The sequence below is a fragment of the Suncus etruscus genome, chromosome 1, assembly GCF_024139225.1.
Source record: "Suncus etruscus isolate mSunEtr1 chromosome 1, mSunEtr1.pri.cur, whole genome shotgun sequence".
NCBI lineage: Eukaryota > Metazoa > Chordata > Mammalia > Eulipotyphla > Soricidae > Suncus > Suncus etruscus.
In genome coordinates, this window is record NC_064848.1 from 12,728,306 (window position 1) to 12,849,513 (window position 121,208).

At 47.2% G+C, this 121,208-nt stretch overlaps 3 protein-coding genes across 3 annotated transcripts; 2 read left to right on the forward strand and 1 right to left on the reverse strand.

Annotated features, from left to right (window-relative positions):
* Positions 1 to 9,768: 9,768 nt before the first annotated feature.
* STOML1 (stomatin like 1) lies at positions 9,769 to 16,987 on the reverse strand. The gene is made up of 7 exons (XM_049778144.1): positions 16,761 to 16,987; positions 15,271 to 15,377; positions 13,323 to 13,472; positions 12,840 to 13,043; positions 11,077 to 11,272; positions 10,413 to 10,622; positions 9,769 to 10,008 (listed from the first exon to the last, which is right to left on the reverse strand). The coding sequence occupies exons 1-7, from the start codon at positions 16,891 to 16,893 to the stop codon at positions 9,815 to 9,817; spliced, it is 1,194 nt and encodes a 397-aa protein (XP_049634101.1). The 5' UTR covers positions 16,894 to 16,987; the 3' UTR covers positions 9,769 to 9,814.
* Positions 16,988 to 20,136: 3,149 nt separating this feature from the next.
* Positions 20,137 to 52,777, forward strand: PML (PML nuclear body scaffold). Its single transcript, XM_049777880.1, has 9 exons — positions 20,137 to 20,208; positions 22,006 to 22,544; positions 29,440 to 30,020; positions 31,387 to 31,457; positions 41,926 to 42,048; positions 42,279 to 42,537; positions 43,348 to 43,403; positions 49,669 to 49,819; positions 51,819 to 52,777. Exons 1-9 carry the CDS (start codon positions 20,137 to 20,139, stop codon positions 52,607 to 52,609), a joined length of 2,643 nt encoding a protein of 880 aa, XP_049633837.1. The 3' UTR covers positions 52,610 to 52,777.
* Positions 52,778 to 60,072: 7,295 nt separating this feature from the next.
* On the forward strand, positions 60,073 to 103,590 carry LOC126022405 (protein PML-like). Its single transcript, XM_049785872.1, has 10 exons — positions 60,073 to 60,172; positions 62,016 to 62,482; positions 78,101 to 78,674; positions 79,640 to 79,675; positions 84,092 to 84,116; positions 92,151 to 92,302; positions 92,569 to 92,827; positions 95,938 to 95,990; positions 100,163 to 100,313; positions 102,809 to 103,590. Exons 1-10 carry the CDS (start codon positions 60,101 to 60,103, stop codon positions 103,588 to 103,590), a joined length of 2,571 nt encoding a protein of 856 aa, XP_049641829.1. The 5' UTR covers positions 60,073 to 60,100.
* The last annotated feature ends 17,618 nt before the right edge of the window (positions 103,591 to 121,208 follow it).

Here is a 121,208-nt window from a genome sequence, read left to right on the forward strand (position 1 = left end):
TGCCTTGCAAGCAGCCAATCCAGGACCAAAGGTGGTTAGTTCGAATCCCGGTGTCCCATATGGTCCCCCGTGCCTGCCAGGAGCTATTTCTGAGCAGACAGCCAGGAGTAACCCCTGAGCACCGCCGGGTGTGGCCCAAAAACCAAGAAAAAAAAAAGAAAGGAAATATGAGGGGGCCGGAGAGATAGCATGGAGAAAAGGTGTTTGCCTTTCATGCAGAAGGACAGTGGTTCGAATCCGAGCATCCCATGTGGCCCCCTGTGCCTTCCAGGGACGATTTCTGAACATAGAGCCAGAAGTAATCCCTGAGTGCTGCCAGGGGTGACTCAAAAAGCAAAAAAATAAAATAAAAAAATAAGAAAGGGAATATGAGAGTCAGAGAGATAGTACTGAATGTTAAAGCACTTGCCTTGCAAGCTGCTGACCCAGATTTGATCCCCAGGACCCTATATTCCCCCAAGCCTTTCCAGGAGTGATCCTCGAATGCAGAGCCAAGAGTAAATCCTGAGCACAATTGAGTATGACCAAAAAAAAAAAAAAAAAAAAAGAAAGAAAGAAAGAAAGAAAGAAAGAAAATAAAGAAGGGAAAAAAGAAGAAACGTGAAAACAACAATGGAAGTGACTTTTTTAAGTTTAATAGAATAGAAGCCAGAGTGATAGTACAACAGGTAAGGCATTTGCCTTGCACATAACCAATCCCTGGCATGATATATTGTCCCCCCAGTTCTGCCAGGAATGACCTCTTGCAAAAGCAAGAATAATCACTGAGCACCACCAGAAGTGACAAAAAAAAAGAAAAAAAATGCATAGAAACATTTAATAGTATAGTGTCAACAACTTACTACTTACTTATTTACTACTACTGAAGTTTTTCAACATTAAATAATAATTCTCTTGGAAGAGTTTTATAATTGCCACATGTGTCTTAATAGGTAAAGAAATCCAATAACCACAGAAGAAAAATTTTAAATTGACATCCTAACCTGGGGCCAGAGAGTATACAGAAATTAAAGCACTTACCTTGCAGGAGGCCACAGTTTGATCCCTGCACTGCAAATCATCTCCTGAGCAGCGCTGAGTAAACCCTGAGCCCTGAGCCAACAGGATGTGTTGGGCATTTTATAGAGTGGAAGAGTTTAAATAATACATTAATTATATTGCCCCCAAATAAACAAAGACAATAACTAGGAATAAACCAGAGTAATTAGGTACTTTAAGTAAATATAACTAAAAAGAATATACATCAAAATTTAGGGGATACAGTTTAAAAGCATTGGTCAGTGAAAAATTATAGCATTTTAGAAATAAAGGGAAAAGGCTCTGATCTTGATCAGGGGAGATTTCTTAGATAAGCAAGTCATACAATCAAATAAATAAACATTATATTGCATTTCACTAAAATTAAAAACACTTGCTCCTCTAAAGGTACAAGTGAAAAAAATTAAAATACAAACCACAAATTAAGAGAAAATATTTGCAAAACACATAAACGGTGAGGGATTTGTATCCTAAATGAATAAAGAACTTATCCAACACAATAACAGACAGATCAATTACAAATGGGCAGAATTTTGACAGAAACTTTATCAAAGATGAGATATAACGGGAAGTGTATTATGAACAGATGCTTAATATTATTAGTCATTAGGGCGATGAAAACAAAAACTATCTTTCAACATTCCTTTATTTTTTATTTTTTGGTTTTTGGGCCACACCCGGCATTGCTCAGGGGTTACTCCTGGCTGTCTGCTCAGAAATAGCTCCTGGCAGGCACGGGGGACCATATGGGACACGGGGATTCGAACCAACCACCTTTGGTCCTAGAAGTAATTCTTGAACACAGATTCAGGAGTAAGATCTGAGCACTGGGGGCCAGAGAGATAGCATGGAGGTAAGACATTTTCCTTGTATGCAGAAGGTCAGTGGTTCTAATCCCGGCATCCCAGATGGTCCCCTGAGCCTGCCAGGAGCAATTTCTGAGCGTAGAGCCAGGAGTAACCCCTGAGCACTGCCAGGTGTGACCCAAAAACCAAAACCAAAACAAACAAACAGAAAGATCTGAGCACTGTTGAATGTGATCCAAAAGAAGAAAAATAAAAATAAAGGAATGTTGAAAGATAGAAGGGATTAAATCACCTACCTACTGGTTTATTCGTGCTGACCACAAGTTTCTAGCTGTTGCCTTTGAGTTATCTCAATCTTGCACTACTTTTCTGTCTTACTATCTCTGGTTCTGAGAGGAGCAGTGAGGATCTTTCCAATTGGTTGTATATAAATTGATGGCACCCAGGTATGAGTTCCAGTTTTGCTCCAGAACTAATCTGCAGTACAAAAAAACATTCTAGACACTGGGTGTCTGACAGTTGTAGATACCACCAACTTCACTACCTAAAAGGATATAGGATTCTTTTATTATTATTATTATTATTATTATTATTATTATTATTATTATTATTATTAGGATCAGGGTGATGAACCACATTCAACAGTGTTTGGGGATTCAATGCTTTTAAACTGTATCCCCTAAATTTTGATGTGTATTCTTTTTAGTTATATTTACTTAAAGTACCTAATTACTCTGGTTTATTCCTAGTTATTGTCTTTGTTTATTTGGGAGCAATATCTGTCAGTGCTCAGAGCTTACTACAGGCTCTGCACCACTCAGGAATTACTTCTGGCAGGCTTGGAGCACCATATGGGATGCTGGGAATCAAACCCTTGTTGGCTGCATGAAAGGCAAGCACCCTATTCACTGAACTATTTCTCTGGCCCTATTCTTTTATTTGTTTGTTTGCTTGTTTGTTTTGGTTTTTGGGTCACACCCAGCAGTGCTCAGGGGTTCCTCCTGGCTCTACACTCAGAAATCGCTCCTGGCAGGCTCAGGGGACCATATGGGATGCCGGATTTGAACCGCCGACCTTCTACATGCAAGGCAAACACCTTACCTCATGCTATCTCTCCGGCCCCTAGAGTTCTATTCTTAATATGTGGTCTGACAATGGTGTATTTCCAACTTACTCTTGCCACCTTAAGGGTTCCCTGATATACTGGGAAGCTTTTAAACAGCTTTCAAGTTCTTCCAGAAACTGGCCCCTTCTTCCTTCCAGCTCCTCTCACTCTTTCTAGCTTTCCACTTCAGCCAGGTGGGTCTCTTTGTTGTTCTGGAACCAATAGAAGCATGTGGAACCTGCCTCTCTCTCCTGTCCAAAGCATGTCAGGACTTTATGTCTCATATTCATTGTTTTTTCTATTTTGTTTTGGGGCTATACTTGGTGATGCTCAGGGTTTACTCTTGGTTCTGTGCTTAGAGATCATTCCTGGTGGGTTCAGGGAACCATATAGAGTGTGGTAGATTGAACCTAGGTCAGCTGCATGCAAAGCAAGTGTCCTACTCTCTGTATTATGGCTCCAGTCACACATGTTAATGTTACATCTACTCCATAAACCCAGAATGTAGTAGTCCCAGGGTAAGGACCTCATGGAGAAACTCTACATCCTTGGCTCCTAGAACATTATCTGATGAATGAGAGCTTGGCATTCTCAGGACTGTGAGACTGTGTACACAGATCTTTTTCATTATTTATATTACTTTAGGGATAAACTTGGAGTTCCTGAGCACTGTACTAAATGAGTCTGCACATTCCTCCACATTGCTTTTCTTTTTTGTTGTTGTTTTTTTTGGGGGGGGGGCACACCCAGTGATGCTCAGGGGTTACTCCTAGCTATGCGCTCAGAAATCGCTCCTGGCTTGGGGATCCACATTTGTTTTTTCTTTTGTTTTGGGGGCACACCTGGTCTTGCTCAGGGATCACTCCTGGCAGTCTTAGGACCATATGAGATACCATATGGGTCAGCCACATGCAAGACAATAAATGTGGCTCCATCCACATTTATTCTTTAAAGCTCTGCTCTGGAAGGGCTATTTCTAGGACAACTTGTTTTTATAGGTGAGAATGACCCAAGGGCCACAGAAGCCAGAATCTTTGTGCTTCTCTGAAGCTGCACAAACATGAACTAGGAAAAGCTCTTCTTCTAAATGGTACAACTGTGAAATAAGCCAAACTAATAAATGTTTAATCAAATGTCTATAAGATGCCATTAATTGTTAATTAATGTGGTTCATTCTGTGTCAACTTCTTTTATTATTAAATGGGCTGAGCATGAGAATTTCATTATGTTTGAAAATAATTTATAGATACTTTTTCAACTCTGGATGTACTTCAAGAATGTAAATGAAGCTCCAGGAGGATGGATAACTGTACTGTGAGTAAATTACTCTCAAATAATCTCCATGGCAAACTTACGAGATCACTTCACACTATTGTACAGTAATATATGGTACTTTATGTAGCAATGCTGTGCATGTGCATAATTGCTTGCCATGTGACCAGAGAGATGGTATATCTGAAGGATCAATCTGGGTTAGATCTCTGGTATCCCATATGGTCCCCCAAGCCCAGCAGGGGTGATATCTAAGTCTACAGCCAGAGCATTACAGGATGTGGCCCAAAAACAAAAACAAGAAAAAAATTAATTGATTTGCTGAGGGAGCATGAAAGTTACCGCCTCAGGGTCAGTGGCAGAGGAATTGCCTTGCATGTATGATGTCCCAGGTTCAGTTTCCAGAACCACAAAGGTTCTGGAGTCAGAAAACAAACAGTGAGGAGAGAAGCTTATGGGAAGCAGAGAAGTGGGCATCGTGGGGCAGCTGATGGACTAAGTGGGTCCACCACAAAAATGGACTTATTATTATTATTATTATTATTATAAAAATTATTATAAGAAAAATGGGCTTTGACATAAACCTCTCCATCCACAGATTTAATCCATGACCTGCATTTTTCTCGTTATATAAGTCAACTTCCTCCAACTTATCCTACCAAAGGTTCCCCCTTTCTTACTTCCTCCTCATACCATCATTGCCATGAACCTAGTAATACACAGCTGTGTGTGTGCGTGTGCGTGTGCGTGTACGTGTTACATGATTGGACAAGGTGAATGTCAAGAGAAAACTAGCGATTCTGCCTGTTACCACAAGATGGCACCACGAGCTCATGACCGACTTTCTGTAATTGCCCTTTTGGGTAATAGGAGAGATGCTGTGGCAAGGAATGAGAAAGCTCAGGAGGATCCTGGATACTTCCCATTGTCAGCGTTTGCTCCTTGGGGATTCCCTCAGGCCCCTCCCAGGCAACTGCCACATTTTGTTTTCTCCCCTGTGGCACAGTGGTTGGCTCCTGTCCTGGACTTCCTGTTGTTTGTCTCTGTCTCCTTTCTCTTTCTCCCCACATGCTCCTTTTCATCTCATCAGAACTTTCTTCTTGGGGGTGGGGTTTGGGCCACACTGGTCTTGTTCATGAGCCATATGTAATGCCCAAGATGGAACTCAAGACAGCCACATGGAAGACAAGGGATCTTAACATGCTGTACTATCTCTCCTGACCCCAAGTCCATCTTTAAAGTCCCGCCTATGCTCCCCAGCTCATCATGCCCCTTGTGACAGGGGCCAAGAGGAGGTGAAGAACCAAGAGGGCCAGGAGGCCAAGAGTACCGAGGCTGAGCTAGAGCCCCAAAATACAATGTAAAGTATGCAGGGAGGGCATTTCTGCTCTCTCATCTTCTGCCTCCTCTGCAGGCTGACTTCACATCAGACAGATTAGGAGAAAACCCCGCTCTGTCACTGATTGGAAAGCTTGGTCCTCTGAGACTGGTCTCTGAAGATTCCTGGGCTGGCCTCACTGAGCTGAGTCATTCTCAATAGCCTGGGGGCATTCCATCCCTCACTCAGCCATCTGAAAGGAGTGTTCTGCTTCTCCTACATATTTGTGTGCTTCATACCTATAATGGATGAGTTCCCATCTTCCCCCAGGGGTAATCTCCTGTGGCCAAGCTGAGCAGCCTAGAAGCACTTCCCAACACAAGTTCAGTGCTGCAAGTCAGCCCCTGAAGATGTTGACTGATGGAGGGATGGAGGATGAGGTCTTTCCCCTTCAGCTCGGAGCACGAGTCTGCCACCCTGTCCAGCCGACGGTTCTGAGGTGAAACGGCGGGTAAACAGCTCGAAGACAGTCAGGCTTGTGGAAATATTAGCTTTATTCGGAGGACAAGACTGAAGTCCAAAGACTCAGCATAAGTTCCAGCCAAAAGCCTCTTGCCTTCCACAGACCCTTGTTTTTATCCCCCAGAATCAGATACCACCCAATGGTGGAAGCAGAATCAGGTTCTACCCTAGGGTGGGGGCAGAATGCCAGGTCACACCCTAGGGTAGGGCACAATCACCGATCGGGGTAGGGTCAGTAACATAATAATTCCCTAAAATATTTACATATACAACAGTTCAGTACATGAATACATGGGTCCCGGGCATGTGGGAACCAGATGGGAGTGTATTTATCAGAGGAAGCAGCAAAGAGTTCCTCGGGCAGGAGAGAGGGCTCTAAAACTCAGATACAATGAGGAATGCAAGCCGAGACCAGCCTCAGGTAGAAGGGAGCCCAGAGGACATTACCCCATAGAAATAGGAGTTGCCAGCATCACTAGTGGTACTAGAAGACAGGCAGTAGGGAGAGAAGCTTGTGGGAGGCAGAGAAGTAGGCATCGTGGACCACTAACATGGTTTGTAGATCGTTAAGTGGTAAGATGGACTAAGTGGGCTGTGGTGTGGCCAGTAAAGGAAGGCCTACCGGAGAAGAGATAAGAGAAATGGCTGGCATTGGCACACCAGGGGACCTGGCTTCCAGCTGGATGAAGCTTAAGAATGGAGAGCGGGGGCCGGGTAGGTGGCGCTGGAGGTAAGGTGTCTGCCTTGCAAGCGCTAGCCAAGGAAGGACCGCGGTTCGATCCCCCGGCGTCCCATATGGTCCCCCCAAGCCAGGGGCGATTTCTGAGCACATAGCCAGGAGTAACCCCTGAGCGTCAAACGGGTGTGGCCCAAAAACCAAAAAAAAAAAAAAAAAAAAAAAGAATGGAGAGCGGGGGAGGAAAGCAAGGATCTCCCAAAAGAGAGGCTGGGGTGTCTGGGTTCTCACTTCTGAAAGTGAGTTTCATGTCCTATAGTAAAGTGAAAAGCCTTCTCTGTCCTACAGGTTAGGGCTAGAGAACTGGGGAAAAAAAGTGGGCAGGGAGGATGGGAGTCCAGGCCAAGCCTCCACATCCACTATCCCTCTTCCAGCAGGCAGTGTCCTGTAACAGAGGTGGGAGCCAAGCTGCTGTGAGCCCCCCACTGCCCCATACAGGCTCCAGGCCTCCCTTGAGAATCTCCCTTGAGTATGGGGACCTTTGCTCTAAGACCAGCTGCTCTGAGGCCAGCCCTGAAGAACAAAGATAGGACCCCAATGGTGATGCAGAAATGGTGGTGGGTTATGTTCTGAATATGTCAGAGCCAGTCCACAAAGAACTGGAGCCCTTCAAGAAAGGAGTTGCCTTGGCAGAAGGAAATGCCATGGGAAGATTATGAAAGAGGACATTGAAAGTTCTGAGTCTCTCCCAACATTACTCTAACACCTCTTTTTTGTTTTGTTTTTGGGTCACACCTGGCAGCACTCAGGGGTTACTCCTGGCTCTATGCTCAGAAATCACTCCTGGCAGGCTCGGGGGACCATATGGGATTTTGGGATTCGAACCACCATCCTTCTGCATGCAAGGCAAATGCACTACCTCCATAGTATCTCTCCGGCCCCACTCTAACACCTCTTATGTGCAAAAAAACATCTTTGGGAACCAGGAGAAAATCCACATGAACTGTCCTGCTGCCCAAGAAGCCCATGTTCTCCCCAGAATACGTATTCCTTCCCTCACCTTTCTGTAATTTTTTAAACTATTCATCCTCCACTTTTCTACGGAAGCAAAGAACCTGGGAAGTTTTCTTCCTACTGTGAAAACTTGGCCCAGAAAAATGAACATTATTGCTGACATGATGGTATAGTTTTTGGTTGACTTTCTTTTAGGGATCCTCTCCTCATTCAGCTAGTCTTAAGTAAACCTGCCTGCTAACTGTGAACATTGGCTTTTTTTTTTTTTTTTTTTATCAATTATTGCTTGCATTACTGCTGCAGGAATTAGGTCCTGTCAAGACTTGTTTCTTAACTATTTTGGTCCAGAGACAGAGGCCAACCATTTGAAATTAGAAGAATTTCCTTGATCAGTTTGAAAGCTGGGGCCCTCCTGAAAACAACTATTTGCTGAAGTTTTGCTAAAAAACCATTGTTTTGTTATTTCCTGTAACAAGTTCCATATATAACCTTTGTAAGTGCCCTGAGTTTATGATTGGTGAAAGGCAATTCCAAGGGAGGTAACTCGTGAAACTGTAACCTTTAAGGAAACAAATCAGTCAAGATCAATTCCTTAAACTGTAGAATAAAGATAATCCTTACTAAGACCAAAGATAGGGTTTTCTTTGATCATTAAAGCAAAAATAACTTTGCGATTGTAACTGTATTTCTTAGTGTTGTTGACAGTATATTTGGTTTATCTACTGAAGTATTATGTACTCCACACTTTAAAAGGAGGGGGAGAGAGCCCGGAGAGATAGCACAGCAGCGTTTGCCTTGCAAGCAGCCGATCCAGGACCAAAGGTGGTTGGTTCGAATTCCGGTGTCCCATAGGGTCCCCCCGTGCCTGCCAGGAGCTATTTCTGAGCAGACAGCCAGGAGTAACCCCTGAGCATCACTGGGTGTGGCCCAAAAACAAAACAAAACAAAAAAAAAAAGGAGGGGGAGAACTGAGTTTGGGGCTGCACCTGCACCCTTTATGTGAAGTGCAATGCTTCGAGGCTAATGAATTCTTGAGGTAAACTTTGCTGAGTACTTCTATCCTTGCCAACCTGGAATCAAACAGAGACCATGGCTCCTTCCAAACTGTTGGTGGGGAGGGATTAGTTCCCTCACTGCAGACTGAAGCAGTTCAAACAACTTCTGGAATATCTACACTATGCAGGGGCCCAGGACAACTCCCCAGCCCTCAACCCCAGAGAGGATGGATTGGGAGTGGGGTGGGAATCAAACAGGAAGGCAACAACTTGGTCTCTGTTGGGGGTCACCTCCCTGTCCCCCCAGATAACAAGTCTAGACCCCAACTATAAGAGGATGGCCCAGGCATGCCTGGGGCTCTAAGACCTCTAACAGGAAGGAGAATGAGGGCAATCTGAGTGAAAGATTGGGCCAGCCTCCTCTGCACCCCCAAACACCCATTTCTAAGACACTGTAAACATCACATTTATTTGAAGTCTTCAAGCCTCAAGTACAAAGTACAGGACAGCAGGGCTCTCCCTCATGCAGCCCTGAGTCTGGCCCTGTCGGGCATGCAAGACAGAGCCTGTATAGTCACAGCTGGATACGGGCAGGCCCTAATCTGCCCTCCCCACCCAGAAGGCAGCCCCAGTGATCCTCAATTCTCCTGCTGCAGTGACCTTTGCTTGGTCCTGGCCTTTCTGCTGTGCTCCTCTGCTGGGACAATCAGACCTGAGCCACATGCTTTGCTCCTCCACAAGCAGGCCCTACTGGGCTGCTTCCATGGGCGCCATCTTCCTTAGGTCTGGGGCCATACCAACGCAGGGTAGGCCTGGCTTTCCTTGAGCTGGGTCCACAGCTCAGGGCAGGGCCCTCTGCAAAGGCCTGGAATGGCAAAGTCTTGTCCAGAGAACCAAGGCCAGTGAGAAAGGCAGGACAGCCTGGCTCAGCATCTCCCAGACTCCTCCATGTTTCTTGGCCTCCTCCATTTACTGGCTCCTGCCTGGGCCGGAAACGGATACACAGTGCAGCAGCTGGGCCGCCTCTTCCAGGACCGTAGCCCCTCTGGCTTGATGCTTGGTGAGGGGCTACTTCAGAGCCCTGAGTACAGCCTCCAGCTTCATGGCCACAGCCAGGTCACCCTTCACCTTCAGCCGTCCACTCATGTAGGCACCCAAGGGCCGTAGCTCCTGGCACAGCAAGGCCTGCAGGTCTGCCTCGGTTATCTCCACCACCACATCGGGGACGCAGTCAGGTACTCCCAGCCCCACCCGCCCCTGCCCTGTGAGGGAAGAAAATATAATTAGTGGGGAGCTCGATTGGGAATGGAACTAGGAGGCAGGGGGAGAGTGGGATGGCAGCCAGGAGCTCAGTCTTGGATAGTCTGGATCTATTTCCATCCTGACATCCTGGTAACCCTCACTCACTCTTGGGCTCATGGGGAAAATGTGGGCCAAGACCTGGGGACCCAACACACTCACATGCAAGCACACACCTGCACGTATGCACACAATCAGCACACTGAGTTGTCCTGCTGACAGTAGAGATATGAGCTCAATGACCAGTTCTGCAAATGGTATCTGTCCCGGGCTGCTATGATCCCCCTATCACCCCCTCTATGACTATAGGAGTGAGGAGCCCAGGAGGATGGGACAGGGCAGTGGGTAGGAGGGCAGGGAGCATCACCTGTGGTGAGGTCCAGGAAATAGATGCTCTGGGAACCGCTGGGCAGGGTGACGTTGAACTGGTAGCAGGCGCCAACCTGGCTGACCAGTGCCTCCGACAGGAAGGGTCGCAGAGCAGACAGCAGCCCTTCAGCCACCGGCTGCTTGGGGCTGGGCCCAGCACCTGTGGGTTGGGCCGCTGGCTCGACTTCACTTACCAGCTCTAAGGTGTCTGCAAGGTGCGGGGTTGGGAGAGAGGTGGGAAGGAGGCCATGAGCTAAGGTTCCCTCCCATAAGCAGATGCCAGGCTCCTCTGCTGAGGGTTTGCCCTGGGGAATCCCCATAGCCCTTTGTGAAGTGACCCCAGCCAGCCTTAAGTAGAAAATGATTTTCTGGGGGCCAGCGAAGGTATCTCGATCATAAGGCATTTATTTGCCTTGCAGCAGTGAGGCCCGGGTCCAAGTCCTCACACCAACCTCCCAGCCAGAAAAATAAAAAAGGATGATTTTCTGGACACTGCTGCCTCTGGCCCTCAAGATACTCCTAGGGACCCCACATTCATAGATACTAGGGTTCTACTCAGCTCTGGACTCAGGGGCTCTGAACAGCTGGGCAAAGCGTGCATTGCATAACAAAGTCCGGCTATAGGGGGCAGGTAATTTCACCCATGTCCTCAGGTATCTCACCTGGCCCTGGAGGTGGGGTGCCTGCTCCCCCTGAGGACAGGCTTCCCCCAAGGAAGTGGAGGGCCAGTTGCTGGAGGGTGCTATCCAGGGTAGGCCCTGCTGGCCCATCTGGGGGCGGCTGTAGCACTGCCTCCACCGCCAGCTCTACACGGTCCACCTCCAGACCCCAGGTTCTGGTCACATCGTTGATCTCCAGCTGTAGGGCAGTGTGAAGAAGAAACGGAATCTTTTCAACCAACTTTTCCTGGAGCAGCCAGGCACTGGGGGAAGAACTATGGGAACTCTAGGATGGGTAGGTGGCCAGAGCACCTGAGGGGAAGGTGGGGGGGCTTCTTGACAACCCAAAACAAGGTGAGCCACAGGTGAGTCGATGGGAGAAGTAGGGCCAATTCTAGCTGCAGCCCACGGTGCCCACTGGATCACTCCAGTGCAATGGGACACAGAAGATGCTCTTTTTGCTGGGAACAAAGAGCCTTAGGGTGTGGGCCCAAAGAGTCTTGCCTCCTAAAAATACCCAGTGGACCCTGGGCTGGAGGCATAGAGGTCGGGAAAGATGCTTTCAAACTGCAGGCCCAGGGGTTGTGAGTTGAGAAACAGCTCTGCACACTATAGAGACACAGACATACAAAACCCCACAGAGCCTGTATGGCACTGGCTAGGGCTAGGGCTCTGGTGTGATGCCTGCATGGACTATGAGCCAGGTGTGAAGGATGCAGGAAACACAGATGTGGAGACAGGTCTGGAGGGATGCTAACTTTTCTTCCCCCGAATATATTTTTATGTTTGTTTTGGTGCCACAAAAGAGATACTCAGGGGTTACTCCTGGCTCTGCATTGAAGAATCACTCCTAGTAGTGTTTGGAGACCACATGGGATGTCAAGGATCTAACTTGGTTGATCACATGCAAGGCAAGCACACTACTGGTTATACTACAGTTCTAGTACCAGAGTCTAGAAAGGAAGGAAAGTGGTTCATACAGTGAGGAGCACTGGAGAAGTACAGTAGGGAACAGCAAGAGGAGGTGGGTTCCCAGAGCACCCCAAATAGGAGGACAAGCACCCCAAGAGGAGGATGTCTTGGTACCTGGCAGGGGGAAAAGTAGATGCAATGGGGGAAGCTGAGCCCTGAGTCTACCAGGCACAGAGAGGAGGGAGAGAGAGAATGGTAGGGGTTAGGGAGAGAGAGCAAGAGAGAGAGCAAGAGGAAGAGAGAGAGGGAGAGAAGGAGCAAGAGAGAGTGTGAGAGAGCAAGAGAAAAGGAGAGTGAGAGAGAGAGCAAGAGAGAGAAAGGAGGGCCCGGAGAGATAGCACAGCGGCGTTTGCCTTGCAAGCAGCCGATCCAGGACCAAAGGTGGTTGGTTCGAATCCCGGTGTCCTATATGGTCCCCCGAGCCTGCCAGGAGCTATTTCTGAGCAGACAGCCAGGAGTAACCCCTGAGCACCGCCAGGTGTGGCCCAAAGAGAACAAGAAAGGGAGACTGAGAGAGCAAGAGAGAAAGGGAGAGTGAGAGAATGTGAGAGTGAGGGTGAAAGCAAGAGGAACAGAGAGATAAGGAGAGAGATGGAGAAGAACGATTGAGTGGGAGGGAAAGAGTGGGAGGGAAAGAGAGAGAAACAGCAAAAGAGTAAGAAAGAGCAAGATCACAAGTACTCCAGCAGGCAGGAGAAGGTACATGAATGGAGAGGTAGCACAGGAGAAAGCTGGGGGCCCCTCTGCAAAGAGTAATGGGGTGGAGGGGGCACTCATGGCGAGGAGCTGCCTACCAGGAGCTGGTCGCTGATCTTGAGCTTCTCCATCTGGATTTCCCGCAAGGGCCGCTTCAACAGAGCCTTAGTCATGGCGTTCTGGGCTGTCATGCGTGTGGCTGTATTGAGGTCCTTGATGGTCATCACCGACAACACTGGGTCCCAGATGCGGAACTGGACATCAGCCCCCACAGAGAGCACAGCCCCATCCTTTGAGGTCAGCTGTATGTGTGTTTGGGGGTGGAATGTCAATGAGGAGGTGCCAGGAGTGGGGCTGTGGAGAGGTCAGGCCCACGAAGACTCCTCCACTTAGTCCAGCTCCACAAGGCAGAATAGGGTCCCCAAGAGAATGGGGTCAGCCACAATGTCCTCAAAGCCACGATGCCTTCCCCACCGCCAGCCTCAATTTCCTAATCTCCTCTCCAGTACTCCTCTACCCCCACCTCGGGGGTCTTGATACACACTACACACCTGCCCAAGCCTGCCTTCCCTCTGCCTTACCTTGCAGGGAGGAACATTGAAAGCTCGTGTCCTCAGATCCACTCTCTGGAAGGAGTCGATAAAGGGCAGAAGCAGCACCATGCCAGGACCCTGCGGGGTACGGATGTGGCCCAGCCGGAACACAATCATCCTTTCATAGGTGGGTACGATCTGAACACAGAAATAAGGGAAAGGACCAGGAATGGCAAGCTGAGGACAGTGGTGAGCTGGAGGACATCTGTTTAACTCGCTCCCACTTTTGCCTTTTGCCTGGCCAGGAGGGATCATACTAGGCGATGCTCAAGGGCTACTCCTGGCTCTACACTAAGGGATCATTCCTGGCAGAGCTCAGGGTAAATATGGGATGTCGGGGATCAGCATGTAAGGCAAATACCTTAATAGCTGTATTATCTTTTTGTTCTCCCCTCCTACCCCGTTTTTGGGTTTCTGAGCCACATCAGGTGGTGCTATAGGTTTCTTCCAGGCTTTGCACTCAGGGATCCCTCCTGGCAGTGCTCAGGAGAACAATACGGGGTGCTAATGATTAAACCTGGGTCAATCATATGCAAGGCAAGCATCCTACCTGCCTCTCTGACCTATCTCTCTGGTTCCTTCACTTCTGATTAAGATAGGGAAACCAAGGTTCACAGTGGCTAAGTGATCTGCTCAGAATCAAGATTGTACAACTATTCTGAAAGAGTTCATGCTCTCAGCCTCCACACAGTATTTACTTAATCCTCATAGAAATGTGGTTGAGAAGACACAACTTAAAGCAGAACATGTGGCCAGAATGTATTTAATAGCAATCCCAAGGAAAGGGCTTTACCAGCAAGAGATCCCTGAGTTCTCAAAGAAACAAAAACATCCTGAGAAATACATTGAGAAATGAAGACCCAGATAGGCAAAATGACTTGCTCAAGGTCACATGGTTTTATTTTGGTGAGAGGTCATTTTATGAGTAAGAAGCCAACCCTTCCTAGGACACCCTGCTTGACCATCCCAAGCCAAAAGGCTTTTGTTCAATACTGGCAGCTGCCCTGGTTGCCCTAGAGAAGCTGGTGTTCCTACCTGCATGTTTAGAAATTCTAGGCAAAAGGGCAAACGGAGAGCACTGAGGAGCAAGGAGCCACTGAAGGGGAAGGTGGGCAGAGTTCCCTCTATTTGCAGCTGCCTTGTTAGACCCAGGTGCATTCCTAACCTGTCTCTGTGCTCTTGTCTTCAGATGCACTTCACACACACAAACACACACACACACACACACACACACACACAGGAAATAAGGCCTGGACACACACAGCACACACACACAGACACACAGGAAATAAGGCCTGGACACACACACACACACACACACACACATACTCACACACCTTCCTCGTTCCTCTCCTCCCTCATTCCTCTCCTCCTGGACACACACACACACACACACACACACACACACACACACACCCCTTCCTCATTCCTCTCCTCCTGGATATACACAGCACATGCACACACACACACACCTTCCTTGTTCCTCTCCTCCCTCATTCCTCTCCTCCTGGACACACACACACACACACACACACACACACACACACACACACACACACACACCCTCCCCCCTCCCTCGTTCCTCTCCTCCTGGCACGAGCCCTGGAGGAAATAAAGCCTGGATTCCTATGATTCATTATTTGCTGGCCATTTCTAAGTTAGCCTCAGCCAAGGGAGGAAGACTTGGCAAAGACATGTGTCTACACCTTAAAGCCAGCGATCAGACCACAGTACGGGGGCTTCTGGGAAGGCTTGTTTCTCTCACCCAATGGCATCCTTTAAGACTCAGGGCAATTCACTTTCCTCACTGAAAGTTGGGAATAGCCCATCTCTGCCCAGCCATTTGGGACAAAGGTGTGGTAATACAATATTTAGGGGCACAGAACAGAGGAAAGAAAATGTGTTCCTCAATGTTAACACTGCCCCACCGACTCACCTTTAAGGCAAACCAGCCAGAAACGGGGAAGGTGACCAGCAGCAGCAAGAAGCCCAGGAAACTGATGATGCCATGGCAGAGGCAGGAGGGCCAGCTCTGAGGTACATCTGAGGACAAGCACAGAAACAAGTTAGGAATGCACCTGCATTGGACAAGACGCCTGCAGGCTGAGGGAACTCAGACCACCTTCCCCTTTAGTCTCCTTTCTCTTCAGTGCTCTCAGTTTGTCTTTTTGCCTAGGACTCCTGGTCCTGCAGGCAGGAGCTATGCAAAGATTATTCCCCCCTCCTCCACAATGAAGCCAAATAGACCCCAATTCTACCCTCACAAAGTCCCCATCTGCTAGGCTGGAGTCACAGAAGCTGAGCTTTCAGTCCATCAGATGTTCTCTCATCTGTGGGCTATGCGGAAATCTGATTTATCCTGCCGCCCTATGTAGGCACAAAGCCAGGAGCACCTGGACAAAACTGGAAACACCAATTGGTTTGAAATGGATGTTGTTGCTGGCCATGACACAGGCTGGACCAAAAGACAGTGAGCTCATGTCCGGTCATCAGAGCTACAGGTGATGCCTAAGATGCTCTCTCCAAGCTCACAGTGCTTCACTCCTCTTTGATGCCTTAAACAGGTTACACGTAGTTCCTCAAGACAACAGTCAAGGTACCAGAAGAAGGCCAAGATGGGAGTGGAGATCAGAGCTCCAGAAACTGAGTCTCTAGTTCCATTCTTTGCTCTCCAGTGACCTCTCAACCTTGGGCAGGCACCTCTGTTCCATCCTCCCAGGAACCCCAGACCTTCTGGCTCTCCAACCCACCCTTTACACATTGACAATAATAACAATAGAAAATACTAGACAATAAAAGATCCTACTGGGCCCCTTCAGGAAAGGAACCTCAGGCCAGAGACAACTTTCATTAGACAAGGGTCAAGGAGGGAGCAAATGACCCAGGATCCAGGGTCTGGGTGCCAGTCGGCAGAAAGAGGAAGAATGACAGTGAACTACCAGGTTACTGGGTTTTAAGAACAAATCAGACTGCAAAGAACAAAAAACGGGGAGATGTTTAGGCTCTGTCTGGGTTTCCAAGGCAGCAAGCAGTCTCCAGGAAGGCCATTCTGCCATTTCTTTGCAGCTGATCCCTGTCTGTGCCCAAACCATAACATCTTTCTAGGGAAAAGGACTTGAGAATTCTGAACACGCCTAACAGGCTGATTTTAAAAAAATCATAAAGAAATACAATGGAGAAAGGGGGGGGGGAGAGGTTTTTATTGCAAGCCCTAAAGCTCTAGCGTTCCCAAGCAGGGCGGGTCCTCTTTGGCACCCCATGGGCCAGGGATGCTCCAGGCCTGCTCCAGGCCCGACCTCACATCACAGCGCTTCCCTCTCGGTCCTTCTTGGGAATGCAAGAGCACCGGGTTCGGGTGTGCAGATGTCGAGGGGATGCTTCACCCCCCCAAACCCCAGTCCGCAGTGCTGGGAGGTGGCCACTCACCGGCCCCTGGCCCCACGGCGCCCCGCACCGGGGACACGCAGCCCTTCTGCGAGCCCAGAAAGCCGAAACTCGACTGCTGGAAGCGGTCAAAATCCCCCAAGGGCAACGCCCGGTACCCCGATCTGCCAAGCATCCTGCAGGACCAACCACGCCCGGCGCCCCGCGCCCAGCACAGCTGCAGCCCGGGTCGGCCCCGCCCCTGCCGGCAGACGTTTCCGCTTTCGCCCGCGGCGTGCAGAAGCGCGCGTGCGCGGGCAAGGGGGCGGAGGCACAACTGCTTCCGCTGATGTACAGCGCCTCCTGCCCCTGGAGGACCGAACTGCGGCTTTGCGGAGTGGAAACAGGGTGGTTTTTGGTTTTCGTTTTCGTTTCCACCCAAGTCTCTCTGAGTTTCTTTGGCCTTAAGAAACTAGAAAAGGGAAAGTTGACTTCGTAAAGTTGACTTGATTTCTTTCCCCAGTATTCCAGGCATTTCGGGAATGAAAGTTCCCAGTTTCCTCCAATTCTTATTCTGGGATGGAAATGGAGGTAGTGGTGGTGGTGATGGTGGTAGGGTCCAGTTTAGAGTTAGGAAATGATCAAGAAATAATCCTGCTTTGCATCCCCATGGTTTATCTATAAGTGTCTGGCATTGAATGGCTCTCGAACAATAGCAGGCTCCACAATATGTTTTATCCAGATAGGAGAGCTGCTAGGGATCAAAGAGATCACAGGTAGGGCTCTTTCTGACTGACCTGGATTTGATCTCTGGCAACATACGTAGTCCACTGAGCACAGTCAGGAGTGGGTCCTGAGCACAGCCAGGTAAGATCTCAAAGCAAAACAAACAAAACAGATACCAGAGATGACCTACTATTCCATGATAAGAAGAACCCCCCCCCCCCAATACAAGTTGTTGCAAATGACTTATGTGAAGTGGGGAGAGAAGAGACCAAAAAGAATTCCAGGAAGAAAATAAGATCAGTTTGTTTGGGAACTATGAAGAAAGAGAGTTTTTGCACTCAAGAAAGAACATGGACTTCGCTAGAATATGGAGAGTCATGTACACATTTCAAAATTTCTTCTTTTTTTTTTTTTTTTTTTGGTTTTTGGTTTTTGGGCCATACCCGGCGGTGCTCAGGAGTTACTCCTGGCTGTCTGCTCAGAAATAGCTCCTGGTAGGCACGGAGGACCATATGGGACACCGGGATTCGAACCAACCACCTTTGGTCCTGGATCGGCTGCTTGCAAGGCAAACGCCGCTATGCTATCTCTCCGGGGCCCACATTTCAAAATTTCTATGTGGGCCATAAAGCTAAAGAGAGTTCATATCTTATGCAGAGATATGGACGACCCAGGTTGGGGAAATTTGCATCTTTGTCAGGATAGTTTTTATACAGTATTCCCAAACTGCCCCCCAAGTCTGTTGTTAGAACTGTTTCTTGTAAATGGGGAGAGCTTGGATACTTTGCAGGTCTTCTTTGATCTTAGTGTGGTCTTACATTCAGTATTGGAGGCTCTGTTCCAATACTATGGGCCTACAACTCTACATCTTAAAGGATTTCCAAGCTCCTCAGATGGGTCTTGTGTTGTAAAAAACAAAAACAAAAACAACTTTGTGCCTTTGAGCTTTTTGTTTTTCTTTTTGTTTGTCTGTTCCAACTTACAGGGCCTCCTAGATCTCTATCCACAACAAAATGAATTTAAGGGGGCCAGAGATATAGCATGGAAGTAAGGCGTTTGCTTTTCATGCAGAAGGTTAGTGGTTCGAATCCCGGCATCCCATATGGTCCCCCGTGCCTACCAGGAGCGATTTCTGAGCACAGAGCCAGGAGGAACCCCTGAGCACTGCCAGGTGTGACCCCCCCCCCCCCAAATGAATTTAAGAAGCAAAAACTGGGGCCTGAAAGATAGCGCAGCGGTAGGGCATTTGCCCTACCCAGGAGGGACCAGGTTCGATTTCCGGCATCCCATATGGGCCCCCAGCCTGCCAGGGTCGATTTCTGAGCTCAGAGCCAGGAGTAACCCCTGAGCTATGCTGGATGTGGCCCAAAACCAAATAAATAAATAAATAAATAAAGTTTTAAAAAAAAGAAGCAAGAACTTCCATGTCTGAGTCAATAGTACAACCCATGGCTGATCTGGATTAGACCACAGCATTCTATAAGGTTCCCAGAACTGCCAGGAGTGATTCCTGAATGCAGAGTCATGAGTAAACCCTGAGCATTGCTGAGTGTGGCCCCCAAACAAAAAAATAAAAAGAAACAAGAAGCATCAATAACTCTCTACTTGGGGCTGATGCAGGCTCGCCTTCTAAAGAGAGCAAAGAAAAATTTTAATGAGCTCCGTGAAAGCCCTCATCACCATTGGCCCTCAGACACAGCCAATTAAAAGGATTTCTTCCAATACCCCGAGATCCGACAGGGCTGGAGGGCTGAGCAGCTTGCCCTGGTATTCACCAACCCGCGCCAAAGGCGACATTCTCTGCCCATCTGTGTTCACCAAGTATCTCTGATGAAGACCGCTTCTCTACATCTCACAGCCACTGGCCCTTTGGTGTCAGAGACCCAACAGATTGGACCAAGCTGCCAAGTGTCCACAGACTGGGCCCATCTGCTTTCTCCACAGCCCAATCCTGCAGCACAGCATGCATTTTCCTCTTAAATCCAATAAATACCTCTATCTAGTTCCTAAAACCGGCCTTACTATTTCCCACCTTTACACCTGCTGCTACCTTAAGGGTTCCCCCAATCCTTGAATCCCCAGAAACCCCCTTTACTCCTTCAGGTCTCAGAGAGACCCAGTAGCCCAACATCCCCAGCATGACTGGGTATGACCTCCAACCAAAAGCCAAAGCAAACAGTGGCTGTAAAGGTACAAACCAGATCCCGCTGGACCTCTAGCCATGGGACCTGGTGTCAGGTTACAGGGTGCTCCTAAAAGGCTCATCTTTCTAGAGGTTGCTCCTGCCTCTAGGTCTGAACAATTTTTTTTGTTCTCCAACCCCTTTTGCTTCCCCCCTTGCTGGGGTGAACGGTGGTGGGACTCAAAAACCCAGGGCAGGGAGGCCGAGGTGCCTAACATAGCCTGGGGGCCGGGCTATGCCTCCTACACCCACTTCCAGCTTCTCCACCCCACAAGGTTCCCCGCACCCAGAACCGCCCTCCGAGCCTGTCTCATTTCCTCCCCGGCCCGGTGCTGGGCAGGCTCCACCCCTCTGGGCTGGTACTTGAGTACTGGGGGGTCAATCGCCTCTCTCCCAATCCGGTTACGTGTTCCTGCCTTCCTACGTCTTAAGCGAGAATCGAAACCCCGCTGGTATTCTGCAGAAGGTGCCTGCCTGCACTCGCCCTGACTCGCAGATCCCCCAATTCTCCGCACCGTCCTTCACGCCACCATGCCTTTGCCCGGGTCCCTCTCCAAAGAACCCCAGCCCGAACCCCAGCCCACCAGCCCGAAGCCAGAACAGGTAGGTACTACTCCTGGATTTGGCTGGCGACCCGAGGTGGAGAGAGTGGGAAAGAGGTTAGGTGGTGTTGGTTCGATGTGGTTGGAGATCGGTGGGAAGATATAGGGGGATCTCGACCAAGAACCGAAAAGAGTGACCCCCAGTGCTAAAAGCTCTCGGTTAGGTCAGTAAGAAGGTACCAGGACTGGCTGGCCAGTTGCTCTGTGCAGACACTGGAGAATGGCACCTTGGACTGAGTGTTCCATCGCATCTTGTGACTTGTGCCCTGGACCCTGGCCTAGGGCCACAGATTCGGGGGAATATTGGCAGCAACCTATACCCTAACCCACCCTCCACCCCCGCTGTTGCAATGTACGGTATGTCACCCGGTAGAAAGTCAGGTTCTTTGCAAGTGAGAAACTGGCTTGCAAGTGAGGGTACCAGTGCTAGCCCCTCTACCCCTTCCACAGCTCCTGTGTTTCCTCCTGGCAGAGTTCATGAACCTTATTTTGCAAAACTCACTTCACCCACCCCATCCCGCCAGTTCATAGTCTCTTTTATTTATTTTATTTAGTTAGTTCCTGTATTAAGCTCCTCCTTCAAGAACTGCCTTTCTCTGGCAAGCTCCAGCACTTACCCCCAAAGGCAATATTTAGATCCCTGTTCTGTGCTCTTCCAGGTTTCTCTGCTCACCTTCATGAAAAAATTATCAGCACATTACAGTCAACCTTATTACCTGCATTAGGGCAAGTAGGAATTTCATGACTTTATAACGCTACGTTTATGAACTCCTCTCAGGGCTCACATGTTGTATGAAACACTTGAGTTTTCCATACAACATTCAACTTGCCATTCCCAAAGGGACCTTTTTTAGTAGTGGGATTCAGTTCTCAGTGTTGTGAACCACTACCAACCAATTTCAGAATTTCTCATCACCCCAAACAGATACTCTGCAATGACTCTTCTTCCTGTCTGCCCTCTCCCACCTCTGATAATGCCCTTGAGTTTGCCTAATCTGTATATTTTAGCTGACAATACTTGTCATTTTGTGTTTGACTTATTTTAAGTAATCTAATTTGTTCGAAGCTCATCTGTGTTGTAGCACGTGTCCTCCCCTTTTAAAGACTTCCCTTTGGTGTATCTGCCACATTTTATTTAGCCATTTATCTATTCATGGGCCTTAGGGCTGTTTCCACATGTTGGCTATGTGGCTGATGCTGCTATGAAGTATGATGTCATGTGGCCGATTGGATCTTTGTTTCTAGTGGGGAACGGTGCTATATATCTCGGGGTCAGAAGAAAGGTTCCTATGATAAGTCTATGTTTAACTTTAACCCAACTCTATCAAATGCTTTCTATGAAGTGATACTTATTATACATCCTTCCTAGTATTTGTGCTGCCGAAGCGAGCACTGTACATCCTTTCTGAATAAGAGCTCCTTGAAGACGAGGCTCTATCCTTTGCATCATTGTATGTCAGGGTTGAGACTGTCTCTGAATAAAAGTAGTTTTTAAGAGAATTGTGGGGTGAGACTGGAGAATGAGAATCAATAAGCAGTTGTGATTCTTATAGGTCTGGGGTTTGCATCAGTGCCAAGAGGGCTGGAGAGAGAGAGTAGAGCAGGTAACTTGCTTGCCTTGCTTGCAGTGAACCCAGGTTTAATCTCCTACTCTACATATGGTCCCCTGAACCCCGCTAGGATTTATCCCTGAGCAGAGTCAGGAGTAAGCCTTGAGCATGGCTGGGTATGACCTCAAACCCAAACCAAAACAACCAGTAGCTGTAATAGTACAAATCCAATCTCTTTGGACCTCTAGCCCTGGGACCTGGAATTAGGTTGTTGGGGATACCTGGAACTTTCTGCCTCATCTCCCTCTCTGATCCCCCAGCAACCCACTGAGAAGGAATTCCAGTTCCTTCAATGCCAGAGCTGCCAGGAAGAAGCCAAGTGTCCCAAACTGCTGCCTTGCCTGCACTCACTTTGTTCAGGATGTTTGAAGACGCCAGATTCACAGTGTCCCATCTGTAAGGTGCCGGGCCCTGCAGGTGGAGAGCTGTCAATCCAGGATAATGTCTTCTTTGAGAGCCTGCAGCGGCGCCTGTCCATGTACCGGAAGATCATGGATGAAATGGCGCTTTGTACCCGCTGCAAGGAGACCGCTGACTTCTGGTGTTCTGAGTGTGAGCAGCTCCTCTGTGCCCGGTGCTTTGAAGCGCACCAGTGGTTCCTTGTCAAGCATGAGCCTCGGCCCCTAGGGGAGCTCCGCAGACTGTCAGAGTTGGAGTTCCTGGACAGCCTTCGCAAGACCAACAATATCTTCTGCTCCCACCCCGATCACGGGAGCACAACGACCAAGTGAGCATGTGGCCCTGGGTGGGATGCTGGAATTGGGTGTAAGGGTAGAGAAAGCAGTGGTGAAGAGTGCCACAGCTGGGAATGAGAGAGGGATAAGGAGCTTTTAGGCTAGGGTGCATTTAGCAGATGGCCCCAAGTCAGGTTTTCCTAGGCGTGGCTGGGTATTATCCTATATGATTTATCTCTATGGTAAGTCTCAGGGCAGGAATCATCTTTGCACCCTTCCCCAGTGATTTCGTCAGGATCAATTTTTAGAAATGTTATGGCGGGGTAAATGAGTATGAGCTATTTTGCATTTTGCCTTTTAGAAAGTCTTAATAAAGAGCCAAAGCTTTGGTGTAGTGGTAGGGCATTTGCATTGCACATGGTTGACCCAGGACAAGCCGCTGTTCCATCCCCTCAGCTTTCCATATGGTCCCCCAAGCCAGGAGCAGTTTTTGAGTGCAGAGCCAGGAGTAACCCCTCAGCATCACCCAGTGTGGCCTAAAAACAAAACAAAACAAAACAAAACAAAAGTCTTAATAAGGCATTTCCCATAGGTAGTGCTTGGAACTCAATAAGGTGGGTTTAAGAGGGAGCTGAGGGTAGTGAATTTCTGTTTGAAGAGTCAAAATGAAACACTGTGCTGTCTAGAAGCATATAAAAAGATCAAATCTAGGCAACATTATTAAATGACATAAGACAGTGAGTTTGATACCTAATTACATATGTTTCAAAAAAAATATTTTCCTGGGGCTAGAGAGAGAGAGAATACAGAAGTTCAAGTCCTTGTCCTGTAGGAGAAAACAGTTCTATCATCTGCAAATGATATCTTTTCTTTCCTTTTTTTTTTTTTTTTTTTTTTTGGTTTTTCGGTCACACCTGGCAGCACTCAGGGGTTACTCCTGGCTCCATGCTCAGAAATCGCTCCTGGCAGGCTCAGGGGACCATATGGGATGCCAGGATTCGAAGCAATGACCTTTTGTATGCAAGGCAAACGTCTTACCTCCATGCTATCTTTCCGGCCCCTTTCTTTCCATTATTTAAATGTATTTTTTCTTTGCAGCTTTGTTTACTAACCAAACGTGCCAGAATAATATTTTAAAAATAGTATTGAGAAGTGGATAGATAGTCTTATCTTGCTCCTCTTTTGTGAGAAAGTTTATTTTATTTTCTTGTTTAGTATGATACTTATTCATTGCTTTCTTAGATAACTTTAAAGAAAGTTCCTTCTCTTGGCTTTGGGACATGCGTTGTAGTTTAACACTAGTTTAGCAGTGAGATCCTGGCTAGCAGTCCTGGCCACACACACACACACACAGAAACAAAGAAAACAGTGATGGGGAAATAGTTCAGAGGGCTGATGCATAGGAACTCTGAACTCTTTCACTATTGCATGGTCCTCTGAACACTTCCAGGAATAACTTTTGAGCAACATGCTAGAATGAGCACCCTCACCCCATCAAAAATTTACTTTCACTTCATGTTTAAGAGGCTTTGGGGGGTCAGTGAGATAGCATGAAGGTAAGGCACTTGCCCTGCATACTGAAGAAGGGCAGTGGTCGAATCCCGGCATCCCATATGGTCTCTCGAGCCTGCCAGGATCGATTTCTGAGTATACAGCCAAGAGTAACCCCTCAATGCTGCCAGTTGTGACCCAACAACCAAAAAAAAAAAAGCAAGAAAGAAAAAAATAAGAGGTTTTGGGAGATGGGACACATCTGCTATTCTTAGGGATTACTCCTGACTGTGCTCAGGGCTCACTCCTGGAAGTTCTCAGAGGACCATATATTTGCAATGCTAGAGTGATGCTGGCCTCAAGCAAGGAAACTTCTGCATTGTATATCTGATTCTGAATTATTTTTTATAACAAAAAACTTCTTTATATGTACTTATCTATTATCTTCCCTTTCTTATTTTGATGTATATATGTGGTTATTTGATTTTTTTCATAGTTTTTGGTGTATATTATTTAGTGATTGTTACTCATGTTTTGTTTTTCCTTTTTCTCATTAACTGTTTTAATTTTTTTCCTTTTTTCCGTTATTCACCTTTTTTCTTGTGTAAAATCCTGTGGTCATCATCACAGTTTTTTTCATCCTGGAATACATAAACATTGCTTTCTAACTTCCTAACTTCCTACCTTGAATGCTACAGGTAAAACACATTTGTCTTTTTTCTCTTTATGTATAATCTGTTGGTTTTTGGTTGGTCAGGAATATTTATCTTTATTCTTAGATGTTCTTGATCAAACTATCTAGGTAGAGGTCTTTCTCCCTTTGTAAATAGCCCTCTATCTGAAACCTTAAGTCTTCAGTTCAAAGAAATTATTTTCTACATTTTAAAGTATTGCTTAGTCTTCATTGACTTGTTTTTTCTTTTTACTACTTTGTTATATGGAGGTACAATCTTTACAACTTAAAAACTTTGGTCTTGGGCAGTGGTCAGTGGTACTTGTATCCCTGAGACCAGTTCCTGCCCAACGGTAAAGAAGTGTGGCCCAACAGAATGCCAGTCATCAAGGTCATAGTTACCTACCTATGCACATAAAAAAGAGAAGAAGGAAATAACAGACTTAATGTGTATTCTTTTTTAAAAAAATTTTTATTAGGGGCCGGAGCGGTGGCACAAGCCATATGGTGTCTGTCTGCCTTGCACGCATTAGCCTAGGACAGACCGTGGTTCAATCTCCCGGCATCCCATATGATCCCCCAAGCCAGGAATGATTTCTGAGTGCATAGCCAGGAGTAACCCCTGAGCGTCACTGGGTATGGCCCAAAAACCAAAAACAAATTTCTTTTAATATTTTTAAGGTGTATTCTGGAATATGACTACAGTGTTAAATAGACCAAGCTTTCTCCTCCCCTACTTCCTCCTCTCACCTATTTTGGGGAGGTGGGCATGAGTTTGGGCCGTATCTGGTTTATTCCTGGCTCTATGCTCAGAAGTGATTCCTGGTGGTACTTGCAGGACTTTACATGGTGCTGAGCATCAAAATCCCTTTCCTATCTCTCCAGCTCCTTTTACTCTCTTATTTCCTTAACGTTTTCCTTAAGTTTTTAGTATTTCTGAGATACTACAGGACAAACTTGGGGCTCCAGCATACAAATACAAAGCCTGTGCTCCAGCCCACTGAGCCATCTTCCCAGGCCTCACTTTGTTAAAGTACTCAAGGCTATGTAATGACACATGTCTCTTGGCTTCAAAGCTCTTATTTCTCTAGGATGTCCTTCAAGAACTAGGACTATAGATTAAATGCTTTACTGCTACCATAAAGGTGTGGCAGTACTTCCCTTTCTCTACCTTCCAGCTAATTCCCTGACATGTGTGTGTGTGTGTGTGTGTGTGTGTGTGTGTGCGCGTGCGCGCACGCGTGCTTTGAGCCCCACCTAGCAGTGCTCAGGAGTTTCTCCTGGCTCTGCACTCAGGAATCAGTCCTGGGAATGCTTGGGGGCCATATGTGATGCCAGAGATCAAACTTGGGTCTGTAGCATTTAAGGCAAACTGTCTTGATCACAGCTCTGGGATATTTAGTGCATACTTGGCACTGTCCTTTGTGTACACTGGCCCATCTTTGCAGGAGTCTGAGTGAGAGGCATTTCAGAGATGCTCATGTGAAATTCAGAAAGTCAAAGTCGTTCTCCCAAACCCTCCTAGTTGGGAGTTTGAAAAGGTCCAATTTTAATCTAAGTCCCTCTGGCTTGCACAATCCCATCTGTTTCCTTCTGCTAGCCAGTGTCTGTGGGACAGTCTAGACACCACTTTACACTAGGGAGATGGAGAACAGGGGCAGAGGCAGGACTTGATTGAAAATATCAACAACATGAGCTTGAATATCTCAATGAGCTTTGCATGCTAGAGGGTCCTAGTGGATTTCTGAGGGTCTGACCCCAAAATAAAATATTGACCAGGTTACAATTTACCATGGCTAGCTTTGATCCAGTTGAGTTATAGAACTTCTTTGAGTCCCCTCGAGAAGAGTGTATGCATGAATGGGGTATAGTGAAAGAAAAAAGGAGAGGACTACACAAAAAGTGTGAGATAACAGCATTCTAAATTTTTTTGGGGGGGCCACACCCGGCGTTTCTCAAGGGTTACTCCTGGCTGTCTGCTCAGAAATTGCTCCTGGCAGGCACGGGGGACCATATGGGACACCAGGTTTTGAACCAACCACCTTTGGTCCTGGATCGGCTGCTTGCAAGGCAAATGCTGCTGCATTCTAAATTTTAATGTGAAGGATCAGGGTTATAAATGGTGTATTTTGACAGTCAGTTTTCTCTACGGTATGAAAAGAAAGCTCACATTTGTAAAACACAAATATCTCTCTAGTTAACGGAAACATTAGCAGTATGCATTGTTTGATTTACAAAACAATTCACCTGGCTAGTGTTAGCCCATGGAGTCTGAGCAAGACAGCTTGGGTTATTACACTAGTCTCTTGCTGCTGCTGTCCAAATACCCATGCATTTAGGGTCTTTAAAGAACACAAAATTGATTCTTAGGTTGTTCTTGAGGTCAGATATCTAAAATGGTCTCATTGACAAAAATCTGGGTGGTGGTTAAAAGTGCTAAAAGTTCTAACTTATAAAAGTTCTTGTTGGGGGAAGATACATTTCTTGTCCTTAGTAGCTCCCTGGGGAACCTGCATGGATGTAGTCCTCTGCTTCCATCATTGCATCAGTCCTTTCATTCTCCTTACTAAGATTTTAATAGGACTAGGGACACAGCTCACTATACAGTACAAGCCTTGCATGTGTGAAGCCCTGGATTCAATCTCTGGCACCACATAATGATATAACCTTCTTGTGGAGAAATAGCACATAGAGGTATGCCTCTACATGGGTCACTGGTGTGACCAAAAACAAAACAAAGCAAAAACTTGTGATTGCATTCAATCCACTCATATGGTCCAGGATAATTTCCCTAACTCCAAATTTTTAATTTTGCCATGCCTAGGAATCCTTTTGGCAGAAACAGTCAAGTAAAATAACAAGTCACATTACTTCAGTCACAGATTTTAAGAATTGGAACAGGGACTGGGGTTATTAATCTGCTGTTTGATCCAAATTCTACATGAATAGTATAACATCGGACTGCTTATCTTACTGCGTGGGCAGTTTCCCATCTTTAAAGTGGGAATAGTAATAGCTTTGTTCCCATAGGATTGTTAGGAGAATTAAATAAATTGATATTTGTCAAATGCTTAGGATGCCTGATACCTAAAGAATGTTACAGGCATGGGGGCCAGGGCGATAGTACAACGGGTAAGGCTTTTGCTTTGCATGAAGCTAAACCAGGTTCAATCCAATCCCCGGCATTCCATATGGTCTCCCTGGGCCTGCCAGAGGTGATTCCCTAGTATAGAACCAAAACTATATTAGCTGTGACCCCAAGAAAAAAAAGAAGAAAGAAAAAGGAAAAGGAGAAGTTATAGAGATAACTGCTAGATAAAATATTTTAATTTATGTTACTCTTTGATTTAACAATCATGTAATGTGTGATCATTTCAGACACACAAAAATAAAAAAAATACTTAAGCATTAAGCTAGAATTGTTCATGCTGGGAAAATAAAGAGTAGGAGAGAGAGAGAGGAGAGACAGAGAGAGAGAAGTAAACCTAAAAATCTACACAAACAAGATCCTTGGAATGTTCATTATAAAGAGAGAAAGAAAGTAATTCATCAGTTGTAGTCCATCTGACTATAAATAAACTATGAAAGAGAATATATTAGATCTAATATAGGACTTTAGAGGAGGGGCCGGAGAGATAGCATGGAGGTAGGGCATTTGACTTGCATGCAGAACGTCTGTGGTTCGAATCCCGGCATCCCATATAGTCCCCTGAGCCTACTAGGAGCCATATCTGAGCATAGAACCAGGAGTAACCCTTGAAGAGCAGACCCAAAAAAACAAAAAAACAAAAACAAAAACAAAAGACCTTAGAAGAACGTGTGAAGATTTTTTTTTCCTTTTGGGGCACACCCGGTGACACTCAGGGTTCACTTCTGGCTATGCTTTCAGAAATCACTCCTGGCTTGGGGGAACATATGCCTTATCACTTGTGTCTCCACTCCGACCCCATCTGAAGGAAATTTAAAGTCAATTATAAAGCAACAATATAGCCTGACCTCCGTGGGTTTTTTTTATAGAATATCAATTCCATCTCCACAGATATTACTCCCCCTACATGTCCATTGTCGATATTCGAGCTAATTCACCTGTGAATGTCTGCTTCATTATCTGTGAAAGGGGTCTAACAAGAAAATCCCCCTAGGAGAGTCCCCTAGGAGCTACAAAGCTTGAGACCTCTCAGACCTTGGAATCCCAGAGCAGCCACTGGCAGCCTCCTTTACAAAAAAGAAGGCATTTTCCTGTCAGGGTGGAAGGGTGCCCCCATTAGGTGAGGAAAGGAAATTCGGAAGGTACACCCAGTAACGAACTTCCTTCTGTGCCTTTCTGCACTTATCCTGCAGCAGGTGGATACATAGACCAAGTAGGATTGTCAGCCACTCAGCCAGCAGCCAGGTCTAGTGACTGCTTCCTTTAGATCCTGTTCTCTGAAAAAAACTGAGCTGGCACCCTTGAATGAACAGGAGATCATAACTACAAAGATATTTTCCCCTGGCAATGAAATAATAAGAGTTAAAAATAGCATTAACTTGGGGCCGGAGGCAAGGTGTTTGCCTTTCATGCAGAAGGATGGTGGTTCGAATCCCGGCATCCCATGTGATCCCCTGAGCCTGCTAGGAGCGATTTTTGAGCACAGAGCCAGGAATAATCCCTGAGCGCTGCTGGTTGTGGCCCAAAAATCAAAATAAGAAAAAAATTAAATTAAAAAATAAAATAGTTTTGAGGGCCAGGAGCAGAGGGCAAGACACTGGAGAGTCCTAAACCAAGCTGTCCTTGTGTGCCATAGCATCTACTGCCGAGGCTGCTCCAAACCGATGTGCTGCTCATGTGCTGTCCTAGACCCCGGCCACAACAACCTCAGGTGTCACATCAGCGAGGAGATTAAGCAGCGGCAAGAGGAGCTAGACTCAATGACGCACAAGCTGAGGGAGAAGGAAGAAGCCTTTGGCACAGCTCTGGCACAGGTACACTCAAACTTCAGCCAGTTGGACCAACAGCACACAGACAACAAGAAGCTGATCAGCTCAATCTTCGGCCGAGTGATGGCACTTGTGCAGGCTCAGGAGTGTGAGTTGCTGGAGAAGACGAAACAACAATACCAGTGCAACTACCAGAAGTTGGCAGGCCAGCAGCAGCACCAGGACACTGTGCTGCAACGCATTCACGCGAGTAGCACACTGGTACAGAAGATGAAGTGTTACGCTTCAGACCAGGAGGTGCTGGACATGCACGACTTCCTTCGCCAGGCTCTCCACTGCCTGTACCAGGAGAAGCCCCGCGGCACAGAAGCCATTGTGTATATTAATGTCTTCAATGAGGTCAAGGCATGCCTGCAGCGCATAGTTTCAGACATCACCCAGGTGATAGGTAAGTACCCGCACAACCTGCCTGGCCAGCTGAATGTGTAACTAGCCACTGCTCCTTCCCTTCCCAAGGAGGCAAGAAAGAAATGTCATTGCCATGTGACAGGAAGTAAAAGTAGGATATGTTTTCAGCCTCCAGTTTGATCACATCCTGATTTAAGGGTACAGGACTTATCCCTTTTGGGAAAAAGACCCTGCTGGCATCCAAGTGGTCACTTTTTACCATCTTATTTGCAAATCTTGTGGATTAGCTTGATCGTGTGTGTCTTGGGATGGATAGGAAGCTAGAGACTGTGAAAATATAACTGTACCTCTGGTGGAACCAGGCATTGAGAAGATTCTCTTAGACTCTCTGTGTTCAATCTACAATATGAGGAACACCCAGAGTGCTAGGCACTTAGCCCAAATTGCAGCTCACAGGAGCCAGTCCTGTGACCCCAGGTTCACTTGCCACTTGGACCATAAATCTCGCCTGATGTTAGGTGCAAGAAAGCAAGAGCAGATCAGTGTCTTAGAGAATTGAGTCATTGTTTGCTTCAAGCTAATGCAGGCATGGAAGAAGGTGTATGTGAGAAGCCGGAGCGGTAGTGCAAGCAGTAAGGCATCTGCCTTGCTGGAGCTAGCCTAGTACAGACCACAGTTTGATCCCCCAGCATCCCATATGGTCCCTTAAGCCAGGAACGATTTCTGAGCTCATAGCCAGGAGTTACCCCGAGTGTCACTGGGTCTGACCCCAAAACCAAAAACTAAAAAAAAAATGTATATGTGAGCAGGGTAAAGACATCAGGGGTGTCTTTTTAGGAGAGATGGAGTTAGGAGGCAGGAAGGAAGACCATGCAAAAGAGGGATACCTGGCTGAGCAGGAGACTCTAATCATGGAAGGTGTCTGGAAGGTATCTATGGGGCACTGAGCCTGGGAGAGTGGATCTCTCCACCACAGCCTCATCCTCTATCTCTCTATCAGTCAACCCCATCAAGGGCAGTATTGAAACACCTACCAGTCACAGTTTGTGTTTATTAAATTATAGTCAAGTGTGGGGTACAGGTGGTACATGACAGAATCATATTCTTTGCTGCATGTGAAGCAGTGTTGACAAGTGACAACACTCAGGTCATCCATATTTCGCCTGGGAAGGCCCCAAAAAAGAATTGAGAGGTGTATATTGGCTTTGAAACAGCCAACTCCTTTGTGGCCGGTATCATGGCCACTACTCTTGACCGTTCCTAACAGCTGCCAGCCACTCTACAGACATGCTTCTGAGACTGGAGGGAAAACTGATGGGGAATGTTCCCTCTGTCAGTATCGCAGCCAGGATGCCTGTCACAAGGGATGTATCTGACCTGCCCGTGTCATTCTCTGTCCTCTCCAGATGCAGAGGTGTCCAGAAGAGAAAGCTCAGAGGCTAACAACTTACCCCAGAATTGTTTAGATGTTAACTCGGTAAGATGGGTTTGAGTTTGAGGGGAGTTGATGTGGCTCAGCTGGGGAAGGGGCTTTGTGGAGTTCTGGGATTGGCCACCTCTGCAGGGTGACTGCTCAGAAGGGCAGCATGTATCTGGATGGGATCTTTCAGTGGGAAAGACTCACTGGTTCTGGGCTTCCAAATAATGGGATTCCATAGGGGTGAGATCTGGGCTGTACAGGAGTAGAAGGGCTGCTCAAGGGAAAGCAGTGCTGATAGGGGTGGCAGGTCACTTCTTCCTTCCCTGCCTCACCTCAAATCTGGGGCCCTCCTCTTCTTCTGCCCACACATAGGATTCTTGGAGAGAATGGACAGTGGACCAGAGTCACCCTAAATCCTGGCTTAGGTTCTGCTGTTACTTTTGAACAAGCCTGTCTCAGAAGTGTGTATGGTGTATGGTACTCTCCCCAAACCTCTATAGTCTTTCTACAGCATCCTGACATGACTGTCAGCTTTCATGCACACCCCTCAGGAGCAGGAATGAGTTCATTCTTTTTTTTTGGGGGGGGGGGGGAGTCTTCCCTAGGTTCTCACGAGGTTCTAGGTCCCCAACAGTGATTCTGGACAACCAATGGTTCTGTCCATGCAGTGCCCAGGATACCCTGGATACCCCGGGATGCCTGATAGTCTCCTAATACCTTGCCAAGTTGGGGGGGGGCTACCATTTAGTGCCAGGATTAGAAGCTGGGTCATGTGCCATACCACAATCTCAGAAACCACATCGATTCTTCAGGCAGCCACTCTTTTCTCTGGATAGTTCTGACTTAGCATTTTTGGGGGGAGGATAGAAGGAGAATGAAGGGAAGTGGACAAAGGGAGGAATCCGATGACACAGTAACACCCCTTTGATTTGCTCTCTGTTGGGGACCAGCCTCAGGTGAATGTGTCTGAAGCAGGGGTGCCACAAAAATTAAGAAAACTATACAGATATAAGAGGAAAAAAGTAGAATCAGAGAAATACCAGCCTTTGGACTGAGCCCAGATTCTCCATCACATTATTGTCTCCAATCAACAGTCATAGAAAGAGCCAGGCTAATATTACACAAACATCTGCTTATCTATGCTCATCTCATCAGGCTACAAATGAACTGGAGCTACATGACTGAGGAGACAAAGGTGCTACAAGATTGAGTGTCTTTAAAGCAGATATCTCAGGGCCTGAGTGATAGGACAGCATTTAGGGCATTTTCCTTGAAGTCAACCTGGATTAAATCTCCAGCAGCCCATGTGGGTCCCTGAATACCACTGGGAGTAATTCATGTGTGCAGACCTATGAGTAACCCCCGAGCATCACCAGCTGTCGCCCAAAAACAAAAAAATTTAAAAATTAAAGTGGATTTATCTTGAAGGAATCTTCTCTGAGAGAAGGAGCAGAGGTAGTAGTGTTACAGGATTCCCCCCCCCCCCACCAAACACACACTTGAAGGAGCTTTCCCTGTAGACAACAGCTTTCCAGGAAGAAAAGGTCCCATAAAATATTTATTCACTCTCTTCAGTCTAACTTTTTTTTTGTTTGGTTGGTTTTTGGGCCATACCCGGCGTTGCTCAGTGATTACTGCTGGCTGTCTGCTCAGAAATAGCTCCTGGCAGGCACGGGGACCATATGGGACACCGGAATTCGAACCAACCACCTTTGGTCCTGGATCGGCTGCTTGCAAGGCAAACGCTTCTGTGCTATCTTTTTTGTTTGTTTGTTTTGGGGTCACACCCAGTGATGCTCAGAGATTGCTCCTATTTCTGCACTCAATATTTATTTTTGGAGGGTTTCTGGGAACCAATAGGGTGCTACGGATTGAGCCTGGGTCAGTCACATGTAAGGCAGACAACCTAACAATAGCCCCTAACATCTTTTTTTTTTCCCTAACATCTTTTTTAACTAAGTGTGGCATATCTGGTTTGTAAATGTATACATATCCGATAGGCCAAGTGTGCCAATGCAGACATGCCTGGCTCTTCTGTACCAGAATAAGCTTGCAGAGTTCCTTTTTAGTCTAGGCTATCTCATGTCCTTCATTCCCTGTCTCTCCAGTTCTGTTGATCAGATATCTCTTTTTATGCACTTCTGGTCTCAACATCCTGGTCATCAGATTTGTGTGTGCCTGCCTGTTAAGGATCAAGACTCAGGACCAATCTATTCTCCAAGGAGATTAAGTCTTCTAGTAAGGATGGTCAGGCAGGAAGCCATCTTAATTCTTCATGGCCTGTACCATCCAGTAATATGGTATACTTGCAAGCCAAAAAGAATGAAATGTAGAGAGACTGTTGACTGATGGTCAGTAGCCCAGGCTACTGATTGAGAGTCAGTAGCAAATTTACTAGGGAATTGGGCCTCTTTATATAGGCTGTGGATACAGACATCTGTGCCTTATCAGGAAATCTGAAAGGAGGAATAGGATTAAAAAATAATGGGAATAAAACCATAGATATTTGCCTACTGCAAGAAGAGGGAAGCCAAATATTAACATAAGAAAAACAAATGTTAAAAAGGCAAGGGCTAACTGCAGAGATTATCTTGGGAATGATAGAGTCTATGCTTGAATTCCAACTATGGCCCAGTCAATGAAGACAGATTGCTACAGATGAGGCAATTAGGCAAGGCTTCCTGGAGGAGGTAACAGAGACTCAAAGACTAGAAAAAAGCCTGGAGTTCAGTCTCTCTCCAGAGAGAGGATACAACTTTATCAGAGTTCTACAGTAAATTAGTGTGGCAGGACTTGGAAACCAAATCTTCACTCTTGGAGTCCCACTTCCTCCTAAACAGCTGAAAGTGAAAGTGAACTTCCCCTCCTCCATCACAGGCTCAGAAATCAAAACATAAACTGACACCATCTCATGTTCTTACTCACTATTTCTCCAGTTCTGTTGACCTGATATCTCTCCTTATTGATATCTTTTGTTTTTGTTTTTATAGGGAACACTCAGTGATGCTCAGGGGTTACTCCTGGTGCAGTTGTAGATTCATATGGGATATTAGGGATCGAATCTAGGTCAGCTGCAGGCATACAAGGCAAACACGCTACCTGCTGTAGTACCACTTTATTAATTTCTTATACAATCTTCCAGAAGTTCTTTATGTATATATGGTTCTAGATATTTGTTTTCTACTCTACTTTTTGGCACAGAGAAAATATACCTTTTTTTTTTTTTAATAATGTTAACTGCCTTCTTTCTTACCTTCCTTCCCCCACACCCCATCTTTCTATTATTATTTAATAATTTTTTTTGGGTTTTTTTTTTGGTTTGTTTGTTTGTTTTGGGTCACACCTGGCCATTGCTCAGGAGTTAATCCTGGCTGTCTGCTCAGAAATAGCTACTGGCAGGCACAGGGGACCATATGGGACACCGGGATTCGAATCAACCACCTTTGGTCCTGGATCGGCTGCTTGCAAGGCAAACGCCGCTGTGCTATCTCTCCAGGCCCTTTCATAATTTCTTTATTTAAACACCATATTTACAATCATACTTGTAATTGGGTTTCAGTCATACAAGAACATGCCCCCTTCACTGTGCAATCTTCCCATCACCAATGCCCCCATCTCTTCCCTCTCCCCCCCTCCAGCCTGTATTCAAGACAGGCTTTCTACATCCCTCACTCACTGATATTGTTATGATAGTTCTCAGCATAGTTATTTATCTAACTTAACTCACCAATCTTTGTGGTGAGCTTCATATCTTGAGCCAGTCTTTCTGGCCCTCATCTCTGGGAATTATTATAATGTCTTTAATTTTTCTTAAAACTCATAGATGAGTGAGACTAGTCTGTGTCTCTCACTCTCCCTCTGTCTAATTTCACTCAGCATAACATAATTCCTTTACGTATGGTATTGTGCCCAGAGTTTTCTGCCAGAGGAAGTATTCCAAGGCAAGCATCCTGATATCTCTTTGGCTCTGTAGAATCTTCTTGGAGGTGGATGTTGAGGTTTGTTTTGGTGGCTTTTTTGTTTTGTTTTTTGTTATGTTCTGATCCCTTAGTGCATATCCTTCAGGTGCCAAGGATCAAATTTGAGTCAACTATATGCAAGGCAAGTGCCCTACCCACTGTGGATCTGCCCTGGCAGAAATTTTAGGGCCATACCCAGCAGTATTCTAGAGCAAAGTGCCCTGGAGGCACTTAATCTAGCCTTTGTCTGAGTGTGATTCTGAATAATTTGGCCTTGAGTTTTTTTGCTCTTTCTTAATACCTAGTTATCCAAGTTTTTATCTTCACTCTGACTAGATTGGGGTTGGAAGGAGCTGAAGTGTACACAGGGGACATGTTCTGCCCTAGAAGATCAGCCCTTTGTCTATGCCAAGAAAAAGGCAGCTCTGCTATGTTCCAGAACCAGAGTTGGGTTTCCAACAGTGTTTCTCATCAGCCTTGACATGCTAGTTGATTCTTTGCACCCATGTGCCTGGGTGGGGCAGAGGAGAAAACCCACCTATAGGTCCAGGCAGGGGTGCTGAGGTAGGTGGAACTCCATCAGTTCTACTTTTCTTTCTACTGTTCTTTCTGGGCATTTTTGTGATGCCATGTGAAGCTCCAATGGGCTAGGTAAATGTTAAAGCACTACAACACGTAAAATTAGATAGCATGATTTGTTTTTCTCTACTAGCCCCTCATGCATGTCAACAGATATTAACACAATGCAAAGGAGAGTGACAGGAAGGATGTGACAGAGTGTGACAGAGGCAGAGAAAGTGAACTAGCCCTGTTTCTAGAAGTTGATGGCCTAGTGGAACAAGGCCCTTTCCTTTACGTGGACCAATTTGTAGAGCAAATGCAGAGACATTGAATGTGTTAGCTGCAAAATTAGAATCTGTCCCACAAAGACCACAGGAGACAAACTTCACTGCAAGTGCAAGGGAGTTTATTACCAGCATGCTGGGATCACCCCTTGTTAGGCAACAAACCCTTACTGAGTTCTCAGGCCACTTTCATTGAGGGCATTTCCACTGATGAGTAGTTAAGTTTTTTTTTTTTTTTTAGGAAAAAGGAGTAAGGGCAATAAGGGGTGAGGAAAAAGGAGTGAGGGCGATGAGAGGTGAGGAGAGGAGGGGTGAGGAGGGATGAGGAGAAAGTGAGGGTGATGAGGGGTGAGGAGAGGAGTGAGGGGTGATGATGGGTAAGGAGAGGAGTGAGGGACAATGAGGGCTGAGGAGAAAGATGTGGGGGTGAGGAGTGATGGGTGAGAAGTGAGAAAGGAGACTGCGGAGGGGTGAGGAAGGGTGAGTGAAAGTGAGGAGCCATATAGAGTGAGAAGTGAGGAACAGTGAGAAGAGGAGAAATGAGCAGTAAGAAGGGGTGAGAAGTGAGGAGGGGTGAAGAGAAATGAAGGGTGAGGGAGGTTGAAAACTGAGAAGGGGAAGTAGGAGGGAGTAGTTGACTTTTAAGTTGATTGGCTGTTGTCTAGGGTGGTTTTCTGGGTGTTTCATCATTTCCTTTGATGGCTAGATATCTATGGTATCTAATGATATGATGGTATATAATGCTATGATATCTAATGGTATATTGTGGTTCATAGGGCCTTGGGGGTCTGTGTCATTATTGTTGAGAGTGCTATATTGTGGTTTCACAATCACTTCTAGTTTCTAACAAGTAAGATCTTTCTACTTCAAATCCAAGCGTAGGACCAAAAAGATAATACAGTGTATGGGGAGCTTGCCTTACACATGGCTGATCTGGTTCCATTTGTAGTACCCCGTATAGTCCATCCCCCCACCAGGCAGGAACTGAGCGCAGAGTGTAGCACCGGGAATAAGAATTGAGCAATGTGGGGCCAGAGAGATAGCATGGAGGTAAGGCATTTGCCTTGCATTCAGATGGACAGTGTTTCGAATCCTGGCATCCCATATGATCCTCCGAGCCTGCCAGGAGAGATTTCTGGGTGTAGAGCCAGGAGTAACCCCTGAGCGCTGCCGGGTGTGATCCAAAAACAAAACAAAACAAAACAAAACAAAACAAAACAAAGAATTGATCGATGTGGGTGTAGCTCAAAAATCAGACAACAACTACTCAAGTAGAGCTGAGGATGTGGTTTATAGTGGAACACATGTCTCATGTGTGAGGGCCAAATACCAACACACACACTCATATACTTACCACATATAATTATTATTTCATGAACACTTATTATAACACATACACAAGCTTAAAGGTAATAAAATAGACACCATAAAACTTACCTCCATGTGGAATTATTGAACCCAAAAGTGATTTTATTTATGTTTTGCCCAGCAAAGATTTCTTTTTCACAGTTTGAGAGTGACAGTGCGTTTGACCCTCTGAGGCCTCTCCTACACCTTCCTACACCATGTCCTCACATGATAAGCTCTCTGTAGGTCTTGAAGTTGCCACTTGTAATTTTTTGCCATGGCTACCCTGCTCTATACCCCTATCCTTGCAGTGCCTGGTGTCTCCAGTTTCTTCCCAGTCTCACCCACCCTTCTCCATTTCGTAGTGGTGATCCTAATGGGAATAAGATGATTTAAATGCTCTTGCACCACCACTATAAAAGTGTCAGGCACATTTGTGCTACCTGGATACATGATACCTGAGTACATGTGGCCTATATTTCACCTCTTTGAATGTACTTTTCTACTTTCATGCTGGACTCTGTATCAGGGCTCTCTCTCTGCCTTGGAGAATCACATGCTCTCTTTTGAGAGTGTTACTCTCTCTCTTTCTTACCATCTCCCTCTCATTTCTCAAGACATCCAAATAAAATCTTTTAATACCACAAAAAATAAAAATAAAAAAATATATATTGGGGGCGTGGAGTGATAGTACAGCAGACAAGGTGTTTGCCTATCACACGGCCAACCCAAGGTCAATTCCCAGTGTGTCTGGATTCAATCCCTGACATCCATATGGTTCCCTGTGCATACCAGGAGTGATTTTTGAGCACAGAGCCAGGAGTAACACCTGAGCACCACTGGGTGTAGCCCCAAGTGTCCATCTTGAAAAAAAATATGTTGGAGAGAATGTTCAAGTGACAGAACACATATCTAGCATGGGTAAAATCCTATTTAATCCCTATTCAATCCCTGGTACTGCATACAATTTTCTGAGGGCAGAGCAACAGGTGACTCCTGAGTGCAGGGCCAGTAGTAAGGCCTGAGCATGGCCAAGTGTGGCCCCAAAATCAAAAAAAAAAAAAGAAAGAAAGAAAAATTTCCAACACATTCTTAACCCCCCAGCACTGCTAAGTGTGATTCCTATTTTAAAAAAATTATTTTTACTTCTAACCAACGGTATATATACATATACACCCATACTTACAGCGTCCTCAAGGTGTACAAAACAAATCACACATAGCACATAGGGTAGTAACTTATCTTTTCTATTCTCTATTTATGATTTGGCCACCTAAATAACATTTCTGATCTGTTAATGGGCTCACAGACTAACAGTGTGGACATTGGTGTGGAGCATGTACTTGACCACTGGACTGGGTCCTGTATTCCCTCCCTTACAGTCTGCCCAGCTCTGCTCAGACCCAGCATTTCCCTCTTTGTAAAGGGGTTGAGCAAGAAAACACGGGAGGGAAGTCAGTGCCTTGTCCCAAGTAGCAAAGGAGCTCGCATGCCACCTTCGTGGGCTCAGCAGCAAGCAGAGCTCAAAGTGAGTTTCTGGTGCCTCTGTGTTGTTTTGCCTGACTGCTCCAGGTCAGGCTGCTGTGTGATACTGGGGTGGAGGGATTCCCCACCATTCTAGCAGAACAGATGGGCCTACCCTTGTCCTATGCCACACAGGAAGGACTTACCTGGTTGTTTTATTGGCTGGGGAGAAATCCAGGGGGGACTGCAGAATCTTGATGGATGATCAGCCACTGGAGCTACATGGGTGCTGCAATGGAGGCAGCTCCAAATTCTTGGCTTATCCTTTCATCAGGACCCCTTCCAGGAGATTCCCTCCCTCTTCTCCATCCTGCACAGCTCTGGTTTCACACAAAAAAGAGAATGAGGAAGAATGGCCAAATGATGATCGTATGGATGCCCTGGAACAGGAAAGGGCCCCACTGTTTAGAAAACCCAAGATTGAAGTCAACACACTGGCGATGTAAATGTGGGGAGGATTGTGTTATACATGAAGCCCAAGCATAAACAGTATTATAAACCCACAGTACCTGAAATGCAATATTATAAAAACAAAGAAAGGGGGTTGGAGTGTAGTAAAGCAGATAGGGCCCTTGCCCATTACACAAATGACCCATGGTTAATCCCCAGTGTCTCATATCTGCTCCCCCTAGCCCACCAAGTGTAATCTCTGAGTTCATAGCTAGAAATGGCCCCTGAGCTCTGGAACACTGCTGGTTTGGAAAGAGAAAGGAAGAGAGATAAAAATAGAGTGGGTAGAGAAGGGAAGGAGAAAGAGGGAAGGAAAGGAAGGAGGGAGGGAAGGAAGGAAAGGAGAAGGAAGGAAGGAAGGAAGGAAGGAAGGAAGGAAGGAAGGAAGGAAGGAAGGAAGGAAGGAAGGAAGGGAGGGAGGGAGGGAGGGAGGGAGGGAGGGAGGGAGGGAGGGAGGGAAGGATAAAGGGAAGCAGGCAGGCCTAGATTAGGACTCTGGTTATTGTCCCTGGTCATTGCTGTAATGTTATGAAGTCCCTTTAACCTCAGTTTTCATGTCCTTAAATTGACATGGAATTGCACAAATTGCACAAAGCAGAAGCTTCACTTTGTTCAGGCCACCAACCTCCTCCCAAAGTCAAAACTCCATGTATAATTTGACTCCTACAAAATTTATTGTCATCCTTTGGGATTCAGGTGGAGTCAGGAGACCTGGGGGTATCAGAATCTGATGATGTTCAAATCCCTGAGTGGACCTGGAGGGTCTTCTCCTATTCAGCCAGCAGCTGAGGTTGGTTCCATGCGTGAGACCTCAGTTGAATTCTGAAAATTTTCTTCAAAATGTATCAGAAACTGCCCAAACAAAGGTGAACTGCATTAAGTCTTCTCATATGTAGACCTGTATAGGAAGAGGTTACTTGTGTTGCCTTTGGCTGGCCTGGGTTAAATTTGTGGCACTGTGTGTGTGTGTGTGTGTGTGTGTGTGTGTGTGTGTGTGTCTGTGTCTGTGTCTGTGTGTGTCTGTGTGTGTGTCTGAGAAAGAGAGAGATTGAGAGAGAACAAACCCTCTGAAAATGCATCATTTGCATCATTTTATTTTATTTATTTTTGGGGGGTCACACCCTATAATACTTAGAGGTTACTCCTGGCTCTGCACTCAGAAAAACACTCCTGGCAGGCATGGGGGACCATATGGGATGCCGGGAATCAAGCCACAGTCTGTGGTTTGCCATGTGCAAGGTAAATGCTATGCTATCACTCTGACCCCCCCAAATGAATCATTTTAACCATTTTATAGGGTAGGACTTAGTGAATCTTGTACACCCATCTCATCCTGTTCCTTCCTGTCCCATCCTACCCCATCATACTATTATTACCTGAGAAAAAAGCCTTATGCCCTGTCAATTTCCCTGTTCTCTCCCCCACACGACACACTCCAACCTGCTTTCTTAGCTATCCAAATCATTTCCTGCACCCCAAAATGAACCATTCATATGCTCTGTGCCCAGCTTTTTATTTCACATGCTTTGATCAATGGCATTGATTGAGCTATTATCAATACGTGTTTGGTATGAGCAATATGGGGGTTTTATCACCCTGGCTTGCCGGGACTCTAGGCCTAAGAATGCACTTGGGAGGGACCGGAGAGATAGCATGGAGGTAAGGCGTTTGCCTTGCATGCAGAAGGACCGTGGTTTGAATCCTGGCATCCTATATGGTCCCCCGTGTCTGCCAGAAGCGATTTCTGAGTGTAGAGCAAAGAGTAACCCCTCAGCACTGCCGGGTGTGACAGAAGAAGAAGAAGGAGGAGGAGGAGGAGGAGGAGGAGGAAGAAGAAGAAGAAGAAGAAGAAGAAGAAGAAGAAGAAGAAGAAGAAGAAGAAGAAGAAGAAGAAGAAGAAGAAGAAGAAAAAGAAAAAGAAGAAAGAAGAAGAAGAAGATAAAAAGAATGCACTTGGGGCTTATGGCAGTTGTGCTGCTACCTTATGGGGACAGGGACCTTTGGACTGAGGAGAGTGAAAGCTTTCCCCTCATGCATGTTGGGAGTAATGTGTGTGGTATGTCCTTACCCTGGCAGGGGATATCGTTCCCCTTCCCCAGAGAGACGAGGACCTGGCAGCTATGGGTGATATGATAGATCCAGGCTGCAGAGTCATTGGGGCGTTCCCCAGGGACTCTGTGGAGCAACCCCCTGTGTCCCAAGGTATGGGGTGGGACTGGTGGTCCAGCCTGTGGGGTATCATCCCCAAGCACCTTGACCAGGAACTAAGGTGGTTGGTCCCTTTGCCCCTGCCCCTGGGTCCTGGAGGAGGGTATGGAAAGAGCACCTTGACACAGTGGGCCCCAGACACTGGGCCTACTCTGCCACCCAGTCATCTCTGACTCTGTTTTCTTGGTGCAGGAAGTTCAGGTCCAGGCCTCAAGCCCTGCTCAGGCCCAGTCTGAGGCTGTGGTGCAGTCGGTGCCTGGCGCCCACCCTGTGCCTGTCTGTGCCTACTCCATCCGTGTCCCCTCATGTACAAAGGTGAGTTGGGGGGGGTGGTACAAGGGGTGTCCAGGCCTCCTCCAGCATCTCTTCTGCACACTCTCTTGTCCTTGGCTATCTCTTCCATGCAGCCATTTCCTGACCTTCTGGCAGGGGCTGGCCATGTGAGGCAAGCTCTGTGTGGCAGAAGACAGAGGAAAGCGGGCAGGACTGGGTCTCTGTTCTCCTTTCCTGGCTTCTGAGCCCACACTGTGCTCTTCGTTGTCCAGGAGGACTCGCCCTCAGTGACACCCCAGAAGAGAAAATCCTGCCAGAATGAGAGTCCCCGGAAGATGATGAAGATGGAGTCAAAGGAGGAGAGGGAGATGAGTTTGGCGCAGAGCATGCCCGAGCAGCCCAGGCCTAGCACCTCCAGAACCATCTCCTTGCCCCATCTGGTGGAAGCCCCCAGCCCCAAGGAGCCCCCTGTGGAAAATGAAGGCTCAGTCCCTGACAGGGATGTCCTGATCGACGACCCGAAGGAGGCAGGTAGGGAGGTGGGTGGGCAGCAGAGGCTGGGACCTGATTGCTGCCCACTGGGTCTGGGGTTCCCTTCTCCCTATCCTTGAGTTGTCCTGCTGTCAGTATGTCTCCCTGAGGAGCAAGGACATGCCTGGGTGACCCCAGAGGTGAGACCATCCAGGTTTCAGTGGGTTTGTCTGGATGTCAGTGTGGGGTACGAGGGTTGGGATGTGAACCCCTCTTGACCACCTAATGCCTCTGCGCACTCAGAGAATTTGGGTCAAGTCTGTACCGCCCTTGGGATCATCAGTCCTCAGCCTGCTGCACAGCCACCCCCTTCAGGGACATCATTGGTTTGAGATTTCTTTTTTTTTTTTTTGAGATTTCTTTTATAGACATAGCCAGAGAGGTCTTGCCCATCAGTGAGGCTCAATCTAAAGGATTCAGAAACATTCTAGATGGTTCTTCCTAAGTAGCATAACTCAGCCTTAGCTCCATCTTTCCTTCTGGGTAAAGAGTGAGGACTGGTACTGCTCCCACACTTCCCCAGGCTCCTTGGCTGACTTCGCAGCTCTCAGGACTAAGAACTAACGCAAACCCGCTGCACTCGTGCCTCCTGCACAGGGTGCAGGGCCGGCTGATGCAGCCAGGACTGGCAGAATGGACAGTGACAGAAAACCATTCACACAGCCAGACGTATCTCCCTATCCCCCTCACAGGGCCTGCTTCATGTGCTCTGTTCCTTGGCCTGCAGCTCCCACTGAGCACCCAATGTGCCAGCTAGCCAGAAATGCCCCACCCCAAGCCCAAGCCTGACTGTCCCTTTTCTCCCCACAGCAGAAGAGCGTGTTGTGGTGATCAGTAGCTCGGAGGACTCCGACACTGAAAACTTGGTGAGTGTCAAGCAGCTCATTTCTGTGCATCTCCTTCTTCCCAATGCCAAGATAGAGGCTGGGGTGAAGGGGATGCCACGATAGCAGACAGCTCTAACTCATATTGTTACTTGGGAAGTTTTCTGGAGAGAAGGGGTACTGGGATATCCCGCATGCCTCTCACCCAAGCTCCTTTCTAGGCAGGAGCCTTGATCTACCCACACATCAGTTTTTAAAATGGCCAGTGAGTGCCTCTCCCTGGGCCCTGATCATGCCTGGACTTAGCCAGGGCCTGCAGAGCTTTCTTAGGCTTTTTCTCTTCCCTGATCCTCAGCAAGGACAGAACCACGTTGATCCCCTCATTGCAACCAGAGGGCCCGTGGCTAGGCCATGAGGGGTCACGCCAGCACCTCCTCAGACTTTGTCGAAGTGGACGATGAGCAAGTGGTTGGGTGGTTCTGTCCCTGGAGGTTCATTCACCAAGGCTGGACATTCACCTATGCAGGAACAAAAGCTTCTGAATGGAGGCCCAGACGGTCCTGGGAAGCCCGCGAGTCCCCCACCAGCTCTCAGTCTGAAGTTCTGTGCTAGAAAGCACCCGGAGCCTGCAGAGATTGCTGGGCCACCCTCCTTACCAGACCAGCCCCTGCAGACCAGCCCTGGAGTATCTCACCCCATCCCAGACTCCCAACCAGTCTTTAACAGACACATCCCCAAGATTGCGATTCCTCTTCAACTCGCCAAGCAAGATGCAGCCCCCAGTGCAGAGAGTCACAGCCAGCCCATGAGCCACTTGCAGTTGGACTCTGTCCAGAGAGGGACAGCCCGCCCAGCACGCAGAATGCTCAGGATACCTCGCTTTCGCCTCTCCTGTGGCATCAGACTGCCCATGGCTTGTGCTCCTCCACGCTCCTGTCCTGCCACTGCTACTCAGCTGACCCCTAATGCCCCCTTTGAGCCGCCCAACTATCAGGCCAGCCCCAGGGAATGCGCCCCCTACTCCCAAACACTCCCCACCCAACCCTCCCAGATGCGAAGGGCGGCACCAGCCTGTGCCCGCCGATCCCGGGGAAAGTCCCATGTCAGGCGGTGGCTCAACAATTTCTTTGCCCTCCCTCTGTCCACAGTGGCTTCCCAACTGAAAGCCTCTGTTGGTAGGGGTCCGAGGGATCAGGGAGTCCCTGTTGGGACATCTATGTCCTCCAGGGATTCAGGTGGAGCCTCCATAGAGACCCCACAGGAGACCCCTTCACACACACTCCCACTGCCTAGGGTCATAAGTTCCCCCCCATTAAAGCAGTTCTCCTCCCCATAGACCTAGAACTTTCCTCCATAGCTACCAGCTGCTTTCCTCCTGTCACAACACATCCACTTGCCCACTCTCAGGGACCAGCCTATCCCTGCCTGGCACCATGAGCCAGGAGTATAGCCAAGCCTGGATGGATCTAGATATATCAGGTCAAGGAGACAAAAGAGTTGTTCACGGTTAACCAAGATGACTTGACAGCTGCCACCTTTGCACAAATCCTTTGGCTCCTTCTCTCTCTTTGCACCTCCTTCTGCTGTATCTAGAGCAGTGGTCTTCAAACTCTGGCCCACGGGCCACTTATTGTATTTGTATCTGTTTTGTTTCTTCATTGCAAAATAAGATATATGCAGTGTGCATAAGAATTCGTTCATAAGTTTTGTTTTTACTAGAGTCAGACCCTCCAATGGTCTGAGGGACAGTGAACTGGCCCCCTGTTTAAAAAGTTTGAGGACCCCTGATCTAGAGTATTGTTAAACTGATTGCTAAGGAAGTCCCTTTTTATTTTTTTGAAAAAGAAAATGGAAAAAGAAACCAGGTCCTTGTTATTTATGATACATCATCTGTATAGCATAGCAGTTTAGAGAAGGAAGCAGGCTGTGAAATCTAGCTGATCTAGATTTGGCTCTGATGCCAATTTGGCACTGTGCCTATGACTTAGCAAAATGTAAGGAACAAGTTGACTTGAGCAGGGGCCATGCTTGCCCCTACAAGTGGTAGTGTTATTGTGGGGTGAAGGTGCTGCTTAACAACAAGGGTAGGGATCTGAGAATGGCCTGATGGACTTGGGGTGCCTGCCTGCATGTCAGAGCCCTTTGTTTAGAGTCTGGCACCACATGACAGTCCCCCAATCACTAGTGGGCATAGCTTCCCCCAAACAACCATAACCATGAAAAGCTAGATTCTTTCTCCATGGCTCCACGTCTGGACCTAAAAGAGGAGAAAGGGTATTTTGGGTACAGTGCTCTGGCAGCAGGCTCAAGCAAGGCAGAAGCTACCATGGAAAGAAGGCGGTGTGGAGCTTTGGTCTGGGAAGAGCTATGAGGCTGGTGAGGAGTAAATTGGTCAGAGAAATAGGTGCAGGTTAAAATGATGGGAGCCATGTCATCCCTGATGTGTGCTGATGAGGGGCTAGAGCAGGTGTCTTCAAACTTTTTAAAGTGGGGGCCGGATTATGGTCCCTTAGAGAGCTGGAGGGCCGGATTATGGTCCCTTAGACAGCTGGAGGGCCAGACTATATGAGCTACTAATTCCTACTCACACTGCACATATCTTATATAAATAAAATGAAAACCATTTATAAATAAACAGATCACGCGCCAGTATTTCAATGGGAACTGTGGGCCTGCCTGTGGTCAATGTCCGGTTCCATATTTGTCACTGCCAGCCGTAACAAGTGATGCAAGTGGGCATCAGTTAATCTTGATCTGGTTGGAGATTTCAGACGTTTCATTCTTGAAAAAGTCTGTTCACAGGCATAAGTGCTACCAAAGTTGGTTACCATTTTGAGTGCATGGTTCCTGATATTTGGATATACACTGAGTGTATATGCTGGCAGGTATCTTGGCAACCAAACAGCGCTCACTGCTGGCAGGCCGGATCAGACTCCTCTGCTGGCCGCATGTGGCCCGAGGGCTGTAGTTTGAAGACCCCTGGGCTAGAGCAACAGATGGAGGCCCTGAAGGGCCACAGTTGTGCTAGCAAAGATGGTTCAGTTTGGATACATGTGTCTCTGGAACCTTTCAGACTTTGCTATCGTGGAGTTGACGTTTTGCTTTTTAAGTTTTGCTTTTCATTTTGGGGTCACACCACTCCTCTCCGGGCTCTGTGTTTAAGAATCATTCCTGAGCCAGAGAGATAGCATGGAGGTAAGGCATTTGCCTTGCATGCAGAAGGGTGGTGGCTCGAATCCCCGCATCCCATGTGGTCCCCCGAGCCTGCCAGGAGCGATTTCTGAGTGTAGAGCCAGGAGTAACCTCTGAGTGCTGCCGGCTGTGACCCAAAAACCAAAATAACAAATAAATAAATAAATAAAAATCATTCCTGATGGTTCTTGGGGGACAATATAAAGTACAGGGGAATTGAACCAGGTCCAGCACATGCAAAGTAAGCATCCTACGTGTTCTGACCCCAGGTTCCCAAGCTGTTTTTTGTTTTTGTTTTTAATTTGTTTTTGTTTATGGGTCATGCCCAGCAGCACTCAGGGGTTACTCCTGGCTCTGTGTTCAGAAATAACCCCTAGCAGGCTCAGGGGGACCATATGAGATGCCGGATTCGACCACCATTCACCCTGGATCGACTGCATGCAAGGCAAACGCCCTACCGCTATGCTATCTCTCCAGACCCTCTTTTAAAATTATTTTTGTTTTTGTTTTTGTTGCTACACAATCAAAATAGCCAGTGAGTGGGACTTTGGTGAACCTTAGTGTTGTAAACTTTTTGTGTTCAGTCCTGAACAGAGGAGACATGTATGCATTGGCTTGAACACTGCGGGAGTTGGAGCAGAGACTCTGAGTCTTCCTAGATAAACTTCCCTGACTTGGGGCCGCTTTATCTGAGCATCTTTCGAAGACAGCGAGGGTGCTGTCTGAAGTTGGGGAGCATTGACCACTCAGTTTATTTGTACTGAAGAACCATGATCTAGAGATGGCAAAACGTGTCCTGTGCTTCCTGAGTGTGTGTGTGTGTGTGTGTGTGTGTGTGTGTGTGTGTGTGTGTGTGTGTGTGTGTGTGTGTGAAAAACCTGCCTCCCTCACAGCTCAGGCTGAGGCATGCAAAAAGCTGTTGGCTCTCAGAGTTTTCCCCAGACTGTTAGAGGCGCTCCAACCCCTTCCTTAGAATAGCTGAACCTCCATTCCCCTCCTGTAGCTAAAGTTCCCTCAGCACCACCCTGCCCCTATCTCTGCCTTACCTCACCCATGACCTGTACCCCTTGCTTCACTTGCATGTATGCACCATTCTTCTCCTCCCTCCTAAGCACATCACCTTCCCCCCTTACCCTTCTCTGGCTTGTTTGTTTGTTTGTTTGTTTGTTTGATTGATTGATTGTTTTGGGGGTTACACCCAGTGATGCTCAGGGGTTACTCCTGGCTATGTGCTCATAAATCGCTCCTGGCTTGGAGGATCATATGAGACACCGGGGATAGAACCCAAGTCTGTCTTGTGTCAGCTGCATGCAAGGCAAATGCCCTACTGCTATGCTATCGCGCTGGCCCCCTCTCTGGCATTTTGGATGCCTTTTTCTGTGTTCCCCAACCATATATACACTCTCAGGCTGAGGGTTTGGATGCAGGCTTGGACCATGTGTGATTAAACTTGTGTTTGCAAAAAAAAAAAAGTGTTGTCTGTGTTTAATGTGTGGCCAAGACCAAAGACAGAAAGAAGGTCGAAATTCCAGTGGGAGCATAGGGGTGTCTGACCCCAGAGGTAATTGTTCTTTCTGAGATCCCTCTAGTCTACAGAGCTAGAAAGAGAGTGTTCTGGCCTGGTATCTTGAGCCTTCTCTCCACTGACCACTTGCTGGAAGAGGCTGTCCTTTCACTGGTCTATAAAGGACATTTCCAAGACAACCCTGAAAGACTCCAGGCACAAACAAAACTAGTGGCTGTGAAGGAGCCCAGTGAAAAGATGGGGAGCCAGCCCAAAGCTGCATCTGCTCTGCCCTGTGGAGAGCTCAGCTTCTGAGTGAACATTGTAGATGAGACTGGCTGTTAAGCTGCAGAGACATTGTGAGAACACAGGTCGAAGGACAGGACCCTGGACTGAGTTTTACAGTTTTACAGTTCTGTGTGGAGCAGAAGGAAGAAGAGAGGAATCCCAGCATGCCCTGCTCGCAGGCAACAGAGAGAACTAGTCTGAGAGAAGAAGAAGGAACTGACCTGGGAAGGCCGAAGCAAGAGGACCCAGCCCTTCCCACTGACCCCATAGTAAGGGCATTGCTGCCTTGGCAGCAAGCAGCACAGCAGCTGGAGAAGGGCCAGTGTCATCCTGGACAGAACCAGGGCCCTGTTCAGCTGTGGGGGGTTGAGGGGGAGATCCTCAAAAGAAGGAGCCTATTTGGAAGGGAAAGGCGGGGCATGTCAATGGTTCAGCCAGTGAGATGCATGAGAGGGCCTTGGATTTTGGAGAAAGCCCCAGGATTCAGCTTTCCCCCAGCCAACTGGCCCCACATGGATCCCTACTGAGGGAAAGCAGAGGCAGAGGAGCTGGGATGGGACGATGGATGCAGCTAGTGCAGAAGAATTCAGTGCATTCCGGTCATGAATTGTGATGACTTGGCTTTGGGGGCAAGTGTCCTTACAATAAATTGCAATGCTGTGTTTCATGTAAAGAATAAAAAGACCTAGGAGGTGACCTGGCACTATCCAGAACTGAGCTTCTGGAAGGCTTGAGTAACTCCAGTACAACTGTGCCATTGGCCTGTATAGGAAGTGCAGCCTAGGCCCCAGGTTCTTCCCCAACTGAAGTCTGCTGGATACATGATGAGCCATTTCCATCATAAGAAACGCCATACCCCAGCTCCTCTGGAGAGTCTTGGGCCACAATCCATCTACACCCATCCCTAGGCCTTTCTCAAAAGTGTTCTGACCTAGTTCTCCAAGAGAATAAAGCCTTAGACACCCAGCCCAGGGCTCTCCCATCCTGTGCTGCCCCTGCCAGGCTGAGTGACCACCTAGCTGTGTTCCTGCAACTCTGCATGGGAGCCAGGCCTTAGCTGGCTGTTGGCCCCATCCAGGAAAACAACTGGGCTCCAGAATGAGGGTCCTTCTTCCTTCCCAAGTTCACGACTCTGCTGAGTTTGCTCACACTGCTTAGCTCCTAGCAGAGGATCAAGGAGTGTGTGTGTGTGGGGGGGGATCTCTCCCACGAGGAACTTGCTCATTCCCATCAGGGGCCCACCTATATGTGCACAGCCACATGCTCCCATCATCTACCTGGTCCCCACCCCACCCTGAGCCCGGCCTGTGCTCTGTGTTACAGACCCTGCAGGACAATAATGGGAGCAACAATGAGTCAAGTGATGTGCAACTAGAAGGCCCCAGCTCCCTTCGGTCCGTGGACACGAGCCTTGCTGACCCTGGAACAGAGGACAGACCGCTGGTTTTCTTTGACCTCAAGATTGACAATGAAAGTGCGTTCTGCAGGGGCACCCTACACTTGTAGCTTAGTCTCTATGCACCATACACATGGCCTAGAGGCCCCATGTTTCCAGGCTGCTTCAACCTCTTGGTTGTGGGATTATAGCAGGTCCACCTGAATCAGCACCTAATAGTGGGGAAAGGTCTGCCTGGGCTCTCTCTGTCTTCCATGTTCCTTTGGGTCTCCGGAGCTCATTGGTAAACTGATGGGAATAGTGTTCTATTCTGAGCCGAGCTAGGCCTTACCACTCACCAAGTTCAGGCCCCAAGCACAGTGCATCTAGTTTACTTTCTTTCATTGGGGGGGGGGGGGCACAACTAGCAGTGCTCAGGCATTCAGGAATCACTCCTATCAGTGCTCAGGAAACCATTGGGGATTGAACTTGAGTCAAGCTGCATGAAACACAAGTGCCTTAACCTTTATACTCTCAGCCCTTTGTCGTTGTTGTTGTTTTGGGGGGCCACACCCAGCAGCGTTCAGGGGTTACTCCTGGTTCTGCACTCAAATAATTCCTGGTGGGCTCAGTGGAGCATATGTGATGGCTGGGATCAAATTTGGGTCCGTCCCTTGTTGGCCACGTATAAGACAAATGCCCTACCGATGTGCTATCACTCTGGCCCCAGCCCTTCTTTCTTTTCTTTATTTTTATTTTGTTTTGTTTTGTTTTTGGGTCACACCTGGCAGCGCTCAGAGGTTACTCCTGGCTCTTTGCTCAGAAATCGCTCCTGGCAGGCACAGGGGATCATATGGGTTGCCAGGACTTGAACCAACGTTGGTCCTAGGTCTGCTGCTTGCGTGGCAAACACCCTACAGCTGTGCTATCTCTCCAGTCCTAGCCCTTCTTTCTTAAGGGTGCTCAGGTACCTAGCCTTGGTTCAGGCTCAGATCAGATGGGTTTGGTGCTGGAGATACTGGAGCCACACCTAACCGTGCTTTGGGGCCACTTCATGCCAGGGTCTGACCATGGGGCCTTGCCTATGCAAGGCCTGTGTCCACCCCTCTGAACTGTGTTCTGGTCTGAACATTAAGACACTTTCTCTCGGGCTCTGGCTTTGATTTTTTTGTTTTGTTTTTGTTTGTTTGTTTGTATCTGGGGGGCCTTATACGGTGGTACTCTGTGGATACTCCTGGATCTGCACTCAGAAATTACTCCTTGCAGGTTCTAGAGATAGTATGGGATGCTGGGGATTGAACCTGGGTTGGCCATATGAAAGGCAAATAAATGCCCTCCCTGCTGTGCTATCACTCTGGCTCCTGGCTTTGGTTTTGTAGTGCCCTTGCCTAATCCCGGCAAGGTCCCTGGCAGCAACTTCCAGGGATTAGCCCTACTAGTGGAAGCAGTAGATGTCCGCTATGATAGATGGGACAGTCACTTACAGAGACCAGGGGAGGTTCTGGGTCTGGCTCTGAAGGGATGGGCCTAGGAGACCTACTTTGAGCAGATTCAGTGACAATAAACTGTCCACTGGGATTAGAGACTCGAGCTGGGGGGTGGGGGGGGCTTGTTATAAACCATGTAGAAACTAAAATGCTGATGGGGAGGGGCCGGAGAGATAGCACAGTGGTAACGTGTTTGCTTTGCATGCAGAAGGACAGTGGTTCGAATCCTGGCATCCCATATGGTCTCCCAAGCCTGCTGGGGGCAATTTCTGGACATAGAGCCAGGAGTAACCCCTGAGTGCTGCTGGGTGTGACCCAAAAACAAAACAAAACAAAAAAAAAATGCTGATGTGGAGGGAAGAGAATGACAGAGATAGAAGGAACTTGCCTATTTAGGGAAGTTCTGGAACAGGAGGGAGAAGAGGGGAAGGATCATGGCTAGTGAATAAAGGTTGACCCCTCCCCTCCCCCCCAAAAAACAGGCTGCTATTGGGTTCCTACCCACAGACTCCAAACAGGTTCTCTAGAGGGTGGACAGTCAACAGGCAGGGAGGTACTTTCCAGGCCCTGTCCCAGGCCTGACATTTGACCTGCTCCTCTTTCCTGCCCAGCCCAAAAGATTAGCCAGCTGGCGGCCCTGAATGGGGAGAACAAGTTCCGGGTGCTCATCACATCGAAGACCTGCTTCAGTGGCTGCTCAAAGAGAGTCTCTCTTGAGGAGGGCCTCAAGCACTTCCTCAACTTCCTACGCAGCATGCACCGCCCCGTCCTGGCCTGCTACAAGCTGTGGGGACTCAGCCTCCCCAACTTCTTCCGTGCCCTGGATGACATCAACCAGCTGTGGGAGCTCCAAAAGGTCACATCGGGCTTCCTGGCCATCCTGCCCCTCATTCGGAAGCGCGTTCCTGGAGCCAGTAGCTTCCAGCTCAGTGACCTGTCCAGCACTTACCTAGCCAGGAACCTGAATGAGAGCAGTGCCCTGGCCTCTGTGCTGGCCATGCGTGACCTGTGCCACCTCCTCGAAGTGTCCCAAGGGCCCTATCTGATCCCGTACATCTACTCCTTCAGCAACCTGCATTGCTTCGCCTCCCTACAGCCCCTGGTGCAGGCAGCTGTGCTGCCCCGGCCTGAGGCCCGCCTGCTGGCCCTGCGCAATGTGGGCTTCCTGGAGCTGCTGAGAGCATATCGCTGGGACCCACAGGGTGGCCTGAAGAAATACAATCACTACCTGAGCCTGCCGGATCCCCCCAGCCAGCATGCTGATAGACTGCAGGCTCTGAAGTGTTACTTTGAAAGCATCTTACAGAACTCAGCATCAACACAGCAGGAAGATCCAGCCATGCCAACGTCTAGCCATAGCCATGGCCATAACATGGTGAAAACGAACTTGCCACAGAGCTAAGTGGGTTGTTGACTTGGAAATCTCTGGGGCCAGTCCCTGAGCCAGTACCCTCTTAGCACAGTGATCCCAGGGCCCTGTCTCTCCGCTGGGTTCTGGGTTGGTATTTGATCCAGAATCAGTTCTTCCTTCTCTAGGACCAAATTGCCTTCTCTACCTATTCCACACTCACGCACCCAGTGACAATCCCCAGGCCCAGATTGAGTTGAGGAGACTCTGACTATGCCCCAGGAGGCAGAACCAGGGTGGTCCTGGGTGAGGAGATTCCTCCCACCTTTGCCTCCCTCTTGCCCACCCACTAACCAACCATGGCCTCCAGTGTCCTTGCAGCCCCCCTCACCCTAACCCTGCCCCTGGGGACTTTCCCCAGCTCACAAAAGGCCACACCACCAGTGACTGACATACCCCAAGTGCCTTTCGATTCATGTTGGCCGTCCTAAGTCTGGCTGCCCCAGCCTCCTGCCAAAGGCCTGTTCTCTCATCACATTTCTTTGGAGCCCATTGCCATTTCCTACCAGCATAACTGTTCCCTCTCACTTTACCAGGACCTCCAGCCACAGCATTGGTAGAGGAAACTTTTTAAAAATTACTCAAGGCCCTTATGAGTCATATGCAGAGTTTGTAGGTAAGATTAAAGATGCTCTGAAGTTACAAGTCGAAGATGAGATGAGAAACTTCCTAGTAAAATCTTTGGCTTATCATAATGCAAATTCAGCCTGTAGATTAGTATTGAATACATTAAATGAAAAGGCAGATGTGAATGATTTCCTTTATGCCTGTCGGAATGTCTATGGGGAACCCCAAACCCCACCCCACTTAGACTCAGTAAAACCTTCCCAGTTACCAAGGGAATGATGCCTTACTCCCCTCAGGGACAGGACACTTTCCATAAACCAGGTCTTTGCCCAAAATGCAAAAGTGGTCGCCACTGGGCTAAAGATTGCAGATCCAGAAACCTCATTGATAATAACCTAAGTAGAAGTTTCAACACAATCCCCATGAGGCAAATCGCCTGCTACCATTGTGGAAAACAGGGCCATATCAAAAGAAATTGCCATTTCCTTATAAATTCAGCTCCTCAAGGACACACATATAAGATGCAGGGAAATGCCCTCAGGGCCTCCACCCAGGCCCTTCCAAATCAGGGGCAAAGTTCACAGACAATAATCCTTCCAAGCCCAGCCCAAGAAAATTCATCACGATAAGGGAATTAATTCACTCCACATCAGGGAGTGCCAGAGTAGACATATGCCCAGAGGACATTACAATTTACCCAGGAGCATGCCCTTACATGTTAGAAACTGGCATTGTGGGCCCTCCACCCCCAGATACTATGGGTTTGATTCTTGGCAGAAGTTCCCTCAACATAAAGGGTATATCAATAACCACTGGTGTCATTGACTCAGATTCTATGGGAGAAATCATTGTATTTATTACTCTACCAGTCACATGGACCTTTAATAAAGGAGAAGCAATTGCCCAGATAGTAATAGTGCCTTATGTCAAATTTGGGATTTCAGATAAGACTAGAATTGTAGGTTTTGGAAGCACAGATCTGGTGCTGCTCAAAACCCAATCGTGGCTCTGGTTACTAAATTTAAAGATGAACACCCAATGATCAAACTTCACTTGGAAGGGCAACCCTTTGACGAAATGATAGATACGGGTGCTCAGGTTACTGGAATTTCTGATAAAGAATGGCCAGAAAATTGGCCTCTTTAGGAAATCCCATATTCGCTAGAAGGAGTAGGAGGACTGAGCTCCTATCTGTTGAGTAAGAGGACTATGATATTTTAAGGCCCAGAAAATCAAAAAGCAATAATCAGACCTCACATGGCCCATTTTCACCATCCCTGTGGGGCCGTGACCTACACAAACAGTGGAAAGCAGAATTCCACATCTCATTAGCTCCAGAAGAGCCCGAACCTTCTTTTGATTTAAAAACCCAAAATTTTTAGTAGGGGCCACTACCATAAAAACACCAGCACCATTAAAAATAAAATGAAAATTTGACGAACCAATTTGGACAGCTCAGTGGCCCCTTATCTAATAGAGATGGGAACACATAAATATTGTAGTGCAATGAGACCTTACACCCTGAACATTGACATAAAGACCAGGCACAGGCCTCAGAAGAATGGGCATTCTCCATTCACCCCTTGATCTACAGAAGACATTTTCAAAACATCCAAGGTTGTATATAACATCACCTGGTGGCATTCCTGTACCAGGGAAAACCCTACAGCTGCTCTGACATCTATCTACTCAAAAGAAACACCCCTTAACACTCAGAAGAGAACAAGAACAATGACCTGCTTACTGGACAGGGCTTGCTGTATTGCCCCTTAATTGTGAGGTTTGTCTATAACATCACCTGGAAGCAATCCTCTACCACGGAAGACCCTACCACTGCTCAGACATCGTCCTGCTCAAAAGAGACTTCCCTTAACACTGAGAAGACTTAACAACAACAACCTGCTTACAGGAAAGGGCTTCCTGCATTGCCCTTTCATGGTGAGGTGAAACGAGAAGACACTCCACATCATGACTTCAATGTAGGACATGCAGATTCCAGAATCTTTAATACAGAAACATGATACCAACAACAGAGACTGTGTGAAAAGTGTGTTGGCACTACGAACAATGTCTTGGATCGGACAATAACTTGTCTAAGGGCTAGAGCTGGTCTTATGTCAGGAAACTTCAGGGGTAGGATCTCTTTGTATTTAGGCCAAGGTTATTCCTTTCCATGCCTCTCATATTTTGGTGGGCCTATGCAAACAACAATTGCCACTCTAACAATGTTTTTACTGTGCTCCTTTGACTCTAATCCTTAAAACGCACCCACTTAAAATTTGAGGTTAACTTAAGCTAATATTCATGTACATGGAAATGTAAAAAATACTATGCCTCTAATGTTAAAGGAGTTACATAAGTTTGATGGCTTTAGATTGCCTTGTGTGCAGTTAAGAAATATTATAATGTGCTACAATCTGGGGACTCAAGGGACAAAATAATTGCACATGGATTCTGTTTTATTTTATTTTTTTGGCTGAAAGTTCAAAGTTAAGATATCAGCAAGGGGACTTCTTCTGAGAATTATGTTATAGGTGATTGTCCTTCCACTGTAACTTTACCTTGTCCTCTTTCTTTTCATATTTTGTTCTCATAATTCAAAATAAAAAAATAAAAAAACTGATAAATTAAAGGTGCTGACAGAATTAGTGGAGGAACAGCTAAGTTTAGGACATATTGAACCATCTTTTTCTCAATGGAATTCACCTATATTCACTATAAAAAAGACATCCGGTAAATGGAGACTTTTGATGGATCTTAGAGCTGTAAATTTATCCATGATACCTATGGGCAAATTGCAGACTGGTTTACCATCACCTGTAGTTATTCCAAAGGAATGGCCACTAATTATAATTGATCTGAAAGACTGCTTCTACCATATCCCTACCTTTCTCTGTACTGCCCACCCCAGACTCACCACCCATGCCCAGAAATGTCCTGTGCTATCCAATAAGTAACTCAGGGCTCATGGCATCTAAACCTCGAGAGCCTTGCCCTACCCTGTGGGACTCAGTTTTTAGATTTTCCTGATGATTCTGAGGCCCAGCCATGGGGGTGGGGGTCTCATCAGGACTCAGCAGGCAGCCCAAGGCTATTCTGTCAACCGTAACTCTGCTGTGCCCCTAAATCCCTTTTCCTCAGCAAGTCTGATGAGTAGGTGTGTCCCTGGCTTCAGCCCCTCCAGGGAAGCCCTACAGATCCTCTAGGGGGTCCCAAGGACATGTTCTGGCATCATGGAGCATCTGCTCCTGGGCTGAGCTTCAGTATATGTTCGGTTACAGTTTTACTTAGAGCAGGTGAGCCCTGAGTCCCTTTTGGACAGGCCAATCAACAGGGAAGGGTAGGCAGCAGCATGAGGACTTCCTCTATCTTTCCCAGATCTGAGCAGCATCCACAACTTTCCAGTAAACTCCCATACCCTGCTCCATGCCTTAGACTGTGAGAGGCTAAGGGTGTGTCCAGCCCTCAGCCTGCTTCAGTGTTCCCCTCTGCCCATATCTTCAATAAAACTCGGAATCTCACGAGCCTGCTGCTCCCCTGCCCAGTGCATAGTGCCCCTCAGAGCCACTGCACATTAGAAAGTTGGGTGTCCCCTAGTATGGGCGAGCAGGCACAGGCCAACAGCTGGCCTTTGTAGGGACCTTCTGTACTTAGCAAAGCTGAAGGCCCCACTTTGTCATTGCTTATGACTCAAGGATGTGGGAGAACCACCCCCGGGCAAGATAGAAGACCAGGGGGTCCTGGTTGAAGCTGTCTTCAAAGGTGGGGGCACCAGCTTCAAGAGTGGCCATGTAGGAGCCAGAAAGAGTGCAGGGGCTGGACGCTTGCCTTACCTGCAGCCCATCCAGGTGTGACTGCTGGCAACAGGATGATCTTCCACGTCCACCCAGGCCAGTGATTGCTGAGTGCTGCCAGGTGAGGTCCCAAAAGGAAAACACCAGAGTGGCCTCCTGGAGGGCTAAGCACAGAGGCCAGGGCCTAGGAACTTGATCTCTGGCCCTGCTTGGGGATCTTGCACTCTAGTCTTTGTACCCTGAGTAGCAGGAAGTAGGAGCCTTCACCGGCATTGAGGAAACCCAACAGGCCCATGTGAGTGGCATGTCTATGTTGCTGTCTTGACTGTCATCTGAAATCTGCATCTGTGCCTGTGGGATGCCCACACCATGCCACTGCTAAAGCCCAAGTACCATCCTCCCCTTGGCTGGCAGGCAGCCTGATCGACCCATGTCACCACCCTCTGTCCTACCCAACTGGTTGAGAGGCCCTGGTAGCCTGGACCCTATGAGCATGGATTAGTGTCCCTCTCCTACCCCTCTCCTGCCTCCTCCCCAGAGCCTTGCTGGACTGGAACCAGGGTGCCCACACCAGAGCCTGGGATGTTGTTCTGGAACCCCTGACTCCCTGAGTCTCAGGCTCTGTCCATTGGCGAGAAATGGTTGGATTTCAGGACCAGAATCATGAGGTGTGTGAAAACAGCTTTTGCTTATAGGCAGAATCACAACAGACAGACTTTCTTAGTACCCAGATGCAGGGGACAATGATGTTGATTTATAAAGCCATGTGCTGATGTTGTTAAGTCTTAGCCCTCAGACTGTACATGTGGATCTTCTCTAGAATGAAGGATTGGGATAGGGCAGAGGAGACACTGGGGGTGGCCTGGGGAACCAGGAAGAAGTGCACTGATGTCTTTTGGCATGACTGAGAGTCTGTCCCCACCAGCCTGCAGATCTCTCCACATAGCAGAGCCAAGCATCCTGTGCTGGGCTCACTCTGTACCAGGCCCTCTCTGGTACCCAAGACCTCACTGAAACATCTGCTCATCTGCTCTACCTTCTGCCCCACAACCTGTTCTGGCCCTAGCCTACCCCCTTCATCCCTATTCTCCCTCACCCCACCTAGATTTGATTTTCTCCTGTCTGTAGACCTGATCACTTTCCAAATCTCTCCTTTCATCCTGCCTCTCCTCAGACCCTGCTTTGTTCCTTCCTTCTCTCCCTCCCCAGTCTCAGACTTGCCTGCACCCCACATTCCACGTGTTCCCTAGCCTCTCTGCAGACAGGAAGTGGGGCTTCCATCACTCCTCACACACCAAGAACTGACTGGAGGCACCAAAGATGGTGCATCGCTAATTGTGGACAGGGGAGAAGGGAACTGAGCTGAGCTGGGGCAGATCCAATTCGCAGCCAGCAGAGGGCGCTGCAGCTCTGTGTGCTCTGGAGGGCTGGAGCTGGCTTACTAAGCAGCTGTGTGGAGGAGCATCTGATTCTCTGGCCTGGGGACATGTTCCAGGAGTTAAGTGTTGGTGCATACATGCCTTTGAAGACTATTAGAGAAAGGAGAGCTGGCATCTCAAAACCGTGATTTGGGAAACGCAATTCCGCCACCAGTTAGAACTAAGCTAAAGATAGGGATTCTTTCCAGGCAGAACTAATCAAAAGGTAGGTATAGTTTAAAAGGAGCTCAGGGCAGCAAAACTTTTGAGTACAAGTGATTTCATTCCAGGGACATATTGATTTCAGTGGTATAAGAGTAAGGAGTAAAATGAGGGTGAAAGCTAAGGTTGGGATCTGGTTTAAATTTGGAATAAACTGAGATGGGATTAGGAGCCCTGTTGAGGCAGAGCTCAGGTTAGAATTTGGTTCATCATTTTTGGCAATCAAGGTTAAGAGTGGAGTTCGGGGGCTGGAGAGAGAGCATGGAGGTCAGGCGTTTGCCTTTCATGCAGAAGGTCGGTGGTTCGAATTCTGGCATCCCATATGGTCCCCCGTGCCTGCAGGAGCGATTCTTGAGCATAAAGCCAGGAGTAACCCCTGAGCACTGCCGGGTGTGACCCAAAAACAAAACAAAACAAAAGAGTGGAGTTCGGAAGTTACTCTCGGATCCCAGGTATTTTCACTTTAAGTGGAGATGTCCAGAAGCTTTAAGATATGTAGTACAGCAGGGAGAGCATTTGCCTTGCACGAATCTGACCCAGGTTTGATTTCTCCACCCCAGTGGTCGGCATCCTTTATTTCAACTGAGCCAAATCTCGCCAAAACCACGATTGAAGTTTATTTGGAGAGCCACACAATGTGCGCACTGACAGAGGCTAGGAGCAGAGTCCTGACTCCTGGAGCGGCCGCCCCGACATACAGAAAAGCCAAATTAAAAGTGGAAAGAGCCACATGTGGCTCACGAGCCGCAGGTAGCCGACCACTGCTCCACCCATTTAGTCCTCTTGAGCCCTTACAGAAGTGATCCTTGAATACAGAGCCAGAAGTAAGCTCTGAACACCATTGGGTGTGACCGAACAATCTTCTTCCCCCTCTGGTGGACCTGCTGTCTACATGCTTATTCCTTTGGTAGCTAGGAGCAAGAACCAGAAAAAGGTATAGCACCTCCAGCCCAAAGCCAAAGCAAACAGTGGCTGCAAAGGTGCAAACCAGAGCCCTCTGGACCTCTAGCCATGGGACCTGGTGTCGGGTTACAGGGTGCTCCTAAAAAGTTCATCTTTGAGAGGTTGCTCCTGCCTCTAGATCTGAGCAATTATTTTTTCCTCCCTGTGCTCCAACCCCTTTTGCTTCTCCCCTCGCTGGGGTGAAAGGTGGTGGGATTCAGAAGGCCAGGGCAGGGAGGCCGCGGGGCCTAATTTAGCCTCCTGCACTCACTCCCGGCTTCCCCGCCCCGCACGGTTCCCCGCACCCAGAACCGCCCTTCTGGCCTTCTCGTTTCCTCCCGGGCCAGATGCTGGGCAGGCTCCACCCCTCTAGGTTGGTACTTGAGTACTGGGGGGTCAAACGCCCCTCTCCGAATCCGGTTTCCTGTTCCTGCCCTCCAACGTCTTAAGCAAGAATCGAAACCCCACTGGTATTCTGCAGAGGGTGCCTGCCTGCACTCGGCCTGACTCTCCCAGATCTCTGCACCGTCCTGCACGCCACCATGGCTTCGCCCGGGTCCCTCTACGAAGAACCCCAGCCCGAACCCCAGCCCACCAGCCCCAAGCCCGAACAGGTAGGAACTCCCGGATTTGGATAGCGAAAGAAGTTAGGTGTTGTTGGCTCTATGTGTTTGGGGATCGGTGGGAAGACATAGGGGGATCTCGACCAAGAACGGAAAAGAGGGAACCCCAGTGCTAGAAGCTCGCAGTGAGGTCAGTAAGAAGGTACCAGGACTGGCTGACTAGTTGCTCTGTGCAGACACACTGGAGAATGGCACCTTGGACTGAGTGTTCCATTGCATCTTGTAACTTGTGCCATGATCCCTGGCTCAACCCAAGGCCAGAGATTAGGGGGAATGTAGGCAGCAAACTACACCCTAACCCACCCTCCACCCCCGCTGTTGCAATGTACGGTATGTGACCCGGTAAAAAGTCAGGTTCTTTGCAAGTGAGGAACTGGCTTGCAAGTGAGGGTACCAGTGCTAGCCCCTCTACCCCTTCCGCAGCTCCTGTGTTTCCTCCTGGCAGAGTTCATGAACCTTCTTTTGCAAAACTCACTTCACCCACCCCACTCCCGCCAGTTCACAGTCTCTTTTATTTATTCCATTTAGTTAGTTCGTGTATTAAGCTCCTCCTTCAAGAACTGCCTTTCTCTGGCAAGCTCCAGCACTTACCCCCAAAGGCAATATTTAGATCCCTGTTCTGTGCTCTTCCAGGTTTCTCTGCTCACCTTCATGAAAAAATTATCAGCACATTACAGTCCACCTTATTACTTGCATTAGGGCAAGTAGGAATTTCATGACTTTATAACGCTACGTTTATGAACTCCTCTCAGGGCTCACATGTTGTATGAAACACTTGAGTTTTCCATACAACATTCAACTTGCCATTCCCAAAGGGACCTTCTTTTAGTAGTGGGATTCAGTTCTCAGTGTTGTGAACCACTACCAACCAACTTCAGAATTTCTCATCTCCCCAAACAAATACTCTGCAATGACTCTTCTTCCTGTCTGCCCTCTCCCACCTCTGATAATGCCCTTGAGTTTGCCTAATCTGTATATTTTAGCTGACAATACTTGTCATTTTGTGTTTGACTTATTTTAAGTAATCTAATTTGTTCGAAGCTCATCTGTGTTGTAGCATGTGTCCTCCCCTTTTAAAGACTTCCCTTTGGTGTATCTGCCACATTTTATTTAGCCATGTATCTATTCATAGGCCTTAGGGCTGTTTCCACATGTTGGCTATGTGGCTGATGCTGCTATGAACTATGATGTCATGTGGCCGATTGGATCTTTGTTTCTAGTGGGGAACGGTGCTATATATCTCGGGGTCAGAAGAAAGGTTTCTATGATAAGTCTATGTTTAACTTTAACCCAACTCTATCAAATGCTTTCTATGAAGTGATACTTATTGTACAACCTTTCTAGTATATGTGCTGCCGAAGCGAGCACTGTACATCCTTTCTGAATAAGAGCTCCTTGACGACGGGGCTCTATCCTTTGCATTATTGTATGTCAGGGTTGAGACTGTCTCTGAATAGAAGTAGTTTTTAAGAGAATTGTGGGGTGAGACTGGAGAATGAAAATCAATAAGCAGTTGTGATTCTTATAGGTCTGGGGTTTGCATCAGTGCCAGGAGGGCCGGAGTACAGCAGGTAACTTGCTTGTCTTGCTTGATGTGAACCCAGGTTTAATCTACTCTACATATGGTCCCCTGAACCCCGCTAGGATTTATCCCTGAGCAGAGTCAGGACTAAGCCTTGAACATGGCTGGGTATGACCTCAAACCCAAACCAAAACAACCAGTAGCTGTAATAGTACAAATCAAATCCCTTTGGACCTCTAGCCCTGGAACCTGGAATTAGGTTGTTGGGGATACCTGGAACTTTCTGCCTCATCTCCCTCTCTGATCCCCCAGCAACCCACTGAGAAGGAATTCCAGTTCCTTCAATGCCAGAGCTGCCAGGAAGAAGCCAAGTGTCCCAAACTGCTGCCTTGCCTGCACTCACTTTGCTCAGGATGTTTGAAGACGCCAGATTCACAGTGTCCCATCTGTAAGGTGCCGGGCCCTCCAGGTGGAGAGCTGTCAACCCAGGATAATGTCTTCTTTGAGAGCCTGCAGCGGCGCCTGTCCATATACTGGAAGATCATGGATGAAATGGCGCTTTGTACCCGCTGCAAGGAGACCGCTGACTTCTGGTGTTCTGAGTGTGAGCAGCTCCTCTGTGCCCAGTGCTTTGAAGCGCACCAGTGGTTCCTTGTCAAGCATGAGCCTCGGCCCCTAGGGGAGCTCCGCAGACTGTCAGAGTTGGAGTTCCTGGACAGCCTTCGCAAGACCAACAATATCTTCTGCTCCCACCCCAATCACGGGAGCACAACGACCAAGTGAGCATGTGGCCCTGGGTGGATGCTGGAATTGGGTGTAAGGGTACAGAAGGCAGTGGTGAAGAGTGCCACAGCTGGGAATGGGAGAGGGATAAGGAGCTTTTAGGCTAGGGTGCATTTAGCAGATAGCCCCAAGTCAGGTTTTCCTAGGCGTGACTGGGTATTATCCTATATGATTTATCTCTATGGTAAGTCTCAGGGCAGGAATCATCTTTGCACCCTTCCCCAGTGATTTCGTCAGGATAAATTTTTAGAAATATTATGGCGGGGTAAATGAGTATGAGCTATTTTGCATTTTGCCTTTTAGAAAGTCTTAATAAAGAGCCAAAGCTTTGGTGTAGTGGTAGGGCGTTTGCATTGCACATGGTTGACCCAGGACAGACGGCTGTTCCATCCCCTCAGCTTTCCATATGGTCCCCCAAGCCAGGAGCAGATTCTGAGTGCATCACTCAGTGTGGCCTAAAAACCAAACCAAACCAAAACAAAACAAAACAAACAAACAAAAAAAGTCTTAATAAGGCATTTCCTATAGGAACTCAATAAGGTGGGTTTAAGAGGGAGCTGAGGGTAGTGAATTTCTGTTTGAAGAGTCAAAAATGAAACACTGTGCTGTCTAGAAGCATATAAAAAGATCAAATCTAGGCAACATTATTAAATGACATAAGACAGTGAGTTTGATACCTAATTACATATGTTTCAAAAAAAATATTCTTTCCTGGGGCTAGAGAGAGAGAGAGAGAGTACTCTGTACTCAAGTCCTTGTCCTGCAGGAGAAAACAGTTCTATCATCTGCAAATGATATCTTTTTCTTTCCTTTCTTTCTTTCTTTCTTTCTTTCTTTCTTTCTTTCTTTCTTTCTTTCTTTCTTTCTTTCTTTCTTTCTTTCTTTCTTTCTTTCTTTCTTTCTTTCTTTCTTTCTTTCTTTCTTTCTTTCTTTCTTTCTTTCTCTCTCTCTCTCTCTCTCTCTCTCTCTTTCTTTCTTTCTTTCTTTCTTTCTTTCTTTCTTTCTTTCTTTCTTTCTTTCTTTCTTTATTTCTTTCTTTTCTTTCTTTCTTTTTTGGTCACACCCGGCAGCACTCAGGGGTTACTCCTGGCTCCATGCTCAGAAATCGCTCCTGGCAGGCTCAGGGGACCATATGGGATGCCGGGATTCGAAGCAATGACCTTCTGTATGCAAGGCAAACGTCTTACCTTCATGCTATCTTTCCAGCCCCTTTCTTTCCATTATTTAAATGTATTTTTTCTTTGCAGCTTTGTTTACTAACCAAACGTGCCAGAATAATATTTTAAAAATAGTATTGAGAAGTGGATAGATAGTCTTATCTTGCTCCTCTTTTGTGAGAAAGTTTATTCTATTTTTTTTGGGGGGGGGCCCACACCCGGCAGTGCTCAGGGGTTACTCCTGGCTGTCTGCTCAGAAATAGCTCCTGGCAGGCACGGGGGACCATATGGGACACCAGGATTCGAACCAACCACCTTTGGTCCTGGATTGGCTGCTTGCAAGGGAAACACCGCTGTGCTATCTCTCGGGCCCATATTCTATTTTCTTGTTTAGTATGATACTTATTCATTGCTTTCTTAGATAACTTTAAAGAAAGTTCCTTCTCTTGGCTTTGGGACATGCATTGTAGTTTAACACTAGTTTAGCAGTGAGATCCTGGCTAACAGTCCTGGCCACACCACCACCCCCAGAAAAAAAAGAAACGAAGAAAAACACTGATGGGGAAATAGTTCAGAGGGCTGATGCATAGGAACTCTGAACTCTTTCACTATTGCATGGTCCTCTGAACACTTCCAGGAATAACTTTTGAGCAACATGCCAGAATGAGCACCCTCACCCCATCAAAAATTTACTTTCACTTCATGTTTAAGAGGCTTTGGGGGGTCAGTGAGATAGCATGAAGGTAAGGCATTTGCCCTGCATACTGAAGAAGGACAGTGGTCGAATCCCGGCATCCCATATGGTCTCTCGAGCCTGCCAGGATCGATTTTTGAGTATAGAGCCAGGAGTAATCCCTGAGTGCTGCCAGTTGTGACCCAACAACCAAAAAAAAAAAAAAAAAAAAAGAGGTTTTTGGGAAATGGGACACATCTGCTATTCTTAGGGATTACTCCTGACTCTGTGCTCAGGGCTCACTCCTGGAAGTTCTCAGAGGACCATATATTTGTAATGCTGGAATGATGTTGGCCTCAAGCAAGGAAACTTCTGCATTGTATATCTGATTCTGAATTATTTTTGGTAACAAAAAACTTCTTTATATGTACTCATCTATTATCTTCCCTTTCTTATTTTGATGTATATATGTGGTTATTTGATTTTTTACATAGTTTTGGTGTATATTATTTAGTGATTGTTACTCATGCTTTGTTTTTCCTTTTTCTCATTAACTGTTTAATTTTTTTTTCCTTTTTTCCGTTATTCACCTTTTTTTCTTGTGTAAAATCCTGTGGTCATCATCACAGTTTTTTTCATCCTGGAATAGATAAACATTGCTTTCTAACTTCCTATCTTCCTACCTTGAGTGCTGCAGGTAAAACATATTTGTCTTTTTTCTCTTTATGCATAATCTGTTGGTTTTTGGTTGGTCAGGAATGTTTATCTTTATTCTTAGATGTTCTTAATCAAACTATCTAGGTAGAGGTCTTTCTCCCTTTGTAAATAGCCCTCTATCTGAAACTTTAAGTCTTCAATTCAAAGAAATTATTTTCTACATTTTAAAGTATTGATTTCTCTTCATTGACTTGTTTTTTCTTTTTACTACTTTGTTATATGGAGGTACAATCTTTACAACTTAAAAACTTTGGTCTTGGGGGCCGGAGAGATAGCATGGAGGTAAGGCGTTTGCCTTTCATGCAGGAGGTCATCGGTTCGAATCCCGGCACCCCATATGGTCCCCCGTGCCTGCCAGGAGCAATTTCTGAGCCTAGAGCCAGGAATAACCCCTGAGCACTGCCGGGTGTGACCCAAAACCCCCCCCCAAAAAAAAAAAAAAAAAAAAAAACTTTGGTCTTGCTGTGTGCGACACCAGGCGGGGAAAATCCGCGAAAGTACACCGGCCCAGTGGGGCCCAACTGTGAAAAACTGTGAGTGTGACCTGTCTATGTCTGTCTACTGTCCTCTTGCGTGAAACTCTTGCGAGTGGGGCAAAAAGAGGCTCCAGAAACCTCACTCGCCCAGACGCCATTTTCAGGGAGGGACTACAGAGCATGAAAACCGGCTAAGCTTTGCAAAAGCCGGCTCCCTGTGTGCGACACCAGGCGGGGAAAATCCGCGAAAGTACACCGGCCCAGTGGGGCCCAACTGTGAAAAACTGTGATTGTGACCAGTCTATGTCTGTCTACTGTCCTCTTGCGTGAAACTCTTGCAAGTGGGGCAAAAAGAGGCTCCAGCAGAGCATGGCCGCTCTGCTTCGCTACGCGGCCGTGCACTCTTTCTAAGGAAAGAACACCATTGCAACAAGAAGGAAAAATTACACTAAGAACGGTGCTATATCACAGAAGCAAACATTTCTCTCTGGACTGTCTTCTCTGTTGCATGCTCGGGCCTAAGATTTGACCTAGTGTGAGGCTTCATCCACGGAGGACTCCCCTCCCTTAGAGGCAAGGTAGCCCATCCAGAAAGGGAGGAGCCAGAGGAGTGTGCTGCCTGCATCATATAGGCAATGAATACCACCACAACACATAGAAAAACCCACAATACAAGTGTGACAATGGGGAAACAACGCAGGCCAGCATCAGACATAGAGAATGAAGATGACAATTCTGAGGACCAGATAATGACCAACCAACTAATCAACCTCTCAGATAAGGACTTTAGACTAGCAATATGGAAGATGCTCAACGGACTCCAAGAAACCATGGAACGAGTTGAACAGAACACTAATAAGAACCAAGAAAATATGAAGACAGAAATCACAAAACTCCAAACTGAAATAACATGTCAACTAACAGGACTGAAAAAGTCAGTAAACGAAGTGAATGACAAAATGGATAAGCTCTGGGACAGGGTATCAGAAGCTGAGAATAGACTTGGTGCTGTGGAAGATGAGATACATAACAATTCCATACAGCAGGAGAGATTGGACAAAAAACTTAAAGCAAATGAGCAGACAATGGAAAAATTAGTCAAAGAATGGAAACAGATGAAAATAGAAGTCTATGATAAGATCAACAGAAACAACTTAAGAATCATTGGAGTCCCAGAGACCCAGGAAGAAAATTTCCAGGAAGAATCAACGGTCAAGAACATCATTAAAGAGAAACTTCCAGAGCTAAAGAATATATGTGATCAAATCCTGCATGCCCGAAGAGTACCAACCAAAAGAGACCCCAGAAAAACCACCCCAAGACACATCCTAGTCACAATGACAAATCCCACAGATAGAGACAGAATTCTGAAAACAGCAAGATCAAAAGGGGAAATCACGTTCAAGCAAGCTTCCCTGAGATTTACAGCAGACCTGTCACCAGAAACACTCAATGCCAGAAAGCAGTGGTGGGATATTGTGACAAGACTGAATGAAATGAATGCTTCACCCAGAATACTATACCCAGCAAAACTCACTTTCCAGTTTGACGGAAGAATACATGGCTTCACAGACAAAAAACAGCTCAGAAACTTCACAGACACAAAACCAGTCTTAAGAGAAAAACTGAAAGACCTAATCTAAGACAAGACTACCCAAAAGACACACCAAATTTTGAAATAAAGATGGCGTTAAATCCCAGGACAATTCTTTCTCTCAACGTCAATGGACTAAATGCACCAGTTAAGAGACACAGAGTGGCTAAATGGATCAAAAAACTCAATCCAACCTTCTGCTGCCTACAAGAAACGCACCTGAATAGTCAGAACAAACATAGACTCAAAATAAAAGGCTGGAGAAAAATTATCCAAGCAAACAACACCCATAAAAAAGCTGGAGTGGCCATACTAATATCAGATAATGCAAACTTTATACTCAGGAAGGTTGTAAGGGACAAAGATGGACATTTTATATTAATCAAGGGGTACGTAGAGCAGAAAGAATTCACTCTCCTAAACATATATGCACCGAATGAGGGGCCAGCAAAATATTTAATACAACTGTTGACAAATCTGAAAAATAATATCAACAACAACACAATAATTGTGGGGGACCTTAACACGGCTTTGTCAACACTGGATAGGTCAACCAGACTGAAACCCAACAAGAATATACTAGACCTGAGGAGAGAAATGGAAGAAAGAGGCCTAGTGGATATATATAGGACACTCCATCCCCAGAAACCTGGATACACATTCTTCTCCAATGTACATGGGACATTCTCCAGGATAGACTACATGCTGGCACATAAAACATACCTCCATAAGATCAAGAGGATAGAAATTTTGCAGACTACCTTCGCTGACCACAAGGCTCTGAAATTATTTGTGAACTCCAAAGGGACTCAGAAGAAACACTTTAACACCTGGAAGTTAAACAGCCTCATGCTCAATAACCAGTGGGTCCGAGATGAAATCAAGGAGGAAATAAAAAGGTTCCTGGAAACAAATGACAATAAAGACACAAACTATCAGAACTTATGGGACACAGCAAAAGCAGTACTGAGAGGAAAATTTATAGCTTTGCAAGCACACATCAGGAAGGAAGAAGGAGCTTACCTGAGTAGCTTAATGACACAGCTAATAAAACTAGAAAATGCTCAACAAAAGGACCCAAGAATAGGAAGACAGAAGGAAATAACAAAGCTGAGAGCAGAAATCAACGAAGTGGAAACTCAAAAAACAATCCGAAAGATCAACGAAAGCAGAAGTTGGTTCTTTGAAAAAATAAACAAGATTGATAGACCACTGGCAAACCTAACAAAGAAAGAGAGAGAGAGAAACTTGATAACTCGTATCAGGAATGAAAAAGGAGAGATCACTACTGATATGACAGAGATTAAAAGGGTAATCAGAAACTACTTTGAAAAACTCTACGCCACTAAAAATGAGAACCTGGAAGAAATGGATAAATTCTTGGACTCTTATAATCTTCCACGGTTGAAGGAAGAGGATGTAGCATATCTAAACACCCCCATCACCATTGATGAAATTAAAACAGTAATCAAATGTCTGCCCAAAAACAAAAGCCCAGGTCCAGATGGATTCACTAATGAATTCTATCAAACTTTCCAAGAGGAACTACTGCCAATCTTGGCAAGACTCTTTCATGAAATTGAACAAACAGAAACACTTCCAAATAGCTTTTATGAAGCCAACATCACCTTGATACCTAAACCAGACAGAGACGCTACCAAAAAAGAAAATTACAGACCAATATCACTGATGAATGCAGATGCAAAGATCCTCAACAAAATCCTGGCAAATAGGATTCAATGCCTTGTTAAAAAGATCATCCACGGGGCTGGAGAGATAGCATGGAGGTAAGGCGTTTGCCTTTCATGCAGGAGGTCATCGGTTCGAATCCCAGCGTCCCATATGGTCCCCCGTGCCTGCCAGGAGCAATTTCTGAGCCTGGAGCCAGGAATAACCCCTGAGCACTGCCGGGTGTGACCCAAAAAAAAAAAAAAAAAAAAAAAAAAAAAAAAAAAAAAAAAGATCATCCACTACGATCAAGTAGGTTTCATCCCAGGAATGCAAGGCTGGTTTAACATCCGTAAATCTATCAACATAATACACAATATCAATAACAAGAAAAATAAAAACCACATGATCATATCAATAGATGCAGAGAAAGCATTTGATAAGGTCCAACACCCATTCTTGATCAAAACTCTCAGCAAGATGGGAATGGAGGGAACCTTTCTCAATATAGTGAAGGCCATCTACCACAAGCCAGTGGCAAATATTATCCTCAATGGAGAAAAACTGAAAGCCTTCCCTCTAAATTCTGGCACAAGACAAGGCTGTCCTCTGTCACCACTCCTATTCAACATAGCACTGGAAGTACTTGCTATAGCGATTAGGCAAGACAAGGATATCAAGGGAATCCAGATAGGAAAGGAAGAAGTCAAGCTCTCACTGTTTGCAGATGACATGATACTCTACTTAGAAAATCCTAAAGACTCTATCAAAAAGCTTCTAGAAACAATAGACTCATATAGCAAGGTGGCAGGCTACAAAATTAACACACAAAAATCAATGGCCTTTCTATACACCAATAGTAATAAGGATGAAATGGACATTAAGAAAACAACCCCATTCACAATAGTGCCACACAAACTCAAATATCTTGGAATCAACTTGACTAAATATGTGAAGGACCTATACAAAGAAAACTATAACATTCTGCTCCAAGAAATAAGAGAGGACACACGGAAATGGAAACACATACCCTGCTCATGGATTGGCAGGATTAACATCATCAAAATGGCAATACTCCCCAAGGCATTATACAGATTTAATGCCATCTCTCTAAAGATACCCATGACATTCTTCAAAGAAGTGGATCAGACACTTTTGAAATTCATTTGGAACAATAAACACCCTCGAATAGCTAAAGCAATCATTGGGAAAAAGAATATGGGAGGAATTACTTTCCCCAACTTTAAACTGTACTACAAAGCAACAGTTATCAAAACAGCATGGTATTGTAATAAGGATAGGTCCTCAGATCAGTGGAATAGGCTTGAATACTCAGAAAATGTTCCCCAGACATACAACCACCTAATTTTTGATAAAGGAGCAGGAAATCCTAAATGGAGCAGGGAAAGCCTCTTCAACAAGTGGTGTTGGCACAATTGGATAGCCACTTGCAAAAAATTGAACTTAGACCCCCAGCTAACGTCATGTACGAAGGTAAAATCCAAATGGATTAAAGACCTCGATATCAGCCCCAAAACCATAAGATATATAGAACAGCACATGGGCAAAACACTCCAGGACATTACAGGCATCTTCAAGGAGGAAACTGCACTCTCCAAGCAAGTGAAAGCAGAGATTAACAGATGGGAATATATTAAGCTGAGAAGCTTCTGCACCTCAAAGGAAATAGTGCCCAGGATACAAGAGCCACTCACTGAGTGGGAGAAACTATTCACCCAATACCCATCAGATAAGGGGCTAATCTCCAAAATATACAAGGCACTGACAGAACTTTACAAGAAAAAAAACATCTAACCCCATCAAAAAATGGGGAGAAGAAATGAACAGACACTTTGACAAAGAAGAAATACACATGGCCAAAAGACACATGAAAAAATGTTCCACATCACTAATCATCAGGGAGATGCAAATCAAAACAATGATGAGATACCACCTCACACCCCATAGAATGGCACACATCACAAAGAATGAGAATAAACAGTGTTGGCGGGGATGTGGAGAGAAAGGAACTCTTATCCACTGCTGGTGGGAATGCCATCTAGTTCAACCTTTATGGAAAGCGATATGGAGATTCCTCCAAAAACTGGAAATCGAGCTCCCATACGATCCAGCTATACCACTCCTAGGAATATACCCTAGGAACACAAAAATACAATACAAAAACCCCTTCCTTACACCTATATTCATTGCAGCACTATTTACCATAGCAAGATTCTGGAAACAACCAAGATGCCCTTCAACAGACGAATGGCTAAAGAAACTGTGGTACATATACACAATGGAATATTATGCAGCTGTCAGGAGAGATGAAGTCATGAAATTTTCCTATACATGGATGTACACGGAATCTATTATGCTGAGTGAAATAAGTCAGAGAGAGAGAGAAAAACGCAGAATGGTCTCACTCATCTATGGGTTTTAAGAAAAATGAAAGACACCCTTGTAATAATAATTTTCAGACACAAAAGAGAAAAGAGCTGGAAGTTCCAGCTCACCTCAGGAAGCTCACCACAAAGAGTGATGAGTTTAGTTAGGAAAATAACTACATTTTGAACTGTCCTAATAATGAGAATGTATGAGGAATATGGAGAGCCTGTCTAGAGTACAGGCGGGGGGTCGGGTGGGGCGAAGGGAGACTTGGGACATTGGTGATGGGAATGTTGCACTGGTGATGGGTGGTGTTCTTTACATGACTGAAACCCAAACACAATCATGTATGTAATTAAGGTGTTTAAATAAAAAAAATATATTCCCAAAAAAAAAAAAAAAAAAAAAACTTTGGTCTTGGGCAGTGGTCAGTGGTACTTGTATCCCTGAGACCAGGTCCTGCCCAACGGTAAAGATTCAATGGTTTGGAAGCTTTGATTCAACAGGAAGATTGCTGGTAGTTTTAGCAGTGGGAAGGCAGGTAATGCAGTGCTGGAGATTGAACCTGGGGCTTTGCTCATGCCAGGCATTTGCTCTGTTACTTGTACAGTCTCCCTGTTCCTGCTTGTCCTTTTACTTTCAGATTCTCAGAGTTTCTTCAATTGATTATTCATTCATTAACTCATTTTCATTGCATTTCGTATACTTTTCTATGTTTATTCTTTATATTAAATTTGGGGTTATAGTTTTCTTAGCAAACATGTTATTTTAATTTTATTAAAAATTTATTACAAATTTGTTTTGGGGGCTGCATTAGTCTGGCTCTGACTCAGGAGTTACTGTGTGGCTCAGGGTACCATATGTGGTATGGGAGAGTAAACCCAGATTGGCTATATAAAAAGACAAGTCTCTCACCCCTGTAATATATTTCTAGTCTCAACATATTTTTTTTTTTGGTGGGGGGGATCACACCTGGTGGTGCTAAGGGTTTACTTCTAGCTCTACACTCAGAAATTGCCCCTGTCAGGCTCGGGGGACCATATGGGATGCCAGGATTTGAACCACCATCCTTCTGCAAGCAAGGCAAACGCCTTACCTCCAAGCTATCTCTTCAATGCCATCAACTTTTTTTTTTTTTTTTTTTTTTTTTGGCTTTTGGGCCACACCCGGTGGTGCTCCAGGGTTACTCCTGGCTGTCTGCTCAGAAATAGCTCCTGGCAGGCACGGGGACCATATGGGACACCCGAATTTGAACCAACCACCTTTGGTCCTGGATTGGCTGCTTGCAAGGCAAAGGCCGCTGTGTTATCTCTCCGGGCCCCATCAACATATTTTTAACTCCCAGGAAAAAAACTGCTGTTTTCAGTACTCTTTTTATTTATCAATATATTCTTTTTTTTTTTTTTTTTTTTTTTTTGGTTTTTAGTTTTTGGGTCACAACCGGCAGCGCTCAGGAGTTCCTTCTGGCTCTACACTCAGGAATCGCTCCTGGCAGGCTCGGGGGACCTTATGGGATGTCCAGATTCGAACCACTGTTTTTCTGAATGCAAGGCAAACGCTTTACCTCCATGCTATCTCTCAGGCCCTGTTTATCAATATATTCATATTGTTGCTGGTCTTTAATCTTCCTGAAAAACAATCCTAAGAGTTCTTAAAAGTCTTGTTTACCCACTGGTGGTTTTCAACTAACCCATCTGCAGACTGGTGCTCAGATGCAGAAATTCTCTGCTCGTCTGTGAAACACTTCACATGTAAATGTCTATTTCCTGTAACACATGATAACACTATTATAAGTACTAATATTAATACACATACATTTTTATTATAGGGCCAGAGAGATGCTAGAGGAGTTAAGGCACTTACATTGCATGTCACTGACCCTGTATATAGTCCCTTGAGCCCCACCCAAAATGATCCCTGGGTTGGTTGAGCCACAAGTCAACTCTGAGCACCACATGAAGGAAGGAAGCAGGGAGGAAGAGGGGAGGGAAGGAGGGAGGAATGAAGGAAGAGCTAATAAGAAAGAGCTAATAATTTTACTGTACTCTTACTATAATTTTACTGTACATGCTATCTCTCCGGCCCCAGAATCAGTGATTTAATGGATCACAGTGGGAATCGTGCTGAAGTAAGATCATTAAGCATGATTTGTCTTCAGAGATCTACAAGTCAGTCTTCCAGGGTGCCCTCAGAAGATCTGGGGTTTCCTATCTCTTTGTGATTGGACCTAGTTTAACATTAACATACAGTGTGTGAAAACAGCCTTCAGTTTTGGAAAACTGGGCAGAGGCCACCAGGAAGTAAGAGGTTCTAAGCAGCATACATGTCTCCAGAAAATGCATTAACTAATGCTTATTTGCTTGCCTTGCCAAGTTGAATTGTTTGAAAAATCCAGGCCTGATGTTGGTCAAAGCCGATTGGTCCAGGGTCACTTGTATTCCATCTACTCTCTGAGGGGCATGACTGCAATTCCTTCTGTCTGAGTTGCTGATTGCATTGGCTGGCGTGACCCTGGACAGGGCTGATTGAAGTGATGTAGCCACCTGTACTTATGTAATGACACATGTCTCTTGGCTTCAGAGGTCTTATTTCCCTAGGATGTCCTTCAAGAACTAGGACTATAGATTAAATGCTTTACTGCTACCATAAAGGTGTGGCAGTACTTCCCTTTCTCTACCTTCCAGCTAATTCCCTGACGTGTGTGTGTGTGTGTGTGTGTGTGTGTGTGTGTTTTGAGCCACACCTAGCAGTGCTCAGGAGTTGCTCCTGGCTCTGCACTCAGGAATCAGTCCTGGGAATGCTTGGGGGCCATATATGATGCCAGAGATCAAACTTGGGTCTGTAGCATTCAAGGCAAACTGTCTTGATCACAGCTCTGGGATATTTAGTGCATACTTGGCACTGTCCTTTGTGTACACTGGCCCATCTTTGCAGGAGTGTGAGTGAGAGGCATTTCAGAGATGCTCATGTGAAATTCAGAAAGTCAAAGTCGTTCTCCCAAACCCTCCTAGTTGGGAGTTTGAAAAGGTCCAATTTTAATCTAGCTCCCTCTGGCTTGTTCAATCCCATCTGTTTCCTTAGGCTAGCCAGTGTCTGTGGGACAGTCTAGGCACCACTTTACACTAGGGAGATGGAGAGCAGGGGCAGAGACAGGACTTTTTTTTTTTTTTTAGTTTTTGGGCCACACCCGGCGGTGCTCAGGGGTTACTCCTGGCTGTCTGCTCAGAAATAGCTCCTGGCAGGCACGGGGGACCATATGGGACACCGGGATTCGAACCAACCACCTTTGGTCCTGGATCGGCTCTTGCAAGGCAAACACCACTGTGCTATCTCTCCGGGCCCAGAGACAGGACTTGATTGAAAATATCAACAACATGAGCCTGAATATCTCAATGAGCTTTGCATGCTAGAGGGTCCTAGTGGATTACTGAGGTTCTGACCCCAAAATAAAATATTGACCAGATTACAATTTACCATGGCTAGCTTTGATCCAGTTGAGTTAGAGAACTTCTTTGAGTCCCCTCGAGAAGCGTGGATGCATGAATGGGGTATAGTGAAAGAAAAAAGGAGAGGACTACACAAAAAGTATGAGATAACAGCATTCTAAATTTTTTGGGGGGGGCCACACCCGGCGTTTCTCAAGGGTTACTCCTGGCTGTCTGCTCAGAAATTGCTCCTGGCAGGCACAGGGGACCATATGGGACACCAGGTTTTGAACCAACCACCTTTGGTTCTGGATCGGCTGCTTGCAAGGCAAATGCCGCTGCATTCTAAATTTTAATGTGAAGGATCAGGGTTATAAATGGTGTATTTTGACAGTCAGTTTTCTCTATGGTATGAAAAGAAAGCTCACATTTGCAAAGCACAAATATCTCTCTAGTTAACAGAAACATTAGCAGTATGCATTGTTTGATTTACAAAACAATTCACCTGGCTAGTGTTAGCCCATGGAGTCTGAGCAAGACAGCTTGGGTTATTACACTAGTCTCTTGCTGCTGCTGTCCAAATACCCATGCATTTAGGGTCTTTAAAGAACACAAAATTGATTCTTAGGTTGTTCTTGAGGTCAGATATCTAAAATGGTCTCATTGACAAAAATCAGGGTGGTGGCTAAAAGTGCTAAAAGTTCTAACATAAAAGTTCTTGTTGGGGGAAGATATGTTTCTTGTCCTTAGTAGCTTCCTGGGGGACCTGCATGGATGTAGACCTCTGCTTCCATCATTGCATCAGTCCTTTCATTCTCCTTACTAAGCTTTTAGAAGGACTGGGGACACAGCTCAGTATACAAACAAGCCTTGCATGTGTGAAGCCCTGGATTCAATCCCTGGCACCATATAATGATAAAACCTTCTTGTGGAGAGATAGCACATAGAGGTATGCCTCTACATGGGTCACTGGTGTGACCAAAAGCAAAACAAAGCAAAAACTTGTGATTGCATTCAGTCCACTCAGATGGTCCAGGATAATTTCCTTAACTCCAAATCTTTAATTTTGCCATGCCTAGGAATTCTTTTGGCAGAAATAGTCAAGTAAAATAACAAGTCACATTACTTCAGTCACAGATTTTAAGAATTGGAACAGGGACTGGGGTTATTAATCTGCTGTTTGATCCAAATTCTACATGAATAGTATAACGTTGGACTGCTTATCTTACTGTGTGGGCAGTTTCCCATCTTTAAAGTGGGAATAATAATAGCTTTGTTCCCATAGGATTGTTAGGAGGATTAAATAAATTGATATTTGTCAAATGCTTAGAATGCCTGATACCTAAAGAATGTTACAGGCATGGGGGCCAGGGCGATAGTACAACGGGTAAGGCTTTTGCTTTGCAGCTAAACCAGGTTCAATCCCCGGCATCACATATGATCTCCCTGGGCCTGCCAGAGGTGATTCCCTAGTATAGAACCAAAACTACATTAGCTGTGACCCCAAGAAAAAAAAGAAGAAAGAAAAAGGAAAATGAAAAGTTATAGAGATAACTGCTAGATAAAATAGTTTAATTTATGTTACCCTTTGTGTGATCATTTCAGACACAGAAAAATAAAAAAATACTCAAGCATTAAGCTAGAATTGTTCATGTTGGGAAAATAAAGAGTAGGGGAGGGGGAGAGAGAGAGAGAAAGAGAGAGAGAGACAGAGAGAGAGAGAGACAGAGAGAGAGAGAGAGAGAGAGAGAGAGAGAGAGAGAGAGAGAGAGAGAGAGAGAGAGAGAAGTAAACCGAAAAATCTACACAAAGGGGCCCGGAGATAGCACAGTGGCGTTTGCCTTGCAAGCAGCCGATCCAGGACCAAAGGTGGTTGGTTCAAATTCCTGTGTCCTATATGGTCCCCTGTGCCTGCCAGGAGCTATTTCTGAGCAGACAGCCAGGATATAACCCCTGAGCACCGCTGGGTATGGCCCAAAAACCAAAAAAAAAAAAAAAATCTACACAAACAAGATCCTTGGAATGTTCATTATAAAGAAAGAAAGTGATTCATCAGTCGTAGTCCATCTGACTATAAATAAACTATTAAAGAGAATATATTAGATTTCATATAGGACTTTAGAGGAGGGGCCAGAGAGATAGCATGGAGGTAGGGCATTTGCCTTGCATGCAGAAGTCTGTGGTTCGAATCCCGGCATCCCATATAGTCCCCTGAGCCTACCAGGAGCCATATCTGAGCATAGAACCAGGAGTAACCCTTGAAGCACAGACCCAAAAAAACAAAACAAAACAAAAAAAAGGACCTTAGAAGAACGTGTGAAGAAGATTTTTTTTCCTTTTTGGGGCACACCCAGTGACACTCAGGGTTCATTTCTGGCTATGCATTCAGAAATCACTCCTGGCTTGGGGGAACATATGCCTTATCACTTGCGTCTCCACTCTGACCCCATCTGAAGGAAATTTAAAGTCAATTATAAAGCAACAATCTAGCTTGACCTCTGTGGTTTTTTTTATTTTTATAGAATATAAATGGCATCTCCACAGATATTACTCCCCCTACATGTTCATTGTCGATATTCGAGCTAATTCACCTGTGAATGTCTGCTTCATTATCTGTGAAAGGGGTCTAACAAGAAAATCCCCCTAGGAGAGTCCCCTAGGAGCTACAAAGTTTGAGACCTCTCAGACCTTGGAATCCCAGAGCAGCCACTGGCAGCCTCCTTTACAAAAAAGAAGGCATTTTCCTGTCAGGGTGGAAGGGTGCCCCCATTAGGTGAGGAAAGGAAATTCAGAAGGTACAGCCAGTGATGAACTTCCTTCTGTGCCTTTCTGCACTTATCCTGCAGCAGGTGGATACATAGACCAAGTAGGATTGTCAGCCACTCAGCCAGCAGCCAGGTCTAGTGACTGTTTCTTTTAGATCCTGTTCTCTGAAAAAGACTGAGCTGCCACCCTTGAATGAACAGGAGATCATAACTACAAAGATATTTTCCCCTGGCAATGAAATAATAAGAGTTAAAAATAGCATTAAGGGCCTGGAGAGATAGCACAGCGGTGTTTGCCTTGCAAGCAGCCAATCCAGGACCTAAGGTGGTTGGTTCAAATCCTGGTGTCCCATATGGTCCCCCATGCCTGCCAGGAGCTATTTCTGAGCAGACAGCCAGGAGTAACCCCTGAGCATCACCGGGTGTGGCCCAAAAAAAACAAAACAAAACAAACAAACAAAAAAAAAAAAAACAAAAAAAATAGCATTAACTTGGGGCCAGAGGCAAGGTGTTTGCCTTTCATGCAGAAGGATGGTGGTTCGAATCCCGGCATCCCATATTGTCCCCTGAGCCTACCAGGACCGATTTCTGAGCACAGAGCCAGGAATAATCCCTGAGTGCTGCTGGTTGTGGCCCAAAAACCAAAATAAGAAAAAAAATTAAATTAAAAAATAAAATAGTTTTGAGGGCCAGGAGGAGAGGGCAGTAGACACTGGAGAGTCCTAAACCAAGCTGTCCTTGTTTGCCGCAGCATCTACTGCCGAGGCTGCTCCAAACCGATATGTTGCTCATGTGCTGTCCTAGACCCCGGCCACAACGACCTCAGGTGTCACATCAGCGAGGAGATTAAGCAGCGGCAAGAGGAGCTAGACTCAATGACACACAAGCTGAGGGAGAAGAAAGAAGCCTTTGGCACAGCTCTGGCACAGGTACACTCAAAGTTCAGCCAGTTGGACCAACAGCACACAGACAACAAGGAGCTGATCAGCTCAATCTTCGGCCAAGTGATGGAACTTGTGCAGGCTCAGGAGCGTGAGTTGCTGGAGAAGACGAACCAACAATATCAGTGCAACTGCCAGGAGTTGGCAGGCCAGCAGCAGCACCAGGACACTGTGCTGCAACGCATCCACGCGGGTAGCACACTGGTACAGAAGATGAAGTGTTACGCTTCAGACCAGGAGGTGCTGGACATGCACGACTTCCTTCGCCAGGCTCTCCACCGCCTGTACCAGGAGAAGCCCTGCGGCACAAAAACCATTAAGTATACTAATGTCTTCAATGAGCTCAAGGAATGCCTGAAACGCATAGTTTCAGACATCACCCAGGTGATAGGTAAGTACCCGCACAACCTGCCTGGCCACTTGAATGTGTAACTAGCTACTGCTCCTTCCCTTCCCAAGGAGGCAAGAAAGAAATGTCATTGCCATGTGACAGGAAGTAAAATTAGCATATGTTTTCAGCTTTCAGTTTGATCACCTTGATTTAAGGGTACAGGACTTATCCCTTTTGGGAAAAAGATCCTGTTGGCATCCAAGTGGTCTCTTTTTACTATCTTATTTGCAAACCTTGTGGATTAGCTGTGATCATGTGTGTCTTAGGGATGGAGAGGAAGCTAGAGACTGTGAAAATATAACTGTACCTCTGGTGGAACCAGGCATTGAGAAGATTCTCTTAGACTCTCTGTGTTCAACCTACAAGATGAGGAATACCCAGAGTGCTAGGCACTTAGCCCAAATTGCAGCTCACAGGAGCCAGTCCTGAGAACCCAGGATCACCTGCCACTTGGACCATAAATCTCGCCTGATGTTAGGTGCAAGAAAGCAAGAGGAGATCAGTGTCTTAGAGAATTGAGTCATTGTAAGGCATCAGCCTTGCTGGAGCTCACCTAGGACAGACCACGGTTCGATCCCCCAGTATCTCATATGGTCCCTCAAGCCAGGAGCGATATCTGAGCTCATAACCAGGAGTTACCCCTGAGTGTCACCGAGTGTGACCCCAAAACCAAAAACCAAAAAAAAAAAAAAAGGTATATGTGAGCAGGAAGCATTAGGGGTGTCTTTTTAGGAGAGATGGAGACCGTGCAAAAGTGGGATACCTGGCTGAGCAGGAGACTCTAGACATGCTCTGAAATCTCAGTGCTGGAGGGTGTCTATGGGGCACTGAGCCTGGGACAATGGATCGGTCCACCGCAACAGGACCATGCAGTAACAGTGAGCAAGACTGATGGACACAGGCTTATAAACATGCAGCCCCTGAGCGTCCATAGATTGTGTCTTCCCTACCCAGGCAGAGAACTTTGCCTGAGATGCAGAAAGTAAGCTCCCCGGTTTAAGCAGCTTATCTTGAGTGCTATAAGGGACTACATAGAAGAGAAAAAATGAGTTGTTCAGTAACAGGAAATATTTCAATACTGTAACATGTTAATACCTACCAGTTACAGTTTGTGTTCATTAAATTACAGTCAAGTGTGGGGTACATGTGGTACATGTCAGAATCGTATTCACCCATGTTTGGCCCGGGAAGGCCCCCAAAAAGAATTGAGAGGTGTATATTGGCTTTGAAACAGCCAACTCCTTTGTGGCCAGGTTCATGTCCACTACACTTGACCCTAACGGCTGCCAGCCACTCTGCAGTCATGCCTCTGAGACTGGAGAGAAAACTGGTGGGGAATGTTCCCTCTGTCAGTATCGTGGCCAGGATGCCTTCACAAGGGATGTATCTGACTTGCTCATGTCATTCTCTGTCCTCTCTAGATAAAGAGGTGTCCAGAAGAGAAAGCTCAGAGGCTAACAACTTACCCCAGAACTGTTTAGATGTTGACTCGGTAAGATGGGTTTGAGTTTGAGGGAAGTTGATATGGCCCAGCTGGGGAAAGGGCTTTGTGGAGTTCTGGGATTGGCCACCTCTGCAGGGTGACTGCTCACAAGGGCAGCAAGTATCTGGATGGGATCTTTCAGTGGGAAAGACTCACTGGTTCTGGGCTTCCAAATAATGGGGTTCTATGGGGGTGAGATCTGGGCTGTACAGGAGTAGAAGGGCTGCTCAAGGGAAAGCAGTGCTGATAGGGGTGGCAGGTCACCTCTTGCTTCCCTGCCCCCACCTCAAATCTGGGGCCTCCTCTTCTTCTGCTCACACATAGGATTCCTGGAGAGAATGGACAGTGGGTCAGAGTCACCCTGAATCCTGGCTTAGGTTCTGCTGTGACTTTTGAACAAGCTTGTCTCAGAAGTGTGCATGGTACTCTCCCCAAACTTCTATGGCCTTTCTGCACAATCCTGACATAACTGTCAGCATTCGTGCACACTCCTCAGGAGCAGGAATGAGCTCATTCTTTTTTGGGGGAAGGGAGTCTTCCCTAGGTTTTCATGAGATTCTAGTACCCCAACAGTGATTCTGGACAACCAATGGTTCTGTCCATGCAGTGCCCAGGATACCCAGATACTCCAGGGTGCCTGATAGGCTTACCAAGTGTGTGTGGGGGGGTACCATTTGGTGCCAGGATTAAAAACTGGATCACGTACCATACCACAATCCCAGAAACCACATCCATTCTTCAGCAGCCACTCTGTTCTCTGGATGGTTCTGATTTAGCATTTCTTGGGGAAGGGTAGAAGGGGAATGAAGGGAGGTGGACAAATGGAGGAATCCGATGACACTAACATCCCTTTGAACTGCTCTCTGTCAAGGACCAGCCTCAGATGAATGTGTCTGAAGCAGGGGCGCCACAAAAATTAAGAAAATCAGACAGATGTAAGGGGGAAAAAAGTAGAATGGGGAATTCTACTGGACTGAGCCCAGATTCTCCATCACATACCATATTTATTGCCTCCAATCAACAGTCATAAAAAGAGCCAGGCTAACATTACACAAACATCTGCTTATCTATACTAATCTCATCAGGCTACAAATTACCTGGAGCTACATGACTGAGGAGACAAAGGTGCTACAAGATTGAGTGTCTTTAAAGCAGATATCTCAGGGCATGAGTGATAGGACAGCAGTTAGGGCATTTTCCTTGAAGTCAACCTGGATTAAATCTCCAGCATCCCATGTGCTTCCCTGAATACCACTGGGAGTAATTCACGTGTGCAGACCTCTGAGTAACCCCTGAGCATCACCAGTTGTCACCCAAAAACAAAAAAAGTAAAAAAGTAAATAATATGATACTTCAGGAAACAGACTTTAAAACAATCTCTGGTGCCTAGGAAGCACCGTAACCAGTTACATTCAGATTTGTTTTTAGGCCACACCCAGCCTTACTCTGAGCTTATTCATGGCTGTGCTCAGGAATCACTCCTGGCAGGTTTTGTGGGGGCCATATTGGTTGCTGGAGATGGATCCCTGGTTGACTGTGTATAAGCAAAGCAATGATATCGCACAGGGCTTCGAGAGAGGACTGGAACCAGAAAAGATCACTGGGGCAACAGATGCCTGTGGCGATTTAATGTTTTTAATGAAATGGAAAGACACAGATGAAGCTGACCTGGTTTTGGCAAAAGAAGCAAATGTAAATTGTCCACAGATTGTGATAGCATTTTATGAAGAGAGACTGACGTGGCATGCATACCCCGAAGATGCGGAAAACAAAGAGAAAGAAACAGCAAAGAGCTAAAGGGGGGGGAGGAGCACTGTCATTTCTCTTGGTATATAATACATTTACTTTCCTGCCTCCTCTTCCTTTTACCCACCCCCCTTCTATCCTAAACATATCCATAAAAATGTGCTTTTCACTGTGTTCCACGGGAGAAATGTTGGTATTGGTTCTCTTGTAACATAACTGATGGTCTGATTCATGATACGTGTCTCTCTGTGAAGACCAGGCATTTACATACTGTATGTAATTCCCATGGTTTTTTCCTTTACTCTGATCTCTCCCTTCTACTCCCCTGTGACCTTTAACTTTTTACTTATTTTGAGTTTTGATATTTTCAGGATTGGTCACTTTTTAGTTTGGGAAATTTTGTTACAATGATGATAAATTTGGTTTCTTACATTTTTTTTAACATGTTGATGACCTGCTGGCCTTTGTTTAGAGGTTGTTGGATGGAAAAGATGCTGCCCATCATTTTAAAAAGCCAATAGCAACTGCCTACCTATTGAGGCCTCCCAGCCTCAGTCTGCTCTCCCCCTGGAAGATGCAGGATTCCTAGAGTCTCTTCCAGAGTCCTGTTTATCCTCAACTGTCCTCTCAGAGTAGCTCCAGCCTTCAGAGGGTTTGAAATGTTGCACTGAGGTTGGTCAGGGCACACCTTTGTCACTCCAAGGCTCCTCCTGGCCTGTTTCATTAGCAGTCCCTGATTCCACATTTGCAAGATGTTGCAGTCTGTCATAAAAGGACAAAGATTGCTGACTGTGGAGTTTTTCAGCTAAAAGTATATGAGGCTAATGGGAGGTTGGATACAATTATCTTTATTATCACATATGGTATATATGTGTGATTTCCTTCAATTCCTCATATTTGGACTCTGTAGGTATGAGTGACTGCCTGGTGCTTGCTTGTGCAAGGTGCTAGGCACCCTCTACTCCTGCCAACTTTCGTGGCCTCCCAAAGCATTCCTGTTACCAAAGAGGCTTCAGGTATGACACTCTTCTTAGTGGATCTGTTTTCCTCCATGCCATTGTTTTCAGGGGAAACTATTGGCCACAACACCAGTTTCAAATATTCATAGCATTTCCCCTCACATGTTCCTTGCTCTCTTGACTCCTGGATTTGCCACCAAGAGTCCTCACAGTATTAGCATTCTTCCTTTTTTTTTTTTCTATCTTCAAACTTTTAGTTGTGTATTCTAAAAAAAATTTTGTGCATTTCTTTGGAAAACAATCACCTCAAAAAGTGACACAGGCCCTGGTATTAGCATGTTGACACAGCCTCTCCATACTTTGCAAAATAATTCCCTTTGGCTTCCTCTTGCTTTGTCATAAGGAGAGATTATTTTTCTTATCACCTCCTACTTTTGTCCCCCAACAAATGTCCTACTTTTCTTGTAGTCAGGGAGGGGGAGTGGGAGGGGCGCTAGAAAAGAAGATGAAAAGGGAATAGCAGGGTTTTGAGTGTGTATCTTTGTTCCAGCCCAAAACTGAGAAATAAGAATAAATGCTTGAAATAGCAAAAAAAAAAAAATTTTTTTAAAAAGTAAAGTGGATTTATCTCAAAGGAATCTTCTCTGAGAGAAGGAGCAGAGGTAGGAGTGTTACAGGATCCCCCTCTCCCCCTTGAAGGAGCTTTCCCCGTAGACAACAGCTTTCCAGGAAGTAAAGGTCCCATAAAATATGTATTCACTCTTTTCAGTCTAACATTTTTTGTTTGTTTGTTTTGGGGGCACACACAGTGATGCTCAGAGATTGCTCCTATTTCTGCACTCAATATTTATTCCTGGAGGGTCTCTGAGAACCAATGGGATACTACGGATTGAGCCTGGGTCAGTCACATGCAAGGCAGACACCCTAACAATCCAGCCCCTAACATCTTTTTTAACTAAGTGTGGCATATCTGGTTTGTAAATGTATGCATATCCGAAAGCCCAAGTGTGCCAATGCAGACATGCCTGGCTCTTCTGTACCAGAATAAGCTTGCAGAGTTCCTTTTTAGTCTAGGCTATCTCATGTCCTTCATTCCCTGTCTCTCCAGTTCTGTTGATCAGATATCTCTCTTTATGCACTTCTGGTCTCAACATCCTGGTCATCAGACTTGTGTGTGCCTGTCTGTTAAGGATCAAGACTCAAGACCAATCTATTCTCCAAGGAGATTAAGTCTTCTAGTAAGGATGGTCAGGCAGGAAGCCATCTTAATTCTTCATGGCCTATACCATCCAGTAATATGGTATACTTGGAACTCCAAGCCAGAAAGAATTAGATGACTGATGGTCAGTAGCCCAAGCTACTGATTGATGGTCAATAGAAAATTAACTAGGGAATTGGGCCTCTTTATATAGGCTGTGGATTCAGACGTCTGTGCTTTATCAGGAAATCTTAAAGGAGGAATAGGATTAAAAAATAATGAAAATAAAGCCATCGATATTTGTCTACTGCAAGAAAAAAGAAGCCAAATATTAGCATAAAAAATAAATGTTAATGAAGGCAAGGGCTAACTGCAAAGATTATCTTGGGAATGATAGGGTCTATGCCTGAATTCCAACTATGGCCCAGTCAATGAAGACAGATTGCTGCAGGTAGGTAAGGCAATTAGGCAAGGCTTCCTAGAGGAGGTAACACTAAGACTAGAAAAAAGCCTGGAGTCTAGGTCTCTCTCCAGAGAGAAGATACAATTTAATCAGGGTTCTACAGTAAATTAGTGTGGCAGGACTTGGAAACCAAATCTTCACTCTTGGAGTCCCACTTCCTCATAAACAGCTGAAAGTGAAAGTGAACTTCCCCTCCTCCATCACAGGGTCAAAAATCAAAACATAAACTGTGACACCATCTCATGTTCTTACTCCCTATTTCTCCAGTTCTGTTGACCCAATATCTCTCCTTATTGATATCTTTTGTTTCTGTTTTGAGGGAACACTCAGTGATACTCAGGGGTTACTCCTGGTGGAGTTGGAGAATCATATGGGATATAGGGGATTGAATCTAGATCAGCTGCATGCATGCAAGGCAAACACACTACCTGCTGTAGTACCACTCTGGCCCTCTTTATTAATTTCTTATACAATCTTCCAGAAGTTCTTTATGTATATATGGTTCTAGATATTTGTTTTCTACTCTACTTTTTGGCACAGAGATAACATAATACTTTTTTTTTTTTTTAATAATGTTAACTCTGCCTTTTTGGTTACCTTCCTTCCCCCACACCCCATCTTTCTATTTTTTTAATAATTTCTTTATTTAAACACCATATTTACAAACATAATTGTAGTTGGGTTTCAGTCATAACAAAAACATTTCCCCTTCACTGTGCAACCTTCCCATCACCAATGCCCCATCTCTTCCCTCCTCCCCCGTCCCCAGCCTGTATTTGAGACAGGCTTTCTACATCCCTCACTCACTGACATTGTTATGATAGTTCTCAGTGTAGTTATTTCTCTAACTGCACTCAACACTTTTTGAAGTGAGCTTCATATCTTGAGCCAGTCCTTCTGGTCCTCATCTTTGGGAATTGTTTCAATGTCTTTAAATTTTCTTAAAACCCATATATGAGTGAGACTAGTTATGTCTCTCACTCTCTCTCTGACTAATTTCACTCAGCATAACATAATACCTTTATGTATGTTATTGTGTCCAGAGTTTTTTGCCAGACGAAGTATTCCAAGGCAAGCATCCTGATATCTCTTTGGCTCTGCAGAATCTTCTTGGAGGTGGATGTTGATGTTTGTTTTATTTTGGTGGCTTTTTTGCTTTGGTTTTTGTTTTGCTCTGATCTCTTAGTGCATATCCTGGATAACTATTGGCATACTTTAGGTGCCAAGGATCAAGTTTGGGTCAACTATATGCTAGGCAAGTGCCCTACCCACTGTGGATCTGCCCTGGGAGAGGTTGGTTTTAGGGCCACACCCAGCAGTATTCAACTGCAAAGTGCCCTAGAGGCATTTAATCTAGCCTTTGTCTGAGTGTGATTCTGAATAATTTGGCCTTGAGTTTTTTTTACTCTTTCTCAATATCTAGTTATCCAAGTTTTTATCTTCACTCTGACAAAATTGGGGCTGAAAGGAGCTGAAGTGTACACAGGGGGCATGTTCTGCCCTAGTAGGTCATTCCTTTGCCTATGCCAAGAAAAAAGCAGTTCTGCTATGTTCCAGAACCAGAGTTGGGTTTCCAACAGTGTTTCTCATCGGCCTTGACATGCTAGTTGATTCTTTGCACCCATGTGCCTGGGTGGGGCAGTGGAGAAAACCCACCTATAGGTCCAGCCAGGGGTGCTGAGGTAGGTGGAACTCCATCAGTTCTACTTTTCTTTCTACTCTTCTTTCTGGGCATTTTTGTGATGCCATGTGATGCTCCAATGGGCTAGGTAAATGTTAAAGTAATACAACAAGTAAAATTAGATAGCGTGATTTGTTTTTCTCTACTGGCCCTTCATGCATATCAACAGATATTACCACAATGCAAAGGAGTGTGACAGGAAGGATGTGACAAAGTGTGACAGAGGCAGAGAAAGTGAACTAACCCTGTTTCTAGAAGTTGATGGCCTAGTGGAACAAGGCCCTTTCCTTTTACACGGACCAATTTGTAGAGCAAATGCAGAGGCATTGAATGTGTTAGCTCCAGACACAGGATCTGTCCCACAAAGTCCACAGAGACAAACTTCACTGCAAGTGCAAGGGAGTTTATTACCAGCATGCTGGGATCACCCCTTGTTAGGCAACAAGCCCTTACTGAGTTCTCAGGCTCCTTTCATTAAGGGGATTTCCACTGATGAGTAGTTAACTTCTTTTTTAGGAAAAAGAAGTGAGGGCAATAAGGGATGAGAAAAAAGGAGTGGGCAATGAGGGGTGAGGAGAGGAGTGAGGGGTGATGAAGGGTAAGGAGAGGAGTGAGGGACAATGATGGCTGAGGAGAAAGAAGTGGGGGTGAGGAGTCATGGGTGAGAAGTGAGAAAGGAGAGTGCGGAGGGGTGAGGAATAGTGAGTGAAGAGTGAGGAGCAGTGAGGAGAGGAGAAATGAGCAGTAAGAAGGGGTGAGAAGTGAGGAGGGGTGAGGAGAAATGAAGGGTGACGGAGGTTGAAGACTGAGAGGGGGAAGTAGGAGGGAGTAGTTGACTTTTAAGTTGATTGCCTGTTGTCTAGGATGGTTTTCTGGGTGTTTCATCATGTCCTTTTATGGCTAGATATCTAGATGGTATCTAATGCTATGATATCTAATGGTATATTGTGGTTTACACAGCCTTGGGGGTCTGTGTTATTGTTCTTGAGAGTGCTATACTGTGGTTTCATATTCCCTTCTAGTTTCTAACAAGTAAGATCTTTCTACTTCAAATCCAAGTGTAGGACCAAAAAGATAATACAGTGCACAAGGAGCTTTGCTTACACATGGCTGATCTGGTTCCATTTGTAGTACCCCATATAGTCCATCCCCCGACCAGGCAGAAACTGAGTGCATAGTGTAGCGCTGGGAATAAGAATTGAGCAATGTAGGACCAGAGAGATAGCATGGAGGTAAGCCGTTTGCCTTGCATGCAGGATAGTGGTTCAAATCCTGGCATCCCATATGGTCCCCTGAGCCTGCCAGGAGCGATTTCTTTTTTTTTTTTTTTTTTTTTTTTGTGGTTTTTGGGTCACACCCGGCAGTGCTCAGGGGTTATTCCTGGCTCCAGGCTCAGAAATTGCTCCTGGCAGGCACGGGAGGACCATATATGGGACGCCGGGATTCGAACCGATGACCTCCTGCATGAGAGGCAAACGCCTTACCTCCATGCTATCTCTCCGGCCCCCAGGAGCGATTTCTGAGTGTAGAGCAAGGAGTAACCCCTGAGCGCTGCCAGTGTGACCAAAAAAACAAAAACAAAACAAAACAAAACAAAAAAGAATTGAGCAATGTGGGTTTAGCTCAAAAATTAGACAACAACCACTCGAGTAGTGCTGAGGATGTGGCTTGTGGTAGAAGACACGTCTCATATGTGTGAGGGCCACATACTAACACACTCTCATATATTTACCACATATAATCATTCTTTCATGCACACTTATTATAGCACTTACACAAGCTTAATGGTAATAAAATAGACACCGTATAAAATTTATCTCCATGTGGAATTACTGAACCCCAAAGTGATTTTATTTATGTTTTGACCAGCAAAGATTTTTTTTTCACAGTTTGAGAGTGACAACGTGTTTGATCCTCTGAAGCCTTTCCTGCACCTCCCCACCCCATGTCCTCACATGGTTAGCTCTCTGCAGGTCTAGTTTTAACTCTAGAAGTTGCCACTTGTACTTTTTTGCCGTGGCTACCCTTCTCTATACACCTATCCTTGCAGTGCCTGGTGTCTCCAGTTTCTTCCCAGTCTCATCCACACTTTTCCATTTCATAGTGGTGATCCTAATAGGAATAAGGTGATTTAAATGCTCTTTCACCACCACTATAAAAAGTGTCAGGCACATGTGTGCTACCTGGATACATGATACCTGAGTACATGTGGCCTATATTTCACCTCTTTGAATGTACTTTTCTACTTTCATGCTGGACTCTGTATCAGGGCTCTCTCTCTGCCTGAGAGAATCACATGCTCTCTTTTGAGAGTGTTACTCTCTCTTTTACCATCTCCCTCTTATTTCTCAACACCTCCAAATAAAACCTTTTAATACAACAACAACAACAACAAAATATATATAGGGAGAGATGGAATGATAGGGTGATATGCAGATAGGGTGTTTGCCTATCACACGAGCAACGCAAGGTCAATTCCCAGTGTACCTGGATTCAATCCCTGACATCCATATGGTTCCCTGTGCACTGCCAGGAATAATTCTTGAGCACAGAGCCAGGAGTAACACCTGAGCACCACTGGGTGTAGCCCTAAGCCTCCACCATGAAAAAAAAATATGTTGGAGAGCAAGCTCAAGTGATAGAACACATCTAGCATGGGTAAAACCCTATTTAAATCCCTATTCAATCCCTGACACTGCATACAATTTTCTGAGGGCAGAGCCACGAGTGAGCTCTGAGTGCAGGGCCAGTAGTAAGCCTGAGCATGGCCAGGTGTGGCCCCAAAATCAAAAAAAGAAAGAAAAATCCCCAACACATTCTTAACCCCCCAGCACTGCTAAGTGTGATTCCTATTTTTTGTTTGTTTTTGTTTTGGGGCCACACCCGGCAGTGCTCAGGGGTTACTCCTGGCTGTCTGCTCAGAAATAGCTCCTGGCAGGCACGGGGGACCATATGGGACACCGGGATTTGAACCAACCACCTTTGGTCCTGGATCAGCTGCTTGCAAGGCAAATGCCGCTGTGCTATCTCTCCGGGCCCGTGTGATTCCTATTTTAAAAGATTATTTTTACTTCTAACCAATGGTATATATACATGTACACCCTTACTTACAGTGTCTTCAAGGTCTACAAAACAAATCACACATAGTACAATGAGTGGTCACTTATCTTTTCTATTCTCTATTAGGATTTGACCACATAGATAGCTTTTATGGTCTGTTAATGGGGTCACAGGCTAACAGTGTCGACATTGGTGTGGAACATGTACTTGACCACTGGACTGGGTCCTGTATTCCCTCCCTTACAGTCTGCCCAGCTCTGCTCAGACCCAGCATTTCCCTCTTTGTAAAGGGGTTGAGCAAGAAAACTCGGGAGGGAAGTCAGTGCCTTGTCCCAAGAGCAAAGGAGCCCGCATGCCACCTTCGTGGGCTCAGCAGCAAGCAGAGCTCAAAGTGAGTTTCTGGTGCCTCTGTGTTGTTTTGCCTGACTTCTTCAGGTCAGGCTGCTGTGTGATACTGGGGTGGAGGATTCCCCACCATTCTAGCAGAACAGATGGGCCTACCCTTGTCCTCTGCCACACAGGAAGGACTTACCTGGTTGTTTCATTGGCTGGGGAGGAATCCAGGGGGGCACTGCAGAATCTTAATGGATGGTCAGCCATTGGAGCCACATGGGTGCTGCAATGGAGGCAGGGATAGAGCTGGCTCCAAATTCCTGGCTTATCCTTTCATCAGGACCCCTTCCAGGAGATTCCCTCCCTCTTCTCCGCCTGCACAGCTCCAGTTTCACACAAAAAAGAGGATGAGGAAGAATGGCCAAAAGATGATCGTATGGATGCCCTGGAACAGGAAAGGGCCCCACTGTTTAGAAAACCCAAGATTGAAGTTAACACACTGGCGATGTAAATGTGGGGAGGATTGTGTTATACATGAAGCCCAAGCATAAACAGTATTATAAACCCACAGTGCCTAAAATGCAATTTTAAAAAACAAAGAAAGGGGGTTGGAGAAGTAGAGCAGATAGGGCCCTTGCCCATTCTACAAATGACCCATGGTTAATCCCCAGTGTCTCATATGTGCTCCCGCTAGCCCACCAAGAGTAATTTCTGAGTGCAGAGCCAGAAGGGGCCCCTGAGCTCTGGAGCACTGCTGGTTTGGAAGCAAAAGGAGAGGAAGAGAGAGAAAAAGAGAGGGAGTAGGGAAGGGAAAGAGAAAGAGGGAAGGAAGGAAGGAAAGGAGGGAGGGAAGGAAAGGAGAAAGAAGGAAGGAAGGGGGCCAGCGAGGTGGCACTAGAGGTAAGGTGTCTGCCTTGCAAGAGAGAGAACAAAACCTCCGATAATGCATCAATTTTTTTTTTGTATTTTGGGTCACACCCGGTAGCACTTAGTTAGGGGTTACTCCTGACTCTGCACTCAGAAATAGCTCCTGGCAGACTTGGGGGACCATATGGGATGCCAGGAATTGAACCATGGTCTGTCCAGGGTTTGCCACATGCCAGGCAAATGCTGTGCTATCGCTCTGACCCCCCCAACATGCATCATTTTAACCATTTTATAGGTTATGACTTAGTGAATCTTGTACACCCATCTCATCCTGTTTCTTCCTGTTCCATCCAGTCCCATCCTACCCCATCATACTATTATTACCCGAGAAAAAGCGTGATGGCCTGTCAATTTCCCTGTTCTCTCCCCCACACGACACACACCAACCTGCTTTCTTAGCTATCCAAGTCATTTCCTGCACCCCAAAATGAAAGATTCATATGCTTTGTGCCCAGCTTTTTTTTTTTCACATGCTCTGTTTACTAGTGTTGATTGAGCTATTACTGTAAGTGGCTGTTTGGTATGAGAAAAATGGGGGACTCTATCAGAGCACCTTGGCTTGCCAGGATTCTAGGCCTAAGAATGCACTTGGGGGGCCGGAGAGATAGCATGGAGGTAAGGTGTTTACCTTTCATGCAGAAGGTCATCAGTTCGAATCCCGGCATCCCATATGGTCCCCTGTGCCTGCCAGGAGTAATTTCTGAGCCTGGAGCCAGGAAAAATCCCTGAGCACTGCCAGGTGTGACCCCCCCCCAAAAAAAACACAAAAAACACACACACACAAAAAGAATGCACTTGCCCCCCCCCCCTCCAAAAAAAATTGGAGCTGGAGAGATGGTGCTGGAGGTAAGGTGTCTGCCTTACAAGCACTAGCCAAGGAAGGACCGCGGTTCGATCCCCCAATGTCCCATATGGTCCCCCAAGCCAGGGGCAATTTCTGAGCACTTACCAAGGAGTAACCCCTGAGCATCAAACGGGTGTGGCCCCCCAAAAAAAGAATGCACTTGGGAGGGGCCGGAGAGATTGCATGGAAGTAAGGCTTTTGCCTTGCATGCAGAAGGACCGTGGTTTGAATCCCGGCATCCCATATGGTCCCCCGTGCCTGCCAGGAGCGATTTCTGAGTGTAGAGCAAAGAGTAACACCTCAGCACAGCCGGGTGTGACCCAAAAACTAGAAGAAGAAAAATAAAAGAATGCACTTGGGGCTTATGGTAGTTGTGCTGCTACCTTATAGGGACAGGGACCTTTAGACTGAAGAGAGTGAAAGCTTTCCCCTCATGCATGTTGGGAGTAATGTGTGTGGTATGTCCTTACCCTGGCAGGGGATATCGTTCCCCTTCCCCAGGGAGATGAGGACCTGGCAGCTATGGGTGATATGATAGATCCAGGCTGTGGAGTCATACAGGCGTCCCCAGGGACTCTCTGTGGAGCAAACCCCTGTGTCCCAAGGTATGGGGTGGCACTGGTGGTCCAGCCTGTGGGGGTATCATCCCCAAGCTTCTTGACCAGGAACTAAGGTGGTTGGTCCCTTTGCCCCTGCCCCTGGGTCCTGGAGGAGGGTATGGAAGGAGCACCTTGACACAGTGGACCCCAGACACTGGGCCTACTCTGCCACCCAGTCATCTCTGACTCTGTTTTCTTGGTGCAGGAGGCTCAAGTCCAGGCCTCAAGCCCTGCTCAGGCCCAGTCTGAGGCTGTGGTGCAGTTAGTGACTGGCACCCACCCTGTGCCTGTCTGTGCCTACTCCATCTGTGTCCCCTCCTGTACAGAGGTGAGTGGGGGTGGTGGTACAGGGTGGGTCCAGGCCTCCTTCAGCATCTCTTCTGCATACTCTCTTGTCCTTGGCTATCTCTTCCATGCAGCCATTTCCTGACCTTCTGGCAGGGGCTAGCCATGGCAGCTCCCCTTGGAGCTGCTGACCTGCAGGGCTGTGTGAGGCAAGCTCTGTGTGGCAGAAGACAGAGGAAAGAGGGCAGGACTGGGTCTCTGTTCTCCTTTCCTGGCTTCTGAGCCCACACTGTGCTCTCCGTTGTCCAGGAGGACTCGCCCTCAGTGACACCCCAGAAGAGAAAATCCTGCCAGAATGAGAGTCCCCGGAAGATGATGAAGATGGACTCAGAGGAGGAGAGGGAGACAAGGTTGGCGCAGAGCATGCCTGAGCAGCACAGGCCTAGCACCTCCAGAACCATCTCCTTGCCCCATCTGGAGGAAGCCCCCAGCCCCAAGGAGCCCCCTGTGGAAAATGAAGGCTCAGTCCCTGACAGGGATGTCCTGATCGACGACCCGAAGGAGGCAGGTAAGGAGGTGGGTGGGCAGCAGAGACTGGGACCTGTTTGCTGCCCTCTGGGTCTGGGGTTCTCTTCTCCCTATCCTTGAGTTGTCCTGCTGTCAGTATGTCTCCCTGAGGAGCAAGGACATGCCTGGGTGACCCCAGAGGTGAGACCATCCAGGTTTCAGTGGGTTTGTCTGGATGTCAGTGTGGGGTATGAGGGCTGAGATCTGAACCCCTCTTGACTACCTAATGCCTCTGCCCACTCAGAGAATTTGGGTCAAGTCTGTACCTGTTGTATTAAATAATTAATTATTGTGGTGGATGGCGATGGATGGTGAAGGATGGAGGCCTTTGTCCTTTGGTCCCGGCCACGTGGCTTCATCCCCCATCAACCGGCGGGCCTGGGGTCCAGGAAAGCGACAGGTATTGAACTCACTCACAGGCAGGCATCAGAAGCATCAGCTTTATTCATACCCTCTCCACCACATGTGTGGTCTCTATCATAACCTTTCAAGCATTCAGCCATTCTTATCTAGCTCTACATCTTAACTCCTTCCAGCCATCTTCCTTTGACCTCCATGCTGGTCAAAGACCAAAAGGGGAGAGCCCGCCAAAGGCCAAAAGGGCAAAGACCCTAAGCCCCTGGGTCAAAGGCTTTATATAACCTTCCAAGACCACTCCCCGGAATGGGAGGGGTATTGCAGGTAAGGTTACACCTAATATCCAGTTCCCAAGACCCCTCCCAGAAAAGGGCGGGTCTCAGGTATGTACACCTAAATCCAGGGTGGAGTTACATCTCCCCCTTCTCTGAAATATAAAGACCCTTTTGTAATTCTGACTCCACCTTTAGCCAAAGGTGGGTTAATATTTTCATGCAGCAACGTAATAAAGTGAAAATTAATATACCAGCCCTTTTCAAAAACATAACATTTCTGCAAAATATACTATACACCTGTAACTTAAAATTTTCTTAATGCTTTTTTACCAAGCACTATTTCGGAACTTTCAGTTTCCTATACTTTTAAACTATATTGGGGGAACTTTCTGTTCCTATTAACCTTCCCTACACACAAGTACTACAGCATAAATGCATAACATACATTTTAAAAACAGGCTAAGTACATTAAAATACACACAGTAAAACATTTTGCAATTGAAAATATTAGCTATGGAAAACAAAACACATTTAAATTATAAAGAAAATGACTAATTAAGACAAAGATGCAGGCGGTTAGAAATCAGATCTTTAAATGGGCTAAGCTGTTAATACTCCTTTTTTTTTTAAACCACTAACTAACTAAAACTTATCCCATCACCAACTATGAGTAAAATATATAATTACCCGCTTACTCCCTACACCTAAAACCATAAGTCCAGATGCTGGTTTGTCCCACGCTGATCTCACCACGTGGCTTCTTTAAACTTTCTGCAGGCCAGTTCGCTCGCGCCATTTCACCTTTGTGATCTGGAGGGTGGATCCCAGGCTTGCCTTTTTTCCGGAGCCGAGCTGAGCCGAGCCGCAGGCATTGCTGCTTTTGGGTTGAATAGGAGCTTTTCGCCGCTTCTTTGCTGCTGGACAGGCTTCACCACTGCTTTTTCTCCTCTCCGGGAGGCACTTTGGAAGCACCACAGCCACTGCAGCTTCTCGGCCACAGCTTCACAGGGAACTTTTGGATGTCCAGAGTTCAAAGTTATTTAAACTAAAAGTCCAGTTCGAAATTTCCAAAGTCAAAATCCAAATTCAAGCCGAAAGTTGTTCTCAGAAAATCAGTCCACTTTCAATACAGTCTTTTCTCCTCCGTTTCCAATCTAGGCTTTTAATCAGTTTTTGAGGAAGCCGAGGTTTTTGTTTCTTGTAACAAAGTCTCAGTCCTGGGCCTGGGCCTGGGATGGAGGTGATGCAAGCTTCCATCACCTTTGTTTCAATGACCTTTGAGCACCCAGATGGGGTGTTGGCCATCTTTGAAAATTGTAGGGGCCGGGCGGTGGCGCTAGAGGTAAGGTGCCTGCCTTGCCTGCGCTAGCGTAGGACAGACCGCGGTTCGATCCCCCGGCATCCCATATGGTCCCCCAAGCCAGGAGCGACTTCTGAGCGCATAGCCAGGAGTAACCCCTGAGCGTCACTGGGTGTGGCCCAAAAACCAAAAAAAAAAAAAAAATTGTAGCACGTGGCCCAGGGTTTTGGGCTCAGTGCATCCGAAAAGAGCCAAAATGAAACTGAAAAGCAGAAATCTCACCATCATCACTGTTTTCTTGGGTCCAGGATTCAAATCACAGTTCGAGCACCATTGTTGTATTAAATAATTAATTATGGAGCTGGATTGGTGGGAGATGGGTGGGCAGCAGAGGCTGGGACCTGTTTGCTGCCCTCTGGGTCTGGGGTTCCCTTCTCCCTATCCTTGAGTTGTCCTGCTGTCAGTATGTCTCCCTGAGGAGCAAGGACATGCCTGGGTGACCCCAGAGGTGAGACCATCCAGGTTTCAGTGGGTTTGTCTGGATGTCAGTGTGGGGTATGAGGGCTGAGATCTGAACCCCTCTTAACTACCGAATGCCTCTGCCCACTCAGAGAGAATTTGGGTCAAGTCTGTACCCCCTTAGGATCATCAGTCCTCAGCCTGCTGCCACGGCCACCCACTTCAGGGACCTCATTGGTCTGAAATTCCTTTTATACACATAGCTAAAGAGGTCTTGCCCATCAGTGAGGCTCAATCTAAAGGATTCAGAAACATTCTAGATAGTTCTTCCTAAATCAGCATAACTCAGCCTTAGCTCCGTCTTCCCTTCTGGATGAAACATGAGGACTGGCCTTGCTCCCACACTTCCCCAGGCTCCTTCTGACTTCGCAGCTCTCAGAACTAAGAACTAAAGCAAACCCTTTCACCTCCACACCAGGTGCTGCACTTGTACCTCCTGCACAGGGCCCAGGGCCCGCTGATGCAGCCAGGACTGGCAGAATGGACAGTGACAGAAAACCATTCACACAGCCAGACGTATCTCCCTATCCCCCTCACAGGGCCTGCTTCATGTGCCCTGTTCCTTGGCCTGCAGCTCCCACTGAACACCCAATGTGCCAGCTAGCCAGAAATGCCCCACCCCAAGCCCAAGCCTGACTGTCCCTTTTCTCCCCACAGCAGAAGAGTGTGTTGTGTTGATCAGTAGCTCGGAGGACTCCGACATTGAAAACTTGGTGAGTGTCAAGCAGCTCATTTCTGTGCATCTCCCTCTTCCCAATGCCAAGATAGAGGCTGGGGTGGAGGGGATGCCACTATAGTAGGCGACTCAACCTCATCTTGTTCTCGAGAGCTAGAGTATTGGGGTATCCCACATGCCTCTCACCCAAGCTCCTTTCTAGGCAGGAGCCTTGATCAACCCACACGTCAGTTTTTAAAATGGCCAGTGAGTGCCTCTCCCTGGGCCCTGATCATGCCTGGACTTAGCCAGGGCCTGCAGAGCTTCCTTAGGCTTTTTCTCTTCCCTGATCCTCAGCAAGGACAGAACCACGTTGATCCCCTCATTGCAACCAGAGAGCCCATGGCTAGGCCATGAGGGGTCACGCCAGCACCTCCTCAGACTCTGTCGAAGTGGAGGATGAGCAAGTGGTTGGGTGGTTCTGTCCCTGGAGGTTCATTCACCAAGGCTGGACCATTCACCTATGCAGGAACAAAAGCTTCTGAATGGAGGCCCAGACGGTCCTGGGAAGCCCGCGAGTCCCCCACCAGCTCTCAGTCTGAAGTTCTTTGCTAGAAAGCACCTGGAGCCTGCAGAGATTGCTGGGCCACCCTCCTTACCAGACCAGCCCCTGCAGACCAGCCCTGGAGCATCTCACCCCATCCCAGACTCCCAACCAGTCTTTAACAGACACATCCCCAAGATTGAGATTCCTCTTCAACTCGCCAAGCAAGATGCAGTGCCCAGTGCAGAGAGTCACAGCCAGCCCATGAGCCACTTGCAGTTGGACTCTGTCCAGAGAGCCCTCCCAGCACACAGAATGCTTAGGATACCTTGCTTTCGCCTCTTTCGTGGCATCAGACTGCCCTTGGCTTGTGCTCCTCCACGCTCCTGTCCTGCCACTGCTACTCAGCTGACCCCTAATGCCCCCTTTGAGCCGCCCAACTATCAGGCCAGCCCCAGGGAATGCGCCTCCTACTCCCAAACACTCTCCACTCAACCCTCCCAGATGCGAAGGGCGGCGCCAGCCCGTGCCCGCCGATCCCGGGGACAGTCCCATGTCAAGCGGTGACTCAACATTTTCTTTGCCCTCCCTCTGTCCACAGTGGCTTCCCAGCTGAAAGCCTCTGTTGGTAGGGGCCCGAGGGATCAGGGAGTCCCCGTTGGGACATCTATGTCCTCCAGGGATTCAGGTGGAGCCTCCATAGAGACCCCACAGGAGACCCCTTCACACACACTCCCACTGCCTAGGGTCATAAGTTCCCCCCCATTAAAGCAGTTCTCCTCCCCATAGACCTAGAACTTTCCTCTTTAGCTACCAGCTGCTTTCCTCCTGTCACAACACATCCACTTGCCCACTCTCAGGGACCAGCCTTTTTGTTTTTAACGTAGTTGCAACACAATCAAAATAGCCAGTGAGTGGGGCTTTGGTGAACCTTAGTGTTGTAATAATGCTCGTGTTCAGTCCTGAACAGAGAAGACACAGCGGGAGGAGTTAGAGCAAAGACGCTGAGTCTTCCTAGATAAAACTTCCCTGACTTGGGGCCTCTTCCTGTGAGCATCTTCCAAAAGCACCAAGGGTGCTGTGTGGAGTTGGGGTGCATTTACCACTCAGTTTATTTGTACCAAAGAACCATTATCTAGAGCTGGAGAAATGTGTCCTGTGCTTCCTGAGTGTGTGTGTGTGTGTGTGTGTGTGTGTGTGTGTGTGTGTGTGTGTGTGTGTGTGTGTGTGTGAAAAACCTGCGTCCCTCACAGCTCAGGCTGAGACATGCAAAAAGCTGTTGGTTCTCAGAGTTTCCCCCAGACTGTTAGAGGCACTCCAACCCCTTCCTTAGAATAGCTGAGCCTCCATTCCCCTCCTATAGCTTAAGTTCCCTCAGCACCACCTGCCCCTTTCTCTGCCCTTACCTCACCCATGACCTGTACCCCTTGCTTCACTTGCATGTATGCACCATTCTTCTCCTCCCTCCTAAGCACATCACCTTCCCCCCTTTTCACTTTTCTGGCTTTTTTTGTTTGTTTGTTTGTTTTTTGGGTTACACCCAGTGATGCTCAGGGGTTACTCCTGGCTATGTGCTCAGAAATCACTCCTGGCTTGAGGGATCATATGGGACGCCAGGGGTAGAACCCAAGTCTGTCTTGGGTCAGATGCATGCAAGACAAACACCCTACTGCTATGCTATCGCGCTGGCCCTCTCTCTGGCATTTTGGATGCCTTTTTCTGTGTTCCCCAACCATATACACACTCTCAAGCTGAGGGTTTGGATGCAGGCATGAACCATGTGTGATTAAACTTGTGTCTGCAAAAAAAAAAAAGTGTTGTCTGTGTTTAATGTGTGGCCAAGACCAAAGACAGAAAGGAGGTCAAATTTCCAGTGGAGCATAGGGATGTCTGGACCCAGAGGTAATTGTTCTTTCTGAGATCCCTCTAGTCTACAGAGCTAGAAAGAGAGTGTTCTGGCCTGGTAGCTTGAGCCTTCTCTCCACCGACCACTTGCTGGAAGAGGCTGTCCTTTCACTGGTCTATAAAGGATATTTCCAAGACCAACCTGAAAGACTCCAGGCACAAACAAAACTAGTGGCTGTGAAGGAGCCCAGTGTAAAGATGGGGAGGTAGCCCAAAGCTGCACCTGCTCTGCCTTGTGAAGAGCTCAGCTTCTGAGCGAACATTGTACAAGATGAGACTGGCTGTTAAGCTGCAGAGACATTGTGAGAACACAGGTAGGACAGGACCCTGAACTGAGTTTTACAGTTTTTTGGGTTTTTTTTGTTTGTTTGTTTGGTTGGTTGGTTTTTGGGCCACACCTGGCATTGCTCAGGGGTTACTCCTGGCTGTCTGCTCAGAAATAGCTCCTGGCAGGCACGGGAGACCATATGGGACACCAGGATTCGAACCAACCACCTTTGGTCCTGGATCGGCTGCTTGCAAGGCAAACGCCGCTGTGCTATCTCTCCGGGCCCTGAGTTTTACAGTTTTACAGTTCTGTGTGGAGCAGAAGGAAGAAGAGAGGAATGAATCCCAACATGCCCTGCTGGCAGGCATCTGAGAGGAATGGAGTGAGAGAACAAGAAGGAGCTGGCCTGGGAAGGCCAAAACAAGAGGACCCAGCCCTTCCCACTGACCCCATAGTAAGGGCATTGCTGCCTTGGCAGCAAGCAGCACAACACCTGGAGAAGGGCCAGTGTTGTCCTGGACAGAACGAGGGCCCTGGTCAGCTGTGGGGAGTTGCGGGGGGAGATGCCAAAAGAAGGAGCCTTGTTGGAAGGGAAAGGCGGGGCTGTCAATGGTTCAGCCAGTGAGATGCATGAGAGGGCCTTGGATTCTGGAGAAAGCCCCAGGATTAAGCTTTCCCTCAGCCAACTGGCCCCACATGGATCCCTACTGAGGAAAAGCAAAGCAGAGGAGCTGGGATGGGACGATGGATGCAGCTAGTACAGAAGAATTCAGTGCATTCCGGTCATGACTTGTGATGACTTGTTGTCCTTACAACAAATTGCAATGCTCTGTTTCATCTGGAGAATAAAAAGTCCTAGGAGGTGACCTGGCACTATCCAGAACTGAGCTTCTGGAATGCCTCAGTAACCCCAGCACAACCTGTGCCATTGGCCTGTATAAGAAGTGCAGCCTAGGCCCCAGGTTCCTTCCCCAACTGAAGTCTGCCGGGTACATGATGAGCCATTTCCATCATAAGAAACGCCACTGCCCGCCATACCCCAGCCCCTCTGGAGAGTCTTGGGCCACAATCCATCTACACCCATCCCTAGGCCTTTCTCAAAAGTGTTCTGACCTGGTTCTCCAAGAGAATAAAGCCTTAGACACCCAGCCCAGGGCTCTCCCATCCTGTGCTGCCCCTGCCAGGCTGAGTGACCACCTAGCTGTGTTCCTGCAACTCTGCATGGGAGCCAGGCCTTAGCTGGCTGTTGGACCCATCCAGAAAAACAACTGGGCTCCAGAATGAGGGTCCTTCTTCCTTCCCAAGTTCACGACTCTGCTGAGTTTGCTCACACTGCTTAGCTCCTAGCAGAGGATCAAGGAGTGTGTGTGTGTGGGGGGGGGGGGGGAAATCTCTCCCATGAGGAACTTGCTCATTCTCATCAGGGGCCCACCTACATGTGCACAGCCACATGCTCCCATCATCTACCTGGTCCCCACCCCACCCTGAGCCCGGCCTGTGCTCTGTGTTACAGACCCTGCAGGACAATAATGAGAGCAGCAGTGAATCCAGTGATGTGCAACTAGAAGGCCCCAGCTCCCTTGGGTCCATGGACGCGAGCCTTGCTGACCCTGGAACAGAGGACAGACCGCTGGTTTTCTTTGACCTTAAGATTGACAATGAAAGTGCGTTCTGCAGGGGGATCCTACACTTGTAGCTTAGTCTTTGTGCACCATACACATGGCCCAGGGGCCCCATGTTTCCAGGATGCCTACAACCTCTTGGTTGTGAGATGGTAGCAGGCCCACCTGAATCAGTGCGTAGAAGTGGGGAAATGCCTGCCTGGGCTCATCTCTGACCTCCATGTTCCTTAGGGTCTCTGGAGCTAAACTAATGGAAATAGTGTTCTATTCTGAGCCCAGCTAGGCCTTACCACTCACCAAGTTCAGGCCCCAAGCAGCAGTGCATCTAGTTTACTTTCTTTCATTGGGAAGGGGGGGGGGGCACAACTAGCAGTGCTCAGGCACTCAGGAATCACTCCTATCAGTGCTCAGGAAACCATTGGGGATTGTATTCGAGTCAGCTGCATGAAACACAAGTGCCTTAACCCTTATACTCTCAGCCCTTCTTTGTTGTTGTTGTTGTTGTTGTTGTTGTTTTGAGGGGACCACACCCAGCCGTGTCAGGGGTTACTCCTGGCTCTGCATTCAGAAATCATTCCTGGCAGGCTCAAGGGACCATATGGGATGCTTGGGATCGAACCTGGGTTTGTCCCTTGTTGGCCATGTGTAAGACAAATGCCCTACCGCTGTGCTATCGCTCCAGCCCCAACCCTTCCTTCCTTCCTTCCTTCCTTCCTTCCTTCCTTCCTTCCTTCCTTCCTTCCTTCCTTCCTTCCTTCCTTCCTTCCTTCCTTCCTCCCTACCTTCCTTCCTCCCTCCCTTCCTTCCTCCCTCCCTCCCTCCCTTCCTTTCTTCCTCCCTCCCTCCCTCCCTTCCTTCTTCCCTTCCTTCCTTCCTTCCTTCCTTCCTTCCTTCTTTCCTTCCTTTCCTCTCTCTTTCTTTCTTCTTCCTTCCTTCTTTCTTTCTTCTTTCTTCCTTCTTTCTTTCTTTCTTTCTTTCTTCTTTCTTTTTCTTTCTCTTTCTCTTTCTTTCTTTCTCTCTCTTTCTTCTTTCTTTCTTTCTCTCTCTTTCTCTCTCTTTCTTTTCCTTCCTTCCTTCCTTCCTTCCTTCCTTCCTTCCTTCCTTCCTTCCTTCCTTCCTTCCTTCCTTCCTTCCTTCCTTCCTTCCTTCCTTCCTTTCTTTCTTTCTTTCTTTCTTTCTTTCTTTCTTTCTTTCTTTCTGGTTTTTGGGTCACACCCTGCAGCACTCAGGGGTTACTCTTGGCTCTATGCTCAGAAATCGCTCCTGACAGGCATGGAGGACCATATGGGATGCTGGGACTCAAACCAACGTTGGTCCTGGGTCTGCTGTTTTCTAGGCAAACACCCTATTGCTGTGCTATCTCTCCGGCCCTAGCCCTTCTTTCTTAAGGGTGCCCAGGTAACTTAGCCTTGGTTCAGGCTCAGATCAGATGGGTTTGGTGCTGGAGGTACTGGGGCCACACCTAAGAGTGCTTTGGGGCCACTTCATGCCAGGGGTCGACTATGGGGCCTTGCCCATGCAAAACATGTGTCCACCCCTCTGAACTGTGTCCTGGGCTATACATTAAGACCCTTTCTATCTGGCTGTGGCTTTTATTTTTTTGTTTTTGTTTTTGTTTGTTTGTATCTGGGGGGGGGGGCCTCAGTAGTTACTCAGTGGTTACTCAGTGGTGCTCAGTGGTTACTCTTGGCTCTGCACTCAGAAATTACTCCTTGCAGGTTCTAGAGATAGCATGGGATGATGGGAATTGAACCTGGGTTGGCCACATGAAAGGCAAATGCCCTAACTGCTGTGCTATCACTCTGGCTCCTGGCTTTGGTTTTGTAGTGCCCTTGTCTTATCCTGGCAAGGGCCCTGGCAGCATCTTCCAGGGATTAGCCCTATGAGTGGGATCAGTAGTTGTCCTGTATGATGGGACAGTCACTTACAGAGACCAGGGAAGATTCTGGGTCTGGCTCTGAAGAGATGGGCCTAAAAGACCTACTTTGAGCAGATTCAGTGACAACAAATTGGCCACTGGGATTAGAGGCTAGAGCAAGGGGTACTTGGTATAAACCATGTAGAAACTAAAATGCTGATGTGGAGGGAAGAGAATGACAGAGATAGGAGAAACTTGACTATTTAGGGAAGTTCTGGAACAGAAGGGAGAGGAGGGGAAGGATCCTGGCTAGTGAACAAGGGTGTGACCCTCTCCTCACCAAAAGAAACAGGCTGGTATTGGGTTCCTACCCGCAGTCTCCAAACAGGTTCTTTAGAGGGTGGACAGTCTACAAGCAGTGGTCCTCAAACTATGGTCCGCGGGCCACATATTGTATTTGTATCTGTTTTGTTTCTTCATTGCAAAATAAGATATATGCAGTGTGCATAAGAATTCGTTCATAAGTTTTGTTTTTACTATAGTCAGACCCTCCAATGGTCTGAGGGACAGTGAACTGGCCCCTGTTTAAAAAGTTTGAGGACCCCTGGTACTGGCAGAGAGGTACTCTCCAGGCCCTGTTCCAGGCCTGACATTTGACCTGCTCTTCTTTCCTGCCCAGCCCAGAAGATTAGGCAACTGGCGGCCCTGAATGGGGAGAACAAGTTCCGGTTGCTCATCACACGCAAGACCTGCTTCAGTGACTGCTCAAAGAGAGTCTCGGAAGTCTCTCTTGAGGAGGGCCTTAAACACTTCCTCAACTTCCTTAGCAGTATGCACCGCCCCGTCCTGGCCTGCTACAAGCTGTGGGAGCCCAACCTCCCCAACTTCTTCCATGCCCTGGATGACATAAACCAGCTGTGGGAGCTCCAGGAGGCCACATCAGGCTTCCTGGCCATCCTGCCCCTCATTCAGGAGTACGTTCCTGGAGCCAGTAGCTTCCAGCTCAGTGACCTGTCCAGCACTTACCTAGCCAGGAACCTGAATGAGAGCAGTGCCCTGGCCTCCGTGCTGGCCATGCGTGACCTGTGCCACCTCTTCGAAGTGTCCCAAGGGCCCCATCTGATCCCATACACCTACTCCTTCAGCAGCCTGCACTGCTTCGCCTCCCTAGAGTCACTGGTGCAGGCAGCTGTGCTGCTCTGGCCTGAGGCCCACCTGCTGGCCCTGCACAATGTGGGCTTCCTGGAGCTGCTGAGAGCATATCGCTGGGATCCACAGGGTGGCCTGAAGAAATATAAGTGCTACCTGAGCCTGCCGGATATCCCCAGCCAGCATGCTGATAGATTGCAGGCTCTGAAGTGTTACTTTGAAAGCATCTTACAGAACTCAGCATCAACACAGCAGGAAGACCCAGCCATGCCAACGTCTAGTAACAGCCATGGCCATGAGCTACAGAGCTAAGTGGGGTTGTTGACTTGGAAATCTCTGGGGCCAGTCCCTGAGCCAGTACTCTCTTAGCACAGTGATCCCAGGGCCCTGTCTCTCCGCTGGGTTCTGGGTTGGTATTTGATCCAGAATTAGTTCTTCCTTCTCTAGGACCAAATTGCCTTCTCTACCTATTCCACACTCACGCACCCAGTGACAATCCCCAGGCCCAAATTGAGTTGAGGAGACTCTGACTATGCCCCAGGAGGCAGAACCAGGGTGGTCCTGGGTGAGGAGATTCCTCCCACCTTTGCCTCCCTCTTGCCCACCCACTAACCTGCCATGGCCTCGAGTGTCCTTGCAGCCCTCCTCACCCTAACCCTGCCCCTGGGGACTTGCCCCAGCTCACAAAAGGCCACACCATCAGTGACTGAGATACCCCAAGTGCCTTTCGATTCATGTTGGCCGTCCTAAGTCTGGCTGCCCCAGCCTCCTGCCAAAGGCCTGTTCTCTCATCACATTTCTTTGGAGCCCATTGCCATTTCCCACCAGCACAACTGCTCCCTCCCACCACACCAGGACCACCTACCTTTCCCTGTACTGCCCACCCCAGACTCACCACCACCCATGCACCCATGCCCAGAAATGTCCCGTGCTATCCAATAAGTAACTCAGGGAACTCATGGCATTTAAACCTCAAGAGCCTTGCCCTACCCTGTGGGACTCAGTTTTTAGATTTTCCTGATGATTCTGAGGCCCTGCCATGGGGGGGAGGTAGGGTCTCAGCAGGACTCAGCAGGCAGCCCAAGGCTATTCTGTCAACCATAACTCTGCTGTGCCCCTAAATCCCTCTTCCTCAGCAACTCTGATGGATATAGTGTGTCCCTGGCTTCAGACCCTCCAGGGATGCCCTACAGATCCTCTATTCCCATGGACATGTTCTGGCACCATGGAGCATCTGCTCCTAGGCTGAGCTGCAGTATATATTTGATTATAGTTTGACTTAGAGCAGGTGAGACCTGAGTCCCTTTTTGGACAGGCCAGTGAACAAGCAGCTGCATGGGGACTTTCTCCATCTCTCCCAGGTCTGAGCAGCATCCACAACTTTCCAGTAAACTCCCAACTCCTGCTCCATGCCTCAGACTGTGAGAGGCTAAGCGTATGCCCAGCCCTCAGCCTGCTTCAGTGTTCCCCTCTGCCCATATCTTCAATAAAACTCGGAATCTCACAAGTCTGCTGCCCTACTGCCCAGTGCTCAGAACCACTGCACACTAGAAAGTGGGGTGTCCTCTGGTATGGGTGAGCAGTAACAGGCCAACAGCTGGCCTTTGTAGGGACCTTCTGTACTTAGCGAAGCTGAAGGCCCCACTTTGTCATTGCTTATGACTCAAGGATGTGGGAGAACCGCCCCCTGGGCAAGATAGAAGACCAGAGGGTCCTGGTTAGAGCTAACTTCAAAAGTGGGGCACTAGCTTCAAGAGTGGCCATGTAGGAGCCAGAAAGAGTGCAGGGGCTGGATGCTTGCCTTACCTGAAGCCCATCAGGTCTGACCCCTGGCAACACAGATGGTCTTCCAAGTCCACCCAGGCCAGTGATTGCTGAGTGCTGCCAGGTAAGGTCCCAAAAGGAAAACACCAGAGTGGCCTCCTGAAGGGCTCAGTACAGAGACCAAGCCCTAAGAACTTGACCTCTGACCCTGCTTCGGGATCTTGCACTCTAGTCTTTGTACCCTGAGTAGCAGGAAGTAGGAGCCTTCACTGGGGTTGAGAAAACCCAACAGGTTCATGTGAGTGGCATGTCTATGTTGCTGTCTTGACTGTCATCTGAAATCTGCATCTGTGCCTGTGGGATGCCCACACCATGCCACTACTGAAGCCCAAGTACCATCCTCCCCCTGGCTGGCAGGCAGCCTGGTCGACCCATGTCATCACCCTCTATCCTAGGCACCTAGTCGAGAGGCCCTGGACCCTATAAGCATGGGTTAGTGTCCTTCTCCTGCCCCTCTTATGGTTCCCAAGGCCTCACTGAACTGCAACCAGGGTGCCCACGCCAGAGCCTGGGACCTTGCTCTGGAACCCCAGACTCCCTGACTCTCAGGCTTTGTCCATTGGCGAGAAATGGGTGGTTTTCAGGACCAGGATCATGAGGTCATACACCAGGGGTGTGTGAAAACAGCTTTTGCTCATAGGCAGAACCTATGTATGTTTACTTAGTCCCCAGGTGCAGGGGACAATGGTGTTGATTTGTAAAGCAATGTGCTGATGTTGTTAAGTCTTAGCCCTCAGACTGTACTTGTGGATCTTCTCTAGAATGAAGGATTGGGATGGGGCAGAGCAGATACTGGAGGCAGCCCGGGAGCCAGGGAGAGGGAGAAGTGTTTTGGCACAGCTGAACGTCTTTTCCCACCAGCCTGCAGATCTCACCACATAATAGAGCCAAGCAGCCTATGCTGGGCTCACTCTGTACCAGTCCCTCTCTGAGGACCCTGGGCTCACACACACACCCAAGACCTCACTCAGACACCTGCTCATCTGCTCTGCCTTCTGCCACCACAACATGTTCTGGCCCTGGCCTACCCCCCTTCATCCCTGATCTCCCTCACCCCACCTAGACTTGCTTTTCTCCTGTCTGTAGACCTGATCACTTTCCAAATCTCACCTTTCATCCTGCCTCTCCTCAGGCCCTGCTTTGTTCCTTCCTTCTCTCCCTCCCCAGTCTCAGACTTGCCTGCACCCCACATTCCAGGTGTTCCCTAGCCTCTCTGCAGACAGGAAGTGGGGCTTCCATCACTCCTCACACACCAAGAACTGACTGGAGGCACCAAAGATGGCGCATCTCTAACTGTGGACAGGGGAGAAGGGAACTGAGCTGAGCTGGGGCAGATCCAATTCGCAGCCAGCAGAGGGCGCTGCAGCTCTGTGTGCTCTGGAGGGCTGGAGCTGGCTTACTAAGCAGCTGTGTGGAGGAGCATCTGATTCTCTGGCCTGGGGATATGTTCCAGGAGTTAAGTGTTGGTGCATACATGCCTTTGAAGACTATTAGAGAAAGTAGAGCTGGCATGTCAAAACCGTGATTTGGGAAACACAATTCCGCCATCAGTTAGAACTAAGCTAAAGATAGGGATTCTTTCCAGGCAGAACTAATCAAAAGGTAGGTATAGTTTAAAAGGAGCTCAGGGCAGCAAAACTTTTGAGTACAAGCAAGTGATTTTATTCCAGGGACATATTGATTTCAGTGGTATAAGAGTGAGGAGTAAAATGAGGGTGAAAGCTAAGGTTGGGATCTGGCTTAAATTTGGAATAAACTGAGATGGGATTAGGAGCCCCGTTGAGGCAGAGCTCAGGTTAGAATTTGGTTCATCATTTTTGGCAATCAAGGTTAAGAATAGAGTTCGGAAGTTACTCTCAGATCTCAGGTACTGTATTTGCCAGTGTATAAGATGACTGGGCATATAAGACGACCCCCTAATTTTGCAGTTAAAACATAGGGTTAGGCCTATATTCACTGTATCAGACAGAACGTTCCTGTGCTTAATGTGCTGCATGTGTTTCTGTGCTCATGTACCAACCACAGTGAGCCAATCACAACAAGCAAAGGTTCAAAGGTTCTACTGTAATAGACGTCCTCTCTGACTCTGGCCAATCTGAGCAGGCTTTTTGCAGTGTAGATTCAGGTCCAGAACATTGTCTAGTTTGCATGCATCAAAAGCCTGCTTGAATTGGCTGAGTCAGAGAGGCGGTCCGAGCAGCCTGGCAGTGATTGGTGCAGGATCAAGTTGGAAAATTCATTTTGTGGCAATATTCAGACAATTTTTGTTTAGCGGCATATTGAAACATTTTTCAGGATATACTCATCGTATAAGATGATCCCGATTTTCAGTTGACTTTTTTTTGTTTCAAAAGTTAAGTCGTCTTATACACCGGAAAATACGGTATTTTGACTTTAAATGGAGAAGTCCAGAAGCTTTAAGATACTACAACAGGGAGAGCATTTGCCTTGCATGTATCTGACTCAGGTTTGATTTCTCCACTCCATTTAGTCCTCTGAGTCCTGATAGGAGTGATCCTTGAATACAGAGCCAGGAGTAAGCCCTGAACACCATTGGGTGTGGCCTAACAACCTTCTCTCCCCCCCACACCCCCCACCCCCGAACCTGACCTGCTGTATACATACCTGTTCCTCTGGTAGCCAGAAGCCAGAACCAGCAAAAGATATAGCACCCCTGAATTCCTTCTTTTTTTTTATTTTTTTATTTTTGGGTCACACCTGGCAGCGCTCAGGGGTTACTCCTGGCTCTCCGCTCAGAAATCGCTTCTGGCAGGCTCCGGGGACCATATAGAATGCTGGGATTCGAAGCACCGACCTTCTGCAAGCAAGGGAAACACCTTACCTCCATGCTATCTCTCTGGCCCCTCTGGCTCCCTTCTTTTATCCAGTCATGATTTCTTTTACAGGGCAGGCACTTCTTTGGGGGTGGGGAGGGTTGGGTGATGCTCAGGGCTTACTCCTGGCTCTGTGTTTAGGGATTGTTTCTTGTAGGGTCCTACAGAACCTGTGTGGGTCATATACAAAGCCAGCACCTTCTCTGCTGTACTAACAACCCCTGTCCTGTCCTGTGACCCAAACAAGCTAGTGTCCTAAGTCTGTGGAATGCTAGTGTCCTCACTGAGAATGTGAGACTCAGTGAGGCAGGGTCCACAGCATCTGTACAGGTCAGAAGAGTCACAGGGGGCTGTGATTCTTTTCTTTTGCTTTTTTGGTTTGGGGCCACACCCTGCTCTTTATTCAGAGGTTACTCTACGATATGCACTCGGGGATTACTCATTGCTGTGCTCAGGGGACCATATGGGACGCTGGGGATCGAACTCTGGTGGGGTGCATGCAAGGCAAGTTTCTTTACCTACTGTATTACTGCTCCAGCCCTGATTCTTTCTTTTTTTTTTTTTTTTTTTTTTTTTGTTTTTTGGGTCACACCTGGCAGTGCTCAGGGGTTATTCCTGGCTCCAGGCTCAGAAATTGCTCCTGGCAGGCACAGGGGACCATATGGGGCGCCGGGATTCGAACCGATGACCTCCTGCATGAAAGGCAAATGCCTTACCTCCATGCTATCTCTCCGGCCCCCTGATTCTTTCTTAACACAATCTATGACTACTTTACAAGAGTCTCACTGCTTATGCTTTGGATTACCAGGTTACAGTATCTACACCATCAAAATGCCCTCAGGCCCCATCAGTGTTGTTTTTGTCAGCTCTCATTCCTCCTATGATGGGTTTATTAACCACCCCCACACACATCTTATTTCTAGATGGTGATAAGAAGACAGAGTCTTGGGGATAGTGCCAGGGGAGTGCCAGTTGGGGAGACAGGGTGGTTAAGGGTCTCTGAAGACATGACCTTCTCTGGGACTCAGAGGTTGCTGGGGACACTGGTGTAACCCACACCCCCTCATTTATTCCTGTCTCTGATTCCAGGTGCCTACCTCAGGCCCTGTGGATAGATAAAGTAGTGCCTTTAGTCTATTGAGAGAAGGTCCTAGAATTTCATCTGGCTCACCCTGTCTGCTTTCCCAAACTGAACTAGTCAGAATGTTTGGAAATCTCCCTACCTAGCCCTACAAAAGGCCTGTGCCACAGTGAGGGAGGGATTCCTTTGTTCTTGGCTTCAGCCTCTTCCTGAGGAGATCTGTAAAGATCAACTGCCCAGGCTGTGCTAAAGTCTGCTTGTAATGATAAATATTGTAACTTGAAAGCCAAGCCGATTACAAAGCTAGCTGGGGTGTCACAGATACCTTCTACAAAGCCAGCCAGATGCGAATGTTGTGTAGGTTTCTTACCACCCAGTGTCAAGCTATCCAACTCAGCACACAGCAAAGAAGCAGCCAGCACCCAGGTGGGAGTGTGAGAGGTCACCAAGGGTTTCCCCAGGCTTGGGCCTCTCCAGAGATTCCACAGCCATAAAACTTGACTCACACAGAGCAGAGGAGCCTATGGTCCAAGCCAGTGGTCGGCAACCTGCGGCTCACGAGCCACATGTGGCTCTTTACACTTTTAATTTGGCTCTTCTGTGTGCCTAGGGGGGAGGCTGCTCCAGGAGTCAGGACTCTGTTCCTAGCCTCTGTCAGTGCGCGCACTGTGTGGCTCTCAAAATAAATTTCAATTGTGGTTTTGGTGAGATTTGGCTCAGTTGGAAAAAAAAAGGTTGCCAACCACTGTCCTAGCCAATCAGTGAACTTGACTGGGCCACTGTGGTCCTTCCTGAGTTGGCTTGGGAAGAAAAATGGGTAATAGAGACCTGGGTTTGACCCCAGCTCCCCTGTGTGCCCTTGGTACTACTCAGCCTCTGTGAGTACAAGTCATGCAAACTGGGAAAGATAACACATAAGTCCAAAATGGTGGGACCTCAATGAGAGTACACACAAAAGAACTTAATTTAGTGAACTGCTTATGCACAATTAAAAAAAATAACCATTGGGGCCGGAGCAGTGGCGCAAGCGGTAGGGTGCTTGCCTTGCATGCGCTAACCTAGGGCGGACCACGGTTCGATCCCCCAGCATCCCATAAGATCCCCCAAGCCAGGAGCAATTTCTGAGTGCATAACCAGGAGTAACCCCTGAATTGTCACTGGGTGTGGCTCCAAAACCAAAGCAAAAACAAAACAAAAAAAAACATAAAAATAACCTTGAATCTGGAGCCGGAGAAATAGCATGGAGGTAAGGCATTTGCCTTGCATGCAGAAGGATGGTGGTTCAAATCCTGACATTTCATATGGTCTCCCGAGCCTGCCAGGAGCAATTTCTGAGCATAGAGCCAGGAGTAATCCCTGACCACTGCCAGATGTGACCCTAAAACCAAAATAATAATAATAATAATAATAATAATAATAATAATAATAATAATAATAACCTTGAATCTAACACGGAGGAGAGATGCATTTATCATGCGAATTCCCAGAAAACAAACACTGTTGTCTTCTGCCCTCCCCTCCACTCCACTGCTGCTCACTCCCTCCCCTTCACTTCCTCCCCTCTGCTTCCTTCTCTTCTCTCCCTGCTTCTTCTACCCTCTCCCCTCCCCTCATTTCCTCTTCACTCTCTACCCCCCTCTCCCCTCCCATCAATCCCTTTCTTCTGGTTCCCTTTCATTTAGGATCCGGACACCCTGTCCCCAGCTCTGTCCCCTGAAACCTCAGTCTGCAATCTCCAAGCCTCCTTTGCCTCCCGGACTCCCCCTCAGTCTACAGGCAGGAAGGATTTACAGCTGTGGCCTCCTCCTGGCCCCTCCTGGACTGCTAGATGCAGTCATCAGCGGGAAGGTCACTTTCTCCAGGTCCCCTGCAGAATGTGGGTTGAACAGAAGAGGCTTGGGAGAAGCAAATACATATATCATGTATCCAGCTGTGGCTGGAGATAAGCCAGGCTGCGCAGGGAAAACCTGCACCGGTTTTCCAGCCTCAAAGAGGACTTTGCAGAGAATGGGGGAATCTAGGAGCTGCCTTCTGTGACGGGTGTGTGTGTGTGTGTGTGTGTGTGTGTGTGTGTGTGTGTGTGTGTGTGTGTGTGTGTGTAGGTTCAGGCCCTCTATTTGGATTTTGTAGGGATAGGTTTGGTGGATAAAAATGTGACAGATCAGGGGGGCAGAGCTATAGCACAGCGGGTAGGATGTTTGCATTGCATCGCCGGGTTTCCATATGGTCCCTGGAACCTGCCAGAAGTAATTTCTGAATACCACTGGGTGTGGCCTCAAAAAGAAAAAGTCATTTAAAAAAAGGTCCCAGGGTGAGGGGAAACGTTTAACCCACATAGGGAAACTGAGGAAGGGAGAGAGTGATTTTCTTCTGAATCTCATAGGGAATCTGTTGTCAAAATAGGTACAATGCCCTGCCCAGTCACTGGTCCCCTGATGCTATATTGAATGGCTGTCCCCCACCAATGACATCAAAAGTGCCCACTCTGCTTGTGGGGAAGACCCCTCCACAGCCGCCAGACACTGCCCTTGTCAGCTGCCAGGATGGAGGAGTTCTCGCCAGTAGGGTGGACTGGAGTCCACACTTTATCTGATCTGCTTTTCAAGACACAATGACACAGTTGGGAAGAGTTCCAGAAAACTCTTGGTCCTGGAAGGGACAAGGGTGCTAATGGATCACCTCTGTTACCCAGAACCATTCATGGGAGCCTCACAGCTAGCAAGACTAACCAAATTTTGTTTGTTTGTTTTTTGGGGCCACACCCAGTGACGCTCAGGGGTTATTCCTGGCTATGCGCTCAGAAGTCGCTCCTGGCTTGGGGGGTCATATGGGACACCGGGGGAATCGAACCACTGTCCATCCTAGGCTAGCGCTGGCAAGGCAGACACCTTACCTCTAGCGCCACCAAGCCAGCTGGCCAAATTCTTAGGAGGGTTCATACCTGGGATCTGAGGAGGCAGAAGTGGCCTGAGTCACCCCACAGCCTACCTTCCTCTCTTCCTGCCCCTTAGTCCTTATAAGTTTTTGCTGCGGCCTTTCTACAGTCTCCCTTCTGTTCAGGCAAACCACTTCTCATAACAAAGAAAGCACCTACTGGGGCTGCAGCGATAGTATGGGGGGGGGGGTGTTTGCCTTGCATGATGCCAATCTGGGTTCGATCCCTGGCATCATATATAGTACCCCAAGGGGACTATATCACTCTAGGAGTGATTCCTGAGCACAGAGCCAGGAGCAAATCCTGAGTACTTCCAAGTGTGGCCAGGTCAGGCCAAATTTGGAACTCCTCTTCATTCCACACAATGAGCATATACACTGACATCCTAAATCTAGTCACCTATCCAGGCCACAACACACAATTAACACATCCAGAGTATAAAAGTCACAATGGGAAAGCAACATAGAGCCCCATCATATGTAGTGAGCATAGATGGTTGCCCTGAAGACCTGGGTCTCCAATGTTGTGTTCATGTCATCTTGGGAGTTTTGATAGGGATCAACGATGAAAAGATTCTGGTGGGGGCTGGAGCCATAGTACAGCAGGTAGGATACCTGTCTTGCATGTGGCCAAACGGGGTTAGATCTCCAGCAGCCCATATGGTCCCATGTGCATATGGTCCCGTATCGCTAGGAGTGATTCTTTTTTTTTTTTTTCCCTCCTCCTAGGACTGATTCTTGAGAGCAGAGGTTACATAAGCATATGTGACCCAAAATATTTTTTAAAATGTCTCAGAAGAGCTCTGAGTCTAGGGAGGAGGAGGATGGAAGTCTTCTGAGTTCTTACTTTAGGGACAGGGATCATCTCTCCACTTCCTTTGATGTGGTGAGGAGATAAGAGGCCTAGGGGTCCAAACTCATACTCTTTGTTCCAGTCATGGAACACTTGGATGGCTAGGCACACTCACCACGGCCTTGACAGGGACCAGAGTAACACTAATAACATCAACCTTTCTGCCCCCTTCATTCTACCTTGCAAAGGGTTTCAGAGGCATGTTTGGAAATAGACCTTTCCCTGACCACGGGGCAGTGAGGACCAGTCTAGTGCACCTTTTATGTGGTGTGAGATAAGATACTGTCCCCAGATTATCTGAAGGTTGCAGTACTACACAGAGGTCCCAATGCAAACCCCAAACTCCATCAGCAGAGAGATAACTGAGCACTAGGTGGGTGATGGTATCAGGACCCTGAGAAGCGGATGAGGTTGGGTTGCTGGTGCTGCCTCTTCCCAAGGCCCAGCTGGGTTCTCCCACTTGATTTCTGACCTAGGAAGAACCCAGAGAAGGGATGGTTTCAGGATGTGAAGTCACACCGCCTCTTCCAAGAAAGACTGAAACTTCCATCTCTCCCAAAATAGCTTTGGATCCCAGCACTGTCATTTGCAACACAGATTTTTCTCCTTTCAAGAATTCTGTGAGAGCAGAGCATCTTCTGGGTTATATGCTTTCCTGAGATCAGTCTGATGCAGACACACACCTCAGCCCAATCCTGGTTACACACAGCCTCATCCTGGTCACAGAACACAGCACAGATCTGGTCATACACCTTAACCCTGATTCCAGTCATACACCACAGCCTGATCCCTGTCACATACCTCAGCCCCGATCCTGATCACACTCAGCCTAATCTTGGTCACAAACTGTAGACAGGGGCCATCATAGCTCCACCTACTGGATTATTGGCAATGATTTATTACAATGACAATGTTCATTCCAATTTATTTTGACATGGTGTCAGATTACTCTGATCATGCAACTCCTAAGCTTTACATTAACTTTATTCCTTTTGAAGGGGCCCTGCTGAGCTGTTCACGAGTAACCTAGGGAACTGTGATAGCAGTTCTGTATGAGACTCAGATAAGGGACATTGTGTTGTTTGGGCCCTGCATAATCAGGGATTCCCCAGCCTGGTGCCTGGAGGGTCACACCTCTTGATGTGCCCTAAATGCTATCCCAGCTCCCAGTTGGATATATTTTCTTATGCTTTCCCTGCAGTACTGGAGATGGAACACAGGTCACATGTATACAAGGCTGAGACACAAGCCCACCCCAAAGCTTATATTTAAAGATCTCTTGGGGCGGGGGACCCAGCTGTCCTCAGACCTTATTCCTGGTTCTGTACTCAGAAATCAGTCATGAGGGCATAAAGAACCAGATAGAATGCCAGGACTCAAGCATGGGTCAGAATTGTACCAGGCAAGTACTCTGCCCACTATGCTATCTCTGTGGCCTTATAGAACCAATCTCTTGCTTGAATTGTCTATTTTATTTGTTTGTTTGTTTGTTTGAAATTGTTTTGGGGGGCCACACCCTGCAGTCTTCAGGGATTACTCCTGGTTCTGCACTCAGGGATTCCTCTTGGGGGTCTCAGAGAACCATATGGGGTGCCAGGATCAACCCTAGCTTGGTCAGATGCAAAGCAAGCATCCTACCTGCTGTACTATCTCTCTGGTTGAGTGACTTTTGAGACTGACTCCCCAATTTCCTCTTCAGGGGAAGCTGACTGAGGTGATTAGAGGGGCTCAGAGACAAGTGTTATAAGCCACAAGAAGGCATAGTTACTAGTTTCCCAAATCTCTTTAAGGGCGGGATAGATTGCATGGAGGTAAGGCATTTGCCTTGCATGCAGAAGGACAGTGGTTTGAATTCCGGCATCCCATATGGTCCCCCGAGCCTGCCAGGAGCGATTTCTAAGCACAGAGCCAGGAGTAACCCCTGAGCACTGCTGGGTATGACCCAAAAACCAAAAACCAAAAAACAAAACAAAATAACCCACCAAAATCTCTTTAAAATTTGAAATTATTCTCTCTCCTAATGTTTATCCTTGCAAACAAACATAGACAAGATTAGTTGTCAATCAGATCTACAGAAAGGCTATGGCTTCTTAGAGGAGAACCCATATCACCCTCCCACTTACTTGTTATAGATGAGTGTGTAAGCCCAGCTTCTTCTGCTGGAGCAGCCCATTAGCACTATGGAGAGGAATCTAAAGCCTGAATCCTGTTAAGAATAGAAGAGAGGGGCACTAGAGCGATAGCAGAGCAGTAAGGCATTTGCCTTGTACACAGCCAACACAGGATGGACCCTGGTTTGAATCCTAGCATCCCTTGTGGTCCCCCAAGCCTGCCAGTAGTGACTTTTGAGTGCAGAGCCAGAAGTAACACCTGAGCACTATTGGGTATGACCCAAAAACAAAAACAAATGGAAGAGAGGAACAGAAAACATCTGCAGATGTCATTGAGCTGCTGAATCAACCTACTTTCTGGAGTAGGTTATATGACACACAGTAATTTAAAGCTCTTTGAGGAGAGGTGGGATAACTCAGCAGCAGTAGCTCAGCCTTACAAGGTCTCGAGTTAAACCCCCAATGCCTCCCATATTCACCAACCACAGTCTCTGCAGTCTTGCTCTCTGGAAGCCCCACACTCTGTCAGGTAGTACTTATCTCCAGTACACAGCCAGGTGTGTGGATCCCATAACTAAAGATGTGTGAGCACTATGGCCAGGTGAATGGATTCCCACAAGCATGTGGGCAAGTACTATAACTAAAAGAATGTGCCCTCAGCAAGCACCAAAGCCAAATGTTCAAGCACAACTGACAGTATATGTATGCCCTGTCACCACACAAACAACAAAACCAAAATCTGAATATAATGAAAACTCCAGTGTTGAATAAAAGCCCTGGATGGTGATGGATGGATGGAGAGGCCTTTCTCTGTTAGCCCAGGCCACACACCTGCAACCCTCTCCAGCCCGTGGGTCTGCAGGTTCAGGGTGGCGGTGAGGAAATCATCCACTGCAGTCAGGCTTCAGGAGATATCAGCTTTATTCAAGGCCCTAGCCACCACAGGTGTGGCCGATCATAACCTTTCAAGCCATCTCCATTATTGGCCCTGTCATCTTAACATGTTTCAGCCATCTTCTCCTGCTGCTTCTCCTTCCATTTCCCTTGAATCCTCTCAATTTATCCTCCCCATCCTCTCCTGCCCCTGAGGCAATCTTTTGTTACCTCCCAAAGACCCCTCTCAGAAATGGGCTGGTCTTACTATCAGGTAAGATCACACAGAAAGAATGGGGATGGGGTAACACTCCAGGAGGAGAGGCATGGATCTATGAAGAATGGCTCTTCTTCTTCCCTGCCCTCTTCTTCTCTGATGGGGCTAGTGGCTCAGGACACTTTCTCTGCAGAGAACCAGTCCTGCTAGGCTGAGCAGAATAGCAGAACTTGTTGCCTCTTCCAGGCATGAATTCCCTTCCCTGTCTTCAGCAAGACAAGCCTGGGCCTAGATAATTACCAGAGACTCCCCAGGAAGAGCTGTCATTAATTCTGATGGCAATAAAGGGCCTTGCCAACAAGTCAAGCTAATTTCAGGAAAGTGCTGGGAGGAAGGTCATGGACTGGATCCCAGATTTATTAATAAGACTGAGCTTCATTTGAACCATTCAGGAAATGCCCCTCCATTGCCCCCAGCAAGCAGCCACAGGTTACTACTTTCTTCTAAAATCATTTGCATCTTCCTCAGATGCGTATATATAAATATGTATCTATATATATTGCTCTTCCCTAGAAAGTAATTAAAGTCACAGTGGCCATAAATACGTAAACAGATTATGGTTTTAATTAAAACCTTCCACCAGGGCTGCAGCTGTTTCTCTTCTCAGACAGGCAGGCGGGACATCCTGGGACTAGAAGCCATCACAAAAATTAGGGGTTCCTGGAGTCAGGGAGATAGCACAATGGTAGGGAGGGCATTGGCCTTGCGTGCAACTGGCATAGACTCAGTCTCTGACACAAATATAGTCCCCTGAGCACTATCGTAATTGGGTGACTGATAGAGAGACTCAGAGAACCAGAGAAATGTTGACATGTTTATGAACTGGCGACTGCTCAGAATTCAGACCCAAATCATTCATTCCTATTTGCTGTTTTATCAGTCTTTTTACAGGGATCTTAAGCAAGGAGCAGCAGCGATGTACAGAAATAGATGGACAATTATTTCCATAATCATTACATGTTGTGCATGTAAACATTTTTTTTTTTGGTTTTTGGGCCACACCCATTTGACGCTCAGGGGTTACTCCTGGCTATGCGCTCAGAAGTCGCTCCTGGCTTGGGGGACCATATGGGACACCGGGGGATCGAACCTCGGTCCGTCCTAGGCTAGTGCTGGCAAGGCAGACACCTTACCTTTAGCGCCACCGCCCGGCCCCGAATGTAAACATTTTTATGAGATTATTATATTACTGACCCTACCCTGATCAGTGATTGTGTCCTACCCTACGGTGTGACCTGGCATTCTGCCCCCACCCTAGGGTGGTACCTGATTCTGCTCCCACCATTGGGTGGTATCTGATCCCACCATTGGGTGGTACCTGATTCTGGGGCATAAAAGCAAGAGTCTGTGGAAGGTGAGGGGCTTTTTCCCTGGGGCCTATTCTTAGGCCTTTTGGCTTTGGCCTCTTCATGGAATAAAGAGCTGTTTTCTTCGGAAGCCTGACTGCCTATTGGCTGAACAGGGTAACAGACTCGTGGTCCGAGCTGGAGGAGAAAGGCCTCATCCTCCATCCCTCTATCAGTCAACCTCATCAGGGGCTGATTTGCAACAATTATACAGTTCATTGACCATAGTATTTCCTAGAACATAATCCAGAAGGTCTCTTATAGTTTTTCTCGAAATTTAGGGACAAGATGGTTGCATTTACTGGTGCATTGTCACACCACCAGGAGTGATACCTAAGTACAGAGATCAGAGTAAGCCCTCAGTACCATCAGGCATGCCCCCCTCCAAGCCAAACTAAATTGAAATAAAAAATAATTAAAGGAAAAGAATGAGTGATTCTGATTGCTACCTAAGCCATGATATTAGAGGTTAGATGAGAAGAGATCCTTAGGGGGCACGTTTCCCTGTGAGGGAGGCAAGGCAAAGCATGTAGGGGGTTATGGAAAAATATCTTACCATAGCCAGCTATGGAAGGGGTTAAGATAATAAATGTTAACTATGCAACAATGAGAGAGAGAGAGAGAGAGAGAGAGAGAGAGAGAGAGAAAAGGGAGAGGGGGAGAGAGAGAGACCACTAAAAACAACCAAACCCACAAACCTAGCAATTTAGGAGCAAGACTGTTCCAGGTTCTGTGCATTACATTATAGGCATTGACTGTGGGTTGGCAAACGCCTTACCCATTGTGCTAAGGCTCTGGTCCCCAAGTATTGACTCTTTAAGGCTCACAGGAACCCAACCAATGGACATTTGATTCATACCTTTCCCCTAAAGTACAGTCCAGTTAAATAATTCAGCCAAGGTCACACAGCTAATAAGTAGTAGAGTCTGATGCTAGAACTTTCTTTCTAACCACTAGGGTGAATGAGGGGGAAGGAAGGAGAAAGTGGGAGGGAGTTTAGCTTCCCAGACAAGTGAGTTTCCTGCTGGAAATAGGAAGCAAAAGCAGTTTCTTGCTAGAGTGTGAGGGAAAAGAGGATGATGTATTGGGGCGGGGGACAGGTAGGAGGAAGGTAAGGGGCACTGAAGTTGCAGAGACTTACTGGAAGGGATGAAAGGCAGCAGTGAGAGAAGGTCCTGAGAAAGCTGTTATGTTTGGTCAGGCTAGGTGATGTCCTTTCCAGTTCTGACTTGCTTACTCTCAGACACACACACTCTTGCTTACACTCAGACACACACACACACTCTCAGTCTGCACACAACCATTAATCACTGGAATGCCAAGCCAAATGCAAGGTACATATACAACTACAGCAGAATCATTTACACAATGTTATGTGTAAACATTGGGATTAAAGGCCTATTACTTCCAACCTGGCATGTCTTTCTTTCCCCTCCTAGATGTATATCTAAGATAAATATATTTTAAAATATAAAAATATTTGTATATATAAAATATATAAAATAAATATATGAATATGTATATTTCAGAACTCAAACATTTTATAGACTCCCACTGGCAGTTGTGAGTAGCCTCTCTCAGGATAGGGGTTGTAAGATAGAAGAGAGAGGATGTGAACAAAAAGTACCTATCCTTGAAGAACTCAATTCTAGGGTTGGGGGGGGGCAGAGAGATAGCATAAGGGGTAAGGTGCTTGCCTTGTGCTACACTGACCTGGGTTCGATCCCCAGCATTCCACAGGGTCCTCTGAGTCCACAGGTCTCTCTTGAATAACACCACTAGGTGTCCCCCTCCCCCCCGGACAAAACCAACAAAAAACTCTCCATATAGGAGTAACTGCCTTGAATGAAGCCAAACAGGGCTTCAATCGAGGGCACCCATATGGTGTTCCCCCAACCCCAAGACTGCCAGGAGGCACGAAAAAACCCTGAGTACTGTCCGGTGTGGCCCAAATCCCCCCCCACCCAAAAAAAACCCAACTTTATCAACTATGGTTTGTGCTGAGTCTTCTGAATACCTAAGGCTGCTCTGGGCGTTGGAAACACCCATGTTGGAAACACCCATGTTGCCATGTTGAGGGCAAAGAAGGGCTGCATGCATACATACCTACATACATGCATGCATACATGCATGCATACATACATACATACATACATACAAGGTATGCCTGGGAAAAGGTCGAGCCAGTCAAGCGAAGAAAAGCTTGGGAGTCGTGGTGAGGTGGCACCGGTAGAAAAAACATTTTCGCAGGACAATCCCGCAGACTCTACCCCGGACTCAGCGCCCGGCGGACCGTGTCCAGCAGAGGGTGCGCGCGGACCGGGCGGGCGCCCGAGCCCTTGAGCCGCCCAGTGCTGGGGACACAGAGCTTAGGGATCCCCCGGGTTTCAACTCACAGGGCCTCCCGCACCCTATGGGTTAGAGGTCATTTTGCAAAGAGCTGTCCCGGGCAGCAGATCTCTTCCCCTAAGTTCCCCTAAGGGCCAGAACTTCAGCCAGGTCCAAAACCTTTCCGGTGGATTATGCTCCTGCCCCGTAGGGCCCCCGGGCGCTGGCATCCTAGACCCTTAGATTGCTCCTCTCCCCACACCTGATTAGGAGGCGCCTTTAATGCCCCTGTTTCTTTAACGCTCGGGGACGTGGGCGGCGGGGGTGGACGCTCCTCTCGCGCTTCCAGAGCCCTTCGCTAACGGCACCGTTATTATTAATATTATAAGCATCAGACCGGCGAGCGCTGTCTGCTCCGAACGGAGCTGCGCGGCTGCCTTCCGAGTCGAAGCTGCCCCCCGCGTGGCTCCGGCCGGCGGACACCGTCGGGGTGACAGGCGCGCGCGCGTCCACCGGGGCGGCCCGGGGCGGTGTGGCGGGCGCAAGGACGCAGGCGGGGGTAAGCGCGGTCTTCCCGGGCCAGGCGGAGTCGGGGAACAAAAGCGTTAGCGGGGAAGCGCGCTTGGGGTGGGGTGGCGCGAGGGTCCGAGTGACCAGGCCAGGCGCCTCGCCCCAGCTGCCCCTCGCGGGGCTCGGAGCTGGATCTCCGTCTGGAATTCAATTCTCTTGATTCTTTGCATTCCCGGCAAGAAATGTAGGGAAGGGTTTTGTTTTATGAGAGAGAGAGAGAGAGAGAGAGAGAGAGAGAGAGAGAGAGAGAGAGAGAGAGAGAGAAGAGAGAGAGAGAAGAGAGGAGAGGAGAGAGAAAGGGGAGAGAGAGAAGAGAGAGAAGAGAGGAGAGGAGAGAGAAAGGGGAGAGAGAGAAGAGAGAAGAGAAAGAGGAGAGAGGAGAGAGAAGAGAAAGGAGAGAGAAGAGAAAGAGGGGAGAGGAGAGAAAGAGTGAGAGGAAGGGAGAGAAGAGAGGAGTGAGAGAGAGAAGAGAGAAGAGAGAGGAGAGAGAAGAGAGGAGAGAGAGGAGAGAGAAGAGAGGAGAGAGGAGAGAGAGAAAGGAGAGAGAAGAGAGAGGGGAGGGAGGGGAGAGAAGAAAAGAGGAGAGAGGAGAGAAAGGAGAGAGAAAGAGAGTGGGAGGGAGGGAGAGAAGAGAGAGAGAGAAGAGGAGAGAGAGAAGAGGAGAGACAGAGAGGGAGAGAGAGAGAGAGAGAGAGAGAGAGAGAGAGAGAGAGAGAGAGAGAGAGAGAGAGAGAGACTGTCTCCTCACCAAAAGCAGAGAGAACCTGAACCCAAAAGGAAGAGAAAACTGAGTATGGGGTTCCTCACCTCACACCCCTCCCCTAGCCGGACAAGATCTCGGGGACCCACTCTCCATCCTTCTGGGCGCACCTCAGTCCCCTCCAAGTCTCTTTGCTGAG

Coding starts and splice junctions, on each gene's coding strand:
- STOML1 (XM_049778144.1), bottom strand. CDS start 16,893: ATGCTTGGCAGATCGGGGTACCGGGCGTTGCCCTTGGGGGATTTTGAC. Junction 15,378..16,760: donor CGCCGTGGGGCCAGGGGCCG/GTGAGTGGCCAC, acceptor GCTTGTCCTCAG/ATGTACCTCAGAGCTGGCCC. Junction 10,009..10,412: donor TTTCCTGGACCTCACCACAG/GTGATGCTCCCT, acceptor CTTCCCTCACAG/GGCAGGGGCGGGTGGGGCTG.
- PML (XM_049777880.1), top strand. CDS start 20,137: ATGCCTTTGCCCGGGTCCCTCTCCAAAGAACCCCAGCCCGAACCCCAG. Junction 20,209..22,005: donor CCAGCCCGAAGCCAGAACAG/GTAGGTACTACT, acceptor TTGGACCTCTAG/CCCTGGGACCTGGAATTAGG. Junction 42,049..42,278: donor GTGTCCCCTCATGTACAAAG/GTGAGTTGGGGG, acceptor TTCGTTGTCCAG/GAGGACTCGCCCTCAGTGAC.
- LOC126022405 (XM_049785872.1), top strand. CDS start 60,101: ATGGCTTCGCCCGGGTCCCTCTACGAAGAACCCCAGCCCGAACCCCAG. Junction 92,828..95,937: donor CGACGACCCGAAGGAGGCAG/GTAAGGAGGTGG, acceptor TCCCCACAGCAG/AAGAGTGTGTTGTGTTGATC. Junction 100,314..102,808: donor CCTTAAGATTGACAATGAAA/GTGCGTTCTGCA, acceptor TTTCCTGCCCAG/CCCAGAAGATTAGGCAACTG.